At 34.9% G+C, this 144179-nt stretch overlaps 2 protein-coding genes across 6 annotated transcripts in view; one reads left to right on the top strand and one right to left on the bottom strand.

Moving 5' to 3' along the window:
- Nucleotides 1–28408: 28408 nt before the first annotated feature.
- LOC145693627 (hypoxia-inducible factor 1-alpha inhibitor-like) lies at nt 28409–86255 on the top strand. The gene is made up of 6 exons (XM_081769805.1): nt 28409–28571; nt 41322–41569; nt 46210–46358; nt 60880–61025; nt 62824–62994; nt 77355–86255. The coding sequence occupies exons 1-6, from the start codon at nt 28452–28454 to the stop codon at nt 77508–77510; spliced, it is 990 nt and encodes a 329-aa protein (XP_081625931.1). The 5' UTR covers nt 28409–28451; the 3' UTR covers nt 77511–86255.
- Nucleotides 86256–103642: 17387 nt separating this feature from the next.
- LOC145693608 (phosphatidylcholine:ceramide cholinephosphotransferase 2-like) overlaps nt 103643–144179 on the bottom strand; it is a 391824-nt gene continuing 351287 nt past the window's right edge. For all 5 annotated transcript variants that reach the window (XM_081769752.1, XM_081769788.1, XM_081769762.1 and 2 more), the window contains 5 exons: nt 128718–129061; nt 121533–121743; nt 118647–118921; nt 113898–114073; nt 103643–109163 (listed from right to left, as the gene is read on the bottom strand). In XM_081769752.1, the coding sequence (XP_081625878.1) occupies nt 109008–109163; nt 113898–114073; nt 118647–118921; nt 121533–121743; nt 128718–129061 (1162 nt within the window). In that variant the 3' untranslated portion in view covers nt 103643–109007. The remainder of the gene's footprint in view (nt 109164–113897; nt 114074–118646; nt 118922–121532; nt 121744–128717; nt 129062–144179) is intronic.

Genomic DNA, 144179 nt, shown 5'->3' with positions numbered 1-144179 from the left:
AATCCAAACTTTAGGAACCCCACTTCTGAAGCTTTGACACTAGGACCCGATTTCTGATGTTACACTGTACTCAGACGTGTAGGACCTTTCCAATGTCACCACCCGTGTCCAACAGCTCCATGTTTAAATGAGGAATGGAAGGGACCTGGGCTCAAAACTTCTAGATCCCATTTCTGAGGCTTCGAGGCCAGGTCCGATTTCTGACGTCACAATTGTGTTCAAGGGACCAAAACTTTCCAACGCTACTACCCTCGTCCAACAACTCCATGTTTAATAGGTGAATAGAAGGAACCCAAGGCAAAAGCTTCAGGATCCCATTTCTGGGGCCCTGAGTGCCTGATTCCATTTCTGACATAACCGATTGCTAAGGGGACAAAGATCTTTCCAACGCCATCACCCGCGTCCAAGAACTCCATGTTTAATAGTCGAATAGAAGAAATTCGAGTCCAAAATCTGGCCATTTCTGGGGCCTCCGGACCTGGGCTCGATTTCTGACATTACTGCTATGCTCAGGGAAACCGGATATTTCCAACGGCACCACCCGCGTTCACCAAATAAATGTCTAACACGGTTTCCTTGGCGTAGGAAATTGGCTCCATGCTCTTTCCATAACTGTTCTGCAAACGGATTTGTATACAACCAAACGTAATTTTGTCAAATTAAATTGAAAGTACAAAATAAGCATCTTGAAAGCAGCTCTTATTTGTGAAAGAATACATAATGATCGCTTTTGACTGTTGCAATGGTCTTTCCAAGAAGCTTGACAAAAAATTTAATATAACAACAAAAGCTGCTTCTCTTACATGCTAAAAAAAAAAAAAAAAAAAAAAGCTTGGTAAGGTGAGTGTAGAGGGGCGCCGAATTCTACTTCGCCCCGGGCGCCGAAACCTCTAGCTACGGCTCTGCTTGTCCTTTACCTTTTTAAGGGGGGCGCGGTGGCTCAGTGGTAGAGCGTTCACCTCTGGTGCTTGGGGTCCCGGGTTCGATCCCAGCCCCCGCCAAGTGAACTTTGTGGTGGACAAACACCGTGCTCGTGGGTTTTCTCGGGGTACTCCCGTTTCCTCCCACTTTCTTCATTCCACCATTTCACTCATCTCTCATCATCACCGTCTCCTTTAGCCTAACCGACATAACCGTGGGACGTAAAACTCAAAGATTTCATTTCCTTTACCTTTTTGTCCACCTCCAGCTTTTCTTCTTCTATTTTCTCTCTCATCATTTTGTTCTCCAACATTAGGTTTTTCATTTTGTTTCACTTTTTTTGTACTTAACTATTTTGTTTTGATTCATTTCGTTCTTTATCATTTTCTTTTGTAGAACAATTCCCGCAAAACCAAGAAGTGTTGGACATATTTAAAATATCGTACGTGTCGATCTTAAGACACTTTCAATGATACTATAAATCACAATTGGAACATATAATGGAGCCTACTATTCTCCTAGACTTTTCCATGGGCATCATATAATCGCTACAACAACCATACCTATTCGTATTCATCACCTTACGAGTACTGTCCATAGTACTACTTTGTTTTTCTATCATCTGAACTTTGATTTCTTATGCTCACTTAGAGACTTCATTCCCTTCTCTATCTCCGGGACATTAATGCTGCTTTTCCTTGATTAAGATTTTCACCACTCACAACTCTAAAATTTTGACGTTGAAGCCACTTTATTTCAAATCGAATTCACTTGAATTCACTAACTTCAATTTCAAATTCTGTCGCTGGAAGTCGCCATTTTGTTATAGCTCTGTTTACAGGTTTCTTTATCTCATCCTATTGCGCAACATTTTTTTTGATACAGTCCCACGACAGGCGACATGGACATGTGACTACATCGCAGTGGTGGTGGCGAAGAGAGGCGTGTCACAACATTTCAAGATATATATATATATATATATATATATATATATATATATATATATATAGATAGATAGATAGATAGATAGATAGATAGATAGATAGATAGATAGATATAGATATAGATATATTTTCAAGATCCCTTATTCCCCCTTAGGAGCTGCAAGTAGAAAAATCTTGTCTCATCTACAGTCTAAAATACGAGTACAAAGTATACATTTATTAAGAACTTCAAACTTTTACGCCTGACAGTTTCGCAGATTTAATGAATAGCAAATTAATAATAATAATAATAATAATAATAATAATAATAATAATAATAATAATAATAATAATAATAATAATAATAATAATAATAATAATAATAAAAATAATTCAAACCTCGTCTCTTCTTAGTAGTCACATTTAAAAAATTACGTCTTATGTAAAGCCTAGAGTGAAAGGAGAGAAATCATGCAAAATTTTAAGATTCTACTCTTATTCAAAACTTTAGGACAGAGCAGTTAGTAATTAGATTTAGTGACAGATATTGCCTTTACGTCACTCGGAGACTAAATCGATAAAAATACATATCCTATTACACAAACTCTTCGGCCTTACTATTAGAAAAAAGTTCAATCATGTATCTTTGATTTTAAAAAGATTCAGCGTCGCAAATACAACTCCATTAGGTAGCTATTTATATAAAGTCCAAAATGTAAGAAGTGCAATTTCAAAATAAGATAATCTTTATAGACTAAAATCTCATCAACATTTTACTCAGTTACCAAAATTTAAGCTGACATTATATCTCAATGATTAGGTTGAGAATTTTAAGCGTGTGTCACTATGAGATCTCTCTATTATTATGCTTCCTACAGCACTAAGCACAGACACACAATCTAAATTTATTTAAAACTAACATCAATTATCCGCTTATCCGATTTTTTTTTTAAATAGTAATATATTCCCTTAGTCAGTCACTTTTTACTATTACTAAAACTCTCTTTAATATCGGTCATTTTTCGATGATTTTTATATATCCTCCTTCCCTCCCAATGTTGCGGGGCACGGCATCGGAAGTTTCATTGTTCATCTCAGCGACCCCGAAAACTATGAATTCGACACTGATATTGGCTATTTCGATCAATTTTATGTATCTCCTCCTCCCCCTCTCCCAAGTTACGGAGCTGAATTTGGATTTAAACGGCATCAGAAGTGTCACTGTTCACCTTAACGACCTGGAAATCTATAGTTTCAGCACTAATACAGGTCATTTTCGATCATTTTTAAATGTATTTTCCCCTCTCCTCCCTCAAGTTACACCATCAAAGTGATATGAAAAAAACATCTCAGGTTCAAACCTCATCTGGGTTGAAAATTTGATCGAAATCGGTCGGGTGGTTCGAGAATTATTAAGTTTTATTGATTTATATATATATACCCTCCCTCTTCCCTAAGCTCAACCGTTAAAGTGAAATGATAGAAAACATCTCAGGCTCGAACTTCATCTATGTTAAAAATTTGATCGAGGTTGATCGTTTGGTTCGAGTTAAGCTTTACTTATTTTTGAATTCCCCCGTCCCCTCCCCTAAGTTCTATCGTCAAAGTGAACAGATAAAAACCATCCCGGGCCCGAACCTTATCTATGTTGAAAATTTTATCGAGATTTGTCGAGTGTTTCAAGAGTTATTAAGTTTTATTTATTTTTATATGTATATCTCTCCCCTCTCCTCCTCCTCCTCCTCCTCTAAGTTCTACCGTCAAAGTAATATGATAAAAACTACCCCAGGTTCAAACGTAATCTATGTTGAGACTTTGATTGAGGTCGGTAGGGTGATTTAAGAGTGATGAAGTCATAAAGACAGTCAACCTCCCCTACATTGCACCATCAAAGTAAAATGATTAAAAAAAAGGCACGAACACCATCTATGTTGAAAGTTTGATCGAGATTGGTCGTATGGCTCATGAGTTATTAATTTTTATTATTTTTTATAACTCCTCCTCCCCTAAGTTACACTATCAAAGTGAATAGATAAAAACACTCCCAGACCCGAACCTCATCAATGTTGAAAATTTGATCGAGATCGGTCTGGTGGTTCAAGAGATTAAGAGTCACAAACATAGTCATTTTCAATTTTATAATATAGATACCACACAAATTAAACCCAGGGGTATACAGACACATCTCTTATCGTCATTTCCATCAGATCTCCTTCTTCACTGGAGATCGTTCCACGCCAATCTCTATATCGTCCTCTGATGAGTTAGTTATACTCGATTTTTGTCCCAAGAGCACTTTCACATGTTCGCTATGCGGTAAGACTCATACGATCCCAATTGAAGGGGACACATTATTACAATTACAATCCGGAACTTTCGCTATATTCTACCAAAATTAAAATATGAGTTAATAATAATTTTAGGTTATTGTATGTTTAACCCAGGGATGCAAATAAGCAACGAAATTTTACTCACCCAAGGTAAAAGCTACTAGCCTACATCCACAATAGAAATCATTTACTTATCTTCGGTATGATATTAAATACTCGCTTGCACCGATGAACCACTCGCCCCGGGCGAGTGGATATTTGCATCCCTGGTTTAACAATAGCGTGTTGCTAGTGTCATAATGAAAGGCTTTATGGCATTTTTTAAACACCAGTTTCGATTTAATTGGTGTAATGTTATAGAGCCTGTTATTGTTGGTTATTAATAACATTTTTTTAGCACTTTAAATATTCATTTTTGCAGATTTTCTCGGAAACTATACGTAAGGTTTTTATCATCATGCATGTCATTTTCTTCAGTTGAAAGAGATTCATCGATTGATATATATATATATATATATATATATATATATATATATATATATATATATATATATATATATATATATATATATATATAATCTTTGACAATAATTATTGTACGCTAATTCTATTGTAGAATTTAAAGAGATAATATAGTTATTTTAGAAGTAAATTAATGCGAATATTTTATAAATCTTAAGTGGAGAACTAGATCATTACACGAAAAAGAAATTACTGTAAAATTTCCTGTAGTTACATCCTTCCATCAGTTTCAGTGTATATTCTATAGGAAAGCCAGCTCATAGAACAAAATATTCCTGATGGGAGTAATATCAATGGTAAATTCTTCCCTGTGAAAACACATTGAAACATACTTCATGTTGAAAAAATTGAGTATTTTCACAATATTTTACTTGTCTTTTAATACATTACATTAGTTATAAATGTAAATATAAGAAACTATCGAAACACTACTCAGTGTTCGAATTACTGGAGAGGTGAGGGGGGGATATCCATCTCTGTAAAGAAACAAAGGTACCTCAGGGAAGGGGATTTTACGTGAGCTGCAAAATACCTATACGCAAGTGTGTTATTTTCTTCTCCAGTAAATCTCAACTCTCATGTAAAGCTCCCGTACTTCGCATACTGACTGTGCAAAAAGTAAAAATAATGTAATGAAAAAGATTTATGGCACATTTTATGGATAAGGAATGTTCTGTTTGTTGTATTCCATCGTGGATTTACTGCTTTCAAACTATGGAAAGTTTTCCTGTGTTTAGTATGAACGAAAAAAGAATAATTCCTATTCGTTATAACAAGATTAATAAAACTATAGAAAAAAGACTGTACGTGTCTATAAAAGAGAGAGTTCTCTTCCGTAGTAATTAATGGGCTATATTTTTGCCGAAAAAAAAAAGAAAAGAAAAAATGCTTCAGTTATCGAAGCAAGTGCAGCGAGCTTTTACCATTCCATTCGACCAGAATTTCTATGTCTGTCTGTTCACGAGAACTCTCGTAAACCATACCTGATTCAAATTAAATTTGGCATTATATATTTCCCTAAAACCTTCCTAAACAAGTTTAATTTTTAGAGTTGCAATCTATGTACGATAAAGGGTGAAAGGCAGATCAAAGCCACTCTATGTTGTAAACATAGAGAAAAATCAGGATCAGATACGTAAAAAATATTCGATTTTGCCAAGACATGATGTAAAGTTTCTTTGGGGATTTTGATGATGTTCCAGTTTGCCGATAAAATTTGCCAAGAACAAAAGAATGAATTTATACCTCATATAAAAAATGTCTTCCACGATAATTTTCGTTAAAAAAAATGACGCAATATGGCGTATATTTTCTTTGAGTTCTTCTGGGAGGAGCTGAAATCAGTGAAGAATAAAGAGATTGGTTTGATCCCCTCCGACGATTTTCTTTTTTTAAATCCACGATATCTTTGGTAAATGTTAATCGATTTGATAAAATTGTACAGTATATATATATTTTCTTTTAAAGATTTCTTACAGTCCTCAGTGCTTCGGATTAAAATCAGTCAGAAATAATCGATTAATTTAGCCCTAGTGTAGGGCGAATACCCCCCTAAAGAGTGAAAGGTAGCAACCCCATGTTGTAAGCATATTAAACAATTTTGCAAGATGAGCTACATAGGTTCAAGATAACTTTCTTAAAACATAAATAAAAGACTCAATATGGCGCATATTTTTGGATTTAAAATCAATCGAGAACTAGAAGGTGAAATAATCTCCCCTTCCTCCGATGTAAAGAAATAGTGTTTCGCAATTACATACATAAAATGCTTCTATTTTGACACATGCCAATAATGAGGAAGTGAATCAATCCCTTCTGACTGTAAATACGTGTCCACGCCCATTTCATAAAGAACTCCTATATTTATGAAACAAGAGATGTGTGTTTTGTTTGAGATTAGAGACTTATTGGTACGGGTGTAGAATGATAATGTAGAAGGAAAGGAAGACCCGAGATAACCCACGAACACGATGTTTATTTATTAGTCTACGTCCCACGTTATGCACCTTGATTAAGGAAGAAGGTGATGATAATAATGAACGAAATTATGGAATGAAGATGAGGAAAAACGGGAAAACTCCAAACATTCCATGCACACAATGCTTGCCGCCGCAAAAATCACTTAGTGAAAGCCAGGCTCGAACAAGGGACCCTATGTATCAGAGATGAATGCTTTACCTTTAAGGCTCATTGAACATTAATAATTGGGTTCTTTACTTATTTAACGAAAATGGATTAAAGTACTGTATTAGAAGTCTAAATTTAGGTTTTCTATATAAATAGTAAATAATACATAAATTAAATATATTGACAAATATGTTACATTAAAAAATACTTGAGTTGATTTTAGTTTAGCGTTCCTTTCATCAACGAGGCTATATGAGACGTGGACCTACTGATTAACGTGGAATCCGAACCACATGAGCTCCCGCCAGGAATCGAACCCGGGCCTCCCACGCCAAAGGCGTGGACGCTAACAGCTTAGCCACGAAGGAGCTCTACTAGCGCTGTTCCGATAATCGAGTAATCGATAACAATTCGATAAAATTTCAAAACCGTTTCATCGATAAATAATTTTAATTTTATCGAATTATCGAACTTTCGAGACTCCCGAAATGTTCGAGACTCTCGAAATGATCGAGACTCCCGAAATGTTCGAGACTCCCGAAATGTTCGAGACTCCCGAAATGTTCGAGACTCTCGAAATGATCGAGACTCCCGAAATGTTCGAGACTCTCGAAATGATCGAGACTCCCGAAATGTTCGAGACACTTGAAATGTTCGAGACACTTGAAATGTTCGAGACTCTTGAAATGTTCGAGACTCCTGAAATATTCGGGACTCCCAAAATCTTCGAGACTCTCGAAGTGTTCGAGGCACTCGAAATGTAAGAAACATTAGACAACTTCGAGACACTCGAACTCTTCGAGAGTCTCGAATTGTTTGAAAGCAGCAAATACAGAAATATATCAATATGATCACATTTGTCGAGTCGCTTGAATATTTTGAAAAGTTCGGGATTATCGGAGTGTTCGGAAGAAACAATGAATTCGAGGTTATCATAGTTGTATATAATATGTATTACATATATGCAGAGTGTTTATTTTAAAACTTCTCTCCTTAGCAATGAAGTGAAGGAAAAGTTTTTTCCCCACAGATCTGTATAAGGTTTAAGCAGTCTGTCAAAAGAGAGAAAGAGGAAGAGAAAACATGCATCACCTGAATGGAATTGGAATCCAAGACACCATTAGTCTACTAATAGTCACTTTGCCGATTGCGCCAATAACGGGGCAGGCAGAAAAATAATTTTAATATGATTTCGAGGGTTTAATTTAAAGTTCTGTATAGCAAGAGCTACTGATATAGGTAGAGGTAAGGAAAGTCGATAAGGCTGAAGACTTATCAAACTTCCGTTTCGAAAATTTACTGTCCGGTGCTCGATTGCCTTCGAGTATTTGACATTTCGTGAAACAAACCTTGAGAATTTTGGGTGCGAAGCTCCCTATTACAGGCCGTCCTGTCTGTCTGTTTGCATGTGGCATCCGACGATAACTTTCGAACGGATTGTCCGATTTTGATGGAACTCATTTTAAAATGCTCTCTTTTGCTTTCACCAGACACCTATTGTTTTGGTTGCCATACCACAAGGGGATTTTTCCCGAATTGAAGTATTTGTTCTTACTTTGGGTGTAGGCGTGTGAAAGCTACGATAACTTTCGAATGAATTATCCAATTTTTAAAGAGGATTGGTCTAAATGCATATGTCAGGTATCTGTTGCTCTTGGTTACTTTACGATATTTGATTTTGTGCATAAGATGCCGTGCGGCTCTGGGCATTACCAACCTCAGATTCAATGCGTACCTGGGAGGAGGGATGCGGCCGAAGCGTGGTGCCAACAACACCACATTCATCTACGACTGAGGGCACACTCCCTACATGCCCTCATGGCATGATGCTATGCACAAGGGAGAACTTTACATATGACAGAACGAAGACTAAAGAAAAATGAAATGAAGTGAAATCTTCCAGTTTAATGACCTACTATTATGTCTGTTAGGCTAAGGGAGAAGTATGATTAAGGCAAGTGAATGATGATGGAATAATTGGTGGAATGGGAATGTGGAAGGAAACGGGAGTACGCCGAGAAAACTCACGGACACGATGTTGTCCACCACAAACTTACTTGGTCGGGGATCGAAACAGGGAGGGACAAAAGGAATGAAGGGGAAAGGGGAAAAACACACATCTTCTGACTTACATTTCAATGGCTCGGATTCAATTTCCATATCAAATTAAAATAACTTCCGATCACTTCTTAAGGAAAAATAGAAAACATTATTTCCTCAAAAGTTCTCTCAGCTGCTTCGTATATTGTTGCAAACAGACTTTCAAAGAAAGATGGTGTACAGTTACTTGCTTTGCAGTTGTTGAAAGCAATATTAGACCCTATCTCTCCTGTCGTGTCCTGCATACAATAGACTACTTATCACTGTTTCTTTCTTTTCTGAAAAAAGAAGCCAATGTCTTTGAAACCGATTACAATTACATTGTACTTCGGTTGTAATCAGATTTTTCTATGGGAAACAAGGTTATACTGCTAATTCAAGCTGAAACGGTACTGGAAAGAGTGTTCAAGTTACTGAAGTGAAAATATAAGCGAAAAGATCATATTGGATATTTTTAATCATTCTGAAACTTGGATATTTGGATAGGGCACATACTAGTTCCTAAATAAAATCTTGACCGGACTACGGTAGATCCTATAGTATTGGAGCTATGGACCTATAAAGTTCATTTATTCATGTTTTCGGCATCCTATAACTCCAAAAGGAAGCATTTGTGCACCCAGGTTGGTCTATACTTTTTGTTTTATCTTGGTCTCAGGATAGGGCTGCCATATTTTGAAATTAGAAAAGCGGGGGATTCTAAACCGTAAGTATTGATGTGAATTTGTGTATTATAAATACTGACGATCCTTCTGACCATTTTTTTAGTGATTTCTTTGTTAAGTGACACTTCCAATGTACTTTTCTAACAAAACTAAAGTAAAAAAAATTAGTTTTTGCCTTTAATATTTTATTAAGTTCAACAAATGTGAGTCTCGTATTGTAAAGTAAGTATTAAATAAGTATTACAGTAAAATATCTCTAATAAGGATTTCTCTAAGACAAGTTAAAAAAAAAAGCAAGCGATATATGGCAGATGTTGTTCATACGGTTTTCTCTCTAAGGAATACAAAATAATTTCTAAACTTTTATCGTAAGAAAGCTAAAACATATTTAGGAGTCTTGGTCCATCTTTTATAAAAATTTCTGATCATTTTCAAAGATTTCTACTTGAAATCATACTAACATACGAAAATACCACAGTTTCACAATATATGAAATACAGTATAAACATTTTAAAAGAAAAAATACTAATAATGAATCTAAACAATATGCTAAGGATCCGTAGGTTCAATTTGCAATCATTTCTCAATATATAAAGACTAGAACATATAGCTTACGTAACAACATAGACGTGTTCAGTTGAACTGGACAGAATGTTATCAAAGAAATACACACCCATGAGATCATACATTAGTATTCATGGGTTGAACCAAAATGTGTATGATTATGCCAAATTTTTTACATTTTTCATTCCCTTTAACTTCCTTTAAAAAATCTCGATGGCATAAAATCTTATCATAAAATTCTACGCATAATACGTCTTTCATATTGTACAGCGGGGGACACTTCTAAATGGTACAGCCATATGGAGATATACGGCTAAGGTGTACCATGTAGAAGTGTCCCCCGCTGTACAAGACCAGTAGTAATAATTTGACAGTTTTTGCGTTCATCTTGTTTCTGTCATCTGCCCATTCGCGATTGAGATTGACACAGAAATGTAGCGGTTTACGTTGAATATAACAACACTTTATCAATAAAGTCGTCTTAGATTTTTCTCCAATCCGAAAAAGCGGGTGGTTTTTCATGATTAAGAGATGATTAAGCGGGGGACGAATATAAGACCTGAAAATCTTGTGGTATCCGCTAAAATTAGATAATGTGGCAACCCAAACGTTGGCGGTGTTGTTTTGAAACACTCTATATAAAATAATGCACCACGTTATTCTAAATTGATGCAAAACTCTTACGTTTTTAAAACCTACATTATTTGTCCAGGAAGCAATCTGCCTCCACGAAAAGTCGCTTCTGAATCCGCTAGTGTGTGGATTCATCATAATGTACAAACCAACTGTATAGAACATATGGTACACTGTATATTCACTGTCGAGGACATAGATTTATTTCCGTTTTTCACCTTCATTAAACTTAGTGATGATTTCAAGGTTTCCCCCGCGTAGTCTTATCATACGTCCTAGTTTCAAGCCCGATCTGGAAAATTGTCTGGGATTAACTAATGCCCGAAATTTTAGGGAAAATGGAAGACTGGGAAATTTCGCTGTGTTTGGTCAAGTGCTTGGCTTGCAATTCTGTGTGCTGATATTTATGAAAAAATCAATAACGATAAGGTGTTCTTCGCAAGAATACTTTACTCAGGAAAATAATTAAGACAATAATATAAAAAATATATTTTAAGTATAGAAAATGAGCATAAGCATTTTAGGAAGTTAAGATTAGACTTTTCTTAACTTCTCAATAAACACACACACCATTCTTAAAAATATCCAGAAATTATGGTAATCCTACCCCGGGAGATTTTGAATACACGGGGGGTGAAAGTAGCAAAAATACTGGTAAACCACGGTGAACATGATCAGAGATATGTTTGTGGGGAAATATTCCTCCTAAACAACCCCTGAAATCACCACTGATTTGACTAACATTTATTTTACTGAAAGGCTAAAGGGGGAGTTTGCGCCCAAAGCATCATCATATCTGATTGCGGCAATGTGTGAACTAGTGGCCGTTAAGAGAAAGCAAACACGACAGAAGATAATACATTTGGCTTAAAAATAAAATTTTGTTATAACATTTTAGCAACACCGTGTGTGATTAATATGGTTGAGGTGTTGGGCGTATACTATATCGTATGAAGAGCAAATTACCCTATTTGTACGTTTAAGACCGTATCTCTGGAAACACTAATACACTAGCTGTTAGCAAATAACAAACAAGAGAGAAAATTCAGGGAAAAATGAACGCTTTCTGTGTGGGGGGGGGGAGGGGACGAAAAAGCAATCCCTTTGTGCACGCTTTCTTTTCTCCTCACAAGTACAACTTTGCAATAACTTATCAGATAAAAAAGTTGTTTGACTAGTTTGGCTGCAAGAAGGAATCATTGAAAAGGTGAAGGAACCGAACTGTCCATCACTACTTTTGATAATACCCGAAACTTCGATAATACTCGGAATTTCGATAATACCCGAAACTTCGATAATACTCGAAATGTCGATAATACCCGAACCTTCGATAATACTCGAAATTTCGATAATTCCCGAAACTTCGATAATACTCGAAATTTCGATAATACCCGAAACTTCGATAATACTCAAAATTTCGATAATACCCGAAACTTCGATAATACTCGAAATTTTGATAATACCCGAAACTTCGATAATTTCAAATACTCGAAAGGTTTCGAGTAACCGATGACAACTCGATAAATTTTCAGTCCCGAAATTCGATAGGTCCTCAGCCTTATCGAACACCCCTAAGCTCTACATTTAAAAAAAAGAAAATACATCAAAACTTCTGAATACAGTACTTTTTATAGTTACACCATTAAAATAAACATTTGGTGGGAAATTCACTTGAAATATGCATTGTTTTAAGAGCAATTTTAGCATATTGCAATGAACTTGTATTTTCAAATTTTTCTAACATGTAAGTATCACTGTTAATTTTATATTTCAATTAAAAAGTTAAATGTATCTTCAGCTGATATTGTTAGTAAGCAAACAAGTATTGACGTTTCGTCATTTAGAAGTCCTAATCCAGAATATTAATGTGTTGTAACTTGCGACTATTAAAGATGACTATATTAACAAAACCGTATTGATGGTCTTCCAAGACAGCTTATTACAATGTGTACTCTTGGAATAAGATTATGTAAGATTTACCGCATACGGGATTCTGACAAGAACTATCTCAAAAGAGTGGGAGAAGACGTAGCCTCTTGTGTGGGAAAAATCAAATATAATGAACTAGTCAGGTGGAACAATTTCCAGAGATGGAAATCTTCTGATGGAAATGATGATAAGACATGTGTACCTCTGAAATTGGATTTACCTGGATTTACTATCATAAATATATTACATTAACAGTTATTATGGTTGTAAATAAGCCTCTCAGAAACAACTCAAAAATTGTGCTTATAAATTCAAACTAGAACAATGTAACCATAATAATTTCGGATATCCAGCAAAGAATAAATCATACTTAATATATATAAGGGGGATAATGGGATTTATATATATCAAAGAAATCCGTCTTGTGTACAGCTTAGAGTGCAAGCAAACCGCAGGGAGAAAATTTATACAAAACTTAAAGATTCTACGCCTGATAATTTGTGAGAGATCTGTAGAACGGCAAAGTATCATACAAGTCCTTTATACCCATTTAGGGGACCCATGTCAAAAAAAAAAAAAAAATCCCATCTTATCTACACTACAGCCTATATTGCAAGCTGATCAATATTTTCAGAAATTCTGTACTCAATAGTTTCGGAGATATAGCGAAAAGCAAGAAATAATTCAAACCCTGCTTATCCTTCCTTAGAGTTCGCATTAAAAAAATCCGCCTTGCTTACAAATTAGAGAAGTGGCTTCCAAACTTTTATTTTTATGACTGACTGGTGACACACTTTATAGAACGTCCATGCTATCATAACAAACTTGTTTATATATATAATGAAAAATATAAATTATAATAGTGTAAGCCTGTAAAGTTCTATACAGTAGTTAACTCAATGTAGTACTGAACATTGTTGTTACCGCTGGAAGCGTTGACTGGTGCAGTCTACCCAAGGTGACCAGAACTTTTACTTTTAAAAACGGGACGCATACGAATCGGCGACGGGGAGGGGGTGACTTCCACATTGCATTTTGGGACTCAGCAGTGTTTTCAATTTACAAAATACACAAGTAAGAATGATAACACAGCGTTTCTAACTACTCAAAAATACTTTTAACTACTTTAACACTCAGAATTACCACTCGATTCCCACTTGAACCACAGAATACTCAATTCTCATTTGAATATTTAGAAGTTCTAGGCACGGCTGAACCTTCCCGTTGAGTGTTAGTACGGAAGAGTGTAGAATTAACATTGACCATTTATATTTTGAATAATAATTACGGGACACCTGGGTCATGTTTGCTTAAAAACGGGACATTTAAGTGTCCCGTTTGAGAATCAGAAAAAAAACGGGACAACGGTTGAAAATAAGGGACTGTCCCGGCCAAAAATGGGACGTGTGGTCACCTTGAGTCTACCTCAAAATTGATTTTAACTAATTATTAGAATTTTCATAATTTTTAAATTCTAAAATTTTATGATACATCCTATAAAAGTGCGCGACACACTGGTTGGGAACCACTAGTCTAGAATGCAAAGAAAGTGATTTCAGATTATATTTCAAACATTACCCTTTTATAAACTAAGTATGGAATAATTGCAAATTTGGAGCGAAGCGATCAACCTTTATCGATTATTCATAGATTTTATTTTTTAGTGCACCAATTGTTTTTGTGAATTCAGTTGAGCTGATTTAGAATTTAACGTTCCTTTCAGCAGCGAGGCTATATGAGACGATACGTACTGATTAACGTAGAATCCGAACCACTTGAGTTCCCGCCGTGTTTTCGTGAACGAACACGACATGCAAATAGTTGAATGTTGCATTATCTGCGAAAAGCATAATGGCTTTGAAAAATTGTGTTTACAGAACAAAGGGAAAAGGGTTTCGCCCCATTTCTAATACGTTAAATTCTATTGTCCATTAAATGCTTTTTCAATGTTAAGTCTATGGATATCCCGTTTTTCGGTTATTCCTCAATAGTAAGTACGATCGGAATATGCGACCCCTTACAAGACAGTACATACGCGCTCAGGCATCTCGGAGGAGTAGGGATGCACGCGAGACGAGACGAGACGAGAAATGGAAAAGTCTCGTCTCGTCTCGCAGCCTCAAATGTTGGTCTCGTCTCGCGTCTCGCGCGAGACTTTCTCGCATGGTCTCTCAGTCTCGCATATATTCTGGTCAAAATTTTTGCAATGTGTTATTCTATGGTTGTTAATGAATGATGATGTGATATTCTGTCTGAAGGAAGGTATTTGACCTAAAAGTCCCTTGGCAAGCTGAATCCTAGGAGACGGACCCTACGAAATTGAAAGAAAAGTTGTGCTGGAATTTGATTCCTGGACCATTAATTTTCGTCAAATTAACCCTTTCCGATACCCGGCTTTTTGGGCTATTTTTTAGACTTTCAGTCAAGCAGCTACTGCATCGTCACTATTTATCCTAGGATCATGGTTCATACCTCATTCTTTTCAGAATGAAGCTGGCTTTCACTTTCATGCTCATACCATATACCAGGAGCGGAAAAATTATGTCAAAGGGAAAATTACGGAGGGAATTTTTTCTCGCACTTTGGGCTCCTCTGGAGCGGCCCTGTGTGAACGTAGCCATCTAAAAAAAAATCTGATAAATAATACCTGGTATAGTAAATGTGTGTACCAAATTTCAAGTTTCTATCTTGAATAGTAAGGGCGGGAGAAATTTTATCAGGAATTCCCACCATGCCCCAAATTACCGTAAAACACCATGATCTCAGGAAAAAAATTTTCTGAGACATCCCTAATTACCCTAGGGTCATGTTTCGCCCATCATTCTCTTCAGCTTAGAACTGCCTTTCAAGCGGTATGACTCACGTGTCTCTATCATGTATCTAAGGCGGGAAAATCCCGAAAAAAGGGATTTTTTGGGTCTAATTATAATTTTTTCAACTTTTAGCCCCTCTGGACCCCCTGTTTTAACGCAGAGATCTGAAAAAATCTGATAAATACTACTAGGTGGGCTGAATGTTTATGCAGAATTCCAATTTTCCAGGTGCAAAAGTAAGCCCGCCAAAAAAAAATATATACCGACAATGTTCCATATTCCCGTATACAGAGGAAAATTTTTAAACATTCCCTGAGACATCCCTAATTACCCTAGGATCATTCAGAATAGAACTGCCTTTCAGGCGGTACCATTCACTTGTCTCCATCATGTATCTAAGGCGAGAAAATCCCGTAAAAGGGATTTTTTGCTAAAAATTTCCCTTTTTCAACGTTTAGCCCCTTTGTACCCCCATGTTTTAACAAAGAAGTACGAAAAAAATCTCGTAAATACTCCTCAGTGGACTGAATGTTTGTGCACAATTTCAATCTTCTAGGTGCAAAAATAAGCCCGCAAAAAATAATACCGAAAGTGTCCAAAATTCCCTTATACAGAAGTATATTTTCATAAAAATTCCCTGACACTTCCCTAATTACCCTAGGGTCATGTGTCGCACATTATTCTCTTCAGAATAGAACTGCCTTTCAGGCGGCACTATTCACTTGTCTCCATCGTGTATTTAAGGCGGGAAAATCTCGAAGAAAGGGATTTTTTGGTAAAATATCCCTTTTTTCAACTTTTTGCCCCTCTGGATCCCCCCTGTTTTAAAGCAGAAATCTGAAAAAATCTGGTAAATACTACTCGGTGGACTGCATGTTTCTGCAAAATTTCAATCTTCTACGTGTAAAAATAAGCCCGCCAAACAATAATGAACATAGACCGGCCTTACAATATTAAAAGAAAATATATATTTTAGAATTATTACGTCATCACCTCCTATGTCTCAACGCAGGAAGGTGTGAAACCATACGTAAGGTCTTCTACAATGCCTCTGGACTTGAAAAAAAAAAAAACGGACGAAAAAGCTCAAATAGGAGAGTTATAACGCAATGTAGGCTACCATGAAACACCCCGTATGGTACAGATTGTACCATGGGATCCTTAAAGGGTTAATAGCATAATTTACAGCAAAACCAGCATAAATTGTTGCTGGATCCAACATTGTTTTCCAGCTTAGAGGTCTCCAGCAATATTTGGCTCTTCTAAAATATCGTCGCCACTATCAACATTTACACGTTTTGGTCGTTTCCTTGAAGGGTGATTTTCCATTATAAAGATGTTTTTATACCACCAAAAGCGCTTGTAGACAACAAAAGAACTCCTCACAACACAATACGACCCAATTATTTTGGTTCGTTCGCGCTTGTAGCAATGTTGCATTATCGCATTTTATCAACTTTCGCGTTCAACTTATATAGTGTTGCCAGATCTAGAAAATAAAATTACTGACAGATATAGGGCCATTCCTACCATCTCGCATTAAACCTATACGGCCAAACTAGTGTTTGAATTAAACTTCCGAACTAGAGGGGATGTTTTTGATAAATAAATAGAAAGAAAATACTTATTCCATGTAAAAATATCATGTTATTTCTGCGAGCCGGACCCGGGATAAACTTTGACGAGAGGGGATTTGCCCACCATCCCCCAACATAAATCGCTAGTAGTAATGTGAAAAAGACAGAAACTACAAAAATATCACATTTTGCAGCAATAGGGAGTCTTATTCGCTTTCAGACCAAAAAACAGAAGTTCATGTATTCGTGCGCGCCCGCGTGTATGTGTTCGTGTCGTAAAATAAAGTCCTAAATCGATGTTGTAATAAATTTCCAATTTACAAAGCTTTTCTTTTTTAATGATGTTTAGAAACTAAAGAAGGCTTTAATTCTGAAAATCAACCTTGAATAATAATAAATCTCATAAAATGTCTATTGCCCCAATCACTTTTTTGTTCCTGGAAGCATTAACGCTCAACTTAGAAAATTCAATAAATGTAAAATCACTAAATATATGATTACATGCAATTCATAAATGTTGCGAGACTGCGAGAAGTCTCGCGAGACTTCTCGTGCGAGACTTAACTGAGTCTCGTCTCGCGTCTCGCCTCGCATGGTTTAGTCTCGTCTCGCGTCTCGCATAAAATTTTCAGTCTCGTCTCGTGTCTCGTCTCGCAAATGCGAGACGAGACGAGACTTCTCGCGTCTCGCGTGCATCCCTACGGAGGAGTATCTGGACAAACGAACGCCTTAGAGGAGATTCGCTCCAGTGTAGAATATCACATCATCAACTTCGAATTATTGATCTAGGAAATTTTAAAGTATAAAGTATCCGCTGAGGATTGCTTTCGATGTATTTATGTGATGTGTATGTATTATATAAACTAACATAATACAGCAATTCTTTCTTGCTTAAGTGTAATTACTGTTCTTGGAAACGACTCCAAAAGACTTCCATGAAATTTGGTGGAAACTAGTTTTTGAGTACGGAAAAGCGATTTACTTAGGTTTCATCTTTGTGGAACTTCGTATACAAGCATCTCCGTATTATTATTATTATTATTATTATTATTATTATTATTATTATTATTATTATTATTATTATTATTATTATTATTATTATTATTATTATTATTAAAGGAGGGGATTAGTTATTTATTTAAAAGTGGCTCAGGAATTGTCATGATATATGCATTTCATGATTGCGTTATAAAGCAAGCATTAAATAAAATTTTAAGATAATTTTAAAGAAGGTAAATAACAATATGAAGAGAGCATTAATCAGGAACGCACGCAGGGGGTGGGTCCTGGGGGTCTGGACTCCCCCCCTTGACATTTCGACTTTTGTGTAAATTCAGCCTAATTTTAGGGGCAATTTTAGAAATTTTAATATAAAATACCCTCATATTGAGTTTGAATCCTCCCGAAATAAATTTCTGTGTACGCTACTGCCATTAATTATAAGCTTGTATCGAATAATCATGAAATGAAGGAAACGGTAGAGTTATCTTATTACACTACACACAGAATACATAAAATAAAACATGAAATCTTAAAGGAAACGTTCTTTGAATTGTGCGATCTGACTCTTAAAGTGCCATTTTGTAGCTACTCTGTCATAGTGTAAACATTGTTATTAAGGCAATTACAGAATGATAATACAATGCGTTCATGATAATATGTTCGATTTACGACAGAATTATCAGTATTATGTCCTGCAAAGTGTTCAGCGTAAACAAGTAAATCTATTGCACAATGTTCTTGAGACATACACTACAAACTGAATAATAACTTATGGGAATTCTGTCGAAAAATTTAAATAGTTTCAGTTTCCATAGAATTATCAAATTTAGAATATAAAACTCCCTTTAAGAATGTAATTATATCATCAAATTTATAATTTGTATAAACGTTCCTCAGTCTCTTTGTAACGGTGGCGTACTTTTGTTTGTTCAGGTTTCTGTTTTGCCAGTGATTTGTTCCTAATTAAAATCTTCTAATAAAATTTCGATCTTCTTATTGGCACTGATATATAAAAGAAAATATTAATTATGCACTTCTAATTAATATTTGTCAAATGAAAAAAAAAAAACCAAGAGAATTAGTTCATTTGGAATGCATATGGCAGTATTTAAATTTTACTAGATTTCCATACGGTACTACGCTGGGCCGCGGTGGCTCAGTGGTAGAGCGTTCTCCTCTGGTGCATAGGATCCCAGGTTTGATCCCAGCTCGCGCTAAGTGATCTTTGTGGTGGACAAACACCGGGTGTATGGGATTTCTCGGGGTTCTCCCGTTTCCACTCACTCTATTCATTCCACCATTTCATTCATTTTTTTATCATCACCGTCTCTAGCCTAGCCGGCATAAGCGTGAGACGTAAAACAAAGATTTAATTTTCGTTTTTTTTCAAACTATGCTTGCATTACGGAATTGGGTGACATCCAGAAGTCCTAAACGGCAGAAGTCCTAAAAATATAGGCACTAGACCTAAATTTTAGGACTTCTGTAGTTTAGGACTTGTGCCGCGAAATGATTTTTAGGACTTGTGCCTTTTAGGACTTCTGCCGGTTAGGACTTGTGCCGCGAAATAATTTTTAGGACTTGTGCATTTTAGGTCTAATGCCGTTTAGGTCTTGTGCCTTTTAGGACTTCTGCCGCGTCCCCTTTGGAAGTCATAGAACGGCTTTGACCGTCTATCGACATGTATCAGAGCAAAAATGGTAAGAGATATCGAGGGATGGAGTTTTCTTTTGTAATCGATTCACCGTCCCAAGAATAGCTTCCATCTTCTCCGTTAACTATCTATTCAAACAGCAAGTGGTTCAAATTAGAAATTGCCGGTTTCAACGTTTATCGCCGTTGAACGAAAACGGTAACAGCGAAAAACACTGTTTTTGCAAACTATTCAGCGTCTCAAGTCAACATATTATGACTATATGGAACACTCTGTCAAAACCGAAATTGATCAAAATTTACTACTACTTCCGGTTTCAATACTGATTTACATAGACCATAAAGGTAAGAGATATCGAGATTTTTTTTTTTTTTTTTTGCAATCGATTTAGCTTTCCATAAGTAAGTTCTGTAACACTAACCTAAAATCTGAAGTAGTTGAAATTTTCTACCGCTCCCAATTTCAATACCGTTGCCATAATGCAAAAACGATGAAATATCGAGATGCGTTTTTTTTTTTTTTCAATTGACAGCTTGCCAAGAGTGCTTAAACCTTCTTCATTAATCTTATACTCAAACCGAAAGTAGGTCAAAATAAACTATTTTCGGTTTCAACATTTATCGTCGTCAGTAGCGTAGCCAGGATGTGTGTTTGGGGGGGGGGGCAAGTGCTGTTATAGGTACCTATAGAAAAATTACAAACAAAAAAATATATAAACATAAAAATATATAAAAAATTACAAACATCAAAGTACCAAAGTACATTGTCGGACCTCTTTGGGGGGCCCGGCCCCTCCGGGCCCCCCCTTCCCTACGCCACTGATCGTCGTAGAACAAAAGTTGTAATACATAGCGACAAGCAATTTTCTGCAATCGATTCAGGGTATCAAGAGAACATACCATGATAACCTGCAACCACTTCTACTAAAACTAGAAGTTGTTGAAATTTACAACTACTTCCGGTGAACTTAGTTCGTAAACTTAAAGCCATCATGGCTATTTTTGTAATATAAGATGTTAGTTTAAGACCATAGTAAAACTTCATTATTCATAGCTTTACAATACATCCGAGATTCAAGTCTCTGTCCGAGAAATTATGCGGGATTTTTAGGTTAGTAAATGGAAGAGCTTAGCTTGCAAAGTTGTCTTGTGTGGAGTTTTATGAAAGAAAAAAAAAGTCAAAAGTGATAAAATGTTCCTCACTTTCATCAGAGAAACAAATTTTTAATCAGAAAATAATTGAGTAAATTGTAAAAAAGGAAAAAAGGTATTTTAAACAAAGAAAATTAGTAAAAACATTTTTGGAATTTAAAGATAGCCATTTTAAGTCTTTAAACTCCTACCCCACACCCCATTGTAAAAAAAGAAAAAAATGTCTGGAATTAGTGTCCAGAAATTATGGTAAGCCTTATTTATTCATAGAATCTCTACTTCCTTTACTGCTATATCGTGTTAAAATGTTAGAAATAAGAAACTTTAGGATTGTCTTTAAACTTTCTTACCTTCAGTATTTCTTTCAGAGAAAAATGTTCTTGGGAGCCCACTTAGTATTCAAAGGGGCACATATTATTTTCAAATGGCACTGTTTTATTTATTATTATATTGTAGACATATTATTTTGGTTTCCGGGGGCACTCTCAGAACTCCGGGGAGTAGTATCTCCAAAAATATGTCCGGAAGAAACACTGTTTACCTTCGAATTTAAACGGCCTTAATAAATTTTTAATGAGATTTTAGTTTATTTGCAAATAATAATAATAATAATACTTTATTCATAAATATTAAATGATAATTTTGATTCCTGATATTTATAACATTTTCAGAACAGTTGTTGCTAAAATATATCTTTTATTATTATTATTATTATTATTATTATTATTATTATTATTATTATTATTATTATTATTATTATTATTATTATTATTATTATTATTATTATTATTAGAATTGAATTATTTTAAAATGCTCGAAATTTCTCAGTCAAAAAAAGCCATGGATAAACTGCATTTTTTCCTTCGAAAAAAGACTTTTTCGAGTCCTTGCATCTCTACTTATAAATAAAAAATGACTATCCTTTTACACACTGTATCGTCAGGGTTAGACTATCATTAAACTTAGTGATGACTTCAGGAGAGAGAGAAATCATTGCCCGAGCCCTCTGGCAAAACCTGAAACGATGCTAGTCTTCGAAAACCTCTCTCGGGTGAGTGGGGGTGGGGGGAATCGAAAATTACCATTGATTACACTTGTCAATGCATAGTTTCCTTTTCTAGTGGAAACTAAGTTTTTCTTTTTAATTATCAAGATAACTGGAAAACAATTAAGGTAACCTTTATTTAAGCTGTATCTTTTCCAGGAAGAATGCAGAAAAGTATACAATAAGTAGTTTAGTTACAGAGTAAGATAGTGTATATGTATACCCGCCAAACATGAAACAACGATAGGAGTCAACATTGCAGGTAGAGAAATAACGCTGATGTGTGCTGCCAAAGTGCATAATGGTTAATTTTGTTTATTTTATAGTTACTGTGTATATACACGCACCGCACCGTTCCTCTTCCGTGTGATATGCTGTGTTGTGTGGACGTGACTGGAAGCTCGTCAAAAAGTAACGGAGGAGTCCTTGACTTTGGAAATGAGGTAACACTCTTTGTTCATTTCCTCTGTCAAAGAGCTCATTTCAAAACAATGTGGAAAAGAGAAAGCCATAATATAAGGGAGGAACAAGAAAAAAAAAAAAAAAAAAAAAAAAGTTGAGTCACGCTCAGATGTTTGACTTCGAGCACTTCACTGGGCAGCAAACAAAACACTTTTTTTAAAAAAATTCGTTTCTTATTTTCGACGTTCAACTGTTATTCTTTTCTTCTTTATCTTTCCAGAACAGGGATCTCATAAATTAAGAACGTACTTTTCCTCGAATCTATATGGACTGGGTTTTATACAGGATTTTTTACTTGTCGCTATCCAAAACAAAGGTTTATCTTACTTCTTACAGGGATAAGGTTATTTCGTTGTCTCCAGTTTCAAGTAGAAGTACCGTCCGTACACTACAACGAGGAAATGCTATTTCCTACTTCCTGAAGATTACAGTCTGCACCTTGCACAATTATGGAGTTTGACACATCAATATAGTAATGGGAAATACAAACCTTTGTCGTGAGAAGTGGAAATGTTCTCTTTTGAAAGTAAGCTCCCCTATGCCGGGTTTGATTTCCAGCAGGATCTCATGTGGTTCGGGTCCCACGTTAAGCTGTAGAATCACGTCTGATATAGCTTTGCTACTGAAAGGGACGCTAAACCCAAAATCAAATCAAAATCAAATTGTTTCATCTTGAAAGTCAGCATGAATGGTATTCACTTGTGTAAATTCTTTATTGCTGTTCTTACCGGTAAATATGTTGCAGCTCGTTTGCTACCGTTTGACAGAATTTTCAAGTTGCAGTTATCTGATTTTGTAAGCAAAACACAGCAATCTAATCTTTTTAGCTGCAGTGGTAGAGCTATAGGGTAGCCTGAGGGCATCCCCCTCCTCGAAGTCTTGGCCCCCGATTGGTCCCATGGCCATGTTGCTACTAAAATATTTTTAAAAGAAGTACAGTTCGATTAGTATTTTTTGTTATCAAATATTCTCATTTTTTAAAATGCAACAGTAACTACAAATAATGCCTAAAGCAAGGCGCCGATTTCTCTGTAAATTTGGGAGGGGGGGGAATTCAGGTGCAGAAGGTATATATATGAGGATTTTAAGACTAATTGCATTCAAATTGTGCCAAATATTGTACATTTATAAATACAATAAGGGGGGCCATATCAGCTTTGCCCCCCCCCCCGGCTGCCCCAGGATCGGCGCCCTTGGCCTAAAGTACTAATCTCTGAGTTGACCACTTAATAAAAAGTAAAACATGTCTGGAATATAGTATTCGTTCTAAAACTCTAAATTTAATTCTTTTTTTTTTTCTATAAGGGGAGCTTACTTTCAAAAGAGAACATTTCCATTTCCATTTCCAGTTTTTTTTCTGAACTTTTACTTTAACGCTTCTCAATCTTTGAGATGAAATTTTCCACAATTGCAAATTTTACAACAGAAATTAATGACCGAGGTGGATATATTTTTACGGCGGATTTAAGGGGTGCAAAGGTGCACGTGCACCCCCCTCTTCGTTGTAAGTATACACTAGCTAAAATGAGAAGTTAGCAGTGAAAATAACAACACTTTCAGAAAATTTCTGCTGTCATGTTTCCGTTTGGGCTTAAAACAAAGGAAAGTTTTGCAAATTCTATAGTTTAAGTCAAATTTCCTAAAAGCTGAAAGAAAAAGATTCACCGAGTACAGACACTTAGCATTTTCAGGGCATTTCCTCATACACACCACAGATGCCTAAAGGCATTTAAAAAATTCCAATTCAATTCAAATATACTGGTAGTTATTGGTGCATCCCCCTCAGAAAATCTTGGATCCGACCCAGGGCATATAAACTTCCCCGTTTCCATATTCCTTATCGCGTAATCCACCAGAGTTTATCCCATAGATCCAGAAACCATTATAGACCAATTTATATATATATATATATATATATATATATATATATATATAAGTTTCCTTTTGAAAATAAGCTCCTCGAGAGAAATAGCTATATAATTTTTGTTGAAAAATATTTTCATTTTATTCAGATGTACTAAAAAGACAAATATTGTTTTCAGCTTTTACATTTAAAGAGAGAGAGAGAGAGAGAGAGAAAAGAACTGACTTATGTAACTCGTCACTTTTTCTGAATATCTTGGAAAACCCTGGAAAAAATTCAATCAGAATAGTGGCCGAATTTCGAACCCAAGTCCTCTCTAATGCTAAATCAACGATGTATCATCAAGGCTACTCTCACTCACTCACTTTTACTCTTTCCTTCTTTTCATATATACCATACCGCCTATGATGTATTATCGTTTTTTTTTTTTTTTTTTTTTGCATATGGTATTAAACATGAATGACCCTTCCTGAAAATGTTAGTGGACCCCTTACTGTCCCCTGCTGAAAAATTTCTAGCTATGCCATTGCTTGCTATGTATCAATTTCTTATATGTATTTATGTGAGTAATATTCTCACTCAACGGTCTTCGGCTAGTTTTTAGCTTCGATGTCAAATATTAATGCTAAATTTGATACAAACCTTTAAGATAATAACAACGTGACTGCTCATATATATTTTTAAATGGCCGTCAAAAGAAGGTGATCGCAATTGTCTCTAGTTTTCACGCATAATTGCAATTATCGCAGATCGCAATTGTCATATATTCCTTACAAGAAGGCCCCTGTGATCTAAATAATTTGCTTCCCTCTCTGCCACAATAAGGAAAGAAACCTTGATTTTACAGACACGAATGGCATCAAACTACACGAATGGTACTGAATATTTCATTCCATAAATCGTTACGGTTACATTGGAAATTATTTTGATAATTGATTCCTCCAATAGTTGACCAAATGTTATAATTATTGGTGATAAGAAAAATAATTGCCAAAATTATTTGTCGCCAGTAATGCTTTAATTGTATTTAAAATATCACTTTATTGTTTACCTAAATAAAATCCAAAACTTTGTGGTCCCTCAAATTTTGCCTCTCTCTGCTCGAGCGCAGAATGGCACATTCATAAATACTGGCCTGCTTACAGTCTTACACAGGAGAATACCACCTTCACTGTACGGAAATGTTAGAAAGACAAAAGGGGTCTGTGACAAATATAAAAGTAGGAGGGGAGAAAATAGAACAAGTGGATAGTTTTCGATACCTGGGTTAGTATTCTTAGTAATGACATGAAATGCGAACGTGAAATAAAAGCAAGGATAGGAATGGCGAAAGAAGCCTTTAAAAGAAAGAAAAGTCTGTTTTGTGGGACCTTGAACAAAGAGTTGAGAAAAAGACTCATAAAATGCTTCGTGTGAAGTGTTGTACTGTATGGGGCGGAAACGTGGACATTACGTAAAGGTGATGAAAATCGACTGGAAGCCTTCGAAATGTGGGTGTGGAGAAGAATGAAAAGAATTAGTTGGGTCGAGCGGAAAACGAATGGGAGAGTGTTAGAAATGGTGGGTGAGAAAAGAACACTTTTAGATATTATTAGGAAGAGGAAAAGAAACTGGTTGGGACATTGCCTAAGAAGAGATTGTATCATGAGGGACGTCATAGAGGGTATGGTGGCGGGAAAGAGAGGAAGGGGGCGAAGGAAACTACAATTAATGGATGATATTAAAACAGAAAGATCATACGCGAAGACGAAAAGGTTGGCGGAGGACCGTGGAGCATGGAAGCTTCTCAGCTGCGGCAAATGACCTGCCAATAAAGGCAGAATACGTATGATGTTGATGTCTATATGGCAAAGGTTAAAAAGCAAGACACTTTTAGATTTCACAAATGTCTACTTACTACTCTAAAAACCGCTAATGAGATGCCAAGGAAACATAACTTATAGAATTTAACTTTTAGAATACCGATTACGGAAATATTAACGTAGTATTTCAGGTCGACATCTATTGTATAGTTTTCAATTGTAATTTACGTCTGTAATATTTAACCACCTTTAATATAATTTTTCTGTTGTGTATTATTATCAATCATATAATTTTAATTCTTACGCTGTAGCATAGGTAGAGGACTCCAAAGCAGTTCGGTAGCCAGCCCAAAAAATGTAGGGGGGGGGGAGGCTGAAGTTAGGGAGGCCCGATCTAACCATAATATAGTTCCTCACCATATTATAGTTCATTTTCAAGCCTACCGTGAAAATTTTAATGGGGGCAGCAAAAATTTAGGAGTACCCGGCCCCCTATACCACCTGGATACGGGCCTGCTCCATAGAGAGTCGCATTAATATAATTTCTGTTGTTCTTATGTGCAAATTTGCAAATAAAATTGTCTAAATTCAGTATTATGGAAGCAAGTCCCGCGAACCAAACAAAAATACAAACAAGTCTTTTTCTGCATTGCTAATTTCAGATAACACCGAAGTTGAAGCAGTTGTCTATGATCCCAGAAAAAGAGAGCATTTTACCATTAACCCAAGAACCCGCCCGGATCATTTTTAGGGCCTGGAAAAGAGGACACGTCCTAGTAAAAGAGGCTGTCTGGTAATGGTAACCCTGGGTCTTATGGAGAATCGTTTTGACGTATTATTTTGCGTCATACTCAGTGGTCGAAGTTAGACGGTATGCCATACCGCCTCTGGTTTTTCAGTAATGAAGACATACCGTCTCTGGTTTTTCAGTGACCAAGATAATATTTAAATAGCCGGTATGTTGAGTCAAAATCATAGTAAAACATACCGCTTCTGCTTTTCCCCCCACTTCGAACACTGGTCACACTAAAGGCATGACTACTGCAGGAAACATATGTTAATCGAACTCTTCAGTATGTCACTATTCACGCGTCAGAATGACTGTTAATTTCATGTTGCTTTTTGCATATCTATAAGTCACAAAGGAAGTGTGCAATAGTCGATTTAAGGTCGAATACCGCTCGACTGCCAACATTGCGTCTCCCAAGAGCAATAACATTAGTAGATGTGTACAATGGAAATTAACGTTTGTGTTTAAAATATGGTTAAAGTTGTTGTGTAAACTCTGCTAAAGGCTGTAAAAAAAAAAAAAAAAAAAAAAAAATCATGCAGTAAAAGTGTACATTTCGTCCGGCAGATGTCAACCACTCTAGAAAAAAAATGAAATCTTTCAGTTTTACGTCTCACGATTATGCCAGCCAGGCTAAAGGAGACGGTGATATGAGAAATGAATGAAATAGTGGAATGAATAAAGTGGGAGAAAATGGGAGAACGCCGAGAAAATCCACGCACACGGTGGCGCGAGCTGGGATCGAAGCAAGGACCCCAAGCACCAGAGATGAACGCTCTACCACTAAGCCACCGCGGCCCCTCTCCACTCTAAAGTGTTTGTCATCTAGCGCGCAATGTGTGACATCTAACCGGAATAGCCACTATTGAAGTCGTTACCCGTTGACAAGGGCGCCGATTTCTCTGTAAATTTGGGGGGAATTCAATTGCAGAAGGTATATATATATGAGGATATTAAGACAAATTGCACTCAAATTATGCCAAATATTGTATATTCATAAATACAATAGGGGGCCCACATGAGCTTTGGGGGCCCCGGACCCCCAGGATCGGTGCTCTTGACTATTGTGATGTTAACGAATTGACTATATTAACGAACTCAACTTAGATATCTATTCCAAAAAAGAAAGGACCGCTAGCGTAACTCTAGTAAGTGTTTTTGTTAGATGTTACTTTATTAGATGTTAATCAGTTACTTTAACTTAATGTCTTTTCAGAAGTGAAGACATTACAAACATGGTAATACAGAGTTCACGTAAAAGTTATTTTCTAAATTACTAATTTTTTATACCCTGAGAAACAATATTGGAAAAATCTTACAATCCAAAGTAAACTTTACTTCATGTTGTAATCATCGTAGCATGACATTTTAACTACACGTATTGTATATATATATATATAAAAATAAATTCGACATGACAAGGGAATGACATGATTGTGAAAGTTCCTCATATAAATACCATTACTGACTCTTTTGTTTTGCGTGGTTGCCTACGTGACTTTTTCTTGCTCTCCTTAGTAGCTCGACAAGTTACAAATTTGTCCACAACGAGGCGGTAATGTTTCAAAACAACAAAGATGGCGGAGAAGAAGAAAGGATGGGATACAAGCCAGCTACGCAAATATGATATTCAGCTGGACCAGATACCAAGACTGAGTTATGGAGACCCGAAAGTGGACGAATTGATTGCGGCTAATGTAAGTAATCAATTTCCAATTTTTTGGAATGGCTTAACTGTCGGTTTTAAAATATATGCTGGTAGATCTGTGTCAAGAGGACTTTTGGAGCGAAAGTGCCCATGCTCGTTTAAGATTCTTGTATAGTTTTGTATGTTTAAATTACAAATTAAGGTTATAGTTAAGGAGCCGTACTTCCCATTTAGGGAAGGACGAGAAACGCCATACTTTCAGGAATTATTCATTGACTATCTAGGATGTTAAAAAGTAGGTAATAGACTGAGTTCTTGCCCTTGTACTTAGGGTGTTTAGGTAGTGCAACAGTAAGATGTATCCTCGTGCACGGGAGATGAGAAGTAGCTGTTCTTAACTATTACCCAAATTAATATTAAGACAGAAAAGAGAAGTGTAACATTACAAAATAGAGACAGAACTTCTGCAATTGTAATGAGCGGTAATAACATATAAAAAGGTTTTTAACAGTGGCGGAATCCTAGTTAAATAAACCCATGATAAAATAATTATTCTCAGGAGTTTAATATCAATACACATAATTTGTTGCTCTGTCGTAAAGCGATCTTTATATGAAGAAAAAATTATGATGAAAGAGTATCCATTTGATGTGACGGTGAGATGTGCATGTGTGAGACATTAATGAAGTTAGGAAATTTAATGTCCATTTATTTCAACAGTAATAGTACCAATTTTTGTATTTCATAATTATTTATGTGAAGTCAAGTGATAATGGAGGAGTAAATATTCCTTTTTGTAGTATGAGATTTATCATGTATTGTGCACTCCAAATTAAAGTGTAAAGTGCAAGACCTGATTGTGGCCAATATTTAATCCATAAGTACTATTTCTTCGTTGCTGAGTTGTGTAACCTTTTGTTTTGGGGTGAAGTTTGATATATGGTCATATATTAATGAAAGAGAGTTAAGTGCTCGAAACACTTGAACGACATCGTGTTCTTATTATTTAAATTAGCATTACTCTGTTCTACCAGAGCTTTATATTTTTTAGATTACGTTAGAGCTCCATATTTCTTTTAGCAGAGCATGGACTAAATGAAGAGCTCCATTACTACTTGCAGATTGACTTTAGGAGGGCTGATTATAAATACAGTATGGACGTATGGCATAAAAGCAACAGTACATAAAACAGGAACCAACTTGTGCTACTGTGCCACTAAAAAGCACGAATCTATCTGAGTCAGAGCAGGAGCACAGTGGGGGAAGAGGGTGGCGATCAGTAGCGAGAGGCAGCGTCCGTGAGGAGCAGGCATGTCAGCGACGGGGGGTATACGTATAAACGAGGATAGGGAAATATAACATTTACACATACAATATTTTCACTATCATTCAAAATTTGTTTCAGTATGCTGTGCACTGACAGTAATTACTTATATTCACACCCTCATTCCTTCACAAAAAATCTTTCGCATCGTGTTTTGCTTACAAATTTTCTATTTGGTAGAACCATCTGGTCGAGTGAACCCTTAAACCAAAATGAAAGTATTTGAAAGTCCTCTAATAACACAAGAAAAGAGGAACTGGTTTCAACTGACAAATTACTGAGTAAACACAAAATCCTATCTCACAACGCTTCGCATTACGTACTTATGCTTCGTTCTAGTACGAATAGTAAGTGCATCCTATAAAATTGAAAACAATTACAGTTTATGGTATAACTGTTGGTTGTTCAGATTGCAAGTATTTTAAAACTGAATTGTCTCCAAAACAAATCATGTAAATCGAAACATAACAAACTATTAGAGGTCTATTGTGTTAAGTATCCATAAGTGGAAACCCAAATCTAATCTAACCTAACCTAGTTTAATCTGCTTTTCAGTTTCAGTTGCATAGGCTTGTGGATACTACATATATAGTAGATCTTAATAAAAATAAACTAACAAGTATAGAACAAATATAAACTAACTAAATACTGTAAAATCAATGATTTCACTTACTTTGGAAACTTTATTTAAAAAAAAAATATTTATTTACTGCGTGTAATATTTAGTGTACTGTCGAAATAGATCATGAAAACCAGAATTAAAGAACACATTAGGGACTCAGGAATTGAAAATACTGTCAGATCTCTTAGAAACGCTTTTATTTATCTAGGTACAGCATTGGGAAGGTTAAAATGCTATAAAGACCATCATCTTGAAAGAAGTGGTTGTGAGTCATTTTTCATCAGAAGCAATATCTTGCGATTGAATTTGGAAGAGTAGTTTGGTCAAACAATGCGATTTTATAATCAATAACATTTTCAAATGTTTAAATAAGAATATTTATTAAGACAGTATGTCAGGAAAGCCAGAATTATTTATGTTAATAATTTTGTAAGCCGATTACACTCTTTAGATCCTAGATCCTGAAAGAACTTCAGGAATAAAAATCAGGATTTAGTTACTATCCAAAAATTCAACGAACCAGGAAGAGACTTGGCGACACAAACAATTAAAAATTATTTCTCTTAGTCAAAAAAACCGAAAATACTTCTCTTACAGTTTTAGTACTAGGTCTATATCACAAAAGTTGGGGTTAATCCATATGAAGCAGCCCCTTCTTTCTTTCTTTTTTGTGATTGCTTGACCGTTTTTATTTATTTTTTTAAATACTATTACCATATACGTAGGCAGCATAAAACAAGTTTTTCAACATTTTAAGTACATATGATATGTTTACTATAGCTGGAATAAGAACATCGACAATTGCTTCCTACAATTTTTTTTATGAATTTTTAAAATTTGACATTTTTGCAAAGTTTGAAGCACCGTACGATATCTCTGGTGGGAAATCGAATATATATATATATATATATATATATATATATATATATATATATATATATATATATATATATATAGTGGAAACTATAGTAAAAATTTCAACTTCGATATTTGACTGCATGAAGGAAGTTAAGAATTTTCAAAGATTGGACAATTATCATGAATTAGTTTGCATCATAACGGTTGTTTAAAAACACTTTAACTTGCACAATAGACGCATTTTAATTCCTGTTTCTACCTATAATAATAATAATTAGGGCCCTAATTTTTATGTGCTAAAAACTGTAAAATATTTTTTATGTGATAATGATTGAAAAATATTTGCTAAAAAGTAAAAAAAAAAAAAAGAATATATTTAACAAAAGATAACAAGAAAAATTATGGGAAAATACCCAACGTAAGAAAAATAAATACTGGTACTCACCAATAGCTCCTGTTCATCGGATGTTGAAATTCCATGGGCATTGCAATGAATAACTAACATCTTTTCCATATTTTCCATCATAAAGCATGCCTATTGTCGCGGAATAACGCCTTATATTAAGGAAAGGAACGTTTTATATCATACGATACGAGTCTCGCGTATATGAAAAGGGACATATCACGGATATTCACACCATCCACTTGTGTTTTGACCTTCCAGTACTTCAGATATTTTACAAAGGATTTTATAGCAAAATTCTTGAATTTTTCTCAGACAAATTTTTGCATTTTTTCTTACGACTTCAGCTTTCAAAGCAGAAAGAGCATTCAGCTTTCAATGCACTGTACTTCTTTAACCGAAGTACTCAATAAATCTCCCGTAGTTTCTAGTTTCTTTATAGAGTGAGTCAAACCGAAATTGGCAAATATGACCGCCAAGTCACTGTCATTTACTAAATTTTGAACAATTTCAATGGATGAAGCATCGTCTGGGTTTAGTTTAGTTACTGCAGATACAATGCTTCAAAATTCTCCACATAACGTAGTACTGCCTTAATCCTGGTACCGCGTGATTACGAGTGTTGGAGGAAGTGAAAGATCGGGATTTGTTTCTTTGAAAAGTTCAATTCTAGTTGGTGATTTTACGATTTTTTTCCATTTAACACTAACCTTTTCACTTTAGTACAAATATCTCTTTTAGAAGCTCTTTGTTTGGCACAAGTTACCCCAGCGTTGATAAGCACAATTTATGACGACGCTGTTTCTGCAGGTGGGAAATTGCTTATAAATACGATGGATAAATTTTATGTAGTTTATTCTTTTCCTGAAGTTAATTATTTTCCAGAGAAAGTAGAAAAAATCGTTGTGAAATTTAGAATAAAATAACGGCAATATTAAAAATATCAATTTATTACCAAAAGGTCCAAAATATTTACGTAATTTTTTCCAGAAAATATGTATTTTTATGTGAAATAAAATTTGTCATTTACACTTGCAGACTCTTAATTGGGATGAAAAAAAAACTTTGCTTTGGACGTGTACGTGTTTGAAAAAAAAAAATGTTTTTACATTCAAATCCTTGCCCGAATAATAATAAAAATATTAGTTATAAAATTAAGAAAAAGCTACGTTTGATATATTTTTCTAATCTGAATGACTTAAAACAAAGATATTTATTTCTCCAGTGAGGTTTTGTGGAATACTTTGTGATGTGCCTGTTGGCGTTGTGAGATGTGATAATTTTCTTAAAATATTTTAGTAGGTGCCCAGACGATCACTAGGAGACTTCTTAAATCACGGCCTAGGTCCTGCAGGATGATAAAATCATTACATACACATTATTGTTCTTTAAATTGAATTGTTCAAAAATCATTACATACACATTATTATTCTTTAAATTGAATTGTTCAACCTCTGGCAACCACCACTGTCCATCATGGATACGTATGTAACTGCGTCATTTGTCTGTAAAGTCACGGGCACAGTGTCTTGGTTCGATGTTACATAACGCCTAATTAAACGTTCTGAAGCTCCATGAAATTTATAATGTTTTCTTGTTTCTTTCACTTGTATACAGTTCGAGACATTCCGTGTGAAATCAACCAATTAAAAATAAATAAATTCGTCGTCTCAGAATTTGATGAAACTTGGTGTACATGTAGGTCCTTATGAGAGATGATCATGCACCTAATTTTAGTCCTGTACCCTCTATCCCCTATAGTTTCAGAGTACAGGGTGGTAAAAAATGAACAAAAATGATATCTTTGTAGAACCTTGTTAGCTTCAATTGGTCATATCTCCCGTAAATTTTGAGCTAGAGAGAAAAATTATATACAATTTTGAAGAGGAAAGAATAGGCTACAAGATAATCAGGAACATTTATTTGAAAATCAAATATCATTTTTCGGGAAAATTTTGGATCAATCATATCTCAGAAAGTGCCTCTTTGATTTCCTTGAAATTGGGAACCGAGGTAGCCCCATATGTCTCGCATAAGTGTGCCAAATTTCAACTTGGGCCAAGAATGGTCCTGGAGTCTACAATGATTTTCATGTAAACATGTCGGGAGAGACACCTGAAATGCCAGTATAGGAACTTGTAATTTTGTCAGTAATGGTGAAGTAAGGTGCAACTGACCTAACAGTAATGTTTTTCTGATGCAATTTGTAATGCAGTAATCCTGTGGGGATCAGTGGAAAATTCCATTATCAATCGCAGTACATTGCATTAACCTAAATATGTGAACATTCTAGAAGGTTTTTGAATCATCTGAAACATTCTAGAAGGTTCTAGAATAGTCTGAAACATTCTGGAAGGTTCTCGAATCATCTGGAACATTCTGTAAGGTGTTCGTTACCTGTATAAAAGCATAGGTCATTGACACTGCATACCAATAAGTCTCAAAAATATATTATTTCTCTCATGGAGCTGCATCTCAGTACAGGAACCAGAAAACTTCATTAACATCTGTATGCATTTCCACGGCAATGGTGTGGCAAGTGAATGGCCTTTCTTTACAACCTCACATGGTAAGGGAGAGTGTGATGGTATTGGAGGTGTACTGAGAAGGAATGCTGCAAAAGCAAGCCATCAAAGACCCTACGCCAGTCCAGTTGTACAATTGGGCCACGAATGCTAGCAAAGATTCTAAAATGGTGTATGTGTACTGCATAGAATGGGAGCATGAAGAGGAAGCTTCCTTTCTAAAGGACAGATTTGATGCAGCTCGATCCTGGAACCCGTAAATTTCACTCTGTGGTAGAGGTCGCAGTGAGGCAATATTTTTCTAAACCAGATTTGAAGGAAGAGTTAGTAATTGCAGCAGATGCCTCACAAACTGGCATTACCGTTGATAGAATCAGGAGCTTTGTTACTTGCACCTATGCAAGTTGACGAGACACATGAAGCAGAAAGTTGTGTTTTCTGAGACCTCATGAACCAGCACTTTCATATGTATATCCAGATATACCAGATGTGCTCTCGCTTCCTGCTTGTGACATAATCTCTCTTTTTGATCCCGTAATTGCAACTGGCCGTACATACACGCTCAGCAACAAAGTGATGCTTCAATCTGTCGACTGCTTGAACATAGAGACACCACTGACAATTGATCACTTCCAGCAAGTCAGTAATAGCTAAGTATTTCTTACACCTTACTTCACCAGTATTGAGAAATTGGCAAGTTGCCACATTGGTATCCCGACATGGTCACACGAAAATCTTTGTAGACTCCAGGACCATTCTTGGCCCAAGTTGAAATTCGGCACACTTATACCAGATATATGGGGCTACCTTGGTATCCAATTTCAAGGAAATGAAATGGGCACTTTTCAGAGATATCACTGATCGAAAATTTTCCTGGAAAATGATGTTTGAATTTCAAATAAATGTTCCTGGCATATCTTGTTCTTTCCTCTTCAAAATGGTATATAATTTTTCTCTCTAACTCAATATTTACGGGAGATATGATCAATTGAAGCTAACAAGATTCTACAAAAAACATCAAATTTGTCTTTTTTTTTTAAACTACCCTGTACTCTGAAACTACAGGGGGTACAAGGCTACAGTTTGGTGCATGATCATCTCTCATAGGGGCCTACATGTACACCAAGTTTCATCGAAATCTGGCTCTATGAGGTTTTGGGCTTGGTTGATTCCACATGGAATGACCCGTTCTCATTTCTGGTTTTAAGTACTTCAATATTAATAATATTTTTTTCTTGTGTGACGAGAAGTTGGGTAAAAGCTTTAGTGATTTCTTTGCAGAAATTGTACATTTTCTGTGCGTTAATGATTTCATATCCTGTTGTATTGCAAGCTGTCATTCTTGCCATAGAAGATGAAAAAAAAAATTGTATATAAAGAATAAAAGTAAGATAAAAGAAGAAACCAGTCAGCTTTTAGTCCACAATCTGTTTGGTGGTTGCAAATGTTTGGTATTTTGTTTCTATTTTTATATTAGCTGCCGAAAGGTAAATAATTCTTTCACCTTAGTCAAATTTTCTTTATGTAATATTTGACATGAGTTTGAAATTTATGAACAACTTATTTTTTTTTATGTTGTAAGATTATTCTTATGGTATAAGTCATCCAACTTTAAAATAGAAATAACAATTAAAACAAAGTGTTCTATGACACAAGTTGCTAACGCATAATTAGCAAGTTCAGAAACAAATGGTTGAGAGTGGCGTAAACACGAGTTTTCCGTGCAATGTTTGAAAATTCATAACTGTGTTCGCAGTCAGATACCAAAGTTGAATTTTTTACTATAGTTTTCTCATGTAGATATATGTTCTGTAAATATTTAGTATATTTATATATGTGCATTCCATATCCTACTAGAGATATAATATTTGAAACTTTCTAAAAATTTCAAACTTTAAAAATTCATAAAAATTATAGGAAGTACTAGCATCAATTACCCGTTTCGCTGGGTTAAATTAAGAAAAAAATAATAATATGTTTCCTTAGTCAGTTACTTTTTACTATTAATAAAATGCTCCTTGATATTGGTCATGTACGATGATTTTTATATATCTCCTCTCCTCCCCCATGTTGCGGGCCACGACATCGAAAGTGTCATTGTTCACCTCAGCGACCCCGAAAAGTATGAATTCGACACTGATATTTTGATTTTATATATACAGTATATATCCTCCCACAATTTTTGTGGGGCTGAATTTGGATTTAAATGGCATCAGAAGTGTCGCTGTTCATCTCAGCGACTTCAAAAACTATAGATTCAACACTGATATCGGTCATTTTCGATCATTTGTAAAGTCTTTCCTCTCCTTTAAGTTACATCGTCAAAGTAATACGGTATGACAAAAATCATCTCATATTCGAACTTCATTTAGTTTGAAAATTTGATCGAGATCGGTTCGGTGGTTCAAGAGTTATTAAGTTTTATTTATTTTTATATATCTCCCCTAAGTTCTATCGTCAAAGTGAATAGGTAAATACCATCCCAGGCCCGAACCTCATCTATATTGAAAATTTGATCGAGATCGGTCAAGTGGTTCCAGAGTTATTAAGTTTTATTTATTTTTGTAGATTTCTCCCTTTCCCCTTCCCTAAGATCTACCGTTAAAGTGATATGATAAAAATCAGCTCAGATCCGAACCTCATCTATGTTGAAAATTTGGTTAAGATCTGTCGGGTGATTTAAACGTGATGAAGTCACAAAAACAGTTACTGTATTTTTCCTTTTTTGACATATATCTCCCTCCTCCCCCTCCCCTTCGTTCCACTGGAAAAGTGAAGAGAAGAAAACACCCCTAGGACCAAACCTTATCTATGTGAAAAGTTTGATCGAGATTGGTCGGGTTGTTCAAGAGTTATTAAGTTTTATTCATTTTCATATATTTCCCCTCCTCCCCTCCCCAAGATCTACTGTCAAAATGAAATGATAAAAACTTCTCAGGTTTGAACTTCATATATGTTGGAAATTTGATTGAGATCGATCGGGTGGTTCGAAAGTTATTAATTCACGAACTTTGTCACTTTTATTTTTATATGTATTGATTTTTGTATATCTCCCCCTCCCCTACGTTGCTCCGTCAAAGTGAAATGATAAAAATCATGCCAGTCTCGAATCTCATCTATATTGAAAATTTGATCAAGATCCGTCGGGTGGTTCAAGAGTTACTAAGTTTTATTTATTTTTTCGTCCCCCTCCTCCCCCTGCCCGAAGTTGTACCGCCAAAGTAAATAGCTAAAAACACTCCCAGGCCAGAACCGCATCTACGTTGAAAATTTGTTCGAGATCGGTTGGGCGATTCAAGAGATTAAGAGTCACAGGCGATTCAAGAGATTAAGAGTCACAAACATAGTCACTTTCAATTTTATAATATAGATTTATCAATGATGTTACTGTAACTGTTGGAGTATAGTACCATATGTACTTATAATAAAAAATAAACTTCGGTATTTCACTCTTTCAATACAAACGTCAGATCTAAAATATGGAATTTGTTCACTTTCGATGCTAAACTTATGGAGCAGTTCTCACCTATTAGGGTTCATTTGAAGTTTTTCATGCTAAGAGAGAAAAAACTGAAGGAAATGGTGTTCGTTGCAATGTTTTTGAATAATCCAGTTTTAAGATACACAAGTTTACGTTAACGTCTATAAAGTCCCTAATTGGCACGCGCTGCTCAACAAAATATTTTTAAAACCAATGTATAGGTAATAGTATATTAAAAAAGTAAAAATGGTCAAGCTCTTTGGATCACTTAATATGAATTGATTTCTTGGTCCGTCTCCTTTAGCCTAACCGGCATAAACGTGGGGACGTAAAACTCAAAGATTTTTTTTTTTTTTTTTTGACTTCTTGGTTAAGTATTTACTATATAATATAAATTTTATGTATTGAGTAAAACTACGGCATGTTATAGCAGGGTTGGAAAGTCAGGGATAATCAAAAACGATATTTAGTCAGGGAAAGTCAAGGACGCATAAATATAACAAGATGAAATTCCGAGGAATGAGATGAATTGCCCAGATCTAGTAAGGAATATGGCTATAAATGTACCACATTGACTTGACACCTAATCTTCCGTTCCGAGCGCTGCTATCGGCTGAAGGAATTCCAATCCGTTTCACTGAGGCCCTCGCGCTTAGCAACAGCTGAACCCTTATTGGCTCAACGCGTGGGTGTGTCGAGGGTGAGCTTTAGTTCGCATTTTTGCCACGGCTCAAGACATTTTGGCAGCACTTTAGTAACACTATTGGACGCAGTAAATAAAAAGAGTATTTTTATAAATTATTGTAAATATTCGTAAATTCATATCTTGAAATGATTTCTCTTGTAAAGAGAAACTGTTGTAGTTTATTGCTGTGATATGGAAGATAAATACACACAACTAACCATTGTGTTCCTACAGAAAATATTGAGTATGCACTCTTCCCTGCCATTTACTATTAACAAGAGTAACTGCAAAGCAGAAATCCGATTTCGAGTATCAAACGTAACATGATTGATAAAGAAACGTAACGAATAAACTTATTCTTACCTATATTGCATATTGCCATTATATCGTAAACAATTGTATGGCACGATCAATTTCTTTAATTTTACATTACGTTTCCAATAACTGCTTTTCTCATGCAAGGTAAAACAAAACTTAAATACATCTTTTTACCCAATAGTGATTTAGGTTGTGTCAACAACTGAAGGTGATGGTATTTTTGTAATATGCTCTTTCATAAATGAAATAAGACGTGCCAAACTGTAAGTAGGCATTGTGGTGGGTAGATACCGTATGCGTTGCTTTTATGGGGTTCTACAGGCCCCCCTTCCCATTTTCTTCTGATACATTATCAGCTAGCTCATCATCGTCTCAGTTCATAATCGTGAAATATTTAAGAAAGAAAAAAAAAAGTCCAGAGGCTTCAACAACAACTTTGTCTTTCTCAAAAGGTAAAGGTTTTCTTGCTAACTGTCTCTCATATCCAAAATTTGTTTATCGACATCATCATACTTATCACTGGTTGAGGATAGTTATCTAGAAAGCTTGTATGAATTTTTTGATAGTTCGACTTTTTTCCCTTATGCTAACTGCCAATACCCTTACAAGAGAAAAAAATATTACTTAATTGCCTAGTGAAACAAACTGCAAGCTTAAGTCGCAGTAATTCATAAACTATTTTTCGTTTGTAGTAACACATCTTGAAAAGAAGTTCACAGATAAGATGCATGTTATTCGCTAAATCAAAGAATTGTAAATATTCCTTCCGTTTGAAAGTATTAACTTTGAATCCGTAAAAAGAAAAAGAACTGTTTTGTTCTGATTTCAGTGGTTTCTGCTACTTTCTTCAGTAACTTCTTGAACTGCTGCGTTAGACTCATTGTGTATCTTCTCATCTTGTGACAGTCTTAGAAGAGGACAAAGACATTATTTTGAGAATGTGGAAGAAAGATAATTTACGAATGACACTGAATTATGAAACACCTGTACACATAAATATTGAAATAAATCAATAAATTTAATAAACTGATATTTAATAAATTTATTAAATTAGTAGTAAATCATGGGAACGAAGACAAACATAAAACACCAGAAAAACCGTTACTCTATTCGTAAATTATTTTCCTTTTGCGGCCACAAAATAATATTGTCCTCTTCCGGGACAGTCACAAAATGAGAAGGGAGATATTGTAAGTCTAACGTAGTAGTTCAATAAATTACTGAAGAAAGTAGCAGAGACTGCTGAGATCAAGATCAAGATATTTTTCCCCCACAGATACAAATTAGTAATTTCAGTTTGTAAGTAAGTGTGTCCCATAGTGTCTACTGGTAAATATTTCTTCGTGTTTTGGTTGTAACCCATTCGCTGATGGGATATATCCTATCACTGCTTTTTTGCAGTTACTATCTGCTTCAGGCACGCTATAACAGCGTCTCTGCTATTATTCACTTTTTCACTCTTATTACGCAATATAAATCTCATTTCACAGATCTTGGCACACAACTTCCACATTTTGAAGCTCATTTGTTTGTTATTGTTCTACTAAGGGCACTATAGAAAGAAAGAAAGAAAAAAAAAACCTGATGTCCACTTTAGCTTCGTAAATATCACTTTTACCTTTCCATCGCATCCTTTATTCACATTTCTTCCTTTTTACACTACGAAACAAATTGCGAATACGAGTTATTATATGCCATTATTAACTGTCGCATACGTAATATTTGGCACTTATTTTTCTTCATTTGAGCTGTATTATTAAAATTTTGCACATTTGACAATTTAGATTTTCTTCACCCATTTTAAACTTTTTTTATGTTTTCAATTTCTGCTTTCACTATTTTTTCACATCGTTTCCTTGAATGTAATATGTATCGGAACATTTTGTCAGGCACTGCTTCTGTATACTGACATCGCCGCAACATCGACTCTTAAGTCTATTATTGAAATTATCCATTTTGCACGAAAACAAATACTAATGCTGCATACAATATAATAATTTGTTAATAATATAGCACAAAGCAAAAACAGAGGTTACTTGGTTTTTCCTCTCTCCTGGCACGTTGCGAGAAATTAATTCTCAGTGTGCAGAACTTTCAAAAAGGACGAAAATAATCACCAGTGTTAATGATTGCGCAGTGTAAACCAAATCACATATTGCTCTCAGGAGAGCAGAATAGAATATTTGATCATTGTCGAAAAGAAATTTACTTTTTTACACAACAAGTGCCAGTTTTATTTTATTAAAATAATGCAGCTGACGTAATTACAGTTTTATAAAGCTTAGAGTGAGAGAACCGGGTTTAATTTCCCATTAAGATGTGGGTCTATGTCTCATATATCCTTGGTGCTGAAAGGAACGCTAACATCCAATCCAACCAATCAACTAAGCGTTTTATAAAGCATTAGGTTGGTTTATAAGCGACGAAACTATTCTCAGTTCCTAATTCCTTTACAGGCACAACTTAAGTTTTCAACAATTCAACTACAATGTAATTTGTATTCGTTTTCTGAGGGTAAGGTGACTAAGTTCGAAGTAAAATTATGTTCCTTTAAAGTAAAATAAATATTGTTTGTTGTTGCAGAAACCAGTGGTAATCACGGACACAGACCTAGTAAAGGCAGCAGCAAAATGGGATTTGGAATATTTAGAGCAGAATATTGGTCAGGGGGACTTCACTGTGTTTCTCTCCAGAAATCACAAGTTCAAATATTACGATGACAAGAAATTACAGGAGCACAACGTCAATTTTACACCACCCACTAGAAGAGTAGACATGAAATTTCCAGAGTTTAGTCGGAAGTTAAAGCAATGGAAACGAGGTGAAGAGAGGTAGGTGAACTTTTTATTTATTGTGACACACATTATCATTACTTAGAAGGAAGAAAGACACAAAACTCCGTTTTACAAGGTTCTGCCAAAAGCTTTGTAGTTGTAATATTCTGAGCACAAAATACTTGTATTTATTGCAGTACAGTGAAAGCAGGTTAATATTCAAACTATATCACCTTATGTTGGAGTGTCTGCAGCTAGTTTCGTGTTAGTTCTACAATTTCATGTCGATATTACGTCTTGTCTGTAAGGCAAAGAAGTCAGTCACCGCTGTTTCCACCTTCTGTTAGCCGTGAAGCATCATGATTCCAGGAAGCCATGGACACAAACGGGTAGTAATCCGAAGGGACAAAGTCAGGACTATATGCCGGGTGCGGCATCAGTTCGATGTCAAGTTCCTGCTTTTTTGTTGCTATTTTCGAGCCGGCTGTGGTTTTGCATACATTTGGCACACATGTTGCAGCAGAACGCATTTTCAGTTTACCATTGCAGGATATTTTTGGCGTACTGAGCATACATATGTTCCAACTGCTCGAAATAAAGGTCGGCATTGATAGTACGCCTGTTAGAAACGAACTCAAAGTGCATTACCCCCTCGTAGTTTCCACACAAACAGAATTTCAAACGTTCCCTGTTTGATGACCAATTCTGTAAGTTGGCCCCTGCTCAACTAGTTTTGCTTTTTCAGATTTCGGGAAAAAAAAATCTACTTTTCGCCGCATATGACATATGTTTCAGGAAACACACATCACGCAGATTTTGCATCAGTTGTCGGCACACATTCATTCTCCTTTAGCCTGAGCTGGGATTAACTCACTTGATACAATGCAGCAGATCCTTGTGGTTTTCCCCAGCTCGTGAAGGTGACGCACTACAGTGGACTCGAACATGTCGACTTAGTTTAACAATTGTCGTGTGCTGAAATGGCGCGTCGTATGATCTCAGAATATGTTACTCTGGGGCAGCCGGACTCTGGCTGATCTTCGATATATTTATAATCTGCACGAAATTTGTGAAATCAAGGATTTCCTATGTTGTGTTTCACTGCACCTTCTCTTTTCGCATGACAAATGTTTGGCTTGCTTCCTTAGCGTTATACCCAAATTTGAACTCAAGCAGTAAGAGTTCACGTATCAGGCGTTGTTAAGCATTCATCGCCTGCCACCAAAAATTGACTGAAGACACTGACAGAGTGGCTGCTTCCGTTTAAATAATCTACTTGCCTCTAGGAACAGTTTGATCATGTACTTCCGGTCGGTCATGGGGTATACATGCACCTGCTGTTTGGATTGTGGAAATATTGTAAGACTTCCAACACATTCTTGTAGAAAAGTGGTAAGAGCAAACGCTTGATTTTACTGTTTATTTTTGCCTATTAACCTCAATAGTAAAATGTTCTATTAACTTTTTATTTATCAAGCTGTTATAAACTTTGTAGTTGTAATTGCTATTCTTCCAAAGTTCTTGTTATTCAGATATACCACCTAAACATAATAGTACAAGAAAAACTGAAGACCTTCGAAATTTCGTCTTCGAGTGAAAGGAATAAGTTTTCTTTAAAAGATTTAGTTGCAATTGTCATTAAGTGTTTTTTAAATATGCTTTGTTGATTTTTCCTACTGTTCTTTACCTACTATTAGTTTTTATTGTGGTTAGAAATATTACATTTACAAATAGATTGTAAGGAAATAGGTAAAATGTTTCATATGAAACTGAAGAAAAACGTGACCATAGGTATACTACGTTGAAGTTTCCGTATTATTTACGTGAATAATGTATAATAAAGAAAATAAATAATTTTATGTATCTTTGCATGTTTTATTTAATTTTTATCCGTATATTTCGCTCACTTTTGCTTCTGCGAGCTTGGAAGGATTTCACCTTTTTGAAAATTAAATAATCAACATGCGAATTCCCACTCGATTTGTTTTCAAGAAGGTGAAATCCTCCGAAGAAGCTCACAGAAGCAAAAGAAAGCGAAATTTAAGGACTAAAACAATAAAATTAAATAAAGCACGCAAAGGGCGAAGGTACAGTAAAATTATTTATTTTCTTTATAACCGTAGGTGTAGTTATGATAGAGATACCAAAATATAAGTCATGATAATAGTTTAGTCTAAATATTCTCACCCTGTGATTTTATTTCCTCCTATAGGTTTTAACTTTAGTGAGTCCCGGAGCAACTTTGCCTTCGTGTCTAAAGATTATTAATGCATAGTGTACATGATACAAGCATAAGAAACCAGCTTGTTAACTTACCGTGCTAATCAAAAGAATATATGTATTTTGCTTGGTATAGTTTTGAATTAAGCTTCTTGCAGCTCTTTTTCCACATTCTGTTTTGCGTACTATTTGCTTTTAATCCATCATGAATATAATAACATTTCGAAGTACAAATAAAGCCATTTAGAAAGGAATCATAGTGCTCAGAGCTTTTTCACTTTTTTACTTAGTAAAGTTTTATATAGGAATACTTCATTTCCAAACTTTTCCCGGAGTTTAAAAGCTCTTTTCTCAGGTTCAGTCTGAGATATCAACAGATTCTTTCAGTGTTGTTTTTTAGATAGTTGCACTGGAATATTATATCAATATACATATGATATTCTGTCAGTAGTATTGTAGGAAAGGAGATACTTCAACTCTGAAGTGATCTCTGATTTAAATATGCTGGGTTCCAACATATTTTTTCCAGTAATAAGAGGGAAAATCGAAAAGTCTTTGCACCTATTTATTTATTGTCAAATTACAAACAATGAGTAATAACAATACACACACAATATTCTATGCACTTTTGTCTATTTTTCCACATAATCACCACATCTGTTCAAACACTTGTCCCATCGTAAGACAAGTTTCTCGATAGCCGCTGCGTAGAAGGCGGCCGGCTGGTCACGGAACTAACGACGAACAATCTTCTGCGCATCTCTGTCGTTCGTGAATCTCTGTCCTGGCAGGAACTTTTCCAGTAGACCAAAAGTATAGTAATCAGTGGGGCCAAGGTCTGGACTGTAAGGGGCCATAATCTCACATCCAGGAGTGAAGTTTGGTGATTTTGTTCTTCACGTGGGGTTTTGCTTTTTCATGGAGGAAAACCATTGTCAACATCCTGAATAACCTTAGGCTTTTTCTAATGGTTGTTCGTGGATAGAAGAGTGTAAGAAAGAAGACAGTAGCGTAATAAATTTAGTAGGAATGGTCCTTGTCGACTGTACCAAAACACTGTGAACATCAGTTTAACAGTCGATGGTTTTGTTCGGAATTTCTTTGTTACTGGCGAGCCTGAATTGCCCTACACCATGCTCTGCTGTTTTGGCTCGGGAGTGCAATACAGTTCCCACGTTTGGTCGCCTGTGACAATGACAATGAGATCCAGGAAACTCCGCCTCCTCGACGTTACACTGCAAATGGTTCAGTGACATAAACCTTTCCCTTTCCCTTACTCTTGTTGACATCATTAAGGAGCTTAGGGACCCATTGACATGACACCTTGCGGTATCTCAGCAAATCGTGGACAGTGTTATATACACTGTCATAATAAATGTTAATTTCCCTAATAGTGTCCTTCAAATGAACATGTGGATCCTCTACACACTTTACATTGCTAAAAACTTGTCTCCATAAACCGACTCGACTTCTGTGTGTGGATGCCTTGGCTGTGTGCCCCTTGTACCGTAGAAAATAAATAATACTTCGCTATTCATACGCCGTGGACATCCTGAACAATCTGGTCATTGGCAGTAAGTAATAACAGAGGCGTGCAGTGCAAGAAATCGGAGATTACACTGGGGCTGTACCAAGAAAAGTCTATCGCATCACTCGTCCCAGTTTATATTAAATATCGCCGTGGTAAAATTATTGTACTGCGTATGCCCTAATTCTTTTATTGAAAAGTGAAGTATATTCCAATGAATGATGTTGCCATTCGTTGCTGAGTAATGAATTGCTAATATTATCAACAATATAATGGCATGCATAGTTGTATTTCTGTGTTGTTATTAAGAGTGAGAAAAAAGTTCTATATTGGAGGAGAAAAAAGAAATTATCGAAGTTTAATATAGCCTAAAACTATCATTTGAATACTATAAAAGTCGTAGATTCAAAATCAGTGGAACGACTTGTGAAATTACTGGGATATTCGTCTTTATCAACAAATAATATCATAACAGAGATATATAGCAAGCATTCACCTCGTACCAAAACGTATCCGAAACAGATTCAACCTCAAGCAGGGTTGGTTTGTCTTGCAACCAATCTAAATATTTATTAATGGACTCTATAGAAAGATGAATGCCTCCTATTTACTTATAAGATATGTATTCTATAGTATCCATTAGTGAATACATCATTAACATATTTACAAATTTAAACCTTTTTTTTAAAATAATTTTAAGGCGACTGCTTTCGCTTTTCTTGTTTGTAGTAGATTATTCGTATTCAAAATCAAAGAAATAGCTGGGAACCTCGATGCATGGAAACTTCTAAATTTGCCAGAAGTGATGGCAAAATAGAATGTTCTCAATATCTTCATAATAATTATTCTCAATAGATTTGATATTCTCCATCATACTGATAGACATATAATTAGCATGTTAAATTTCCATTGATTATTTGAATACTGATAATTTTTTTCTTTTTGGTAGAATGTACCTGCAACAAGCACTTAATAACACAGTGGGCCCAGCGATTGTGCAAGATTTTCTGAATTTTCATTGGGACTGGATCAACTCCAAACAGAAGATACATTCCTGGGGCCCTCTTACTTCCAACTTGCTGCTCATATCAATGGAAGGTATTCTTATAATTTACTGTTATTATTATTTGAATGACTTAGTGTGTGAAAACGCAGAATTCGGCTCCTGGCGACATTCCTTTAATTTTTTGCACACAGCACAATTTTCATGTGTAATTTTGATATGTAAATCGCGTCTAACTGTAATCATATGTAAGATAATCTTAAAATTTAAGATATTATATATATATATATATATTAATGTAGGAAAGGAATAAACAAGAGTGAGGAGTACTATATCTTACTGTAATCTATTTGTTTGAGGCTGTCAGTCGTGAGTTTGAGACGGGAGACGCAGGGCACAGAAATGAGACGAAATTCCAGTGTTAACATTTATACTGTTGAAACAAAGTAAAGGACTACTGGCGGCTTCTTTCTCCTGCTCAAACTCGATTGAATATCTTTGCAGTAATCGTACCACTTTGTATGCACCTCACTTGCAGTATGCTTCTTAAAGTTCGATCAGTGACTGGCCATACCATCCATATCTATGTAGTACAAATTGAATATACTATGTGCTTTTTGCTTACAATATACATATCGATTTAACATTATATTTACCAGTGAAGAGGATCAACACTAGTTGCCAATTCGACTCTTCTTCGATAATTTCACCTGCCTTGCCAGTAGTTGTGTGTTGTTGCTAAAACACAATGCTGCAGCACCCATTAATCATTGATAAAGTGGGGTGTAAGCGCAAGAAAGCATCAAGTCCATATGTTGGCACTACACATGAAAGAGATTTCTGAGAATGATTTGTGCGTTATTTGTATTGACTTGTGTTTGTTCATGAGACAATGATAGAATGAGAAGAGACATAATCAGCATTTATGGGTTCATAGTCTGCTCCTATAAATAGTTTCCTGGGAAAGATCTCAGAAATTGTTCTCAAAAAATTTTTAAAAGTCGAAGATTACTAGTACATACTTTTACACTTGCATGTGTAGCACCTTGTTTTACGCTTATTGGTATGGGATCTGATAACCTGATCTTTAGTCACATTTTGCATATATATGTTTTCAAGTAAGTGGTTGCTGAAGAAAAGGTTAACAACACTGAGCATTATTTGAACAACCTGTGTATCCTGCATAATTACCAAAGGAATTTCTCTCGTGTCAGTTTACATTCGTAGTTCTTTATTTCATTTGTATCCGTCGTTACGGGATCTCAACTGTGTTTCTGCATAAGAGGTCAGTGGGACTCGGAAGTGCGATCATCTCTTCATTTTGGATTATTACTGTTTGGGGTCTGAACTTAAAATAATTAAAATAATAATATAAATCTAAAGTAATAATTTTAATTGAGATTACTCTAAAACAGGTTGGGGCCATAATACTCATATGACTTGCGACGTATTCGTGACCTTGAGTAACGACAAGAAAGCCGGAAGATCCGCACCACAGAGTTTGCGGAAGACATTTCCCACGCCTATAGCAATGCATACATGTTGCTTTATAACCTTTTAAATTTCTGTAGAAAGAATAGGCTAGCTTAGAGATTTCAGATGAAAGAAACATAGTAGGAAAAAAATATATAAATAATTTATTTTGAATTTCGTATCTTATTATATTCACTTATTTTACTATATTTAGTTTCATTTTTATTCAAATGCTGGATACGAAATTTTGGGGGACAAGGTTGTTTCGCTCCATGAACTTTTTTTTCTAAGGAATTCTATTCTGTCATATGAATAAATTAAAAGTAATTAACAAATCTCTTAAGAAAGTAATTTGCGTAAGAAATTTAAATCACATTATTATATCTACAAAAATGCATAATATTAAAGAACTATTCTACTAAGAACGGTGAATAAAATGTAAACTTACGTTTTGTATTGATATTATCTAAAGTTGCTATATAATATAATAATGTTCAAATGTATAAAGGAAAAAGTACTTCAGTTTTAAGGATTAATAAGACGATAAAACCTCACAAAACAACTTGTATTAATATACAGTGAAACCTGTCTATGTTGGCCACCATCGGTTCCATCGAAAAGTGGCCAACTTAGACAGGTGGCCAACTTAAAGAAAATAAGAGTGATTTGTGTATTTTTAGAATAGTATTTCTAGTATTACTTGATTGTAAAATTTTAATAAGCAGTGGCATGACAGCTACTTATAAATAATGTATATAGAATAATCATAAAAATATTCAGTACTAGAAAATATTATTATAGTATGCAAAAGCGCCGATTTCTCTGTAAATTTGGGGGGGGGGGGGCATTCAGATGCAGAAGGTATATATATGAAGACTTTAAGACAAATTGCACTCAAATTATACCAAATATTGTATACTCATAAATAAAATAGGGGCCACATGAGCTTTGGAGGGCTCGGGCCCCCTCAGTCCCCCCAGGATCGGCGCTCTTGATAGTATGTTTAATATATATGCATACCTTTCTCTTCCTGAAAACTAGTCTGGTACATTGGATTATTCGGATTGAAAACACAATAACACAAATAACCATGAAATAGAAGTGTATGTACGCAGTTTATTGAAATTGATATTATAGCACACTGAGTTATTCAGATTGAAAACAAGAAAAGCGAAGTTATTGAGAAATTCATATGCAATTTATATGACTTCTTTTCAGTTGTTACTGAATGGTGGTTCATTCTAGACTTATTTGCTTTATTCTTTTTGGCAGATATGCACATTCTAATATTGTATAGTTAACTACTCTTGTTATTCTAATGAGCTAGAAGTGTTTCCATCGGAGCAAAAGATGTTTCGAGAAAATCTTGAGGGAATTCATATCTCAAAACCTCCGCTACCTTTTGACATGCAGTCAGGTGCCAATAAATGACAATTGAGATTTAACCTTGAGAATTTTTCGGAATTACTAAAGCTTCCCACTGATGAAAGGAGCCGATATAGCTAATGGTTTTACCAAAACAGACAGGGTAAACAAATACGTACAACCATTTCTTGAATTCCTGTACGTGCTTTTTCTTATTCACATCTTCCTTCACCACCCTTTTATGAGGGTAGTGTTCTGGCCATTGACCTCCAAGAACAAATCGTGCGAATCTATGCTTCTTTGGGTCCAGTCACAAATACAGAACATCTGCCTCTCACATGGGAATTCAAAAGAGTTAAGAAAACTAACAAAACTGTATTTTTCGTGGCCAAGATACGCAGGTAAATTTATCATTATCATCTTAGGGTAAACATTGCTTCAGTGTGGCCAACTTCCAAGATAGACAGATGGCCAACTTATAGAGTAGTAAGTAACGAATGTCTTATGTGAAAATGCAGGTTCAAGACGAACTAGGCCAAGATAAGCAGGTGGCCAACTTAAAGAGGTGGCCAAGTTGACAGGTTTCACTGTATAAGTTTTCCCTATTAATAAATACAAGTACTTTGGACTTAGTATTTTCCCTTATTATTAATATCATTTCTGGACGATATTGAAAGAAGACATACGTAGCATGGGACAAAAGGATCGAAAAAATTCACGAAGTTTTTGTTTAGTATAAATACAGTGCTAAACCGTCTTTCCTTCAATATTTGTATGTTAATGATAAACCTTCGTAGTCTGGGATTTATGTAGGTAATATTTGTCAGTATGGACACCTTTATAAAAAGAAGCAGAAGTATGTTATAGATTCCATAAACAATGAATAAATAAATAGTTTTATGATGTTCCTTGATGTCGTCGTCGTAGGACAGTTCGTGGCATAGAAAATGTTACAAAAAGTTGAAGTCTAACTTAGAAACAAACTCTTGGGCACTGTGCTTATGCATTCAGAAACACACACTCATCGATTACTTACTTCTGGTAATCAATCCACCTAACCCCCTCCTCCACTTCTTGTCTAAAGCAGTGTGTGATGTAATATACTCTAACCATTGAGGCGAAAAAAACAGGAATAGTTTACAAGGTTTATAACTCTAAAATCGTCTCTTCCATTCGTTTGTTCTGAAAGTGCCTTTTTAGAGCCTGAATAAAAAAATGTTACAAAATGTTCCCATAGCTTCATAAACGCTCTTATTTGCATTCTTTCCCTTCTTCAAGGACTGCAAGCTAAGAACCTGTTCCTTGTAAAATCTATGAAAATTATTATTCACAGCAATAGGGTTTGTGCTTCCGAAAGTCTGTAATGTGGGCGCAGAGTTCTAAAAACTACTAACAGAAATGAGTGTTATTCATTTCTTTTCAGTAATTGCAAGCAAATGTTCCAGGGGTGTAGTTTGGGCAGGATAGGAGGTTGTAATTCCCACCCTCCCCTCCCTTGAGCTTGAGCTTAAATACATTTTTTTGATCACATGTATAGTAATATACTAATAAAAAAAAGTTCGATCCCAGCTCGCGCCAAGTAAATTTTGTGATGGAGAAACACTGTGTGCGTGGTTTCTCCGGTATCCTCCCACTTCCTTCATTCTACTATTTCCTTCATTGCTCATCATCACTGTCTCCTTTAGCATACCCAGCATAACCATGGGACATAAACTGAAAGATTTCATTTCATCTTTTTTACTATTAAAAAAGTGACACTATTAGGTCGGCGGAGAATCTCCACCTCCTTTCGCCCCCGGGCAAAATCTAAAATGACTCTGCTTTTACCAAGAAACGTATATAGTTATGATAGCACATTGCTAGAGCGCTTACATTTGGTTTCAAGAGTTGAAAGTTTGATCCCAAGCCATATGAGTTCATGGACGACATAGAGAGAGAGAGAGAGAGAGAGAGAGAGAGAGAGATTCAAATATGGAGACAGAAAGGGATGATTTACATATACAATTTAGAATTGGAGAAAAAACGATCGAACGGCATCCGTATTATGACGAAAATTGTAATTTTGTGAAACAGAAGAAGGAAAGGTTCCGAACTGCGATGATCACATTAGGCAGTTGTCGAATTAAAATAGAGAACTCTTTTTAGAGCATCAGATGATTGCGAAAGGAGAGAAAGATCTTAAGATCTGGGAATTAAGAATATTAAAAAATCTTTAGTTTCCGAGACGGGTTTCGAAACACGAACCTTTTAGTTATCGAACCATGATTTTATTCATTCAGCCGCAGAGAACTCTATGCAGTTAGTCACATATTTTTCTGGAATTGAATATCCCAACCGTTGACTCGATGGATGCGCCGTTCAAATGGGTCGCAGACCCCTTGTAGCTTAGTTACAGAGTGTATAATTAACTTCCCCTTGTTCAGGAACACTTTTTAAGGCAGTGAAAGTTTGTTACTATTGTGTGAATTAAGTTATATTTTATAGAACCATATGATAAAGTAATGCCAAATACTTTGCTTCATTGTCTGTTTGATGAATGTTTAGTGGTCTCCTACTTGAATGGTCTTGGTTCGAATCCCGACCATTTTATTTATTGATTATTTTGTTTTAGCTACGCACATACTGTGCACACCGGAAGTTCAATTTTGAATAAATGTAGTCGCAGGTAGTTTAAGCCGAAATTAGTTTATGATATAATATTTTTATTGTATGCTTTTCTTTAACTTGCGATGTTTCAGCTTCTTACAAGTTTAATATAATTGAAACTTGAATATTGTAAGCTAATGACAAGCATATAATAACGTGTCATGTTTGAAAGTAATGTCAGGTTTCTATTATATTTGATTCAAGCTTGAAGATCTGGAATGCACAAATTGTGTGTAGAAAAAAAATATTTACGACGATTTGTTTCATTTTCCATTAGAACTTCGAAAAAGATGATTTGTGTTTGAGCATATTGTCTTCTTTATCATACAGTTCTACTCAATACAACTCAATTCACACAACGGTTTAAAAAAAAAAAAAAAAATACTGCCTTAAAAATGTTCCTAAACAGGAAAACTACATCATCTACCCTGAACGGTGGCGTAACTAAATGGAGCGCGGTGCGGGAGGCTCAAGGCAGAAGGGGGCCCATTGAAGTTCCATAATTCCACTTTGCAGGTTTTTATATAATTTCACACTTTTTCCTCAATACCTAAAATGCACATTACTTTATCCTTAGGTGAAAAAGTTGTGAACAAGCTATAGACTGTGAAGTCTACTCAAAAGATATATCATTTCTTTGCTTCAATAATTTTAACGGACAAAGAAAAAGATTAAGTAAAATTTCAACGTAGAATGGATTAGTTTTAATCTTAGATAACTGTCATTGCTAGTAGTGTTCTGGATTTGTTTAGACCCCTACTCTTTAGAACTGTATCTTACTTTTCCTGTGACGAGAGCAACACTTAAGGGAGCATGCAGTAAACTAAACGCCATTAAAACCTATATTCATAGCACAATGGTGCAGATTAGTTGAGCTCTGTCGCAGTCTTTAGCATGCAAAGCGAAAAAAGCCACCACACTGATATTGAGTAAGTAGTCAACGAATTCCTCTCCGGAAAAGATCACACTCACAGTTGTTTTTCAGATGCTTATTTATAGTTATACTTAAGTTGGTTGAAATTCCTCCATAGTTGTAGGTGGGAGACACTGAAACCATCCCTAACAAGGGGGAAAAGGTGACATGAAAAAGTAGTCAAATTAGAACGGTATTAGTGTCGAGTTCATAGTTTTCGGGATCGCAAAGATGAATAGTGATACTTTCGATGCTGCTTAAGTCCAACTTAAGCTTTGGTTGGGATGGAGATCAGAGTGGAAAAGTGACAGGCAAAAGGAATTGAAAAGATCCTATATTTGTGTCGAATGCATAGTTTTCGGGATCACTGACATAAATAGTGCCATTCTAAATGTAGTATATGTCCAAGATCGACCCCATTGCAATGGGAGTCAGAGGAGAGAACCAATGAAGATTTCCGAACAGTTCTTTTGGTATGAGTTTCAAGATACTGAGAGTGAGAAGTGGTAATGTGATGCACAAATAGTGGTGTCACATCCAGACCTATCAGAGGTATTTCTGGGGAATTTTCGTTGCTCCAAGGAGGCATTACCCCTTGATCACTCTTTAAAATCGTCACTACTTTGCAAGGGCATAGGCGGAAATTTATTTCAGGGATCGAAAGCTTTTTGAGGAGTTCAAATTCAATATGAGGACATACTGTACTAAAATGTCTAACATCGTCTCTAAAAATAGGTAAAATTCACAGAGAAATAGTGACATTAGGGGGCAGGAGGCTCTGGACCGCCAGGGCCTACATCCTGTCTATATCCCTGCTGCTCTGAATCGTCATAAGCTTTTCTTCAAATGATAAGACATACCATGTATATAACAGGGTGTCTACTGACCTGGAAAACCTTGAAAACCTGGAATTAGCCTGGAATTTACTTTTGGACCTGGAAAACCTGGAAATAGCCTGGGATTGGACGAGGAACCTGGAAGTTTTAAAATTGTTTTTAAAATATTGTTTTTGGGATTGGTATGGAATAAGTATATTTTTGTAAAATAGAAGAAAGTTATATACTACAGCGTAAGTTAAAAGCCAATAATAACTTATTCAGTGGAGATGTAGTTTAGAAAGACAGACAGACGTGAGCAGAGTGCAGGCAGTGAACGTGAATTGTGAATTTTTTGCAGTATCGTTCGACGAAACGAAAGCGTAAACACTATCTCACAGAAAAGTCAAATGGACTTAGTAGTTCGTTTCTAGCACAGTGACGGAAATAAAGTTTTAACGCGTTATTTAACATCAGTATTCCTCGGACATGCTACTGCCCAGGATTTGTTAAGTACATTTATAAATACTTTCAGGGACAAGGGTCTCGATTTTTGTAAGTTACTTTAGGTTTCTCTTGATGACCCCAACGTTAACTTGAAATTTCTAAGTGATTTGAAGGCCTATCTGAGTGAAGAAAATGGTGAAGGTCCACAGCTTTTGGAGACAAGAACGTGCTCTTTACATATTGTTAATGGGGCTTTTAAGACTGCGCATACCAAAGCTGGTTGGAATGTGGCAGAGTTTTTGAGAGCGTTGTACTATTTATTCAAGAACTTCCCTTCAAGAAGAGCAGGTTTCATGGCAGCATCTGGAACAGCAGTTTTCCCTCTTAAATTTTGTTCTATTAGTTGGGTGGAGAATTCTAAAGTTATCAACCGTGCCATAACTATGATTCGTGCCTTGAAAGTTTGTTGATGCAGTAAAAACAAAACCTCCTGAAACATCAAACTTGTCTGAAAGTAAAAGCTCACATCTCTGATGTACTGTTGCCTGCTAGATTAGGGTTTCTTCAGTCCGTATCTGTAGAACTAGAAGAATTCCTAAGTACCAGACAGACAGTCCATTACTACCGTTTCTATGGAATGACCTAAACACGTTGATTCGTAGTTTAAGCCGCTTCGTGAAAGATGATGTCTTAAAAGTAGCTAAAACTTATTTAAAAAAAACTGACCTCAATAGATGTTTTTGATAAGGACATCTTAAAATCACTTAATCTAGTTGATGTTGGATTTTCTGCTGTTACATCGCTTAAAAGAGTGAAGAATGTTGATATATTGAACTTTAAGAAAGAATGCAGAAGATTCTTACAAGAACTGTGTAAAAAACTTATGCTAAAATGTCCTTTAAAAATACAGTGTAACAAGAGCCGCAAATTGCTTGTCTCCAGAAACTATGACCAACGAAACCCTTCGTGAATCACGTATGACACTCGCCCTGGAGACATTTGTCGAGAAGGAGCAAATAACACCTGTAAATGCTGGTATGGTGAAACGGGAATATTTAAAATTTTGTTCAGACCAAGACACAGCACGAAAACTGTCAAATTTCAGTTATAAAAATGACAGATTAGACGTTTTTCTCCATGATCTGTTAAGTAAAGAAGGTGTCTCCAATGCGTTTAAAACATTCATGCATAAGATGTATACTTTTCCATAGCAATGCAGCAGTGGAAAGGAGTTTCTCCATTAACAAAGAGTGCATTGTTGAAAATCTCCAAGAGGAGTGCTTGATTGCCCAGAGAAGTGTGTTGGATGCTGTGCGTGTTGCTGGTGACATACGTAATATGAATATCAAAAAGGGTATGATCCAGTATGTGAGGAATGCATCAAGCAGAAGAAATGAATATCTGGAAGACCGCGGTGAAAAAGAAGACAGAGTCGCTCGAGAAAAGAAAGATATTAAGAAGAAAATAGAAGAGTTGGAATTAAAGAAGAAAAGAATACTAACTGACGCCGAAGCAGAAGTAGATGCGTTGGAAGAACAGGCGAAAAAGTTAAAAGGGATGTTGAACTGTAGAAGTTAAATGTAAAAAAAACTGCTCACTGTGAAAGTTGTTTTCTATATTTGTTCTTATAATGTGTGGGGTTCCATATTTTTTTCAGTTTTTTAAACTTTCGTGTTACAATAATTTTTTAAATAAAATATAACAGATGACCAGTCCCCATCCAAGAAGAATGTGCAGTAACGTTTAACAATATGGACTACTTTGCGTTAAGAATTTGTATTATATATGATCATTTTCTTTTTACTTCTAAACTAATACTAGTTTGACAAAAATGGCGGGAAAATAGCTTACTCACCGCTAAGTCCTACCAGTACTTAGCATAAAATACCACAAGAGTACTTTAAAGGGTGTGTTTGTAGTAAAATACTCTTGTGGTATTTTATCCCATAACTTAGCGGTGAGTAAGCTATTTTCCCGCCATTTTTGTCATTGTTCATCAACACTCACGTGCTACTACTATAATATTAGTTTATTTGAAGTAATGTTTTTGACGGAAATTTAATATTATACAGGGTGAACCTTAACTAAACCGATAAACTTCGGGAGGTGATTCCCGAATCCGAAACAAGAAAAAAATTCCTTTAACTTTTCTCCACAGTACATAGTTTTGGAGCTACAAGGTGCCGAAAGTGTGGAAAAATGAACTTCCGATGCCTATATTTCCAAACCTATCCAACGTAGGGAGTGCAGCTTAATCTCTCTTTAAGGAAGTCTTATCTGTTCTGAACATATGATTTCCTTTGTGAGATTTTAAGCAGCACTCTCTACTTTGGATAATTTTGGAAATGCAGGCGTCGGAAGTTCATTTTTCCACATTTTCGGCACTTTTTAGCTCGGAAACTATGCGCCCTGGAGAAGAGTTAAAAGGACTTTTTTTTTTTCTTGTTGGGTGCCGAGAATCATTTCCCGAAGTTTGTCGGTTTAATTAAGGTTCACCCCTGTATAGTATTCCTACATAAGGATATTTAAAGCTACTGCACATTTTTCTCAACCGGCCTTCTGGTAGGGGATATTTTAATTAAACATTTTCTTGTGTAAAATGTTTTGAGAACCTACATTTCAGTCAGTTTTTTTCTTTTCATCTTGTCACTTAAAGAAACTATCACTTGCCATATGCATTCTCTAATTATAGCCAGTTTTTGTTAAGAACTATATAAAATTGCATTAACTTATACGTGTTACAATAAATGTCACTCTACTGAATAGACCTGGAAAAAAAGGAAAAATAAACCTTGAAAACCTTGAAAAAACCTGGAATTTGAAAATGAACATTTAGTAGACACCCTGATATAAGAAATGTAGAACATAGAATAAAATAAAAATAGAAATTATATGTAATTAAACTAAGAAGTAGAAAATAATTACAAACTTAAGTTGAAGGACAATTTTTTTAAACAATCATACTTGAAAGGAAAAATATACTTTTAAAACCATTTTCCATTTGTGTAGGGCTAAAAGCAAGTGAGGAGCGCTCATTTGAAGTGCCGCTAGTCATCTCTTCGAACCAGAAAACTATGAATTCGACACCAATATCTTTCCTTTTTTTTTCTTCTTCTTTCTTTTTTTCTTTCTTCTCTATGTCACCCATTTCCCTCTTAGGAATGGTTTCAGTGTCTTATTCCCCACAGTAAATTGATAAGATGGTAATTTATACTTATACTAAATTCGTTTGAAATTCCTCCAGGAGTTCATGTTGCATCGTACGGTCCACTGTACATTTTTTTCTGAGTCAAACTTTCTAAATATATATATATATATACATATATTACAGTAACAATTACATTTTTTGTTACCGCCGTCGTCGTGGATTGCGGTAATGTCGTCCTTGAGGAAAAATTCATCATGATGTGACGTGGGGAAATGAATTGCATTAAGGTTGTAAGAAGTTGAAACATCGCAAGTTAAAGAAAAACATGTAATAACAAATATGATATTTGAAAATAATTTCGGCTTAGACTAGCTGCGACTACATTTACTTTAAAATTGAACTTCTGGAGTGCATATTATGTGCGTAGCTAGAAGGAAATAATCAATTAAAACGGTCGGTCATTCATCTAACAGACAATATCGCAAAATATTTGGCATTACTTTATCATATGGTTCTATCAAATATAACTTAATTCACACAATAGTAACAAATTTTTACTTCCTTAAAAAGCGTCCCTGAACAAGGGGAATTTCATTTTACACTCTGTAACTAAGCTACAAGAGGTCTGTGTCTCATATGACCGGCGCATCCACCGAGTCAGAGGTTGAAATATCCAGTTCTAGTGGCTAAAGGAAAATATGTGACTGACTGCATGGCTGAATGGTGGCTGAATGGATAAAATCATGGTTCGATAACTAAAAGGTTCGTGTTTCGAAACCCGTCTCGGAAACTGAAGATTTTTTAAATTCTTAATTCTCCAGATCTTAAGATCTTTCTCTTCCTTCGCAATCATCTGATGTTCTAAAAAGAGTTCTCCATTTCAATTCTACTACTTTTGTTTCACAAAATTACAATTTTCGTCATAATACGGATACTGTCCTATCATTTTTCTTCAATTCTAAAATCGTATATGTGGATCATCAATTTCTATCTCCATATTTGAATCTCTCTCTCTCTCTCTCAATGTCATCCATTTACTCATATGGCTTGGAATCAAACTTTCAACTCTTGAAACCAAATATAAGCGCTGTAGCATGTGGTATCGTAACTATATATTTATTGTTAAAAGCAACACTATTTTAGATTTTGCCCGGGGGAGAGGGGAGGTGGAGATTCTCCTCCGACATAATAGTTTCACTTTTTTGTTAGTAAAACAATGAAATGAAATCTTTCAGTTTACGTCCCATGGTTATGCCGGGTAGGCTAAAGGAGACGATGATGAGCAATGAAGGAAGTGGGAGGCAACGGGAGAACCCACACACACGATGTTTGTCCACCACAAAATTTACTTGGCGCGAGCTGGGATCGTACTTTTTTTTAGTATATTATTATACATGTGATCAAACATGTAGTTATCAAGCTCAAGGGAGGGGGAAATTTGCCTGGAACCCTAGAACATTTGTTTGTAGTCACTGAAATGGAATGAATAACACTCATTGCTGTCAGTAGTTTTTAGAACTCTGCGCCCACATTACAGACTTTGGGAAGCACGAAACCTACTGCTGTGATTAACAATTTCCATAGGTTTTACAAGGAGCAGTTCCTAGCTTGCAGTCCTTGAAGAAGGGAAAGAATGCAAATAAGGGCGTTTATGAATCTATGGGAACATTTTGTAACTTTTTTTTTCATTCAGGCTCTAAAAAGGCACTTTCAGAACAAACGAATGGAAGAGACGGTTTTAGAGCTATAAACCTTGTAAACTGATTCCTGTTTTTTTTCGTCTCAATGGTTAGAGTATATTACATCACACACTGCTTTAGACAAGAAGCGAAGGAGGGGATGAGTTGGATTGAATACCAAAAGTAAGTAGTCGAAGGGAAGTGTGTTTCTGAGTGCATAAGCACACGGTTCAAGAGTTCATTCCTAAGTTGAACTTAAACTTTTTGTAACATTTTCTATGCCGCGAACTGTACCCTTTAACAAATCAGGTTGGCTATGGGCCTGACATAGTGTAAAATTCATTTGATGAGTGCACAAGAGCACCTCTAAATACAAAAGACAACCATGAAATCTCGTCATCTGTTATTTTCTTTTCTCTTGAACATAAGTGTGGAGTTTTCTTTTTTCCTCCTTTCTTTGGAAGCTATATATATCTAGCTCATAATCACCATTATAAATCCCAGTATTTTGAGGTTTAAAATTGTTCTCACTTTTGCACCTCACTGTTCATATCGCAGAGATAGCATAAGCCTTTGGGAAACAATGAAAAATAATGCCTTTATTGCAATTTCTGCTGTTGTTTTTACAAGTTGCAACATCACACTTACAGAACATTTTGTTTAACACTCAATTATTCAATATTATTAAATAAATAAATAAATAAATACACAATAAAACTTGTAACTCAGATTGTTCTTATCAACCAACACATGTTTCTCATTTTCTTGTGTGCGTATGTATACCTTTAGTTGTTGTTATATAACGCCATAGTTTGAACACTGCTTCCGAGAAGAAGAAAATGGTGTGTCGGATCCTAACCTTGTATAAATAGTCTTGAGTTTCAAATGGATTGAACAGGTTGCCTGTCCTCCTTGATCATAAGATTTTAGAGCCGATGTGGTAACTTAAGGAATAAACCTAGAAATTCCAAATGTTATGTGTGAAGTCTTACTCCGAAGGTGATACGATTAGTAGGTTGGCTTGATAATAATGTATTTTTCGACGTAGTCCACACGAAGTTCATTGCACTTACCCCAACGTTTCTGCAGCTTTGCGATTCGTTCGCGGAAATGAATTTCGTCGAAGCTTTCAAAATTCTCGTTTACTTCCTGTATGACCCCTTCATTTGACTCAAATTTTCATCCTGGAAGAAAAGTTTCGAATTTCGGGAATAAATGGTAGCAGTGGGGAGTTAGATCTGGTAAATAAAATGCGGAAGCAGTTCAAATCGCAGGTCAGCCAATTTTTGCTCGGCAATACGACTTTTTCTCTGCTCCAGAGTGAGTAAACACCCATCTTGTACAGTTTTTTTTTCTTTCTTTCTTTCATGTGTAATTCAGTATGCAAAATGAGATACTTGCTCAGTATGTCCGCACAATTGAGATACTTGTGGCTTCTGCTGACTCTCGCACTTTCACTCTTCTTTCGGCTGAAACCAAATCAGTGATTTTATGGATGATTTCAGGTGTCACAGCTAAATTCGGAGCTTCAGGACGTGGTGCTTATTCAGTGCTTGTTTTGCTACTTCAGTTTATTTAGTAAAAGTAGAACAGCTTAAGAAGAACATGAGTCATCCATTGTAGTTAAAATCCTCTCATGAATTTCCATCGCTGGTTTTCCTTCTAGAAAAGGTTATACCACGATTTTTTTTAAATACTGTTACGCGAAACACTTCTATTTAACGAACTGTTAAATAACGGATTACTGTCAGAGGTTATTTATTCATAGAAAGGGAACTTTATGACTACATAAGCAGATGATATTACGACCATTTATTAGTATGCAGACCAAATTACTTATCAAACCACCTTCGTACATATTAATCCCCCCCCAGGCGTCACTGAGCTTAAAAATAATTTATTAAGAGAAGCTGATGATTATTAAAATTTAATAGTATTTTGTCTACTTCTCATTGCGATATCTTATATGAGTTAGATCAAATTATTGTATAGTCCCAAATATTTGTTTAACTAATAAAATGTACAAGAGGAAACTCATAGCATCTAACTTTTCTCTGTAGTATTTAGCTACATAAGTAATTTGTATTTATTGCATTGAGTCTCAAATCAAATATATGCTTATTTTAATAGGGAATGTGACTCCTGTGCACTATGATGAACAGCAGAACTTCTTTGCCCAAGTACGAGGATACAAGAGGTGTATCCTGTTTCCTCCTGAGCAGTTTGAATGTTTATATCCATACCCAGTGTTTCATCCTCACGATAGACAAAGTCAGGTAAGGTGATACTGTTCTAATTATGAATTGTTCTTTAGAAATGTAACTTTCAGAATATACGTCATTAATTGAAACTGTTACCATTTCTTAAATATAATAAATACGTATTTAATTGAAAATATATTCTATTGTTAGCTGTAGTTAGACCATTCTTAACATGTAACTCATAATTTATATATATTTTGTGTTTACTATCGCAGCTGAAAGTAAACAATCAAATGTTGATTTATATTAGATAATTATTAAGCTATAATGTTAGTGTATTCTCGATGCTGATGAAACAAAGAAAAGTACTGGTGACTATTTGTGCTTAAATTTTAAAGGAAAAATTGAGAGGGAAAGGGAATGATTGAAGATACTGCTTAAATTGTGTATACAAATTTGTGGAAAATTTAAAAAATATAATTGAATATTTTACAGTATAGTTATGATGGGGTGTCTCATCAAGAACACCAGATTTGAACTGCGTGCCATTGACGTGTTGGGATTGGCACTACTGTGTTTATATTATCTATTTTTGTTGCGATTAGTTATAGAACTTGGGTAGCTAATTTTTGATTGTCAAACCACATTCCAAGATGATGTTACACAGAGATTGTGTAGAAATTTCGTGTGACTCGGTCGTAATGATGCATCTAATGAGAACAGTTTGTAGGTTAATCAAGAAGTTCGAGGCAACAAACTCGACTGCAAATATAAATTTCGAGCGCTCTTGTTCCAGCTGATCTCCTCAGAACACCGCAGTTGTTCGGGACAGTGTTGCAATGAGTCCGGTAAAAGCAATTCGTCATCTTCACAATAGTTGGGCATTACAAAAAGTTCCTTGCAGCGAATGAAAATGCCGCAACAGAACGTGACAGAACGTGACCGCAATTTGGTTACGAATTTTTTTATGGCCTTACTGAATAGTGTGAAATTAAATCCTTGTGATTCCATCGGAATGGCGCCACTTATCACACTTTGCATTAAACGATTTCCTTGCTACACAAGAAATTTCCGGCCCGAGTGCTTTCGTAACGAAGATAACGGAATTCAGATTTCTTGCAGACAGATCTGAAACAGATATCAGGCTAAAGCATAACATTCTGCCAAAGGATTCTCCGAAAATTTAGTATAATCCCATTATTTCCAATGCAGTTTCTGTCTGTTAAGACTGTCTTTAGAGATAAGATTTAAAAAAATTAAAGATATTAGGCAGCAGGTGACTTGTTGATGATAGATCATTGTTCACTATTGTCAAGTTTACTCTGATGTGTGTTTCACATACTTAAGAGTTTGAGTGACCATAAAGAAGACAGAAATGAGGAATAACTGAGTAGTTTGACATCTTATCATAGAAAATTAAAAGATTCTGAAGCATAGATTTCAACAAGACAAGTGATCACTTTGCTTTTCATAAATATAGAAAAAAGAATACAAATATTTAATTTATAAACTCATCTCCTTAGAATATTGAAATGCTTTGTGAATAAAAGATACCTGATTCACTAAATGCAATGAATATAAATTATAGTATGCATGAATAATTTGTAAAGTTTGTGTAGAATGTATTTGTTAAATCTTTATTACTGTTCTGTGTTAAATGCTGCAGATCGTAGTTCGTGTATAAGCTATATGTGGGAAGGACTCCGTAATATTGGTCTTCGACGATGCCCTAACAATCCACATGATAGGACCTATAGCGGAGAAACTGACGAATTTGTTGAATGTGGGAGTTGAATTTACATAAATATGATTATTAAATCTCAGTTATTATTAAACAAGTATATGTAGCATTTCTCTTACGAATAAATTTTAGGTGGATTTTGAAAGGCCGGATTATACGAGGTTTCCTAAACTTCGTGAAGCTCGGGGTAGCGAAGCAGTGGTGGGACCTGGTGATGTTTTGTATATTCCAATCTACTGGTGGCATCATATAGAATCCTTGATGAGAGGTGGTTACACTGTTTCCATAAACTTTTGGTACAAGGTAACGTATATACTATAAATAATCTATTTTTAAAGTCAGTGCTTCTCTTTTATGATGTAAACCGAATTTGTTTATTCTAATTCTTCATCAGTAATTAAGGGGAAGGGGGTTAACAAAATCCAAAATGAAGTTTGAAGGAAAAAACATAGTTTAATTATATATAATGACTAGCATATATTACCCGCTTCGCTGGGTTGAAATGAAAATTTAAGTGTACAACTCCGTATCTCATGTGTGTAGTTCCCGTGAAATATGCTGTTTTCGTTTTTAATGGCATCAATTTAAACAGCTCTAGAAGATCATTGATCATCTCGGCGACCCCGAAAACCATGGATTCGACACTGATATTGGTCATTTTGATATATCCTCCCCCATGTTGCGGGCCATGGCATCGGAAGTGTCACCGTTCATCTCAGCGACCCCCCCCCAAAATGTGGATTCAACACTAATATCGGTCATTTTCGATCATTTTTAAATATCTCTGCTTCCCCCTCCCCCAAGTTGCGCGGTTGAATTTGAATTTAAACGGGATCGAAAGTATCACTGTTCACCTAAGCGATCCAGAAAACTATAAATTCGATACTGATAGTGGCCATTTTCGATCATTTATATATATATATATATATATCTTTCTCTCCTTTTCCCAAGTAGCAGGGTTGATTTTGGATTTAAACCGGATCGAAAACGTCACTGTTCATCTGAATGATCCCGAAAACTATGGATTAGACACTAATATTGGTCATTTTTGATTATTATTATATATAGCTCCCCCTCTCTCTCCTCCGTGCTGCAGCACACGGCATCAGAATTGTCACTGTTAATCTCAGCTACTCCTAACACTATAGATTCGACACTAATATTAGTCATTTTCGATCATTTTTAAATGTTTATCCCCCTCCCCTTCGTTGTACCCTCCACCTCCCCAACTATCATGGCTGAACTTAGATTCAAACAGCTTCAGAAGTGTCACTGTTTGTCTCATCGACCTCGAAAACTATGGATTCAACACTAATGTCGGTCATTTTTATCATTTTTAAATTTCTGTCCCCCTCCCTCTCCCGTATGGTATATATAGCTCCCCCTTCTCCGTGCTGCGGCATACGGCATCAGAATTGTCACTGTTAATCAAAGTTACTCCTAAAACTATGGATTCGACACTAATATTAGCATTTTCGATCATTTTTAAATGTTATCCCCCTCCCCTACGTTGTACCTTTCCCCTCCCCAATTATCAGGGCTGGATTTGGATTCAAACAGCATCAGAAGTGTCGCTGTTTTTCTCATTGAATCCGAAAACTATGAATTCAACACTAGTATCGGTCATTTTCGATCATTTTTAAATTTCTCTCCCCCTCCCCCACGTGGTATCGTCAAAGTGAATAGCCTGAAGTAATCCCTGTCTCTAAACTCATCTATGTTGAAAATTTGATTGAGATCAGTCGGGTGGTTCAAGAGTGATGAAGTCACAAAGCAGTCATTTATATATATCCCTCCCGTAGGTTGGCTCGTCAAAGTGAAACGATAAAAACACCCAAGGCCCGATCCTCATATATGTTGAAAATTTGATCGAGATTGGTTCAAAAGTTATTAGGTTTTGTTAGTTTTTATTTATACGTCCCCCTCCCCTAGGATCTACCGTTAAAATGAAATTACAAAAATGTTTCCAGATCCGAACCTGATGTATCTTGAAAATTTGATTGAGATCGGTCTGATAGTTCAAGAGTTATTAAGTTACAAAAATAGTCACTAACAGTCATATAAATTGATTTTTATATATCTTCCCCTGCTTCTCCCCTACGTTGCTCCGTCAAATTTAAATCATAAAAATGATCCCAGGCCTGAACCTCATCTATGTTAAAAATTTGATCAAGATCGGTCGAGTGGTTCAGGAGTTATTAAGTTTTATTTATTTTTAATACCTCCTCCCCCGACCCTCAGTTCTACCATCAAAGTGAATAGCCTAAAACCAGCCCAGCCTCGAACCTCATCCATGTTACAAATTTGATCGAGATCGGTCGGGCGCTTCAGGAGATTTAGAGTCACAAATATAGTGATTTTCAATTTTATATATATATAGATTGCTCTAAGATCTTCAAGGTGGTAAACGTAGGACTTACACATTATTATGTCCGAATTTTTTAATGGAGTTACAATTAGCAATGTATTAAATATTCTTTTATAAAAGAGCAAATTATATCATATTGAAATATGTTTTCGTGATCTAAAAATTTGTTGAATACTATTTGCATTGACAAATATGGAATAAAGCAAATTTTGTAATTGCTGTATTTTTTCTATCTGTATATGTATACGAGAAGGGAGAGAAAACTACAAAGGGTTTATTACTGCATGTTGAACTTTACAAAACTCATCTCTCACATACTAATAATCGAAATGAATATATACCACCTAGATATAGACAGCGGCGCAAATCTGTCTTCAACATTGGGGGGAAAGGGGACAAGTAACTTTTTTTGTTTTATTTTTGTTTTTGTTAAGCGATGCTCAAAATATTTGTGAAGTTGAAAAACAATCCTGTGAAGGATCAAGGAGCAATGTTGTCTTCAACACTGGGAGGCGGACAGATTTGAGACTTATTTTGGGGGACATCAATTTCATCTCACTTTCCTTTGTGGCAATCGGACACAAATCAATGACATTTTTTCCCAAAACACACATTTCAAATCAGATTATTCGGGGGGACAGTCCCCCAGTTCCAAGATTGGAGGGGACATGTCCCCCTCGTTCCCCCCGGAATTTGCGCCAGTGGATATAGATATGATAAAAGAAGAATCTACTGAATCAGTCTGGTGGTGACTAATTCACCGAAACTAACTAAAACTTCGACATTTTGAACAAATTATCCCCTTGCATCCCAGGTTATAGATAGGACAGTGTTTTGCGAGATGGGACGCCGAAAATTTTTTTCGTTCTCCAGATTTCTGAAATTATTAGCAGGTTTCTTACAAATTTGGAAATCAGGGAAAACAAAATGATATGGAAACATCAGGAAAATTTCAGGGAAAATGGCACTGAACCTAGAAATCAAGGAGAATTTGGAACTTTGTTTAGGAAATTATTATTATTTTCGTTTTCTTATTTGGTGAGATAAACTAATGATTCGAAGATGAGAGCCAGTGAAGCAAATTTAAAGGTGTCAGTCTCACTAATTGTGTTAGTTAGCAATAGCATTTAACGTTTCTTTTACATTTTAATGTTTTGTAATTTTTTAAATATATTTAACAAATTTGTAATAATTTTTGAAAAATTAAACAAGTGGCAGTTTAAGAATTGGCATGGACATCTGTAATATCCCCTGCCCCAAATCTTCATTATGTCATACCTTTTAAGTATTTGCATATGCAAAAATAAAACATTCTTTCGATATCCTATTTTTGTAGTATTTTGTGAAAAATTCAAGTATCGTAAAACTTTTCTGAAAATCTTAATGTGGTAAGTTTCTTAAAGTATTAATTGATGTGTGTTAACTTAAAGGTGTCTTCTAAAATTTATTCAGTAGCTCAAGTAGCAATCCTTTGGTTAGTTTACGTAAAAAGAGAATCATTGACTAACATACGTGCTCAGATTCGTCATTTGGGAACTATAGCCGCCGAAAACCGGTCGGAACGATAAAATAATGAGTCACAACTCGAGAACGAAATGTATCAAGATCGGATGAAAGAACAGTGAATACTTGGAGTTTAGGTTTCATTAATATCCCAGTGCATGTGGTTAGCGTCGAAATATAGAATGAAATTAATGTAATTTTCTAAAAACAAAAATGATAGATCAGGAACTGAAAACTGGCACATATTTCGTATCCACTGATACATTAATGAAATCTAAGTTGAAAGTAATCTCAATGTTCGATTATTCCACCTTCATCCGACATTTCGTTCTAGAGTTATGACTTTTTATATCTACCTGACTTATCTTCAGGTAGGTGTAACTCCGAAATGACATGTTTGTGCACCCATGTTTGTGTATAACTATTTCGTGTTTTCCTTTGAGGATTCATTTCTCAAAGCTGTATATAAATTTCTTCACTTAATACTATTTCAAACTTGATTTCCTCTACAAGTTCATGAATCACTTTTATTCTGTACTTATTACCTCACATGAAAACAATCCGGATGGAGATTCCGAACTTCTGCACTTTTATTATGAAGACTGCCTCCTCTCCCCGTCTTCCACCTCAGTTTCAGATATAAAACTTGTCCTGCATTCCATACAGGTGAGACTTTCTTGCATCCCACCACAAAGTTGCAGTTACCAACATCTTACCAACAATATGAAGTCTGTAGGTGAACTAACCACATCACTGTAGGCCTAAGTGATTCATTGGACATCATCTAATCTGAAAATCGTTGAGGAAGCCAAACCCTTCGAATTTTAACACAAAATCATATAAACATCTTGCAAAATGATGCTGTTTTTATGTCTCAAATATTTCAGACATTCTTCTTCTAATTATCTGAATTCAAGCCGAACTCATTCCATTTGGAGCCTCACATCACACTCAGCATTCAGATTTCCTTAACATATACGTCTCTGTTGAAACAAATGATATATTCGTTCGCTAAAGTTAAACTAGAATTAGCTTTCTGCAGGGGATTTGTTATGTAATAAATTACTTACCTGAAAGTAGTGAAAGTGGAATCAGAACGCACACACGCACACAAATACTTTGAGCGTTTTCGGTAAAACGCTTTATCAGGTAGCGAGGGAAGGACAACTAAAGAACAGAGAAAAAGTGCGTTGAATTCCTTGTTCATCTGTCACAGAGCACGAAGCTCATTACAAGAGTACGTTTGACTAAATCTTCCTGATAAGTATCTTCAAAGTTGTTACCTCAAGCTCTTGCATATCTCTCAGAAAGAAATGGGAGAGAGACATTATCATTCTGTTCATAAACCGTCCCTCTGGTCTTAATTGTCTGTAATGACTTGTCTCGCTACACTTAGTCCGTTTCCCATATATTTTTTGTTTCCTAATCTGTACAGTTTCTGTTATAAGTAGTATGTGTCTCACCGTTAAAAAAAAAAAAAAAAAAAAAAAAAAAAAAAAAAAAAAAAAACTAGATACAATATGCTTGGTAACAGTGTATTTTGCAACTTATACAATACGTATGTAAATAACAATTTCTTCCAGCAAAGTGAAAACTCTTGGTTATTATTGGCAACGAATGGCATACTTTTTTTTTTTTGCCACAATACTTCGTTTTTTGTTTTCAATTTTCTCGAAAATACACATGAGAATCTACTCTCAAGTGTGTTATATTGTTCAGATTGATGTGAGCTATCGATTATTTCTCTTATATTTGGATAATACATTTTTAAGTTGAACAGAAATTAAAATTTAAGACTACATCTCATTAACCATACTATGCTAGTGTCATAATAAAGATTATTTCAGTATCAGTATCACCGTAATAAGATGTATCATTCTTGTATAGCGTTAGCTCTTAAGTTTACAGATTTTTTTTTTCTTTTCATTTTCTCAAAAACTACGCATAAAGTTTTACACTCACGCATATCATTTTGTTCAGTTTAAGATTATCGGTTGGTATATGCATCATTGTTAGACACATTTTTTCTTCTTAAACGCTAATATGTTATGGAATTTTACATATAATCATCATTACTTACATTATTTTTTCTACTCAGTTTTTAGTCTGTCCAGTGTTCTATATTTATTTGTCATAATATTTTCATATTTTTTTTTTTATTGTTTACTTGTTATCAATTTTCGCATTAGTTTCATTTTTCTATCTTTTTTCCCCTTCCTTTGAATGCTCTCGTTGTAGTATAGAACTTCGTATACTAAGTAAAATATGACCAAAGCACTTAACATGATTAATCTGTATTACAGTTTCAGCTATATATCATTGCCTTCCTCAGACGGTTTACATTTTCATTTATATCACACAACATATATTGTCTTCATTTATTGATTCTTCACTGTTCTGCGCTCCTATCGACCTATTAGTGTTATCTTGTTTTACGACTTACAGGTTAATAATGTTATCCAATATAGCACCCACTTGAGTACTTGTCAGAGGTTTTTGTGTTCTTAATTTTTCTTCTCCTTTCTTTCTCTCCTTATTTGATGAAGTGCGCTTAGTGTTTTGATTTTTTTTACTATTTTCAGGTAAGTAGTTCACTTTTTTTTTTATTCCAGCATATATACAAATGCACAGGAAATAATGTAATACAAATTATGTACACCTCAATAATAATGATAAAAAGTATGGTATCGTGGCGAGGTAATTTGAATACTAATAGGAAAAAAAATTAAGTTATTAATATTTTATGCGTAAAAAAATATAAATCAGCAAGTGAGAATCTGCTATTGCATATTCGAAGCCAACGGGCAAGTACTAAACGGGTAAATATAAACAAAAATCATACATCAGCCCCAAAATATTTCGACAACAACAACACACACACAAAAGTGATTGACGTTGATAAGATGTAGATTTTCCAAAATTCGATCATTGCAAGTGTAGAGAAATCATGTTTGTTCCAAGATTGCTTCCATTTACCAAACATGAAATAATTTTTCATAGTTAAGATAATCGAACTCAAACTTTTGAACGCTTGTAAAATTCGGTATATTTAGGAAAATAAAACTTTGTAATAAAGAAAAGTGAATGTCGATTAGAAATATTGGAGATACTTTCCTCAAGACATAGCTGCTCCTCCATTTAACTGTAATATTCCTTCGAATTTTCATGAAAATAACCAAAACAATTGAAGTTAAGAACGAGGGTCGAAGTCCAATATCCATATCTGGTGCAAGCAGTCCTGGTTTTTAGAAGCTAATTTACCCTCCCCGAGCACGTAAGCATTTTTCTACACTACTTGGAGTGCTTCGTACGAGGTGGTCGAATGTGTCCTCTGAGATCTTGGAGGGCCCGTAATTGGTTTGGGTGATTCACGAGAGAGTACTTACACATTTTCAATACAGTGAAGGTTGGGCAATCATGATCATGGTATGCGATAAATTCTGTGTTCCAGCAAGAATTGGGTGATGAAACAGCCATCTGGAGAAGAGGAACATAATCCATCAGCGTTGAATTTCATCATATGCCTCAGCGAAACCAGTCATAGTGGGTTCAAGGATGTAGTCTCTGTACCTGTGACTATCATGTGGCCATTGATACAAGGGATGCTTGATGGCTGTATACTTTTGTATCTCACATGTTATCTATTTTTTGTACTGCTTCTCATGTCCGGTGATAAGATTTTAAAGCAACCGTTCTCCTGGACGCCTCCTCACACGAAGTCTATTGTTGTCAAGGTGGAGAACAGTCTATGCTTCATCTCCAGACAGTGCATGCCCACTCCTATCGTCTAGTTTCTGTAGACGAAGTGTCAGATGATGCCTACGAACAAGTAGGGTTTCCAAAGGCTTCCTGGATTTTTCATAACCTACTTTTATTTAAAATGTCCGTTGCAAACGGTTGGTAGAGATGAATTCTTCGTCACCGAAAAAAAAAAAAGTTTCGTGTCTTTTTTTTTAAATTATTTTCTTAGCCCTCCTAATGAGGCCTAGTGATCAGCGGGCTCCCGTGAATCCGAAAACAAAGTGTAGTACCCTTGAAAACTATATTGAAAAGGATTGAAAACATCGTGGGTAAATCGAAGGTTTCAGCCTCCTGTTCGAATAATTCGAAGTAATTACAGTACAAGAATGTTTAGTGTTGGACAGATTGCAAAGAGAAGGATGCAGTATCAACTGGTTTTTAGTTATCCAGAGGCAGTCGTAGGGAGGGATATTAATAATAATAAAATCAATCTGATGATGATCAAGGTGAAAGTTGAGATAGGCAATGAAGTAAAGAAATAGCATGTGTCAAACTCATCTGAAATTTCCGAATAAAGGTGATTTGTTGAATGTAAACCTAATGTTGTTAATGACATATTTCACACAATAGGTGAAATTAAAGATTTTGATGAGTGTAAGAACAATCAAATCTAAACATACTAAGTTCAGGAATTTCTTTACATGAGAACATATAATTAAGGTTGCTACTCGTATGTGGTTGTGCATGTTGATTTAGTGTATGTTGTACTGTACTGTCTGTATTTTCCATGATACGTATGACTTAATTTATATGCGAGTAAATGTCGTATGTTTATTTGTGGTATTGTATCACAGAAATATGTTGCTTTAAAGGTAGAGTCTATTAAAATGCATATTTTTTGATCTTTCGAATGTGGGGTAATTTGAACTTTTTTTCCTGCATCATTGGACTTCGACTTAAAAGGAGTCCGTTGTATATAAAGTTTGATGGTATTCCTTGTGGAAAATTATCTGATTTTCATTAAAACTGAGTTTTGCTGTGTTGCTTAGGTAGGACTTGCGGAAAGAGGGGTGGAATCACTTTCAGGTTAAAAGATCTTTTCTAGGCAACTTTAAGAAAAACTATGATAGTGAACCTGACCAGCCAAATTAAGGAAATAGATCATTAAGTAATAACATCAGCTTAATATTAATGATATCATTATTATTTTTGTTAATAGGTAATTAATATCATTTTGCAGAGGGAAGATCTATACACATGGTGTCTTGACAATACTTCATTTGAATATTAGTAAAGAAGAGAATAGTAGCATTTAAAAGACAAAGATTGAAAGTAAATTACAGTACTTACATTGTTAGTGTTTCTTTGAACTGTTCTTAGTTTACATCACTACATAAAAAGCATAGGTACGGAAAATCCCTTATTGTACTATTAAACATGGTTACAGAATAATCTACAAAATCTCTATATATCTAATAGCCTGGGATTGTAGATTTCTGTACTGAAACAACACTTAATTCTCGAAGACGAAAGAATAGCAAACTAAGACAGGTCCTGCAAGAGAGGAAAGCATTAAAAAAAAATCTAAGTAGGTCGTTTACTTTCAAATATATGTAAATCCTTCAAATGCATTTATTCCGTTTTCGTTAATTCATACAAATGTCGGTGCACCATGCAATTAAAGGTTTAGCCTAATTCTACCCTAGTTATAAAAAACATTATCATTCTTCCACAGTTGAAGCACTTAATTTAGATCACTCAAATTTGAAAACTTTCTTAAGATAACTAAATACATAAATAAATAAAATTAACAGGTGAAGTTTAATTTCACTTCAATAAATGTGACTTGCATAGAAAGAAAACTATGTTATATGTTGGGAGTTAACCAAAGAAGATATGTATAATCACAAAAGTAAATAAAGTAGTAGTGCCTAATTCTCCAGAAACTTGTTTTCATCTATCAAAGGTAAGACAGCTGGAAAATTGTCTACCTAATACTGGGACATGTAACAGTTCTCAGTGAAACATATATTATCTATATTATAAAATTGAAAGTGACTATGTTTCTGACTTCTAATCTCTTGAACCGACCGACCGATCTCGATCAAATTTTCAACGTAGATGCGGTTCTGGCGTGGGAGTGTTTTTAGCTATTTACTTTGACGTTACAGCTTAGGGGATGGGGAGGAGGGGGACAAAAATAAAACGTAATAATTCTTGAACCATCCGACGGATCTCGATCAAACTTTCAACATAGATAAAGTTTGGTCCTGGGATGTTTTCTTCATTTCACTTTTACAGTGCATCGAAGAAAAGGGAGAGGGGGGAGATATATATCAAAAAAGTAAAAATAAAAGTGACTGTCTTTGTGACTTCATCACGTTTAAACCATCCGACAGATCTTAACCAAATTTTCAACATAGATGAGGTTCAGCTATGAGGTGGTTTTTATCATATCACTTTAACTGTAGAACTTAGGGGAGGGGGAGGGGAGAAATCTCTAAAAATAAATGAAACTTTATAACTCTTGAGCCACCAGACTTATCTTGATCAAACTTTCAACGTAGATAAATTTCGGGCGTGGGATGTTTTCGTTATTTCACTTTAACGGTGGAACCTGGGTGGGGGGAGGGGGGATATATATGTAAAAAGAATAAAAATAAAAGTGACCGTAAGGTAATCTAACATTACCTCTCGTATTATGATTACAATCTTCTCTAACATTGATATTTCGAACAAGAATATGGTTAGCTTGATTTCTGTTATTATTACCTTGTAACCTAGACTGACTCATAATTTTGAACTATCATTATTAAGTGATTAAAATAATACATTGCGAAGAGATCAGTACTTGCTGTAGCCTAGACGGTAATAATATTCTTATTGATGCAATAATGCGTGATTCCTGCTGATATGGATTGATCTGTTTCAAGTCATTATGTGCTGAAATTACAAAATCTGTAAGACTTTTGTCCACTTTAGGGTCAAAACGTCGGTTTCTAATTTGAGCATTCCGGTCTTCTAACAGAAAATCGTTTTCAAAATTTGCTAACAGCGCATTTTTGAAATCTGAATAATTACGCAGACTAGCTCTGATCGCTTTATACCATACCGAACAAGGTAGTAACAAAATATGTGGCAATGTTTTGAGGAAATTAGCCTTATCTATACCAATTAGTTCACATTCTTCTTTAAATTTTTCTACAAAGGTACTCGCTGGGATGTCCTCAGATCTACCACTGAATTTAGTTAAGGATTTTATTTCATTATATTTCACGCGATTATTAGTACTAAAATACCTTAGATGTCTAGGTTTTACGTGTGTATGATTCCTTCGACGTGGTCTTCTCTGTCCTCCCTTTCAGAATATCCTTCTGATGAATTGCTGTCTTCTTCACAGGGTCTTGATTCAGTTGTTCTATGTTCCTCATACACTACGTTGAGGGCAGGATCAGGATTACACTTTGCTGTACTGATTTTCTCTTTGATGGTATGTATCTCTTCTTGCAGTCTCCGAATTTGGTTTGTGTGTTCATGGACTTGCATTTCTACTACATCAACGGTACTTCTCACAACTGCAAAACTGTGGATAATTTGCTCTATCCTATTGTCGGTTATTTCCAGTTTGGTATTTATCTGCTGCGTTACTTGCTCCAATTTGGAATCCATCTGCTGTCCTATTTGTAGTTTTACTTGTTCCAATCTGGAATCCAAATTTTGTGTTACTTTTTCTAATCTGGAATCCAATTTGGAATCCATCTGTTCAAACTTTGTGTCATGGAATTTATTTGCTGTGTCATGGAATTCATCTGCTGTCATAAAAGATCCATCACATCCGTTGAAGTCTCAGTTGCTGGAATATTGACATCTTCAATTCTTGTACTGGTACTCATTTTAGTTCTTCGCTATATTTTTCTTTTATTACGTAGCATAATGTAATCCGTGATGTTGAGATAGTTTACTAAAGCTTCTGACTAATCTCAAGATCTCCACGGTTTCGGCACCATATAAATATGTAACGTTAATTCTTCCGTTACATTCCCTGGTTCCAAATATATTGAATATTTATAAAGTACACGAGATTACAATGAATCATACAACACAGTTATGCACTTTTGGATGTATATATTTTTCAACATATACCGTACTTGTCACATTAAAATAATATACATCCAATTCTAACAATATGGTTCTTCGTTCTATCTTTTTCTAGTTACCTTAACAATAAGATAAACAAGTTGTCATAGCAACGAAAACAAGAAATATATCGATATAATACAAAATATTTTAAATTATTTCTTTATATATATTTTCTTCTTCTTCTTGACCGCTTGTGCTCTTTTAAATAGCAGTTTTGCCCGTAAATAGAAACAGTACTTAGAAGTACATACAAAATATACATTATCGTTGTACTAAGAAATCCAATGTTGACTGAAAGCAGGAAATTCGTGTTATTATTTAGTTCAAAATCTTTTGTCGTTGCGAATTCTGCCGAGAAATTTGAAGCTTAAAAAATATATAACGATAATCATGCTTGTTATGCTATATGGTTGCGAAACATAGTCGTTTACCCTGAGGGAAGAACTGAGACTGAAAGTATTTGAGAATAAAACTCCGAGACACATATTCGGACCCAAGAAGAATGGAAATAAGGAATGGCGGAAACTTCATAACAAGGAACTGAAATTTATTCCGTGTACTAAACATTGTTAGGGTCACCAAGTCTAGGAAGCTCAGATGGGTAGGTCGTATAGCCAGAATGGGGGAAAGTAGGAACGTTTTCAAAGTTTTAAGTGAAAATTTAATCGGAAAACGACCATTAAGAAAACCTAGACGCAGATGGCTGGATAATATTCAGATGAATCTCGCAGAAATAGGAATGCAAATGTAGTTCGCTAAGGAGAGCTTTTGTGAAGGTGGGATTGAACCTCAGGGTTCCATAGGCCATAGAATTAGTTAGTTAAGAAATATGAACATATGTAAAAGTAACGATCTTTACTGTTGGAAGAAGAAAAAACGAGTAACTTTTGAAATAATACAGATAATGTGAGTGTGACATCGCACACTCAGGTCAGCTCACAAATAACCTACAATAAATAGTGACGATTATTTTAAATAATTGACTTTCAATCTTGTTAGTAATTATTTCCAGTTTATTTACTGCTGTGATTTTAAAGTCATTGTTCTGTTGTTGTTCAGTTCGATTTTCCAAAGCGGGCAGAAGGTGAAAGCCGTAAGCCATACTTGAAAATGAAAAGAAATGAAAGTTAAGAGATTTGCTTTTAGAATATAGAATGTGACACATCAGATTTAACAAACAAGTTGATAATTATTCGTACAAAGCCAATGTAAAATAAGTCTACATCTAACAGAAGGGTTAGAAGTGGACATTGATACTTCACAAGTTTGAAAATAGTCTGATAAGGATAATAATATTAAACTTACTTAAAAGTCACAGATGAAATTGGAGTAAGCAGAAGGTATAATCAGCTATATTTCTGTTGAGTATAAGTAATTATTCTGATTATTAAATATAAGATTTTCTGGTTTAATTTGAAGCTGACATGTACTTTATAATTATGCACTAAACTAGCTACGGGCTAAGAAGGAAGCTACCTTCGTAGGTCCTAAGTTACCATTTGCAACTCAACATAGTTAACTGCTAAGCAAATCGTAATAGACACAATCAAAATTCTACTTATCTAACTTTTTCACAAATCATAAGTACCATCTATCTAGAAATACTGGGATGTATTTTGTACTTACCTTGATAGGATTATGGTTATTGTCCATACACGTGCAATAGATACACCGAAAGTTATTTTACTCACGGATGCCTACAATGTAGAGTAAAACGACGTTAGTTATAAAGGAAAACATGTGGAAGTTACTATCGAAATTATAAAATATTAAAGTAGACCTGCATTAAGCGTACACAAAATAAACATACGTAGCTGCGATTGAGTAATATGTTAAGAAGTAGTTAATTCATGTCTTTTATGATAATAAGCGATATTGCGAAGAAGCTACACACATGCATCATATGTTACAATTAATTTATTGAATTAATACCTTCTATACTATATGTTCGTTACACTAGGTAATAGCCAAAGTGAGTATCAGGTCCTACAAAAGTACACACATTTATCTTCGCAAAGCAGCTATATTTTCAAAGCTAAATATAATCTACGTCTGCATCTATACTGCGAACAACTACGGCTACAATTAAATCCTACAATCTTCAACTACAGCTAATTCTACTACTAAATCTAAATCTACGTTAAAAGTAATAAGAGTACTCATCTGTGATGACGTCTTAATACTTCCTGGGAGAAAGTGAATCTCTCTTAAGAGCATCTGAAGCGGAAGAAGAATTGTAAAATATCAAAATTGATTGTAATAATAATAATAATAATAATAATAATAATAATAATAATAATAATAATAATAATAATTTGTTTTCTATTTTAATGATACTTACCATTGTTAATTTTGTGTATATTTTGTTGTTTATGTCAAGATATACAATGTATGTCATCTAACCATGATCTCTTTTACAGCTCGTTTCAGAAATATTACTATGATATTAAAATTGTAATTCGTTGAAATTCTTATGTTCAAAATATGTTACCGCTAATCATTGAGTCGCTTTCGGGAAATCTCTCTTTCTGTCGTCGAATCACTTTCAGCCTTCGAAATTGCTTAGACTTGAATTGCGACTCGAAGGGCTCTTGAATAACATTCAAACTGTTGCACACTGGTTGATTTATTTAACATCATATCATAACTTAGAAATATTGATTTGACCTACGGAGAGATGTTTCTTACGTTCTTTAAATATCTAATTGTCCTCTCGTTGAATTTCTTGATACCATCGATAGCTTAGTAATGAGACACCTAAAATCAAGAATTCGATTTTCTGGTGACATAACAATGTTGTTTCCTGGTAATTTACTTAAAAAAGTATTTACCGAGTATTGATACTATCTACAGTCTTAAAGGATGAGTTTTGTTCTATGTAATTTAGTGTGTATTTGTATTTCATTTGCAGGCTGGTCCCACAGGTCAGATTATATATCCCCTCAAAGGACATCAGAAAATAGCCATAATGCGAAATGTAGAAAAAATGCTTGTGGAAGCTTTGCAAGACCCTAAGGAAGTAGGACCGTTGTTGAGAGCTTTAGTACTTGGAAGATATACTGAGTGAATATGATCAGTGATAACTGTTACCTGGTAGACAACAGGCTGCAGCTATTCCTGCATGGAAAGTAACTATTGTATATTTTCTTTTTTTGTGTAGTTCGGCAGAGGAGGAGTAGCACAAGATATATATATATCTTTAAGTTTCCTCGCAAAAGCTAATGGTGATCCAGTTCTTTATGTGATAGCGTAATGAAATGTCCAGGAATGATAGGCAAGAATGAGTCTTCTCGATTAACTCGATGCGAAGTTTGTATGCATGTGTGTGTATGGACATGACGTGTGCATGTGCGATTAGCTGCTGGTCAAGTTGATAAATAATGACATTTAAATATCGTTGATAAGTAAATAGTGTTTGTGTATATGTGTGTGTGTGTGTTTAATATAAGCTGTTCACATGTTCAATTGACGATGTAAATTCTAGAAGACAAACTTTGTAAATTTAGTGATTTCATTATATTTATGACATGTACAGAAGAACTTTGATTCTCTTTCATGATGATAAAAAATGTATTTCTGAAGTCTGTGTTCTTTTGTCAAATTATAAATATCATTGCTTCTTTACTAGGATATTGTTAACGGTGCTAAATGTTACCTGTGACATGAAGTGCAATTGTGTATGAGCATTAAATAATTATATGATGATTGTACTTCTCAGTGTGAATTTCCGCCAAAGTTATGTGTAAACAATGTTTTTAACGTATAATTTAAAGATGAAACAAGCGTTTTACATCAAATTTATATCAATGTTTTGCTGATTGGTGGCGTGGAGTAAAAGAAAGTTATTGTAAAATGGGTGTGGGAAGTAGAATAATGCATAATATTTGCCCCCAGTTTTTTGATTCATGTATCTATTTAACTGTATTCTGTCTTTCCTTATACGTAATTCGCTATTAGGCTAATGCAATGATGCTGATGCTGAAGGAAGAAAATGTGTGTTTATTGTACTTAATATTCGTGGAAATGGACAGTAAACAGTCAGGTATTACTTCTGGCAGATCACATCAGCTTTTAAAGTGTTCTTGAAACAAAATTGTGTATATATGATGTACGTCATATTCAAAAGATTCAGCCAGTTCGTTGCATTTTACATGGTAACTTTTTAATACTTACGAAATGCTATAAATTAAAACATCAAGTATTTTCAAAGGATTCTCATGTTCGTACGTTGTGCAGTACGTAATCAAACTATATAATCCATATAATCGTACAATCAGTTAATTTACAAGCAGATTGTTCAACGATGGATACTACTGTGTATTTAAGTTCGCCTTACTCTGAGACATGATATAGTTTGACACACTGTTGTACCGAACAGATCAATAGTAGTGACTCTTAGATACGACGTGGTAATGACTTGAAACATAAATTTATCTTCCTTCTTTTGAAAACTGTTATTTTTAAAAGCATATATCTAGGTTACAGATTTGTATTTTAATACTTACACATATAATATTATTTTATGCAAATCTCTCTGTTGATGGGAGTACAAATAATGTATCGTAACGAATTTCTTTCAAAATATGTGTAAATACTTTGATTATTGAGTAAAGAAAACTAAAGAATATATTCTGCTGTGCGTGCTTGTGGCTGTTAAGAGATTTGCGCTAAAATTTTTCGTGTCAAAATTTAAAATTTTTGGGCACGTGTGTTTTTCTTATTAATTGGAGCATGCATGATATATCCCTTTTAGAAGCTACTGGCTGCAACCTTGTGCTTATTTTGAAGTTTCCTAGGCCGTGAACACATATATTGAGATAGCATGTTGTAAAAATAAGTAAGATTAACATTCTTTGAACTCTAAAGCAAAGATCGAGATGTTATCATCTTAAGTTACGATGTGGAACAGAAAGAGTATGTAATGGATGATTCCGTCCTGTTCTTCCTAATGAACCTTCAGCACTATTGTAGCACATTTTTGGTCTTACATTATTTGTAGACAGAAAGGAATTCCTGTTTTCTAATCTTCACAAAAATGAAAATTTAATAGTAATTATTTCGCGACAATTGTAGTTGCTTTCAAAGACACTTGATTTTCTTACATCATATCACTAACTTTAATTGCATTTTAAACTGGGAGTCGTAGAAATTTCACTTTTCCATTGGCTAGATTTTCACTTTTCGAGAAAAGTAAACAAAAGGTGGTTTTGTGATTGGCTGGGAACGTGGCCTTTTCTCCAATCAATGTATTTGATTTGAAGTACGTTAGAAGGATATACGAATATATGGATATATATCATTGAACCGTGAATTAGTGAACAAAATTTGGAACTCGAGTAGTTAATACGAAAAAAAGCTTATCGATTTGTTTGATATTATTTTAAAAGTTAGACTTACTTATTCTTGTTGAATAAACATAATGTTTATTCGAGGTAATGTCCGGAACTACTCAACCAATTTTGCGAATTCTTTTACCATTGGAGTGTGTGTTTTTCCCGATGGTAAAAGACTACACATTACAACAATTCACACAACTGAACGGAGTTTTTATATATAGCTTCTTAGTGTACTTGTGCTAATAATTGTTGTATATGCGGCGGGCAGAGATCGGTAGATTAACCATATAGTAAAAGAATACTTGTCCATGATTGATTTTGAAACGTACAGTGTAATCTATTAGGTCCTGTTATTCTAATTGATATAATTATGTTACTATTATTCTTAATATTTCAACTTAAGTACGTGGAACTGTAAACTGAATTGCCTAAAAATTACTATTAAATTTCCCTAAACCTTTTAAACAGAAATTACTGCTGTGCCAAAAAGTGCTGAAAGGTCATTAGGCAGAACAAAAAGACACTGTAATGGATTTCTAACAAATGAATCCCAAAGCAAGAAAATATATATTTTGGAGTTAAACTCTTACGAATATGCTTCGAGCCTAAGGGTGACGACGGTGATAGTGAACAAAATGGTGGAATGAAGAAAGTGGGAGGAAACGAGAAAACCCACGTACATAGTGTTTGTCCACCATAAAGTCCACTTGACACGAGCACGAACGCTTTACCACTAAGTCATCGCGGTTCCAAGAGACAAATAATTACCAGGAAGTATTTAAAGTTATAACACAAATATAAAAATAAAGTGTGTTGCAAGCGCTTTCACTATAAATTATGCCGTGGAAGTGTTTGATTGAATGGTATACAATTACCATGGATATTTTTTCAGACCAGTGAATTGTTAGGAATTGTGAATTGTTACGCTTAATTTAAAGACCCAGTCGAGAATGAGCTGAGTGAGGTTTTGGACTGTATTATTGAGTTATTGCTTGATAACAAAAGTATTCCTTACGTTGCGGGTATAAAATAGATAATTATGTGCACAAGATGACTTTCTGTAGTTTTGTAAACTTGATTATTGATCACTTTGGTTGTGGTCATGTAATTTAGTAGTTATTTACACAAACACTAATTGAAGTTTTGGTGTCGGTTTAATATGTCAGCGTTTATGGGATCTATTTGCTTAAGTTGAGAATATTGCTGGTTGGAATATCTGGCTGTTTATCTCCCTGATACACTCCAAATCCATACTCTTTAATATTTAGCGTAAGTTTCATATTTAAGACTTCTACAAATAAATGGAGCTCTGTGTGAAATTATTAGAGCTTATGCGTAATCGGATAAGGATTATTAACAAAGTGTATGTATGGAATATTTGTAATCATAGGATGTATAAAATTAATATACTGTATTATTATTATTATTATAATACTTATAAAATAATTTTTATAAAAATAGTGACATTAAAAAATACCATAGAAGAGATCAGTAAATTAGCAACTTAAAAACACTCAATTTCAGTAACTTCTTTTTGAAATAAATCAAAGGATTAGTGAAATTTTCAAGATGGCATTTATAGTTTATACTTTACATTCATAAATGTTTGTTTGCGCGAGAGTAAGGAATGATACCTGAGTAAAGAGTGCTAGATACAATTTTGTATTTTTATTGGCTTTTAATAGGTATAAGAGAATCGTTTAATATACCTATTAAAATGTTTCTTATATATGTTTTCGACTTTCTTTTAAATTATTATGCATTAAGAACTCAGTGTATTAATATTATACGAAACAGTAAGGTGTAAGATATACAAAATCTTATGCATGCTAAACTTTATATTAAACACTTCCAGCTTTATATTAAATCTAACCAGTGTATGCAAGAATTATAACATAAAATTGGATATATTATATAATTTAAAGTAACGTAATTGGAACACTAATAAATAGATTAACACTAAGAAAAAGAGAGAACTTTTATTATTAAATGCATTAAGAATTGTGTATTGGAAGATATTTATATGCGATATATGTATGTTAGTATGCCACTGAATGAATAGTGCACAAAAGTCTGGTACACTTGCTCCCAAGTACGGTTCGCAGCGCGGTTGAAAAAGTGTTAGTGTGGGGAGGCAATTGAGAAGCTGCTTGAAGCAAGACACAGCATACACTGGTCCAAGAAACCAGACAAGAGGCTGGAAACGGACTCGTCATTATCATCCAGTAAGCCACCTTCGGCCGGAGCCAAATTTTTTGAAGGCAAGATAGTGTGATGGAGAACAGCGTATACTGTGAAGATTGATTTTGTATGATAGTTTGTGCACGCGTTACCTGCACTGAATTCAAGACCCTGTCGTGGGTAGGAGCCCACATTCATAGTAGATTCTCATAACCTCGGAGTTGCATGAGAATGCAGATTATAAAAACCCAACTCAAGCCATCTTGGAGTCGGAGACAGTTCGAACTGGCGATGTACAGCTCTGTATTACTTCATTTATGACGCTTAGCAGTTTGAGTACGTATATTATTGTAATACTTTGTCTAACATTACTTTTTATTCCTTCGTGTATATTCTCTGATTCATTCATGTCCATTTCTCAGAGTCGTTAATTTCTAATTTCATTGAACATGAATATCATGATCATGTATTTGATTTTGTTTAACGAAGTGGAGAATCCTGGTATATTATGCATTTATTAAACACATATTCATGAAAATAGTGCATCTACTTTGTGTAATTTAAAAGCGTTATACTGTATATAAATTAAAACCCAAGTTAATGTCACAAACTAGTGGAAATATCAAATTTGCACACGTTTGGTAGCGTTTGCCAAATTGAATGTATTTTATAATCTTACTTCCTGGTTTCCTGTGTCTACACTATGTAATAGGATGAAATAATTACTCCTCTGAGTAGTCACTTAAATGCTTCTACTAGGGAACTTCTATTTCTGACAAAGATATCTACTGTTTAGCTGTTGGGTCCTGGTAGAAACTATTAAGCTGTGCATTTCTGAATAAAAATATGAACACAGAGATTTTAAAATTAAATAAACATTTTAGCTTTTATGAACGTAAATAAACATTTCCTCCTCTTATTTCTTGTGTATAGGAAATTAGAACAGTATAGCTTTGCTCTTATATTGTATTCTTTCCTAACCTGTAAATTTTCTTTGCATGAAGAAAAATATTTAAACGTTTTTGAGATGCGAAAATTCACTGGAAATAGAGTTTAAATTGCACTAGCTTTTTGCCTTTTTTTTCTTAAAGCAGAGAAAATGAAAAACACTTTCTATTTTATTCCGATCCTCTTGTATTAATCGGTGGAAAATTCTCATAAAGGATTGCCTTATTTCTTGATTCATTTTACTGAAATTGTTACTGAATTTTCGAAAACTGAGAATATTTTCTTCATTGTTATCAACGAAGTGAAGAAATTTTATAATAAGACAATTAGTTAAATTAATTTGGAAAAAAGCTTGGAGCTTAATCTTCGCTCGGTGAGAGAATTACTGTAATAAATTTAAGTTTGTATTAGTACACTCAAGATATTCTCGCCTTTTAACATAAAAAAAATCATCAATGCGATAGTAAAAATCGTCCGATTGTTGCGTGTCCTGAAGTTTCTGGCTCCTATCATCATATTAGTTACTTCTTTTCCGTGTTGGTGACATTTTACTGTATTTCAAAATAGAGCTGAGTCATGAGTAATAAATTGGGTTTTGCATCTCAGTCGTACAGTATGCTTTTCCAACAGAATTAACATCTATCGTGTGACCCACTGACACTGATGTAACAACGAAGTGGCGTCGTCCATCTTCTATGCTTAATGTTTATTACTTTACATATTGAGCAGCTGGCTACGTAAGTTTCAGTTTTATACGTATAATATTAAAAGAGCTTCTAACAAGTGTATATGCAATTTGTAATAATTTTATATTATGTTTCTTTCAGAATATCAGCATCAATATATTCGTAATTTTGATAATGCGTTCATTTGGCTATAATCGTCATTTTAACTTTTGAGAATCTTGTTTTAAGAACAGATTATGTTTTATTTCTGACATTAGAAGCATATCACATTAACAACTTTTATTATTATCGTTTCCCCAAGCCGCCTGCTCGTCTATTAAGAATATGAATATTTTGCCTAGATGCGTATGCAACCGTAATATTGTTTGAAGTTTTCATAACGTAAGAATTAGCGTGACGGAAATGTTTCTGCATTATATATTTGAATACCATATCTTTTGGGTAACTATATATAAGAAGAGTAACATTCAGTTCATGTTAGTAACAGAAATGCAAACACATTAAGGAAGTGTCTTTGTCGAGCTTATATATATTGTACAGGGTAGGCACAAAGTCGCTTTCCCCAAAACATTATTTCTTCACACATTTATATATGAAACTTTCAGGTTTTAAAATTGCAGCTCTAAAATAACATTACTTTTTTAACGACTTCCCTGTATATTGTCATCAACAAAAGAAAATACTACTATATATATATTTTGAAAAATAAATAAACTTCTTTTGTCGATAACTGTATAATCCCAACAGTATGATTCAGAAGTAGTGCAAAACTTTTCTGACTTTTACTGTAACCTGTTGGTAAAATAACCCAATTTACAACAATACAGTAATATTTTGGTACCATAGTATCAGGTAGGTACCAGTAGAGAACTTTAAGACGTTAGGTAGAGTTCCAATTATTCTGAATGTGACTGTACAGTGATCAGTAAAGTACTCGTAATAATTTCCTTTCAAAATTCTTAAGTTGTAGGCTCAAAGATCTCTCAAAAAATAGGAATATTTATGTTTTCGCAACTGGTTGGTTGAAATTTATTTTATTAGTAATATTTTTTTTCTTTCTAAAAGTTCTTAGATTGATTGTTTTCAGTTGTATGTCGCCAAATCTTTTGTAGATATAACCGTAGGTAAAGTCGACTTTGACAGACAATATAATTTGAGGGTGAAGCTATACTGAATGTTATGATATGTATTATGGAATAATAATTGTATATATGACTGTATCTGTTGAAGTGATGTCAAAAATTGTTCGCATTGAGTGCCCTATATAAAAATGAATGCTCATAAAACCAATGCATACTTTTTTTTAAAAAATTTTCTTTATTTTGAATCACTGTGAGGATTTTTACATAGTGAGGAAATAAGTTTATTCTTGTGCTATTTGTCAGTGGTACAACTTTTAAAATCTACCGATCTTCTACTTCAGATTAATACTGTAGTAACCTGTTTTACCTGTTCGAGTTCTGTAAATCCTAATTCGCAATCGGCGAAGAAACATATAGGGATATGTAAATTAAGTTGTTCCAGGTAATGAGTTACTTGAAAGTAAGTAGAACGTTCATGATGGAAGTATGAAAATCTGTTTACAAGGTGAACAACTGAAAAATTGAAGAAACTTTATACCACTCTTGGTTGTGTAGATCAGTGAAGTTCAAATGTTGAACGACATTCAACGTTAAGTGTCGATCAAGTGGTGGATGAATTAGGTTTACCTTGAATGGCCGGTTTTCGAAGTTTAACTATGTTGATGTTGGTTAGTCTACAGTGTTAAACCAAATGTATTGAACTTGTATTTTCAGTGGTGCAGCAAAATTTCCCAAAGTATTTTCAAGTTAGAAACTACAATTTTGAACTCGTAAATATGAAAATATGAATGCTCATTTGAACTTCGTTGGTCCACACGATCATTAGTACCATTTCTGTTACTTTTTTTTTTTTTTTTTTTTTTTAAGCATGCTTTTCTTGAGTAGAAGATTGTATTTTTTTAAACACTTACCTACATTCATTGTGGCCACAGAAGTAGGATAAGATCAAAACAGAAGATACAGGTCAGCTTATTTGCCACTCTGTTTTGATCTTAAAAAATTAAAAAAGAAATAGTAATAATTGTCCAAAGTATTTTGAACTTAAGAACTTGTTTTCAACTAACTTTCTAACTTTTAGCCAATGAATAGTAACTGGTGTGTACATATATTTCACAATTATGTGGCTGAGGATTTCTTTTTCGCTATGTATTATGCTTATTTTGTTACCAGTAAAGAAAGGAAACTTTTTCATTTCAATTAGTACATGTACGAGCATAGTCAGAAGTTTGTTTTTGTTGTATGTAGAAAAAAAAGTAATAAAAGACTGAAAGTGTGCAAGGATTATCAGTGCAACATGGAAAAAGAATAAATAGTATATATATTCTTAAAGTATTGATTTGGATAATTGTAAAATAATGTAACAACAGGGAATTGCACCTTTCTAGTCACAGATCTTAGTACTGGTTCCATCATATGGAAGCAGAGCTTCTCTTTTTAACGAATTTGCGCGCGTGCGTGTGTGTGTGTGTGTTAATAAGCAAAGGAGATAAATCATTACAGTTGTAAATGATGCATGATGTATGTTACTGGTATGTGCTACATATCAATGAATGAGAAATAAATGATGATTGTAAACGTATGTTGTTCTGTTTGTTAATTGGGAAGCGCAGAGAATCTGCAGTTGCTTGCAAATGCCAATAATAATGAGTTCCTTGAATCTCAATTGTTAACTTCCATGCATGTTTAACATATACGCTTAAGGCGGTTCTTTGCACTTACTCATAGATATACTTTCTTCCAAGATATATTTAAATTGCGGAGTATAAATATACCAGAAATCTTCTAGGTATACAGCGACTTGCAATGTAGTGAGCGTAAGCATAGGGAATGGCCTTTATAGGCGTATTTCAGGCTATCATAAACACAATTATCTTTTCTTTTCTTGTATATAGTTAGTCTAGCCATAAATACTATTACAAAAGTACCAGAGGCTGCAACACTGTTTGTTGTGAGTAGAAAGAACGAAGCTGGCGATGGAAAGTGCGATCATACATTGAGAGAGCTGCTGTAGATAGGGGCACACGTAATCCGTATAAGCAGGATGCAATGAGGTGAGTACGAAAATAGGGTAGCGATGATAGTGCTACACAAAGTTGGAAAACCAGCGAGTGAAATTTTTAATACACTAAAAAAGTTTAACATCAGACGCATGTTTGGGCACCACACCATCCAGCGGTTCCGTAATACTGGGTCTGTTCAGGATCGCCCGAGCTGGCCGACCGCGAAGTGCAAGAACTCCAGAAGCTGTGAAGCCAGTGAGAGCGCGTGTGAGGAGAAATCCTGTACGGAAGCATGAACATGTCCAAGCGAACAAGTCCAGGCTACTCAGGAACCATCGTGGTATTCGAGCCTATCGGCGGTCAACAGGACAATTTTTGACGCCGCCTCTGATGGAGCAAAGGAAGCGTAAAAATAAACGCCTGCTTTAGCGATACGCGTGAAATCGACACAGACAGATTCTGTTCACTGACGAGAAGTTGTTCACTATCGAAGTGTGTTTCAATCGCCAAAATGATGAGGTGTGTGTGTCATCAGCTCAGGAAGGCAGGGACAAAGTTTTGAAAATTCAGAGAGACTATCATCCCGCGTCCGTCATAGTGTGGTGGGGAGTGAGCTATGCTGGCACCACACGTCTTCATTTTTGTGAGAAAGGAGTGAAAACTAGTGCCCGGGTGTACCAAAATACTGCTGGAGCCTATAGTGAAGGACTTGACCACCATCCTATTCAGAACACCCACGTGGACTTTCCAGCAAGACTCGGCTCCTGCTCACAATGCAAAATCAACCCAGGAGTGGCTGGCGCATAATGTACCTGACTTCATATCCACTGAAGACTGGCCCTCTAGCAGCCCTGGCCTTAATCCCCTGGATTACAAACTGTGGACAGTGCTTGAGGATATTGCCTGCAAAAAGTCATCACACAGTTGCCAGTTTGAAGCGCTCTTTACTGACTACAGTGGCATCAATTCCCCTGGAGACAGTGCGTGCTACCATAGTCTCCGAGCCTGTGTGCGTGCTGACGGCGGACATTTTGAAATGTGATTGGAGCAAACTATTGTCAGATCATGTATGCTTCACATATATACATATTAAATTTCCCTTTCTCTTATTGCTGGTGTTGAGTGTTTTCTTTGTAACAGTATTTATGGCTCGACAAGGTATACATATATATTTTTCTAGAAATTTAAATTAAATAGAACTAGCAAAATTATTTAACAGCAGTTAGAGCAGATTTATCTCTGTAGTTTTGATGTGTTTGTACTTAATTGAATTAGATTTCTCATCTAAAGTTGTCCACTTTTCTTATACTATAGGCTGGAGGAGAAGGGGGGGGGGGATAAGCTTAGCGTTTGAAAATGTTTGACAACAAAATGATTTCAATGGAAACATAAAAATTGTCAATTTGTGGAGGACAAACACCATGTGCGTGGGTTTTCTCGGGGTTCTGCCATTTCCTACCATTTTCTTCATTCCACCATTTCATTCATTTCTCATTATCACATCCTCCTTTAGCATAGCCGGCATAACTGTGGGACATAAAATTTAAAGATTTCATTTCATTTTCATAAAAATTATTAAACGTTTCAATTACTGACACATTCATATAAGTTGCAATAAATCGGATGTTATGTGAAATAAGTGTAAAGAATACGGTCCATTAAGACTTAATTAATAAAATTCTGCAAATAAGTGCTACCTTACTCGTTTTCAGTATTTTTATTTTATTTGGCTATATATCCGTAAAAATATTACGTCTAGGTACCTAGCTTTCAAGCAAATACTCTTATCGACAACGTAAACCCTTTGTTGGTGAAGTAATTGAAGTTTATGAATGTGATTTCAGACACAATGCGTCAAGATCGAACCTGATCATCTGCTTCAGACAATTAGAAAGAAAATGGAAATTCGGGTATACAGTTCACTAACTATTCATAAACTTGAAGAAGGTATAGGGCATGAATGAAATGAAAGTTTTGAGTTTTACGTCCCACGTTTATGCCGGCTAGACTAAAGAAGACGGTGATGATGAGCAATGAGTGAAATAAAGAAAGTGGGAGGAAACGGGAGATCTCTGAGGAAACTCACGCACACGGTGTTTGTTCATCACAAAGTTCACTTGGCGGGAGCAGACATGATTAAAAGGTATTTGGAATTTCCAAGAAACGTAAAAATAGTGAAGGCCTGTTCCAGTGAAATCAGCAGTAAGGTACAAAAGGAATAAATTTGCAGACTTGCTTGACTCCCATAAGCCATAACTGTTTGAAGCAGGGTGACACAATATTCTGGCACTAAAATCTTAAAAAAATAGGGAAACAGGCATTATAATTAAAAACACCTCGAAATATTGAACTTAAGCAGTCAAATCTGAAATTAAGCCATACGTAGTGTCCAAGCTATCTAGAAACATATATGATTGTTGTTTGTAGAAAATTTCTTCTGATGAAAGAACCATGAAATTCTTTCCTCCTTGTGTATCTCATGAATAATCTGTTTACAGCATTTTATCATTTCGCAAAGCAGTCGAAAGTTTTACCGAACTTCAATTGCAACAGGCTAAAAAATAACTTTTGATTATTTTCGAGGCTGTGAAGTTGGGATTTATCGTCTCGTTCAGCATCGAGGCTGTATGAGACGTGGACCTACAACTTCACGTGGGATTCAAACTACATGAGCTTCCGTAAGAAATCGAACTCGGGTCGCCGAAGACGTGTAGACTAACCATACAGTCACGATGGAGCAAATGAATGAGTAGATAAGAGTTAAATGAATGAGTTATTAGATCACACATTTAAGCAATTCTCTCTACCAACACGGGTAACGGTGAATATTCATACTTACCGCGTGATCCTCTTTACTGTCTACGAGAGTTGATTAAATATATTGTAACTTAATACGTCACAAGTAATCATTAATTGCAGTTACACATGAGAGAGAGGATTTTCTTTTTCAAATCAATTGATGTCTAAAAAACAGAAGAAATATTTTTATTTTCACGGATGTAACTGGAGCATATTTAAGAAGCATGCAAGAACATATGGATTGGAACATTTTTTTCTGTCATCGATCATTCGTTCAATTCTCTTTATTGTCTCGAAATTCCTATTTACCGCAATAAATCGCTCACATTTCCTTGCAGCGAGGTTCCTTCCTTGTACTGAAGTTGAGTTGATTTTGAGTTTGTCCCTTTCAGCAGCAAGGCCATATCAGACGGGACCTACTGATTAATGTAAAATCCGAACCACATGAGCTCCCGCCAGGAATCGAACCCAGTGTATCACGAAAGGCGTGTACCACGGAAGAGCTCTCCTTGTATTGGAATCGAACCTTGATTTTTTTAATGTCTAGGAACTGACAGGAATCTTTATTGAAAGATAAGATTTTTGCAGTTATCCGAGTAAAGTCCTAATTTTGAAGAAAACGCAGAGTAGGCAATACTAGGTACTTGAACATTAATATTAGACAACTGAAATAGGTAAAACAAATTTTGCTGAAATTAAAATTTAATCTCCCCAAATGATCTTCAATGTTTTTATTTTTCATTTACTTCATTTATTTTTATTTTCGTGGTCTATGCAATTTGCAATCATATTTGGATCCAGCGGAGGCGCCCCTTATGCCACAGTCTAGGATCAGAACAGAAAGTGCACATTTTTTTGCTTCCTGGTGCATATTTCTTGAAGTGAAAAGCCAGTGCGAAAGCACGTACATATTCGAGTCCTAGAGAACATTTACCAAATTGTTTTTTTAACGATACCCAAATTTAAGGAGTGTTCATATGTGCACTTATGTCCAAAATTATTGTATGTCTATAAATATGTTGTAGGAATATAATTTGATAACGAATTCGACCGGTATTTCTTATAACGTTAGTATGTGTATAATCGGCAAAGACATGTATGTGGCAAATTTCATGTCAAAAGAGCAGTAAATAAGAATAATAAAACGAAAATAAAACTTTCTTGTCCATTTAGCAACATTTTGTTTTACTCATTCTAATTTTCGTATTTATAATTTTTTCTTATGAAATTTACCACAAATATACATTTCGCTATTTTACACACAGTATCAGTATTGAAAGTACCGTGCAAAATCATTATCAAATTATATTCTTACAAGAAGACAGTTATAGATTGCGACAATCATTTTGGACATGAGTGTACCTCTCCCACAATTTAAGATGAAAGCATCAACGTACCCATATTCTATGGAAAAAGAGGAACCTCTATATTGTGCCATATAACCATATAAGGCAGCGTTTCCCAACCTTTTTCAACTTGCGGCACACTATAGGTGTAACTTGATTTCTCGCGGCACACCCATATATATATATATATATATATATATATATATATATATATATATAATTTGTAAATATAAAATAACGTCGTATTTTTATGTGATTACTGATCTCCTTACAGAGAAGGCTCGATCACTGATTTTCCCCCGTGGTAAATTATTATGCTTATTTTTTATTCTAATTTTAAAATAGAAAACAACTGCAATGAAATATAGGACTCGGTTTTTTTTAAAAAAATCCACTTTCTCTTTCGAAAACTGTATCTAATCTTTAACTAAAAGGGAAGATCACTAAATAATGAATAAATAAACAAATTTCCTATACTTTAAAAACACAAATGTAGGTAATTTGTATGCATATGTGCTTTGTTGAATTTATTGAATGATATGTTAAAATTTCATGTTACGAAATAGTCTGCAACAATAAAGAAGCAATAATGATCATGACAATGATAAATACGTTTTCCAACTTTAAAATGTACAGAAAAGTAACACAGTATGAAACTTAAAATTGTAGATTTATAGTAAAGGTTGATAGTAATGTGAAATACAAATATACATTTTCCCCTATGTCTTGCAATTTGATTCCTATAGAATTAATAATTTGTTTCGATTTCCTCGCGGCACACGAGCGGCCCATTCGCGTCACACGAGTGTGCCGCGGCACACCGGTTGGGAAACGCTGATATAAGGTAATAAAGCTTTATGAAAGAGGATAAATTTGATGAAAAACCTATTAAATTTATATTTTTGGATTTTTTTTTAAATTCATGAAAGAAAGTGAGAATCAACTGAACTTATAAAGGTATACATTCCGCTCCTATACTACCATACCCAATTTTTAAATTTGCCAACTTCCAAAATTTAAACGGGGTGGCCCTTTACATTCCTCTCAAACTGCAGGGGTAAGTCAAGGTACCCATGCGAAACTTTAGACGGGTGGTTCTACGTACTCCTGAACCAGGTTTACAAAAGTGAGACCAACTATCGTCCTTACTACTATAGTTGAGTTGTAGAATGAACCATCAATTTAGTCAGGGGCGGATCCAGGGGGGCTATCGCCCCTCCAGAAGAGGAAACTTTCTTATTTTATATAAAATTTAAAACCCATCCCAGAGTTTGGAGCTCTTAAAAGTAGCTGTAAGTAGCAGTATTGCAACCCACCGCCCCCACCAGAAATCCGTCCTGGATCCGCATTTTGCTTGATAATAAACCAAATTTTGGCACATACAAAGCAACTGCAACTTAAAAACGAGTTAAATCTCAGTGATAAAACCTTAACAATGTATTACTAAGTAAATAACGATTGTTTTGTATAAATTTGAGATTTTTCAAGTGTGTCCCTTTTGAGATATGTCATGTTGAACATGGCCGATTTTCTAAAAATCGCATTGTATGAAGATGCAGATCAAAAAAGCATGAAACTTTTAGGGTCAAATTTTTATAGGAAGTAGTTTTGTTTCTAGAAAAGAATTAACGGTGAGTCGCATTTTTCTTCAAAATTTTTAATTTCAAAAACGACATTTTTTTTTTCAGACTTTAACTTTCAACAATTGTGTTAAGGTGTTTGTATTGTAGTAGGCTTACATGTTCACAAGACGTGAATGGTTTAAGTCACTTACTTCGTAACCTTTCTCAACACGTTAAGTCACTTAAGATGGATATCACTTTATAAATTTCTTGCTGTTTAATTTCCAAAAATTGAAAGGAAATTAAACAACTGACTTTTTGATAAACTTGTTTTTGTGTGTCTCAGTTGGGCACTATTTAATTTCTTAAAGATAATTTTACACCTAAGGACATCTAAAATGAAGGCATACAAATAGAATGGTTTCCAGAGGAATATACCCTTCTTCAGGGGCGTAAATAAGGGCCCCGCAGATTGCAAGCGGGGGGGGGGCAAGCCATCAGGGGGCTCGAAGGCTCCCAAATCGTGAAGCAGGACGTGGAGAAGGGGCCATACTCCACGCCATTTGTGGGAGGGCCCCAAGCCTTTAGTTACGCCTGCCATTCCTCACGCAGTTAAATCATCAGTTCCATCAGCAGGAATGGAGGAAAAGTCTGAGCTCCAACATTGACTACATGTGTTCAATAATGTTCAGGTCTGGGGATTGAAAGTGACGCAAAGTGTAGTTCATTCCATGTTCATAAAAACATGCATCAACAGCTCGAGCAATGTGAATTTTCATAGTGGAAAATTGGTCAGAAACAACATCCGCATCAGGATGCATGTGGTCAACCTAAAATGTCTACAATCACTGGTAGTAATGAGTCCTGTGAGCGCTATCACGGGACCCACGCATGGAACTGCGCTTACAGCACCGCGGAGCTGCCGACATGTTTCAAGGCAGGGAGGAGATAGTTTGGGGCATATGCTTCTTTGAGCGTGTGCCATACGAATAGTCTACTGTTGTAAATTAGGTGAAAGAAGACTCATTAATCCATACTATGTGTCTTCAGTTACTGGCGGTTGGACATTGCAATCCGACCGCGGATGTTCCGGTTATGCAACTAGCCCGTTGCAACAGTTGTTTCAAGTGAGCAGTCCCTTTTACCACGTGACAATTCTCAGCCATGTGTGACGGAAGCTTCTCTTCCATCCACTATTATAACACTATTCGCTGATGTGTTGTCATGTGTTCTCTAGACCGCAATCTTGGATACTGTTTCTCATGAAACATCCTAACACACTGTCATCTTAAGTACACTTATGCCAACTAACTGTCCACTCACAAATTGGCTTCTTTGAAACTCAAGGTATTTTGCTGGGGCCGTCGTGACTCAGTGGTAGAGCGCTCACCTCTGGTGCATGGGGTCCTTGGTTCGATCCCAGCTCGCGTCTTGAGCTTTGTGGTGGACAAACACAGTGTGCGTGGGTTTTATCGGGATTCTCCAGTTTCCTCCCACTTTCTTCATTCCACCATTTCATTCATTTCTCATCATCACCGTCTCCTTTAGCCTAGCCGGCATAATCGTGGGACGTAAAACTTGAACATTTCATTTCACTTTTTTCAAGATATTTTGCATCACCACATCGTCTCTCCGCTTCGACAAACGACTCACAAGGTACATTCGCGAAGTGTCCCCTCGGGATTCGTGTAAAATTGATTCAAATGCAAAGTTCTCCGCGGCCCAATATGTATTGTACTAATTTTAGCGGCCCATACGGGTAATTTGCATATTTGTGCGCCTTCATATATCCGGAATTTAGACAACCACTACTATAAACCTCGGTCACAAAATTGCTTTTATTTTTTATTTATTTTATTATTATTATTATTATTTTTTTTTATGGACGCTGGACATGAATGTGGGTACATGCAAAACAAATAGGATCAAGTACTGCTTCTCTGACACGTGTTACCCATCCCGGCCGTCATCTTGGATTAAACTTTCGTTTTTCAAATGGGGATAGGTGCATGTGATACATCAAATTCATATAAAATTTTCTCGGAAATTCATTGGTGTAGTTAATTTTAACGTAGCTTGTACCGTTTGCAAGGTATTGCATGTTAAATATCAGGCACTTCACGAATGTTGAAAAAAAATAGATAATTGGGCAGTTCTCCGTGTGTATATGTAATCTTTAAAACGATTTATTGTTGACGAAATATTCCCTAAACGTAAATACATACATACACACAGACATAAATACGGAAGTGGTAGGTCTTCACCCAAATCTAGTATCTTCATTTACATTAGGCATTTTGACCGTAATAGAATACTTCCTTGTTATGGTATAACATGAAAGTAATAACAATCACTCACAGAAATGTAATAAGATTATAACACCAATGTTGTAAAGAGTTTGTTTATACCTACAGTCAGTGGCGTATTTAGGATTTTGTTTCGGCGGCTTTGCAACTTTATTTCTGGAAATGTGAAAATTCTGCAAGATATTTCATTTATTTTAAGATAGTAAATAAAATTCTGAGGGGCGGCTTAAGCCCTGTAGCCCTCTCTTAAATACGCCACTGCCTACGGTTTTCTTGCAGTTAGAAATTGTTTTGATTTGTCAACATCGTTACTTTAACTGATATTACTCTAAAATGTCTATTCGCGAAGTGCCTGGAGAGATTTAATATGCAATATCTTCCAAACGGTACCAGCTACGGTAAAATTAACTACACCAGTGGATTTTCGAGAAAATTCTACACGAATTTGATATATCAGTTGCAACTATTCCCATTTGAAAAACCGAAAGTTAAATCCAATATGGCGGATCCAAGATGACGGCCGGGGTGAGTAACATGTCAGAGAAGCCGTACTTGATACAATTTGCTTTGCATATATCCACATTTATGTTCATTTACATCTAACGAAACTAAAAGCAATTTGTGTCCGAGCGTTACAGTAGTGTTTGAATTCCGGATATATGAAGGCCCATAAATATGCAAATTACCCGTATGGGCCGCTAAAATTAGTACAATACACATTGGGTCGCTGAGAACTTTTGATTTAAAATGAATTTTACACGAATCCCGAGGGGACACTTCGCGAATGTACCTTGTCAGTTCTATTATCTAATTATAGACACCTAAGAACGGCCTGGTGCTACACACACATCTTCAACGTTACCATTTCATACATCAAGCTACAAGTTCCCATTATTGTGATAACCATACGCTACGCATGATTGGAGTATATTTCATGCAGTTAATATTACAACAGTCTCTAACTCCCTTTTCTTTCGCAGTTTGTATGGATGATAGAACTTCGTTCTAGTAACAGGCAGTTTACGTATTGGTCTTAATGACGGAACACGTTTTAATCATACTGAAAAGCTAAATATCCAGCTGTATGTTACCATATCAAGTATGATATATCCTGATTTAACAACGATAGTCTTTCAATTTTATTGTCTTCGTTCACTATAATTAGTTCTTGGTAAATTGAGTTCGCCTACGGTTATGCGTGTTGGTTCTATTCTATGCCTAAAACAAAACCAATCCCCACTTCCTTTCTTTTTGTTTGAATTCTAAGTTAGATTGCTGAGAGAGAGAGAGAGAAAAATAAAACAGAGGGCGTAAAAAGGATTAAAAAAAAAAAAAGAACACGACTCCCAAACTAGCAATTATTACTAAAGCTTCAAACTTTTCTGACTTTTCGCCAGTGTATCTGTGGATGATGTCCAGTGTCCCGAAAAGTAGTGCCAGTAATACTGTAAATCCTGAATAGCAAGCACATTTTTTAAAAATATAGTCATTAATCATTATTAATCAATATATTTTACGCAGTTAAGCGAGTTCATCCTGTGGTTCTGTATGGTTGCGAAACATGGTCGCTTACTCCGAGGGAAGAACGGCGACAAAGTATTTAAGAACAAGATCCTGAGACGAATATTCGGAGACAAGAGGAACGGGAATGGCGGAAACTTCATAACGAGAAAGTACATAATTTATACGGTTTACAAAACATTGTTAGGGTCATCATATCTAGGAGGCTCAGGTGGGCACGTCATGTAGCCAGGATGGAAGAAAGTAGGAACGATTTCAAAGCCTTAACTGGAAGACTGATCGGAAAACGACCATTAGGAAGACTACGCGCAAATGAGAGGACAATAATAGGAATTCAAATTGAAAACTGGATCCAGTTGGTTAAGGATAAAAGTCAGTGGAGAGCTTTCGTGAACGCGGCATCAACTGTACATATGAGAGAGAGGCGAGTTCATCACCAGGACAAAGCCAAGGAGAAAAAGTACGAAAATACGGTGCGTTTAGTCTCTCTCCGCAGTGATTACAGCACGGCAACTAACTACAATGTGACACACAACGTATTTATCGCGCAGTATACGTCTCTTTTGAGTTGAAGGCTAAAGTGGTTGTTTCAATATTTTTCTCATAACACACATCCACTGCGTTTTTTTTTTTTTTTTTTTTTTTTTTTTTTTTTTTTTTTTTTTTTTTACGGATTGTACATTAGAGATTGTAGCATATACACACAAATGAAAATTTATAATTGAGGAGTTTATAGTGAAACTTCAATAAAATTTCTACCATTCTCCTTACTGCCTTTATTATGACTTACAGTACATGATAGACTAGTTGAGTGACGCTCCATTACGAAGTAATTAGTTTTTCATTTCTTATGTATCTTTGTCATACTTCGTAACTTATTTTGTCTTAATGTGATCAGCCAAGTGCTTGAAGTACACTAATAAATATTGCTCTTCATTGAAAATCAATAGAAGTAAGGGAGATCTTATTTTTATTATTCTAAACATATTTTCTTAAAATCCTTACTCTCAACTCTGCCTTTTGTACAGAATTTTCCTGACTATGAAGCCGTGCTTAGACATATTCTGGTGATATGCTAAGTAATCATACTGATTCTCATAGTTCCAGGCTACAGTCTTTTATTTTTTATGCTGTGCAGTCATTGAAAACTGCATTCTAGATTTTAATCAGCCTACTTTATACAAGCGTATTGAAAGTTCTATGTAATATTATATATATATACACACAAGGGCGGATCCAAGGGGGTGGCTATAGGGGCTATAGTCCCTCCCTTGACGCTCAGATATACACTGGATAAAATGGGTTTCAATCCTGCTTTACACTGGATAAAACGGCAAATTATGGTTTAGCCCCTCCCTTGATCATATCCTGGATCCGCCACTCTCTCACTCTCTCTCTCTCTCTCTCTCTATATATATATATATATATATATATATAAGGAAGTATAGAAAGCATTGAGCCTGTTGCGCACCAGATAGCGTTAGCATCCCAAATCTCAGGGAATATGACTGGCAGTGGGTCAGGTCCAAATTATTCAACAGCTGAAGCTAGTAGATGTGCAAAAAAAAAAAAAAAAAAAAAAAAAAAGTGTTAGAATCCTTATAATCAGACGTAAGGTATTGCGCCGTGAACTTTCCGTACAACTGCGCTACATTTTGCAATTTTATTTTGAAAAGAGACCCAAATACCGCGCAAGCCCATGAAAACTTTCTGTTTATGGGCAAGATACTTTATCAAAAGAAAGAACTCAAATATGGTTTAGTGGCTTTCGTTCTGGAAATTTCGATGTCGAAGATGCTCCTTCCAGCTAAAGTGGATGATATTCTCACAAAAGTGGAGCAAGACCGGCATGTAAGCAGTCATGATATCACTAATAACCTAAAATATCCGCCACTAAACAGTTTTAAACTATTTGAAAAAAAGCTGGGTACAAAACGAAGCACCATGTTTGGGTGCACTTAAGGTGGATCACCAGATGTTCTCGGTGCTATGCTTGGATAGTGCGTCGTTGCCAGGTAGTGCCGAGTTTTTACTGGAGCCAGATAATAAAGGAAGTAATCATGGAATTCTGCTTGGATACTTACTGGAGAAATTAATTTTCGACCCTTACCGCAATTCACAGCTAAGTTCCGCTTCTCGAACTGCAACTCTAGAATCCAGGAATTAAACGTACAAATTTGGCAACAATGCATTATGGCGTTCTGCGCAAGTTTCTTCTAAAAATATATTTCCTTAAATGTAAATTAATATTTAAATAAAATGTGAAACATAACGAAAAACGGTCAAACAATATATCTATTTCGTAATAAGACAGTTACTTTAAAGTAATTTACACATTCAAATAAACATTTCATAAAATTGAGCACTTCTAGTAAGATCTAACAGCAAATGCCATCTTGTGTGCTCATTGTAAAGGGAATCAAATATTTTCTCTTATTTGTCGATATCAGAAGACACAACCAAATGAATCAGTGTCTTGTGTTGTAGCCGAAACACAACTTTATCTTATAGTACAATATTTACAATATATAACGTTTCATTATGCAGTAGTTAAGGGAATGAGCTAAAATATGTACTGACTTCCGGGTAGTGGTCCACCTTAATCACTCAGAAACATTTATCCGATCGAATTTCTATCTATGAATCTACTGAAACATAACGAACGAATAATTTCTAAAATGGTTGATCACGAATGATAACAAATGGATAACCTACAATGTGAGAAAAAAAAAAAAAAAAAAAAACATCGTGGTCGAAGTGAGAAGCTCTAGTCTGTGGCAAAGCCCACATTGACGCCCTGGAGGATTATGCTGTAGGTTTGGTATTACTGGAAGAACATTAAGCATCACGAGCTGCGGCCGCCAGGCAGAACGACAAACTTGGATCTGTACTAACGACAATTACCGGAAGTACATCTAGTAATTCAAAAACTCGGAACAGGTTAACAAAAAGAGTGTCGTATGCCACGTAGGCAAAGCTAAACGATGAGATCTTTAACGATCCGTCAGAATTTCAGAGAACTTTGCTAGGAGGTTTTAATACATCCATCGCAGAACCCGAACCTGGCACCATTAGACTATTTGCTTCGGTCCCTGAAGAACTTCCTGAATGGTGGTGTTAGTTTCGAAAGGCTTCTGAAAACCACATGTAACATTCTTCTAAAACCACAAACTACAGAAGTTCTACAGCGACGGGTTTACAGTGTTGTCGGAAGAATGGGAGATCATTATCGAACAAAATGGTGCATATGTGGTTTTTAAATCACAACACATGCATTCTCAATTTTGATGTCCAATACCTTATACACAGCCTGATTTTACTCGCATATGTAGCCATGTTTTAGAGGATAACTATACGAGGGAAAAAGAAAAATCATAAATTTTCTGAAAAAAAAAAAAAAAAAAGTTGTATTACAAATACTTCTGTTTCGTTGCATGTTTGAATTGACCATGACGGAACACGATATGACTTTAATCAAATATCTTTTGGCAAAGGAATTTTTCCATGAATTGGCCAATGACTATCACACAGTGAAATTATGAATAGTAAAATTCAGGAGTTGAATAAGCACCACTGAATATGAGAAGTGTGGAAGATCCAAAACAGCTAGAAGCTGTATTTCATATGCACGATATGATCCTTTCTGACAAGCGAATTGGTCTGCTACGTATTTGTTGAGACCCTAGGGACCAATGTGGTGCGTGTGGATTACGCTGTGCACGAACAATTAGGTATGAAATATTGTCGGCTAAGTAGGTGCCCAAATTCTTCACAGCTGATTAAAAGTGGACAAGACGGAATTGTGCACATAGCGCGTTGCGATGTTTTTCAGCGAGTGCTTCGAACTTCATTAAACAAACTGTCACTGTTGATGAAACGCTATTACATATGTATGATCCTGAGAGCAAAAATCAAGTCTATGCAATGGCGGAAAATTAGGTTTCCAATGTGAAAGAGATGTAGAGAAAAATCCACAGGGAACTGATAGGTAACATTGTTTGAGAGAGTTAGGGAATAGTATTGAGAAAGTATCTGGGAAAAGGCACTACATTGAAATATGTGAACCTGCTGGACAAACTGCATACTGCGTTGAAGGAAAACTTGCAAGACAATACTCCTTTCCACAAGGACACCATCACAACGCACAAACTGTAAGTACTGAAGTTTGATATTAACCATGCGCTCCTGTTCTCCAGATTTGGTCTCGTTAGACTATTATTTTCCCAAAACTTCAGATCCACCGAAAGGTACTGAATTTAGAGAAAGAAAAAAATGCATTATAGCAGCTGAAGGAGCATGGTTTGCATTACAAGACAAAGTGTTTAAGAGAGAATTGCTGCAGGATCGCTTTAGCATCAACCTAGAAGGGAATTACGTTGAATAAAATGCTATCATTGTGTACCTGGCGGCTTTTTTTGATTCCAAATTCGGAAATTTATCTAGCTTTCTCGTGTATAAGGACCACAATTCGAGAGGAAAAGATGTAATGACAGACAGCAAACGTGGCATGACAAAATTAGATTAGTTCGTAAAGACGTTTATTGTGAAGTCATACTAAGAAACAGAAATTTTTCACACACGAACACTGTAAATTAGAGGTAATTTTTAAGAGGAATTGGATTTCGCTAAAACGAGATTTCGTATGAGAGAGAAATTTGAAGATTAATGCTGTAGCACTAATAGCAGTGAATGTGCAAAAAGGATAGATGACAGGCGGGTCGTGGGAGAAAAAAGAAGGGATCATAGGAAGGATTATGGGGGAATCATTCCAAACCTAAACATGCAATAAAAAAGCAATATTAATACATATAATACACAAAAAGCGAATTAATACATATATTAACTAAAGTGAAACATCCAAGTGCAAAAATGAGGAAGTGAAAGGTGATCTACGTATTAAATAAATGAATGAAAATAATTCAATAATAAATAAAAACTGCAAACGTAGTCAATTTCAACTTCGGGAATCCTTTGTTCAAATTAGACATATAAGTGAAATAATCATCCACCTGAGTCTGTCGTCCCTTTCAAGTGACTAGTTTTTGATCTGATCTTTGTTTACAGCGGCAATTAACAAAGCACAAGTGTCGCTGGACGAACACAAAATGAATTAAAATGTCTAATTACACTTAGTTTCTACGAGAATAACTAATTTTAAATATTCGATTCAGCTACAATGAGCCATTTTTTCCCTTTCTTTATATAAGGATTCTTTCGTATTGAAAGAGAGAGCACTTCCTTCGCTAAATGGCGCCGATACATTAAGACCACTCGCGATATACGTTAATCATACTGTAATATTAAGGTTTTGCTTTCTATTAGCGGTCAAATTGAATTATTTTTAGTGTTATACACGGTGTTTTCATAAATGGGGAGTTATAATAATAATAAATAATAAAAAAACAAAATCAAGACTACCGTTATATGCTGTTCAAAGTTTATTACGGAATGGTAATAATACTTCGGATTCACATGGATCCTCTAAAAGAAAGTCGTGTTTTACTTAATGATGACAGCAGCCATTGAAAGAGCTCAATCTTTCTTAACAGTAAGATAAAACCTGATCGGAGATTACAAATAAAAAATACTTTGCATCCTACGAACAGAATATCCAAACATTTTCGTTATTTTCTGGCGGTTTTATCAATGTCATCAACTGTGCTGGTAGGCTTGTAATATGTAGATGGGATCCTTCCCTTCCATGGTGTATTTTTTCTTAAGTAAATGAAATCGATCAGAACTTCTACATTGTTTTTAAATTAAACAAAAGAATACTCACCCAAATAATGGTTCTTTCAATTGTCTCAGATATTTCAAATGCTTCACTCGGGCTTATTGGTCAGCATCACAAGGCTCAAGTAGCTTTTATTTATTTATTTTGTTTTAAGTAAGGTCTTCACATTTTTTTTTCCAACAGTGGTAAAACAATGAATACTGTGCAACATATTTTTTTTTTAACGATACTAGTAATTGTCTAGTACGATACTAGATATTTTACGATACCAGTAGATATAAGGTATGTAACATTTAGAGTATATAGATTTAATATTAGTGCACTAACTTATAACTAAAACCTGTTAATTTTTATTTTTAGGAATCTGTTTTCGTGCAATCTTCTTCCACTGTAACTTCACCATATCCAATTAACCAACAACTACTTCGAATTTCGTGTGCACAATGTAGCCAAACCGAACACCAGTTTCCAATTAAATGATCATATGTAACCCTATTTTTGTAATTCTGACATTTTTGCATATAACTAAAATTGTAATAAAGTTGTTGCTAATCTTTATTTTTATTAATAAAACTGATAATAATATTATCCCAGTCCTTGTGCACATTTTCCTTTCTAGTGTTAGGCGATGGATTTATTATCCTAATGTAATATGTTTGAATGTTTCTTTCGATATTAGAGGTATCCCGTTGTAAAACTTTTACATCCTGAACTGAATGTTTAGTGGCTTGTAAATGTTTTGACAGGCCTGATCATGATGGGAAGCCTAAGTGTTCTTTGTCATTTCAATGTAGGAAATATCACATGAACAAGAAACCTCGTAAATGCCACTTAACGCGTTTTTTTCTACGAATTTGTAGAGTCTTGTGCCTGTTAATCAGTCCTCACGAAAACTACCTGAGTGAATCATCTGAAATACCGGAAAGAAACAACTGGAAATAACATATTTGGGTGGGTATTCTATCAATTATTACAGTGTTCCAAACGTTCTGTATGTAATTAAACATACTTATTTCTCTCAAAAGAGACCAATGAAAAGGAAGGAATTCATCTACAGACATGTTACTAGCTTAATGGTACAGTTGATTACCTTGACAAAGTTGTCAGAAAGCAACGAAATTGTTTGGATTTTCTTTTCTTTCCCGGATAAAAGTCGAAGTCTTTCTAAGTATCCAATAGGTATCCTATAGCTACCTGAAAGATTACGTGGACACAAATTTTTGACATAAGTATGAAAATGTTATATGAGTGTCCGGAGATTATTTTGCCGCAAGATAGATATCAAAAAGCTAACAGTAAAAATCAAACTATGAAAAGCGGTTTACGTTTGGTCACGTATAAAGTACTGTGATTTCTAGCGCTTCCGAATAATACTGTAACGTAAACGCACTCAGTTGTAAAGCATAGATTTTGCCTTTCATCTTCAAAACCTGCCCAGTTGCACTTAAGTTATTGCGCTGCAAAAGAGTACGTTTGTTCCCTGCAGTAATTAACTTTTTGGTGCACTGTATTATATATATGCCACGCACATAATTCGATTCTTGATTGCAACTGATGTCCCTAACATTCGTACAGATCTAATGACTGACTCATACTATTGCCATCCACTGATTTTCAGGTAGACCCATACGGCGAAACCAAGTCGCTGAAAAGTGGAAAAATATTCACTTACTGATGACAGAGAAAGAAAAAAATCAGTTGAGTTTTAACGAGAACAACTTATCCCATCAACTATATATTTTTTTTATTTTCAAACATTTTTACAAAAGCTACTCAAAAAAAGAACATTGTTTTCTTGTTTTGCTACAATTCTTTTAACATCTGAGTAGTACATCCTGGAAGCAGGTTATGAAGTCAATAATAAAATTTTTACAAATCAACTTTAATTTTATTGATTTGTCTTTAAAAGAAAATTTGTTCGTACCAAATTATGACTAATAATTACATTCCAAATGTACGAATTTACCATACAAACACTTATTTAACCCTCATTTTTATCCTCAACACACGAAAGAAGTTCATTTGAAAGTTCGAAAACATTATTATTACTACTATTAAAATATCATTATAGTCTATTTGACAACGAAACCTCATCTTCCAACCAATGTACACTCAAGTTGTCACGTCATTCGGTCACTCATGCATACAATCCCTCTTTTTCCTGAATACAAATAAAACTCCACTCTGCTACAAAAACTCATTATGCACTCCAATCAACGTATGATATGTACATCATGACTACTGCAATATGTTGAGGAACTGAGGGAATAAATTTCTTAAGTGTTCTATTATGCTTTTCTCAATAACACAGTTAACACATTGCCCTACAACTTTCTTTAGAAGTAACAGAACGTCAATATATTTTATTTATAATTATACATATATATATTTATATACTACTTCAACTCTTTGGCATATTCAAAACAGTCTTAAAACAGACTCTGTTAATGTGTAAAAATAACATTTTAGCATACCATTTAGCTTAGTTACTTTTAAGTTCCAACTTAGAAAGTTCAGTAATTTTAAAATAACAAAATTTGACTTCTTATACCTTTTCAAATGTCTTCTTACTCTGAGATTCAGTAGAATTTGCATTTTACAGAAAAAAAAATGTCCATTAAAGAATTATGTTCGAATTCATAAGATTACGGTTGATTCCAATTCCAAAATTGAGATCGATTATGGACATATATATTTATAGTAGTTTCGTCAATTAGCCAAAAAAGGTTTTCTTTATTTAAATTTGTTGTACTGCGATCATATACCATACAATGTAAAAAAATATGTTAACTATTCTACAGGTTTACTCACTGGTATCAATGCTTGTCATTCTTTTCTTTTTACTCTTCCAATTACACTTGAATTGTAGACACATTTGCGAGTATTCTGATTCTTTTCTACACTATAAAGAAGAAAATATATCACATGTGAAAAAATAGACAGCTCGTAATGAAAAATAATGAGTACTAGGATCGCTAACTTTGTTCCCTGCTGTATTTAGCATGATATTCCGATATTTTCTAGCAACTTTTTAACGCATTTTTTAAAAAGAAATTACACTACGGCATATTAATTATTCTGCCATTAATGATTTAATATATTTTTTAAACATTTATTTTTATTTAACACATGGAGAGGTTCAAGACACAGTTACATAGAGATAATTAATTACATTGATATATTTTCCTTTTTGATACTACACAATTCTTGATAGTAGCCTCATTGAGAAAATTTTATTAAAATTTGACTCATTGTTAAAAATAATAAGTAAAGGAAGCCCTTACACACAAATATCACGTAAGCCAAAGAAAAACACATTACATAGCTCTGAATGCATTAATTTGGCGATTTTCTTTCTTAAAAAAAAACTCAGAGCAACGGTAAAAAAAAGTTTTGTCAGCGTTTTATATTAATATAACAATTATCATCACAAAGTTCTCTATTTTAGGTTTTATTTTAAACTTCAAAAGCACAAAAATATCCTTAATCATGACCACTCAATTCGTAACCATATATTAATACTTATGGATATGATCAAGTTCCAGAGTTAAAAATAGAGCGTTATACAAAAAAACTGTACATAGAGGAATAGACAAAATTCGAGTATAGAAATTACAAAATTACTTCTCTTAGCTCGATCTTTTATGCGTGTGTATTTTATTAAGTAATTGATGGCCAGGAACATTCGTCGTTCCTTATTTATACTTAATCGTTAGTTAATATTTTAAATGTAAAGAGTGACTATCATATGTGAATGTTTTGCTTGATTAGACTTGTGAAGCGGCTATTACTATCGTAAAGGGAATCTTTTTTCTTCTTCTTTTAATTTGAATTCGAAGTTAAGTGACAAAATCTGAAAAACACATGCATGCCTCTCTTTATTTTCATGTTTTAATATCTAGGCTATATATCATCACCACATCTACAAAGACTCTGTATAAATAGGAGACAAGTCTTGACTTCTCGTTTCCCAAACACTATTACTTATAAAATACAATTAAATAAATCAATATCGACAGAATTACTCGAATATAACAAGAGACGAAACCGAAATTTTAATACAAATTAAATAGGAGCAAAAATAGTCTTAGAAAGAACGTACATGTAAAATATGTATTATTCTATGAATGGTTAGTTCACACAGTATAATATAGCTATCGAACGCGGGAAAGAAAATTAATCGTTTTGGCCCCAACAATGCACGGTTTCACACAATTAGACAAAAATTATTTCATTAAAACGTTACTATTAATTTAAAAAAATAAATGTTGTCACTGCACGCGTAGAAACCACTTGACACCAGATATTGTGTTAATTTCTTTCATTTAGATATACGCAGGATGTATTTTTAATTAACTTACGTCACTACTAATTGTCTTGATTCAAAGGTTTTCGGCCTTCGAAGCTGCACAAGTTGTGTACATAACGGAATACATAATCAAATCATACGTACCTAACGATTTTTTTTTCATCTTCAAACACATGAGAGAAATATTATTGTCACAAAGTGGTTAATGAAGAACGAATAGTAAGAACACAAATTAACAGAAATGGATTCACTATGTTAACTGCAAGTTTTGTTACTCTAAAAATTTTAATGATTTGTGTTTAAAAGAAAGAAGGCGACGAAGAAAGTTTTACTATATCTGGATGGATGTATTTCAATTGAAAAAAAAAATCTATATGCAGTTATCACAGGTGTTTTCTCTCCTTGAGTTGTCAAATGAGGTGGTAATTAATTTTTCAATGGTTCGGAAATAAAAGTTCCTGGATAACAATTTATTACTACAATATATATATTTATTCTACAGTGTCTTTCTTGTCTTCTTTTACAGATCCTGAGTATATCAAAGAATTCTTTATGTACAAAAATATCTGAATTCTACGTGAATTTGTTTTTGATTTAGTTCATTGGAAGCAAACGTCTCACATATTTACACAAAATATTAAGAATAAAAACCCTATATTTGCACAGGTTATGCGCAGGGAAGGGGATTTTTAGAGGGACAGAAAACTTCAATCACTATGTCCTAAGACTATTTTCTTTTCTTAAAATTTCTAAAATTATTTATCCAGGAACTTTTTTTTTTCCTTTATGATAACTAACTGGCTTAAGTGGTTGGTTGTGTAATTTTTTTTCTTTCCTTTTCTTTTGGACAGTGTTTACAATTGACAAGGCACACACAAATTACAATATCATGATTTATTCTAACTCGGGGGAAGGATAAACACAAGAACTTATAGAAAACTGGATAGTACCTACTACCATGAACATAGAAAGAAAGAGAAGGGCACTTTTATGGAGAGAGAGAGAGAGAAAAAAAAAAGAGACACAAAGCTCGTAAAAGAAGTAAACATTTACTTCTTCATGATGGGCAAATGATTAATTGTAATTAGATAGATAACTAGTAACATGTATAAAGTTACACAAGCCCCAATCATCATTTTTTCGTTTACTTGCTATCCAATTTCCATATTTCTTCACGTTTCGGGTGTTTTATTTATTTATTTATTTATTCTTTTCTTCATCAGTGCAAAGGAAGTCCCTCAACAATAGCGTGCAATTGTTAAACTCACTACAGAAAGAAAAACTTGAAGATTTGTTTGTAACAATATCCCAGTTGCTGGATTGAACTGGAAAACAGCGTTTCTTTTCGTTAACACTTATTATTAGTAGCAGTATTTTTAAACAACAGAAACCTGGACCAAATATCTAGTTTGGGAAGAAGTAAGTTTTATACTATATAAAACCAAATCAGATTATCTTTTACTATAATCCCTGCAAAATCAAAACAAAGCACCATTTTGGTAAAGGAAGCAACAGTTTGGCATCTATGTATATGTTGATAATAAACGACAACTTCACTATTTAGCAAATAAACACAGTATATTTGTAACAACATGGTGTAAAAAGTGTTTTCTCCCAATTTTTTTTATGTAAAATCTTACAGATAATTAAAAATTGAATCAAAATACGTATATTCACCATTAACAGAAAAAAAATTGCATGTATCATCAACATGCATTTACAAATATCACAAGAAATATATATATGGCAATAGTTCCAATAATAAAAAAGGCAACGAATATAATTTAGTGCTGAATGTATACACACACACACAAAAAAAATACTAATGTATATAAGCATATGAAGTTACAATGTCAATCAATTGAATATAATATACAAAAATTACATAATATTCTGGGAGAATTTTGTTCGCGGAAAGATTAAAGGAAAATTTCATTTCTGAGAGAAAGAATCAGAATATCTGGAATGTTCTTTCTATAACAAAAAATCTTACCAATTGTTTTATTTAACAGTCTTGACATTTACTTCTAACAGTATGTTTTTACTATGTACACTCATTAACAGATGCCTTTTAAAAAAATGCACTCATAATTCCTCTATAAAGATATAACAGTCTTACATATAACTGTTTTCTCTACTTTATGGAAAAAAAAAATCAACCTAAGATGGCTCTTGGAGGTTCCTCGTAACTCAAAACTATGTTTACACAGATCTTATCTTTAATATTATACACTTTTGTTTCGTTTCATGGTACAAAATCTGTCACACCTGTTTTCGAGGGAAGCTTTTTAAAAACAAATTATGAAAAATGTAAATGCTTTATTCAAGAAAAATAAATAATACTAGTCTTTCGCTGACGTAAACCAGACAAATATCTTGTTTCGAAGTATATATACATATATATCTAATATACACATGTATACATCGATAATAGCAGGTACTTCCACCAACAGTCAGTCATCAGCTCACTCACACGCGCTCGCATACATGCAGGCGGCCACACATGCATGCGTACACAAACACATCAATATAATGACATCGTGTACTCATAGCTTCTTCACAAAGTACAAAAATAATCACATCGGGATTAACAGAACTTATATAACATGTGTGGGCATGTGTTTAGGAAAGTTCATAACAGAAAAAAACTAAGTGGCACATTATCAAAATAACAGTACGTTTATTGTCAGCTCCAAACGTTATGTTCCCAGGTGGGCATGGAAGACTGGGCAACGCTGGAGCATGGATATTCCACTAACTGTTCCGATTTGGATGTTTAAAATGAAACCGTCTTGGCCAAGGTAAAGGCCATTCATATTGACGAGGCACTGGTCCTCCTACGTTCTTTTCAAAGTACCGGAAAATGGGATACCACCACATACGAGCAAGGAAGTTATTTGGTCCTTTTTGCTGGAAAAAGAAAAAAGAAAAACATTATCTAGGAAAACGAACACAAGTAGAGGTATACATCACAAAAACTTGTCTAATACACACTTTATAGAAACGACACATTTCATTAAATAGACCAATATATCAAGCAAGCAACCAAGTAATCAATTTTCTGCTAAGAAAGGTATTACACAAATTAGAGGCACTGTTAAAGAAAGCTCAGTACTAATACTTTCAAAATCTTTGCAACACCGTATGTTGTAAAAAATGTAATCTGACTGGTAATTATGTACTTAATTTTCTCAGTTATGCTACCCTTCTTATATATGTATAAGATTATGGGCTAACATATACATATGAAAATAGGCTTTATCTACTCCCTTCTCTCCTCCTCTCTCAAAAAGTCGCCATTTTCAACAGAAATTGACGTTTTGTGTTCGAAAACCTTTATCTTCATACCTACCAGAGTCCTACCAGAGTACATCAATGAAACTCGTCAAATATATACAACAGGGAAGACCATTTTAAAAAATCCCGAATTTATGTATCGCAACAAATGCGTTTGGTATCACTCGAAGGCCTGTTTAATTTTGAACACAATGATGTATAAAACATGTGTCTAAGATAATTAGGATACAAATACGAGACTCTTAAAAGGGAGCACGCAGAGCGGTCAGTTTTTAATTTTCTTGAAAATTCCTGAAAATGCCCAAATTTCTTCCAAATTCTGCACATGGGAGGCATGTGTATAGTATCATTCGAAAACCTGATTCATTCCAAAGACAATCACGTAATTACGATAGGACAGTAACTTCCTAAGTAAAAATCTATTTAAAAATCCATGATTTTAGAATGGTTAAACAAAAGCCACAGAAAGGAAGAAAGAAATTTTGATGTGTAGATAAACGCTGGAAAAGAACAAATAAAACATCCTTTGTCTATGTAACTATTTCCTACAGATAAAATACAAACACAAGACTGCTGAACGGTTGATGTTTAGTAAGTTTAAAAATAGGAATGCTGATCTACCCTTTATCCATTGGACTTGATAGATGTTTTAGTACAATAGGTATAATAGGGGACTATTCCACCTGCTAACATGGATAATTAGTACTTGCATTAGAAAAATTAACTTTTTACACAATGATGTATTTATTTTTCTTTCAAATGGCACCGAATAACATCAAAAACTTCTTTAATGAAGTGAAATTTCACCAATAATTTACAATTCATGATAAGTCTAAACTTTACGTTAACAGTCTTAATGTAACGGGAAACTACAATTCTTCAGAGCTATGTTATGTGTAGTTCAAGTTTCAAACAAATGTAAGGTTTATAGTAATGCCATTAAAATTATAATGAACAACTTCGAATATTTTAAACTGTTATCAGTGCTATTATCCTGAACATATTTTTCGCATAAAATGTTACTTGTTATGAATTTACAATTTGAATTTGCGATGACATAGTTAAGTCGCAAATAAGTGCAAATTCCTGAATTATTTTGAAATAAGAATAGACTGATTAAAAAAAAACCTACGCGAAAGTTACGAAAATTTTGAACAAGAACTGTAAATTACAATCTTATTTATGTTTAATATATTAATATTAATAGTAATTCTGACGATACGTTATAATTATTTTATCAGTAAGCTGTAAATCACCAGAAGACTTTCATTTTGTTAAGACTGTGTCCAACACTCAGAATGCGATAGGATTTCCCTATAATAATATGGCATATTTCTTTCCAAAATATTATGAAAACTATTTTATACAGTTCAAAATTCGGCCAAATGTATGTTAGTATTAATATTACATGTTCAGTTTTACTTTTTCTTGCTAAAGTAATATTAGAGCGCGCTAATTAAAAAATAATTTTCTTCCATTTCAAAGCTGTTTGAATTTTCGCCTACATTTTGCAACAGCGCAGAACAGCAGAAAGGAGGCTAATCAGGTAGGTTTCTTTCATTCTCTGTCCCCGTTAGGTCACGTGCGTGAACTTCGGGTTGTCACCGGAGATAAAGAAACCGATGGAATGCAGATTGACAGCAGAAATGGTAAAATGGTACAATATCCAGTTTTTCTTACGCCACAGTGAAATATTTTCCTGTATAAACTGCCAAGGCGCTTGTAGAGATGTTAGTTTCAAATGCAAATTAACAAGTATCTGATACTTTCATTCAAGAGGTCAACCCTTTGGGAGTTCATTCGACAATACAACTATAGTTACTAACATTTTACGTGTTCTTAATACTGTGAAAATTCAGGTTTAAACTTCCTATAAAGTATTTCTACTTATAATATCGATTCGAAAGTAATAGAAACCAATGACGTATTTAGGATCTTGTTTCGGGGGGGGGGGGGGGGCTTGAGAACTAGTAAGAAGCATTTGTGTTGTAGATGTAATGCAAAAACGTAATGGAATTATTTCTGGGGGCCAAAAAAAGTGGCCACCTCGTTCTGTCTATTTAATTAAATTATATGGTGAACGAGAAATGTGAAGATCTGTTTTCGACAAAAGTGTTATATTAATAAGCTGCGAAGTAACTGCTTACCTATCTTTTCCTCTTTTAAAAAATTAATAAAATCACTTATGCTCTGTCTTGTAATTTATTTATAATAATAATAATTATTTTCCAAGTGTACAGTGAATATTTTAAATATATATTTTAAACATTCTATACCTAGGTACAGAAAAAATCGCTTTGCAAGGTTTGACTCACGAGATTTTAGGTAGTTAATTTTTATCCCGCGAGGATCTGGTCAGGCTAGATTTCGTCTGGCAAGATTTTGGTTATGCAAGATTTTCACCAGGCTAGATTGTGGGCCGCGAGATTTTGGTTGCGATGTTTCACTCGCAAATCATAACAAATCAAGTATTAACTCTGTTGTATTGGATGGTCAACTACAAAATAGAAGTATGCACGAATGTGGATATGGACCACTATAGCTTTCTGTGGACATATTTTTATTGATTGCGTGCAATTTGTGATCATTCCAATTTGCGACAAGGCCATTACTTTTCATATGTCGGTCAAATTTGATTGAGAGTTTGATAAGATTCCTCAGCGGAAAATAATAATTCCAATTTGTGACCAACCGGTAATTAGTTCTTTATTTAAATCAGGAGAGTGTAAGTGATACACGTTACCAGGTATTTTTCTCTAAAATTATGAAGTGTTATGAACTATGTAGGGAAAACAAGAATAAACGTCTCTTTGTTCAAAAGAGACGCAATTGTAGATTCCTAAGAAGTAACGTAACGTTAGACAGGGAGTCAAAATACCAAATAACACACATACTACACACACACACACATACATTATTATATTATATAATTCTGTAAATCACATTTTCAGTTTAAAAAAAAAAAAAGTTTGCAAAAGTGTGAAAATCATATCTAGTATGGTGTGGGGCCTCCTTTTGCGTCCAAAACAGCTTGGATCCGACGTGGAATGGACGTATACAGCTCCTGAATCGTGGTGCGTGGAATTTTGTACGATTGTTCCTCCAAAACATGCTCCAGTTCCTTAAGGGATGCTGGTGCAGGGTAATGAGACCGAACACGTCTTTCTAACTCAGACCATCAATGGCTCAATAATGTTCAGATCTGGTGATTGTGGAATCCAGGGGAGGTGTGATAGCTTCTGATCATGCTCCTCAAACCATGATTTCACCATTTTTGCAGCGTGACAGGGTGCCAAATCATCTTGGTAGATGCCATCACCATTAGGGAACAATATTTAGGCTATGGGTAGAACCTGGTCCCCCAAAATGGCCTCATACGACTTAGCATTCATCATTCTATAAAGGGCTAAAATGGGACCTGCAGGAAACCACGATATCACTGCCCATACTGTAACAGAACCACCCCCATGCTTTACAGTTGGGAGCAGACAGTCTGTATCATAGGCCTGCGACGGTATTCTCCATACGTAAACACGACCGGTTGTTGGGAACAAGGTGAAGGTCGATTCATCGGACCACATTACGTGTTTCCACTGCTCATGAGTCCGCGCTTTGTGGTCCTTGCACCATTGGATACGCCTCTTCGCATTTACTACTGTGACCAGGGGTTTAGCGATAGCGGCCCTGCCATGAATTTTCAAAGTTCCCGTCGTGCTGTTTTCGATGAAACCGGGTTCTGTAGGCCGGAATTGAGTTCTGACGTAATTTTCATTGCAATGGTCTTCTTTATAGCTGCTACAATCCGTTTTATTGCCCTCTGGTCCCTATCTGACAGGATTGTCTTTCGACCACTGTTGTGCTTTTCAGACGTCGTTTGCCCATGAATTGTGTCGTGACATTGGACACAGTGCCTTTCGATACCCCCACAATGTTCGCCATTGTTGCCACTGAAGCTCCAACTAGACGGGCACCAACGATCATGTCTCTTTGGAAATCTGTCAGGTCGTCCATTTTACCGTACCACTTTCACACCACGACACTCACAGGTGAACTGGTTACTGCTGACGGAAGAGGAAGGTCCACATGACACATTGAAAACAAAAAAACGATCGGTAACCGCAACACGTGTTGTACAGTGGAGGGCCAAACTTACGTGTCCTGTATGAAGTGTTTTTAGATTTTTTGTTACCCCTATATATATATTGTGCAGTTGGTTCTAAATAAGAAAGAAAGTAATAGACTGTATATTCCGTATTCCATGTGGCGTTAAGAAAGATTATCAGTACAAAGGACCTCTATTTTCTACATAAAGGATTTTCTAAATAGACTTAAGGACTGAAGTCTTACCTTTAAATTTGCATTGTTCGCCATGGTGTGATACATCCAGAACAGTCGCGTTGTAACGTAATACGCAATTAAAACGTCCACTGTATAGTGTCCCCGAGCTACTAGAATCATAATAACACCAAAGGCTGCAGTGCACCACACCAAGAAATGTAATATCCACCATTTCTTTGGGGTATCTGTAAATGGATAAAAATAGTCCTCATTTAAGTACAATATACAACAAGCAACAACAGACTATAACTATTTTTTTTAAAAAAAAAAGTTATTTTTGAAAATTCTCACAGTTTTAATTCTTTTCGTAAGATTATGGGGCCAAACTACATCTAAAAAGACGGAACATATTACAATCTAGGTTTGACGTTTTCCTTTCTTTAAGATTTCGATAGTTTATTTACAATTTCATTTTATCAATTCATGCAAACCACATGATGGTAATGTAAAGTATTTAACTGGTTTTCTGTCAAATCATAAGATATTCTGGATGAGCAGCGAGTTCTGTCCCTCGTGGAACTAACGTCCAGAAGACGGACAACAGGCACAGCTTCCCACTTGCTTTACACTTTTATAGGAAGCTTTTGTGATGTTCTTTTAATGAAATTTGTATTGCATTTTGAAGTCATATTGCATACTGAATTTTTGGAAACAGTCAGCGTAAGAAAATGAAAAACAAACTTATAAGGAACATTTCTGGAAACAACATCCCAACGCAATAGTGAATGAAAACATCCAACACAAGTGAATAAAAGCACACACTTTGAAAACTTTGTTTTTGAAAATACTGAATGTATAAAAAAAATAGACATTTCTCTTCTTTGGGATCGGGAAGAAGTGCCAGCTCCGAATCTGATCTGGACTGTTTTATTAATCTTATGCTGCCATTCAAAGTGTATCTCATTCACTTTTAAAAAGCTGTGAGAATGGCCAGTCACATGTGAGCAGGAGAAACTTCAGGCACTTCATGCCTCTTAATTGTGCCGTATGGCGTAAGTTTGAATTAATTCTCTACTTGTTATTTTTGATATGACAATTATATTTACGTATCTGGCTACTAATATATTGTATCAGTCTGATTGTGTGATAGGCGTATTGTTTTGGGATTACTCACTTTAATGTAATAAAGGATTTCACTAGGTTTACGTTTTTGTTTTTCTTTTACAAATGATTACACGTTCACTCGCAAATTGAATTATTATAGGATTAAAAAAAAAAAAAAAAAAAAATCAAGTTGCATACTGAAAACTGAATTTCAATGAAAAAATATTACACTTTGTAGTTTCCGGAAATGTTAAAAAAAAAGTGTCTTTTACGAATTTTGAGGGAAAAAAAAACCCGCGTGCTGAGAGGAACAGTTCGTACATTTTGACTTTGATTTTGTATATGTAAGTTTTCAAAAAGCTGGTTTAATTTCACCTTGAGTAATAACTTTTAAGTTTTTCAAGTGATAATTGGTAGCTACTTTTTATTTATTTATTTAAATTACTATAATCATGTGGTTGCACCTTTTCAGTGTTCATAGGCTTTCCTGATAATACTCGATTTTTGCTCTCACTATACTATTTTACAAATTAATGACAGGATGACAATGAGAACGAACGTGACAGAGTCAAAACTTCCTCCGAAACTAAGTTTACCTCCCCAGATATAATGGTATCCCAGACATCCGAGAACTAAAGATAAAACCTTCACACTTGATTTTTCTTTTTCTGGTATGGCTATGAAAACAGATGACTTATAAACAAAGAGAGATTAACAGATGCCATCTTTATCACTCAAAAATGATAAGTTTTCGAGATGTAAATATATAGTGTGTAATAACGATGCAATCATTTGCAAAACTCAGTTTTTAATTTCTAATTCGCTTTTTCAGATTGCATATAATGAAGAGATTGTTTTAATTTCTCTCACCGTCTAGAGCATGTTATACAGTATGCGTGTAAGAAAACAGCATCTTGTATAAAAAGTTACTGTACAAAACATATATTTTCTTTTGTCGCATATTACATACATAGATGTTTTTTTTTTCAGAACTTCAGTTTTTTTTTTTAAAGAACGAAAAAGTTATCAAGTCAATTTAGCTATTTCTTTATTTATTATTTTTACTTATAAGTTAACGAAATAACAGGTATCGACAGAAACGCACGCGCTTGAGCTACTCCACTATATTTGCAGTTAATACTATATACAAACTAATGCCTATTTTAGTTTGAGCTGATCTACGTAAAGGATAAAATTCTACAATACCATTGGCATTAATGAAAAAATCCAAGGATAAGACATACACAAATCGATATATCTTATTATATGAGTGTAAAAGGTCATGCGTAGTTTTCGAGAAAAATAGAGAACTAATATCTTTGTAAACCTCCAAAATTGGAGCTCGTACGAGGACCATGCTATTTATTGAGGTGAAACTGATATCGAAACATACCCCTCATTCAATTCTTCATTATGACACTACATAGTGCAGTTAATGAGTAAATACCCAATTCTTAAAGTTTAATTTCACTTTAAATAAAATATTGTTCAAACATATCACATCGAGCTAAACAAGATTAACATACCTGAGGCTAAATTCTCATGCGTAATTTAAGAAAATCGAGAAAATAAACTTTTATAGCGCTAGAAAGTGTTATTCGTTGCCAAAAATAATTGATTTTTTTTTTAGTTTGCTAGAAGAAAATTACCAGGTGAAAAAAAAAGTACGTGCTGTTTTGCAAAACGTCGCTGCTCCCCCCCCCCTCGAGCAATCGGAGATTATGTAGTTGGTAGGTGTGTTTGCTATTGTCTGAAAGCTTATTCACTGGCACGTCTGCTATCGTAGAGAACACGATGCATTTCGTCGTGAGAGTTGAGATATTCAGTCTGAACTATGGGTGGTCAAATGCGGTGATTAGGGCTTGTTTACTCTACGAGTTCAAATTGGGTACAAAAGGATTGAAGCAGCAAGAAAAACTTGCTCGGTATTCCGAGAGGTTAGCGAACGAACCATACGTAAGTGGTTTAAGACCTTTTCGATTGTTGAAGAGAGCCTTGAAGATAAACCTCGATCTGAGAGACCAAAATCACTCAATGTGAACCAGATGAACGCAGCTACTGAAGAGAATTCGAACCAAACATGTCAGGAACTCGCTCAACGGTTTGGGGTAAGTGATGAAATCATTCGTTTACCTTTACATGAGCTTTGACGATCGTGGAAGATGAACAAGTAGGTCCCGCACGAGCTGACTTTCGCGAACAGACTCCAGCGGCTGAACATTTGCACATCCTTGCTGAGTACGAACAAAAAATGTTTAATTTTGAACCGTATTTTGACGTGTGATGAAAAGTGGGTGAGGTATGATACGAAGCGCTCGTACCATTGGTTGCTACCCAATGACCCAATGCTTCTGTCTGCTAAACCCAATATTCATCAGCGCAAGGTAATGCTGTGTGTATGGTAGACTACTGCTGGGATAGTGCATTTTGAGTTTTTGGAGGTGGTAAGACCATCACAAAAGATGTTTACGTAGCACAACTGCAAACGGTAGTACCGAACTCGCCCAGAAACAGCCAGTACTCGTGAACAGAAAAGGGGTTCTGTACCACCAAGACAATGCGAAACCTCACACATAGCAAAGATGACCCCGGAAGTATTTCGTCACTTGGATGGGAATTTTTGCCTCATCCTCCTTACTCCCCAGGCGTCATCCATCAGATTACCATCTCTTTTTGGCCACGGACAATTACATGTGCAATCGGCAGTTCGAAACTCGGGAAGAAGTTGATAACGCAGTGGCGCTGGTTTGAGTCGCAGGATACAAGTTTCTATAAAAAGGCATCTATGGACTTGTTCGTAGATGGGAGAAGGTTGCAAAAGCGGATGGGGGCTATTTTCCTAAATAAATATTGTGTAAACCCCTTGTATGCGCTTGTTTTGTTTTCTACGCTCAAACGGCACGAACATTTTTGGTCACTCGTATTAAGTTATGTACTGTTTACGTAAGCAAATGTAACTAACTAGTAGAGACTGTAACGGTGACTGAGTGGCACTCACTCTCTTCCTCCTCCTTTACGCACATACTACTTCTAAATCTCCAATATCACTCGCAATATCATATTTAGCTTGTAATTATCGAAAAAAAAAAAAAATACTATAGATATTCGAGAGTTTGGTTGTAAAAAACCTAAATTACTTTTAAAGTACACAAATGCTATTTTCTACTCGTCTGATGTCACGCACATTATTCTAAAAATACTTCAAGCAATGAAGTGATTATAATCATGTCAATGAACGAAGAAAGTTTACAACTATTTTGATAAGAGAATAAAATATAAAAAGATGATAAATGGAAAAACACTTCTGAAACATTGCCAAAGATTAATACGATTCAATTCAAAAGTATATGCTGTTTCTAAGAGAAGACAATTATATTCCGCTCTTTCTTGCTGGAATATCTGCTTTACCCTAAAACCGTTCAATTATCATGAAATCAATAATTATCATCATTAATCTATTTATTTTTTGAACAGCGCAGAAGTAAGAGATTCCCTGCGATTTTTTTTTTTTTTTTTAAACAGAATTGACCCCAGAAGTAAGGGATTTATTACTTCTAATTTTATAATTACAACAACGTTTGTCTATTTGGCAAAATTTTTTATTTTAGAACTTATGACGACAAACTATTCTACAGACGATTGTAAACATAACAGTTCAGTTTTAAGCGCTTAAGGTGACTGAAATAAAATAAAAAGAAACTATAGATTACTTACATTCACGGACGATGAGATAGCCCATAGCTAAAATGACCGTATGCCCACTGTATATGTAATCTCCACAGTAGATGTGTTGGCCGTTCATTGATAATCCAAACCCTGAGATAAGCGTTAACACTCTTTTCGCTACAAGAATAAACGACGTCTGGTTTTCCTTTGGTGAACAATAATAAGTTGCACTAGCTACCGGCAAAACAGTAACGTACATTGTTATGGAACGCATCAAGTATAACAAGCCCAAGAGAAACAACACTCGACGTAACACAATAAACCTGCAAAGACAGAAAAAAAGACAATATTAGCTTTAGCACTATGTTTATATCACTTATCTAATGCACATGATTTGAGTACTAAGTATCTTTACACAAAGTTTAGTGTTTAATAATCAGGGAGCAGTGTAGCAGCAAGGGCTGTGACATTAGCTTGAGTTTAATCAAGAATGCGATCGGCAAGTATAGAGATCCCGTGGCCCTAGCGCTCGGATCTCCAACGAAGGAGACGAGAATACTCCCGTGCACACAAGCCACTACCACCGCACAGGCGAAATTTCTCACAATCGCCATCCAAGAGAATCTTTCAACCCAAAAGCAGCCGGCGAAACATCTAAATGTGTCTTTGGAAACTGCCAACCACTCCTTGCGCCAATCTTGAAAATGTCCTCAAGGCTAGTAATGGTCATCACCTTACTGATGCTCACAGACTGGAACACAAGTGTAACGGTCAAAGTTGTACGAGAGGCATCTGGCAAATCAGAGGTGGTCGTACGTCACTACATCGGAGGAGTGGGTGTACCTTTGCAACTACAACAAAGCGGGAACCATTAGTCGCATATAAGGAGCTTTTTCCTTAAGTGTTTTATGATGGTGCTAGCTACTGTCACCGAAGCAAAATGAAGATTTACAGGATAAAGATAACTGCAAAATAAACTCGCAATACTACCAGGAGGAGATCCTCACAAGCTACCAAATATACACGGAAAGAGAGATTAACGTGGTTTGCATCCGTGAAGACAAAGCTTCATCACAGACCTCGAGATTGTCCCTCGTATTCTACTAGAATATGAAGGCTACTGGACTAAGAACCATAAGTTTCAACGAGATTCTTGTGAAGTCTCCAGTCGCAAGTCCAATGGACTTTTGTGAATTTGGACTGCTTAGATAGGGCTTTGGGAAAAGGCATATGTACAATAAATGGACTTAGGAAAGCTTAGAAAAACGAATGGAACAGGGTGGAGTTTCGTAAATATTATATATGGAGAGAGAAAGAGAGAGAGAGAGAGAGAGAGAGAGAGAGAGAGAGAGAGAGAGAGAGAGAGAGAGAGAGACACGACCTGGGACAATCTCCAAAGATGAGTCCAGACACGTGATCGATCCGTTAAGTACAAGGTTAGACTAGCCAAGAGGTAGTATGGCAAAAGGGCTCTTTAACACACCAGTCGGGCAGTATTTTAGTTTTTAGTGGAAGATCAGGTGAGGTCTGCCACCCTAGGGTAACAGATTCTGATGTGAGATCACACGACACAACATTGAGAAAAAAATCATTCACCAGCACACGACGATTGCAACCAACTCAGCATGTTCATTGTAGCGCATCACCTTCACAAACTCGGGAAAACCACTACAATGTGCCGGATTGTGTCACATGAGTTTACACTTGCTCAGGGCAGGAGGAGAGTTGATATGTGCCAACAAGTGCTAAGAAAATCTGGTTGATATTAGTTTCCTGAAATGGATTGAAACATGCGACGATAAGTGTTTTTTTTCCGTAATCTAAATTTGCAAAAACAGTTGAGTAAGGGTCAATTTGCAGAAACAGTCAAGGCAGTCAGGCCCTGTATGTGGTGAAGATAGTAATTCACTTCAACTGTTTGGAATAAAAGCTTGACATTGATGATTCGACAGTTAGGAAAGAACTCGGAGTGGGCAATACTACACTTGGCGCGGAAACCAACAAAAATACGGGAACTGATGACATCGAACTAATGCCACACCCAGCATATAGTCTTCATCTTTCCTCTTCGGATTACTATCTGTTTCGGTCCATGGTGCACTTCCTAAAATCACGATGCATAAGTGGAAACAGCGCTATATATATATATATATATATATATATATCCCCTTTAAAATAAATAAATAAATAAATAAAAAGAAAACACTATGGCATTTCTAGAGCAATTACTCCGAAGAGTTTTGAAGAAATTCTACGATATGCGAAAGAGTAGCGTGGCTTGTATGATCAACGAACAGATCCAAACAGCTCAATAACATTAGTACAGTACAATGATAATAGTGTAGAACTTTAACATCAACAAGTTGCGATATCAAAATCCTTTATGTAAAAGTAAGATACAGAGTTAAGCAGAAAATAAGATTTTAATTGATCAGCAAGTATGTTTTGATCTGTTTTAATGTCTCTTTCTGCAGCAAGGCTTTATAAGATGGGAGCAAGTATGTATAGTAAGATACAATATTTACGTGGGAGATCATCAGATGAATCAAAAACAAATTCACTTACCGAATTAACATTCGAAATCGAAAATGATATTGGCCACTCGTTGTGCTTATCTTTTGAATGTAACAATACATAATGCCTGCCAACTTTACCGATTGACGGCAATAGGAAAAGAATATGTGAAAGACTGAACTGGAACTTAATAGCACTATTTTAAAATCAAATTTAAAAGCTAAAATTACATATAGTACGAACTTACATTTACAAAACAAGTACATTTAAGTGGATTAAGAAAACAGTAAAATATTAAATTCCCGTTCCTTTCAAGGAAGAAATAATAAATTTCCAATATTAATCAATGGGTTCAAAGATCAAGAAGGTCTAGGTACATAACAAGCCTTCAGAGGGTAAAGAGCATTAACAAATACGTACCTGTGCTTATGTAGAATAAGAATAACTAAAGAAAACGGCGTAAATATCATAATGATTATCTCGGAAACGTCTAGCGCCCAGTCTGCAGCTGGTACGTTGTCCAAAAATGTGTCTGACAAAGGACCATATTTCTCTCGGTCTGGAACACGCTCGTGAACTAGTGCTAAGGATATCGTTGTCAGAACAAAATTGAAAAAGCAGAACAATGCAGCTGAAAAGTAACAAACAACTTTATTAGTATTTTACACTGTATGAGTTTCAAAACTGCTTATAATTAATTACACGATTCATTTTAGTTTCCAAATTTCAATAATTGGTTTAATTGCATTACTTTTCGAGTGATACATACATATAAAAATAATTAAGACACTAGCTTTTCAATTGAAAATTAGAATTTTATTTTGAAATATATAATTATTAGAAGAAAATATATAATTCGCAACATTACTACCATACCGAATATCTAATTAGTCATTTTTCTTCTGTACAACACAGCATATAGTCAAGCCTATAACAGTTACAATCCATGCTTAACTCCAGAATTTACGTCTATTTGTATATAAATTCTATAAAATTTAATGAAGAAGGCAGAAGATTACAAGTCTATGCTACGCTGAAAGTGCTCCTATATAAATGTGTAAATTGTGCTAATAATATACTAAGAAAAGGAATTTCTTATTTTTGGCAACCACATATAGCTAAAAAAAAATTAACTAATTATTAGTTCAAACAAATAAAGTGACGATTAGATTTGAATTAGCTTCCTACTTGTGACCCATTTTACCACTCTTTTACAAAAGACTTATTACTGTTGAAATACTGAAATATTTACATACAAGTCGCCTGTTTATTTCAAGAACGACATAACTCAAAAATCGCCCTTATTGACTTACGGGCAAAAAGTGAAAGCTAATCTTACTGTCTATCTCTGATAAGAATTTCACAGATGTGATTCCAAAACTGGGCGCTAGGGAGCTCTTTGTGTCTTTCTTGCGCCTATTTGTTTTCATTGTGTTTCGAAACTTTAAACGATTCTCCTGAAAAGTTAGGAATCTTGAGTTATGTCGTTCTTGAAATAAGCAGGTGAAATGTGCCTTTACTTTTAATGAACATTTAGTTGTAAGTTGTACACAGGACTACAAAGATTAACATCCATGAAACTAATCACTCGAATACTTTTCAAACCATGAAAATTCTCTTTTTAGCTGTATATATCTCTTCATTTAGATAATTAAACCTGAATAAAAAGCTACAATTGAAGAAATAAAGTAAACTGTCACAGCGTTAGCATTATGAACGGCATTTGCTAATTTATGTATTTCTTCAAATGAAGACCACTGTTCATGGGTTTACCTATCTGAATTCTAAAACTATGTTCTGGTGTCATGTACACAGTAAGCAGGAGTGGGTAACTTAACTTACTAAAGATAAGTTTATATTTTCTCTTGATGCTTTTAGAATATGATTCATTAATGGTTTACAAGACCAACGTTTTGATTAAACTATAAAAGCTTATGAAAATATTATTTGTTTTGTTTTCCTGCTTTTTTAATTATTTTAGGTATGAATTGCTTTGTTATCCAACGTAAACAGGTGTGTATACATGGTACGCGCGGATAATTGCAATGGACCAACAACTCAAGATAATGTTAGGAATGTAAACAAGTTGCTCTTTAATGTAACATACCTTTTATAATTTAAGAAACATTACAAAGAAAATAACAAAACATAATTAAGACTATAATAAACAAAAATATTGATCATCGTCACGTTAAATTTAAGTCCAAACTGACGTAAATATTTTCCTTAAAGATTCACATTTTTCAGATAACTGTACATTATGAATCTAAAACTAAAATCCCTTAATCTTTATTATCTATATTTATTTATCTATCTATCTATTAAAATGCTACAATAGCAATTGAAAGCGACTAAGCTCCAACCTATAACTTTGGCTTTCAAATCTTTCATTTACGGTTGTGTGAGATTTCACGTTTAACAGAGACAAACATAACATTTTGAGTATGTGTACTTTAAATAAATTAGTTAAATACATCATTTTCATAAAGTTTATGTTTTAAAATTATTGTTCCAAGCCTTTGTATTTTAATAAGCCTTCTCTAAAATCAATGCACGTCAATTGTGCTGCCATCTTCCGAATTCTTTTAAACTATATGTTGTGGACGTTTATATGTTTGTGGTCAATCCTTTCGACAATGAGATCTCGGAAACTACAGGCTCTACAAAGATGATGTTTTCACTGATCGATTGCAAAATTTCATGTAGATTGTCCAGTTCTAATTGAATATTTAAAAAACATGGGCACTATTTCTTTATTACATTTTTACGGGTACACTCATATCCAAAATTATTGTCGCATGTCTATAAATATGTTGTTGTCGGAATATAATTTGATAACGAATTCGCCCGGTATTTCTTATAATGTTAGTATGTGTATAATCGGCAAAGACATGTATGTGGCAAATTTCATGTCAAAAGAGCAGTAAATAAGAACAATAAAACGAAAATAAAGCTTTCTTGTATATTTAGCAACATCTTGTTTTACTCATTCTAATTTTCGTATTTATAATTCTTTTTCTATGAAATTTACCACAAATATACATTTCACGATTATACACATAGTCTCAGTATTAAAAGTACCCTGGAAAATCATTATCAAATTATATTCTTACAAGAAGACAATTATAGATATGCGACAATAATTTTGGACATGAGTGTACATTGGAAGTGTTGAAATTAAAAAAAAAAAAGAACTAAAGCATCACATCCTACACATTATACATTCCAACACCACATTGTTGTATATAGGGGTTGTATATGTCTCAGGCGTTTGTTTCATGGCCAAATAATAATGGAAAAGGAAGGATAACCAATTCTCCAGTCTAAGATGAACCTTTATTTTTGGAGTGTTTTGCCCAATGAACACCATATATAACTGACATTATAATTAATTGTGTATGTAATGTATTGTCTTATTACATACTGCATGCAAAAAGAAAGAAAACGCTGGTCATACATGAATTAGAAACTCCAACCGGAAGCAGGCTTAAATCTTGCAAACGGTGCAAAATATTGAGAAAAAAATAATCGAAAAAAAGTCTCCCCTTTATGATGCCCCTTGGCTTTTTTCTTTTTTAATCAATACGTCTTTAACTTGTGGCTGTAAAGGGACATGTACAGATGTTGTGAGGAATGAGAGGAGATTTATGCTCATATGCGAATGATGCACTGTGTAGAGGGCGCAGGTTCAGCTAGTATTTATATATAAAATAATGTGTCTGTGGACAGAATTTCACATAGAAAGGCGTTCAGGGTCGGACGATGGGGTATCAAGCCGTGCCACCGCCCAGGGAGACAAGTCTAATCGGCGGCAAAATGTGGAAAAGAAAATAATACTATCAACATATAATGCTTCGTAATAGGTCCACATGGAAAAATAAAATTGTGTTCACCTGATAAAGTAATTGAACTTACTTCACTCACATTCAGGAAAATACTCACTCAGGAAATTCAGAGCATTCCCCCTCACTTTCAATTATCAAACTACTAGCCACAGGTATCTCATTCAATATTTCCCTTGCAGTGGCGTAGATAAGATTTTCAGCTAGGGTGGATAAGATTACCAAGGTGTTTTTATATATATATTTTTTTTCCTATTCAGCAATGTTCTAACGCTCCACTCCTACTTGAGACAGGCCATTCTAGCCTACATTTAGGTTCTAGAAACTAGTTTTTAACCAATTTACAAATGGAGAAAATTAGATTTAAATGAAGAACTCATTCACATTCTGAGCGAGTGCTCTCTGTTAGACAGTGATACATCTTTGTCTTTACATCTTTCTGAAGACCCAGATTGTGACGCAAAAAATCTTAACGTTCCTCAAAATGAGGATGAGTCAAAAGAATTAGATTTAAATGAAGAACTCACGTAGTCAGGAAATATAATTCAGAGCGAGTGCTCTCTGTTAGACAGTGATACACCTTCACCTTTACATTTTTCTATAGATACAATGAATGACGATCTCACCACAAAAGCGAGCACAAATATCACACATAGTGATGTCGTTATAGACCAAGATCGAATGAACTGGCCTCGTAGCATTAGAATCACCCTAGTCAAAAGAGACTCTCCAGAGCAATTAACCAAGTTTCCTAACTGTCCTAGAGATAATTTCAACCATCGGTTACAAGTACACATTATGTAATAACGAAACTGTGTTCAGAAAGTGGTTAGTTTATTCAGAAAGAGAGAATGCTGTTTTCTGTTTTTGTTGCAAATTATTTTCTTTGTTATTTTAAAGTTTTTGATTTCTAATTACAGTATTTAAAAGTTTATGACTATTTTCCTGCGTCAGTTCAACGTTGGGCCATAACCTGCTAAAGGAACACATTAACAGTCTCATTTTAAAATTATTAAATACCACAAGGTGAGAGCCGAATTGATGCTCTGACTCCACTTAGATATCAAATAGGGGAGGTTTATAATGCCTTACTTCAAATAAGTAACGATAATAGAACAGATAGAATGGTCGCCCACGATGCACTGTGTATAGCAAACCAGCTGTATGACTTTCCTTTCCTTTGCTCACTTGTTATCTGGTATGACTTTGTACTCCACATAAACATAGTAAGCGAAAGTCTCCAAAGCACTGACTCATATTTGTTGAATACAGTCGAGTTTCTTGAAAATATATCTGAGTACTTTGAGAGGAGCAAAAATGATACAAAGTTTCAATCTTACTTAGTTGATGCAATGAAGTTGGCATCAGCATTAGATATGGATGATTCACAGATAGGTAACACTGTGCAACCTCGAAGTCGAAAGAAGACACTTTCAGTACGAGACAGAGGATGAAGCTATTGAAGATCCACAAACAAAATACAAGATCGATTTTTATTACAAAATTCTAGACGTGATTGTGTTAGCTTTAAGACAAAAGTCTGAGCAACTTAAACATCACAGCGAGCATTTCGATTTTCTTTACGATATAAGTAATCTTAAAGAAATGATATCTGAACTTTTATCTGAGAAGTGTACTAAGCTTGCCAGCATTTTAACACACGAAGAATCGCCAAAGATACAAACCCTACTGATTTGAAAGAAGAACTAAAAGTGTTATCCACTGTAATTAAGCCTAAAAATTCACCAGAAGAGACTTTAAAATTAAGGAACATGACATTGCTCCTAATGTCAGTGTTGCACTTAGTTTTGTTGACCTATCAGTAACAGTAGCAAGTGGATTTTTTTTTTTTTTTTTAAAGTTAAGCTTATGAAAAACTATTTACGTTCTTCCATGTCTGAAACATGCTTGATTGGTCTAGCGATGATATCAACAGAACAGCGATGGTATCCGAATAGGCTGAAACATTGGACTATGCGAATGTGATAAAGGAATTTGCTCATATCAAAGCTAGAAAAGCTTCTTTCAATTAAGCTATGATAAATTTATGTTTCGCTATTGTTTTTAGTACATTGTAAAGCTTAGGCTAATCACTTCGTTTTGCCGCAATATTTGATCCATATATTATTTTCATGCTCCATACTCTATTAGAAACATACCCGGCGGGAGCGCATGTGGTTCGGATTCCACGTTAATCAGTAGGTCCACGTCTCATATAGCCTCGCTGCTGAAAGGGACGCTAAAACTCAACATCAACTCAACTCAATTAGAAACATAGCTCTTTCGTGGCTAAGTGTTTAGCGTACGCGCCTTTGGTGTGGGAGTCCCGGTTCGATTCCAGGCGGGAGCTCAGGTGGTTCGGATTCCACGTTAATCAGTAGGTCCCGTCTCATATAGCCTCGCGGCTGAAAGGGACGTTAAACTGAAAATCAACTCTACTCTATTGGTAACATCTTTTGATATAAAATAAGCTTAAAAATTAATATTCTTAGTCGCGACTACTTTATTTTATTTTTCATGACACTTGAACGTCTTTTGTCAAAATAAGGTTTGCGGATTAAAGGGGCGGCAAAACTGCTAGCGCCGGCTCTGAAGGCGTTCCCAAAATTGGCACACAAATAGATTTCTACCAGATCTAATTGTGTACGAAGGGTGTTTTTTTTTTCAATTTTCGGCTCGGGCAGAGGTAAAAATTATGCACATTTCTTCTAGCGTTCTTTGTAAGAACGCCTTGTCCCTATGCAACACACATCACTGCTTTGTTCTGCGGGTTTACATTACCCGGGCAATGGAATCAAGACATTGTTTTTCCTCTTTTTATCCAGGTTCTGAATTTATACCCAACAACGATGTGTGCTTAAAGCTAGTCCCGTAATAAAAATTGTTGATTACTGACAAATGTTACAAATTACAAATCACTTTTATCACTTTTTTTTAAAATCTCAGTCCTTAATTGTTAATTACTTTACTGAAGTCAATTCAGAATATTTTATTAATTAAAGTCATTACATTTATTCCTCGCGAAGATAGTCACAGTTTGAAGAGTAACTGCAATGACATTAGCTCTGTTACTTCAATGTCGTGTATACGGAAGAGGAGCGAAAGAAGTTTATGGAACCATTTTCTGATACAAATCCACTACATCATAACGCTGTACGGCGTGAACATTACATTCTTTAAGAACATTTCACCATCGGAACCGTCAAATCTTTTTCTAACAAGTTACAACACATGGCTCAATGTGTGCACAATGAAGGATATTTTTGGTATTTACAGCAACAATACTTCTGCTCAAGTCAAGCCCGTAGCCAGCCCAAAAATGTAGCGGGAGCCGGTAGAAGTTAGGTCCCACCGAAACATATTATAGTTCATCACCATATTCTAGTTCATTTGCAAGCCTGCCGTAAAAAAATTACGGGGCAGTAAAATGTAGGAGGAGCCGGTCCCCCATGGATACAAGCCTGGCAAGTCCCATGGCTTTATATAGTCATTAGAATGTGAATTTCAACAGTTACACTTTTATTTTATCGATTTGGCCAGTAAAATACTAAGTAATTACGTAAATGATTTTTTACTTCAGAAAAAGCGCTTATAAATTACCTAACAGGAAAGCAAGGAAATTACCTAAGGTCTAGATAACCAGCTTTAACCTGAAACTGCTCAGTTGAAAGTCGAACATTATGGTCTTCCCCGCTGCAACTAACATGAATATGATATGATATTTATTGCCTCTGCCACTGAATGACCAATAAAGAAAACTCACCTACTAGAGTTTTACACTTTTCCTTTGGAAAGCGAGGTTCTTCTCGTACAGCAGGTGGAACATCAATCCTGACTACACCGTTGCGATTTTCCGATCGCCCTTTTGTGAAATATTCTGGATTAGTGACACCATTATTCAAATCCCATTCGTTATCCCCCTTGGCCGGGAGCAAGGGTTGGCGCTGATACAAATCTTGGGTCATCTGATTGCCTTCAGCCTCGGTTGCTTGCTGACTGGATGACACATCACTTGTCTGGGCTACTGTGACACCATGCTGATTAGCATGGTCTGTACTCTGGAAACTCCCGTAGTCACCATGGTTGCTTTTGGGATCCAACACCATCCTGCATGAAAAAACAATGAAATTAAATTAAAATTATATATTCAGACTTCTATTTCATAAATACTAATTTGAATATAACTTGAATACAACTTGAATATAATAATTATCACAATGAAAGTATGTGTTACCTTTTAATAACCTGTACCTTTTATTGACTAATAAGCTATGAGTCTGGATAGTCCAGATCAACGTGTGTGTGCTATAATAATTTGAACTTCACAGCAGTCTATTACTTAACAAGAATCCTAACCACTTCACTTCATAGTACTTTTTCAGGTACTAAATCGTTTTAAAGCCCAAATTATTGTACCATATTATTTTTAAATGAAGCATCCAAAAGAATATTTAGATAAGTACTATTTCAAAAATTTTACAGGAGCAATTATCGATGGCGCTTTACCGTTGATTTCTGATGAGTAATCTTTTTATTATTTTTTCAAATATCTAAGGAGCTATTACATTATTCGTTTGTATCTTTTACACTTCTTAGACAAACTAAAAATCGAAATAAAAATAATAAAAGTAAAATTATTACGTTCTCTCCCTCCCCCTTCCTCGATTCTTCAATTGAAAATAATAATAACCTTTCACGAGAATGTCTACTGCTGTTACACGTACGTTTAGAAGAGAGCAGCGGCAGACAGTTTGTGTCGAAGATTTCTTGTTGCTCGTTTCCGGATTTAGACTAACCCTCATTTCTCCATAAACGATTATCACTTAAAGTGCTGTTGTGCTACATTATTTGTTGTTGTTGTTGTTGTTTTTGTTTTGTTCTTTTGTATTCCATTTACTTCTAAAGATAAGATAACAGAAAACGTAATATTTTTCTGTTCGGATTACTTGCAACGAACAAAATCTGAGTACTTACAATGTGAGCGGCAAAGAATGTTAATGAGCGGAAGTGATCCTTTGCTGTAGTTAGGTTTGACGGCAAGAACAAACATTATCGCTATACGACTGTCATTTATTAGTATCATGAAGTAGGCCTTATAAGATTGTACTGTTCGTCGTTACTCCAGCTCCACACGATAAGTGTTCAACGCTTTTTTTTCCCCCACAATACACAGCTAGAGAGATTACCTCGGATGAGTTCGTTAATGGAGTTAATCCATATTCCATGTTTAAAATCTATAACATTCCCTAGCTTCTATGCGACCTACATAGTAGCGAAGAAATGCTGGTTGCATATAATGAAAGGATATGACAACATGATCATCTTTACTGTCCTTACCAGAGCTTATTTCACTCTTTGGGCCTAAGTGAGTGTTCCAGATTTTCTCGTACTTTTGGAGTGCGTCTTTTAGCTTACTAATACATAATACTCCATATAAGGTAGTTATATCTGTATTTATTTAACTAGAAAACACATCAATTTAAATTAAAATTTTCCCAATGTCTTCATCGGAATCTTCTACAAGCTACTTATATCATACTTAAAGACTCCACGAAATTAACGGGATAACAGGTAGAGGAAAGTGTAAAACATCAAATTGGCTAATTCCTTTTATTTAATTCCTTTGATTGTCTAAGGAATTGAGGTGAATTATTATTTGGGGCGAGAAAAATAACTTTCCGAAAATAAATTCCGAGGAGACTTTGCAGAAGTTGTGTGTATCAAATACAGTAAATTCGATTATGTCAGCCGCTTTCTCACATCAGAAACCAAAATATTGTTTTAAGTATCTTTCATTAATCTTACCCCTAACTGAGAGAAGAACGGGTAAATTAACTAGTGCAATTTCACACAGTAGCGTACACAGAATTTAATCAATGGAAGGATTAAGCTTCTAAGCTCACATTATTTCGGGTATTCGGGTACACACATCCTAATACAGCGAATATTTATTTTTACAAGGGGGGGGGGGGTAAGAATCCGGACACTACCTCTTGTGTACACCACTGATTTTACACAAGGTAAAGTTTAGAGGACGGGGCCTTAAAACTACAAAGGACATTCTTTAAATTTTCTGCATTTTTAAGAAGTGAATATTATAGGAACAAGTTTCCTTATAGGATTATTAATTATTATTAAAAGCCGTGATTAAAACAGTAATATTATTTTGGCACATCTACTGTGCAGTTAATTAAAGTTCGCGTTTGACAGTTGGGCCAGAACACATGGTGCGTTCGAAGCTGTTGTCAAAGGATCTGTAACAACAGAGACAACTGTTTTGCTGACAAACTTACAACGTTAAACAGCGCATAATTCTATTATCGAAATAATACGACAAGCGAATTATAACGTATGGTTTCCAAACAAAGTAACTACTTGGAATATTCAACATTCAATTACCGGCAACAGCGTGGTCAGTGACTTTAGTTTCTTTGAAACAGTATGAAGACTACTCCAGTGATTGGCGAACAATCATCCCCTTAGTTTTCTTTGAATTTTATGTAGATATATCAGACGCCAGATTCCTTTAACGGCACAATATATGATATGCAGATACTTCATGTGCATGGGAAAGAGGAATGGAGTGTACAGAATATTTGTTGGGAAGCATATGAAGGACAAAAAAGTACAAGAGGCAAAGAGGGTACTATAAAGTAAAATCTTAGAAAGGTTGTCCTTCTTCGAATCAGACCAGCAAAGATGGATTCACCAGAATGAGCATTTATGTGGCAATTTTATTCATTTATTTTTGGGATGGAGTATTCAGTTGCATTTAGTAAGTATGATTAAAATTATTTTGTATGTGACTGATTTTCTTAGTTAATAAACCCTACAGTGACGACTTGTAACAGTTCACAAGAGAGCTGCCCAAAATCACGCCCTACTTTAGAAGAAGAATGGAGGATAGCATCATATATATAGGACACTAACTTTTAAGCAAAATTACTCTCAAATTTTAGCCTATAAAAATTAGTTTTTTTTTTTTAAAAAAAAATTATTGTTTTAGGCAATACCATACCAAAGGCATGATTTCTGTTACTCTTCAGTATTACTTCACTTCCAAGATTTATTAGTAACTGAATTAACACCAACATTACCTTCAGTGCATGTGATTCTGAATTCGATTTGTCATATGACTCACTCCCAATTATCCTTTGTAATATCTGTACCAGGAAACGAAAAATTATTTTGGGTCTGACTTTTTTTTTCTTTCTTTCTTTCTTCATAGTTCCAAATTTAATTAACAGTGAACTCTCAGCAACAGGCATACCGTTAATATGCAATAAACGAATTCCATATATACGAGATGTATATATCTGAAAACAATATATTCATCGAACTCCCGAACGTTATTAACTTCTGGTTGAAACTTAATATACAATTTAAGAGTATAAAGCTAGAAAACGTTTATCTGCTCTCACATGAGCAAACGCACACAGAATCTCTTGAGGATTATAATATATTCAAGACGCACAGAAAACGGCAGTTAAATGAGTATTTTCTTGCTGTATTGAAGGACTCTAGCAAGTTTGTATTTCCTACAAGGTCATAAAGCAAGGCCTCGTCAAAAAAACCTGCTAAAAGGTCACATCTCGTTTCTTAACTTCTTAAGGATAAAATAACACCTTAATGAATGAAATAACTGCGCCGAATAAGTTACATAACAGTAAACATAGTATGGAATAACTTATATAGTCTGAACTTAGTTTATGTAATGTTTATGATGGAATTGATAAGTAGTCGGATAAGAAAGTGCTATTTCCTTTATAGTACCTCTTATGAATAATTAATTTCGTCGCTTACAAAATGCACTTCTAGGATAATAATATTATACTGCTTATATGTGACGAAGGTGTGAAAATTGGTTTCGGTTATGCTTTAGAAGAGATTTGTTCATAATAGTATTCAACATGTATCACAAGGTTTTGCTTTCAAGTAGATTCTAATAACTGGATAATACACATAATATATATAACGAAACTTCTACATTGATACAAACTCATTCTACATTGTTTTATTTGAATTTTAATGCATACTAAATATGAAATATATTTACTAATGAATGCTATATGGGTACATGTTATTAACATTAAGAACTCACCTTGTACCAGTGTCTCACCCTCTATCTTCAGAGCTTTAATTTTTCTCGATATTTCGAGTATCGCTGTAGCCATTAACAGGAGCTGTTTTCAATGCAAGCTTAGAATTCCAATTGTTTCATCTCCTATTGAAGTTCGTCGTCAGGTAGAAGAAAAATTGTCCAGCTATTGTGATAAGTATTAGCTTCTGACAATAGCAACCACAGGATATATCGTACATACTATCCTGTCACTGTCACTTCACATTAATCCAATCTCAAAGAACTGTCATCACTTAAAACAAAAATTTTTTGGAGTGAATTGATGTGAACTGACCTAGGGAATAGTTCTTAATTCAATGACAGTGATTGGATAGTACAGTATATATGCTCCGTGATTACTATTGTGGTAAGCTATTGCTCGTCAAAAAACTTTGGGACAATTTTTCTTCAATAGGATGAAACTATAGAAATACCCAGCTTGCATTCAAAACGGGTCTTGTTAATGGCTACAGCGATATCCGAAACATCGACAAAAATTAAATTCTGAAGACAGTGGTGCAAGGTGAATTCTTAAAATAGGAAATACTTATAGGAATAAGAAATAATAGGAAATACTTATTCAAATATAAGTAGTAATAAAAATACATTTAAAGTGTGTCGATGTGTATGGGTTTGTGATTTACCAGACAAAATGGATTGCCAAAATCCTTTCGTAAATTGTTAACTATATTTCATAAGCAACAAATACACAGCCCGCAAGTCTAATTGTTATCAAACAGAACATATACAGAAGCAGAAGTAGCTACAATTCACTAATTAACAAAACTGGAGATGCCACGTTCTTAAATTTTTGGTTACGTCTGAAACCACAAGCACAAATGTTGATAGCCATGGGAACAGGTGACTAGAAAATAACAGCAACTTAATACAGAGGTCATGAGAAATCTTACATAACGTGAAGAAGAAAGTATCGATATATCTACACAAATTTCAGATCTTTACTTCACGATTAACCTTTTCCCATGATTTTAGAAAATCAATGAAACTATAGGTAACAAAAATCAAGTTCATATGATGGAATATAAAAAATCGAGTCTGAAATAAAATGGTACTCGAAGTCATGAAGTTCTCAATTTCGACTTTTAAGTAGAAGAAACATACAAGTTCTCAGTTACATCTGTTAAAGCCTTTGAATGATCTGCTAACGCCACTATTGAAGAAAGAACTCAACACGTAAAATTCCTCGTACTCATGCTCCAGCGCTGCAGTATCGGTCATTACTGACGGAACTTTCTATTTAGATCATGTGATTCGAGACTTATCAATCTCATGACAGTAAAACAGAAAAAATACAACTGAGTCAAGTGATTATCGAATGGCTGCCAAACGACCGATGACGTCAAGAATTGGAGATATTTTCCACGAGTGGATTCATCTTAAATCACCTTGACTGGAGTTGACCTTGTGATAGAGGAAGCGAAAGGACCACTCCTTAATCCACGGAACTCAAATTAACTAATTTTACAAAGTATTTTCTCTCAACTTGAAGAAAGAAAGAAAAAAAGAAAGAAAGAAGAAAAAGAAACCTGGGAAAATTTGGAAAACTTCTGGTATTTGAATAACTTGAACAGTATTAGTTTCAAGTTTTTGTTTTAAATAACCACATGCAACACTGAAAATCAACTAGTATCGAGATAAACTAATACACCAATTTCTAGTGTGACTAAATCATTTCAGAAAGAGAAAGGATGTTCGTCTTGACTCATTCATTCTTTTTCACCAACATGATTATATATACACAATGCAGATGATTCACCAGTTAACACTTGTTTGTTAACTTACATGCTTATCCATCCAGCCGCCCACCGGAAGCTGATGTACAAGCGTAAATAATTACGTATTGTCTGCTTATGTTAAAGGTCTGTAAACGGGTCGATTTTTTTTTTGACTTATCTTCAGCACGAATTACATAAATTTACAAGTTATAATATAATTAGTTTAAACTAGGGTATTACTTGAAAATTAAAATTATATTATATTTTACATTAGCCTACGGCCTGCATCTCGTGCAAGAATACATTTATAGCATTATTTTTTGCGAAAAATTTAAACCTCTCTCCCACTTAGAGTATGCACAGGGCCGGCGCTAGCAGTTTTGCCGCCCTGGGCGGTACTTTCAAATGCCGCCTCTATAATCCGCAAACCTTATTTTGACAGGGGACGTTCAGGCATTAAGAAAAAGTAAGATACCCTATTTTAAAAATATGAATGAAAAGGAAAAGTAAACAAAAAATTAAACTACCTCTCTTGAATGCTTACGAAATATTTAAATGACTCCATACATGACACAATATTCAGTATGATCGATTTCGCTGTACGTGATATACAGCAGGGCATACAGAAAATTATATATATATATATATATGCATGCTTTAGTCCGACTAGGAATTTTAATTTTTAAGCTTAGTTTATATCAAAAGGTGTTTCCAACAATGTGGAGCATGAATATAATATAGGGCTAGTGAATCAGATATTACGGCAAAAGTAAGTGATTAGCCTAAGCCTTATAGCGTACTAAAATACAATAGAAATACACAAATTTTACATATCTTAATTGAAACAACTTTTCTCGCTTTGATATGATCAAATTCCTTTATCACATTCGCGTAGTCCAATGTTTCGGCCAATTCGTGTTCCATTGATATCATCACTAGACCACCTAAGCGTGTTTCAGATATGGAAGAACGTAGACAGTTTTTAATAAGCTTAGAGTAAGTTTCGAGAAACTTCTTTCTCTACTTGCCACTATTACTGGTAAGGTAAACAAAATCATAAGTGCAACACTGACATTGGGAGCAAAGTCATATTCCTTAATTAATTTTGGTCTCTTTTGTTGAACTTTTAGGCTTAAATTATAGCCGATAATAGTTTCAGTTCGTCTTTCGATTCTTCGCGCATTAAAACGCAGGCACTTTTCAGACAAAAGTTCAGGTGGCATATCTTTCAGATTACTTATATCGTAAATAAAATCGAAATACTCGCTGTGATCTTTAAGTTGCCCAAACCTTTTTCTTAAAGCTAACACAATGACGTCCAAAACTTTGTAATAAAAATCGATCTTGTATTTTGTTTTGCGGATCTTCAATAGCTTCATCCTCAGCCTCGTACTGAAACTGTCTCCTCTTCTTTCGACTTCGAGCATGTACTGTATTACCTATCCGTGGATAATCCATATCTAATACTGATGGCAACTCTATCGCATCAACTAAGGTTGAAACTATGCATAATTTCTGCTCGTCTCAAAAGTATTTAGATATATTTTGAAGAAAAAAAAAAAACTACATCCGAAACATGAGAATCAATGCTTTGGAGACTTTTGCTTACTGTGTTTATGTGGAGTGAAAAGTCATACCAGATAACGAGTGAGCAAAGAAAGTAAAGCCACGCAGCTGGTTTGCTATACATAGAGAATCGCAGGCGACCATTCTGTTTGTTCTATTGTCATTACTTATTTGAAGTAAGGCATCATAAACCTCTCCTATTTGATATCTAAGTAGAGTTAGAGCATCAATTCGGCTCTCCCACCGTGTGGTGTTGAATAGTTTTAAAGTGAGGCTGCTAATATGTTCCTTTAATATGGCCCAACATTGAACTGAAGCAGAAAAGGAGTCATAAACTTTTTTTTTTTTATCTATATAAAAAATGAAACGGTGGACTGAGGTGTTCTGGTTGCATCGTTAACGACAAAGTTTAGTAAAGGAATATAAAAGGCTTGGGAATTTATTTTAATATTCTCTTCTGAATACCTGAATGTTTGCTTTTCATATTGGAACCATTGTCACATCTTTGACCCTTCTTGTCTTCGATAGGAAGTTCATTTCCTTTAGCTGTTTAATTATTACTTCTGCCAGTCTTAGACCAGTGGTGTCTGTTACTGGTACGAAACCAAGAAAGTGTTCGCAAATTTTTACAAAGCACTCTTCATTACTGTATGTAATTTGGGTATACGGACAAAATCTCGCGGCCGAAACATCGCCGCCCAAAATCTCGCCGGCCAAAACCTCGCGGGACAAAATCTCGCCGGGCCAAAACCTCGCTTGGCCAAAACCTCGCCGCCCAAAACCTCGCGGGACAAAATCTCGCCGGGCCAAAACCTCGCGTGGCCAAAACCTCGCGGGACAAAATCTCGCGGGACAAAATCTCGCCGGGCCAAAACCTCGCCGCCCAAAACCTCGCGTGGCCAAAACCTCGCCGCCCAAAACCTCGCGGGACAAAATCTCGCCGGGCCAAAACCTCGCCGCCCAAAATCTCGCCGTGCCAAAACCTCGCCGCGAATGAAACTTTTCTTTAAAATTTACCCAATGTGTTTCCTAATATGCAATTCCACGTTACAAATAATAATAATAATAATAATAATAATAATAATAATAATAATAATAATAATAATAATAATAATATACAAAACATCGTGTGCGTGGGCTTTCTCGGGTTATTCCCGTTTCCTCCCACTTTCTTTATTCGATCATTTCCTTCATCCTGGTCATCTACGTCTCCTTTAACCTATAGGACATAATCAAGGGACGTCGTAAAAACTCATATATTGTTTCATATTTTCATAAATATTATTAGATTTTTGTTAAAATTTTAAGTTTTTGGATGTTCCAAAGTTCACGAAACTAACCTCGTTAGTTGTCATTACTTTCCTTTTTCTTTCCCTATAACCAGTTTTAAAACATCCTGTGGCCCTACCTTCACATTGAAATCCTCTAATACAGAAATAGAATTTTCACATGGTATCGAGGGACTTGGTCAAATACCCGTGATACTTCTTCTGAAACAGCGTCTTTTATACCGTCATTCTTATCATCTGTTGGAACATTTACATTCTGGTCAGGCGAGATTTTGGGTATGGCGATATTTTGGGGCGCGAGGTTTTGGCCCGGCGAGATTTTGGCCCGCGAGGTTTTGGGTGGCGAGGTTTTGGCCAGGCGAGGTTTTCGCCCCGCGAGATTTTGGCCCGCGACGTTTTGGGCGGCGAGGTTTTGGCCAGGCGGGGTTTTGGCCCGGCGAGATTTTGTCCCGCGAGGTTTTGGGCGGCGAGGTTTTGGCCAGGCGAGGTTTCGGCCTGGCGAGATTTTGGGCCGCGAGGTTTTGGGAGGCGAGGTTTTGGCCAGGCGAGGTTTTGGTCCGCGAGGTTGTCGCCGCGAGGTTCTGGCCGCGAGGTTTTGTACCAAACCCTGTAATTTGTACGAAACGATTGTTGTCATTTGCTCTGTACCAGATATAATGGTGTAGAGTTTAGTATTATACTATAATATGTTGCAGCTCTCAACAAAGACAGTATTTTACTTTCAATTCACTCACTAAGAATTGGAATAATTTCATTTTGAACATCTTTTCCTTAGTAATGGTGGTATTTATTTTGTCGTTACATGGTTCTTTTAATGTGTTCGGCCATGACACTGTCAATCTTATATTGCTTAAATTTAAAACAATTATATATAACGTGTTCTCTAAAATATATATTGTTGATAAGATATGAAGAATTTGTAAATTGGTTAAAAACTCGCTGCTAGAACCTAAATGTCTCTAGGTGTTGTAGGCTAGAACCTCCTGTCTCAAGTGGGATTGCACCTTTTGCATACTTGTAGTGGAGCGTTAGAATATTGCTGAATAGAATATATATAGTAAGATTATTCATGGCTTTGGATTGATTGTTTTAACAAAAGAGACACTGACCAAAGCTTTATAATTTATTTTAAATTATAATTTGTAACTGTAACTGTATTTTCATCTGTATTTTCATTTATTTTCGAAGTCTGAAGAAGGATGTTACAAATTATAATTTATAATAAAGTGGGTTTTAAGCTTCGGTCAGTGTCTCTTTTGTGAAAATATCTATCTATCTATCTATCTATCTATCTATCTATCTATCTATCTATATATATATATATATATGTAAAGACACTTGATTGATTGATTGATTGAATAGGGGATTTAATGGGAACGTCAGCATCAAGGCTATATGTCCCCGTCACGATTTAAACGGTTGCTCGCGAATAAAACATGTAAAGAGAAACAGGTTAAAAGATTAGAGCGCAATAAACAAAAGTGCTGCTAAATAAAAGGAGAAATGAAAAAGAAAATAAAAGAATAAATAAAGTAAAACAGATAACAAGAACAATATATAGAAAAACAATAAAAGCTAACAGAAATTAAAAATTTAGCAGCAATATAAAGACACTTGATAATCTTATCCGCCCTATTTGAAAATCTTATCTACGCCGTTGCAAGGGAAATCTTAAACGAGATACATGTAGCTAGTAGTTTGATCATTAAAAATGAGGGGGAATGATTTGAATTTCCTGAGTGAATATTTTCCTGAATGTGAGTGAATTAAGTTTAATTACATTCTCAGGTGAACAAAATTTTATTTTTCCATGTGGGCCTATTACGAACCATTATATTTTTATACTATTCTTTTCTTTTCCAAATTTTGCCGCCCACTAGACGTGCCGCCCTGGGCGGTGGCACGCTTCGACCCCCCCTCGCGCCGGCCCTGAGTATGCATTTCAAAGTGAGATAAAATCCTATGTCGGCACAAGTGTTAAATGTGTTCAAAAATTCAATTTAAACGATTCACCCGTTTTCCCATGGTGAGATTGACAACATCAAAGTCATTTTCGTATATTGAAAAAACACTTGTCTCGTTAAAAGTGGAATTTCTGGAAACACTGTAGCATATGCCAATTTGATTTGAATAAGGAGTTTATACTCTTATACCAAGTTCCATATCACTAGCGTATGTATAATCTCAAGAGATTCAGAGATATGGCGATCTTTGTAACAACTGCAAAACCCACCTTCTTTTCTTTCCTTTTAAAGAAGTGAAATTAAACGACTAAATATCAATTTTCATATCTCTACCCTTAAGGAATTTCGAGGTATGGTAATTCTATAACAACAATATTATGTCTCATCTCCCCCCCCCCTTCTAGGAGAAAATACAAACAAAAATGGTGAAACACCTCTTTTGAGATATAGTTATGTCAGTAGTTTTTCCAAATCAAGAATTTTGAAAAAAAAATTCAATCGTTTGTAACTGTTCGTATTCATTCGAAATCCATCATATCATGATCATAGTATTAGACACTGAAGTACTTTGGATGTACACTCATGTTCAAAATGATTGACGCATATTTATAACTGTCCTCTTGTAAGAATATAATTTGATAATGATTTTGCAGGGCACTTTTAATACTGTGTGTATAATCGGGAAATGTATGTTTGTGGTAAATTTCATAGGAAAAGAATGATAAATACGAAAATTAGAATGAGTAAAACAAAATGTTGCTAGATGGACAAGAAAGTTTTATTTTCGTTTTATTTGTTCTTATTTACTGCTCTTTTGACATGAAATTTGCCTCATACATGTCTTTGCTGATTAGACACATACTAACGTTATAAGCAATCCTGAGCGAATTCGTTATCAAATTATATTCCCATAACAACACATTTATACGCATGCGACAATAATTTTGGACATGAGTGTACATTGCTCCGTCCGTTTCACTTGCATTATTATTGCTATATAGGAGACCATAATTTGGATGTTTGTGATATTGTAGCTTCCTCATTTTTCAACACTGAATAATAAAATTAATTTAAGTTCTAGTTTAACACCTAAATTTGAAATATGTAATAATCTAATGTATTATCATTAAAAAATACTTTATGTTGAGTTGGCAACATTGTTAACCTTGTGGTATCGCACAAGGTATGCCAATGTCCCCTTTGCCGATGTTTGCATGGTACAAAATTTCAACGTTTTTTGATTAATTTAGAAGTTACACGGGCATAAAATAGTCCACCCTGTATATATAATAAGGATAGTTGGAATAATTAATTTTGAATACAAAAGCATTTGACAAATATAAATCACGAATAGATATACTTTTCTGTTTCAATACGGAACTTATTATTCGTCTCGCAGGCCTCGGTAATATTTTCTTTAAATTTGTTTGGTTTTAACTTCCCTGGATAAATTGATGGCTTCAAGTTTGGGAATTTCATTCTATCCCTAGTAGAGAGACATGATCTAAAAAGACTTAAGTTCACTTTTCTGTAATCTGCCTAAAAAAGCTCGGGAAATATTACTTTTTTTTTTTTCGTCCTTGGCTGTCGTATGGATCGGACTAGGACAAGTAGACCTCTAGACTGAATGTTTGAACCTTTTCTACATTTGTGCGCACAGCAAATTTAAAAAGATTCATTCTGAAAATGAGCAAACTGCTTGCCTTATGCATTCAATATGGAGTCTTTGCTTGAGGTTCTGGATTATCACCTGTGCCCTTAATATGGCTCTTAACTCTACATCAATCCCTAAAACATACTTCGAATTGTCGGAAATTATACTTCAGTTATAATGCAAATACGTAATGATCCTATTTTCAAAAAAGTAGTTTTCTTATCGTTATCTCACCTAGAACTTATAGAGAAAAAAACTGACAGTACTTTAACCATCTACTTAGCTAATAGATTTATTTTTCAGTTATTAATTAAACCAAACCTCACCAAAGCAAATTACTTCCACTAAATAATACTGTTCCACTTTCGGCAGTGTTCAAAACTTGCGACGAGTGAATAAATGGGGGTGAAATAATCTAGCAGAATCACTTGCTTTATTAGTAAAAACTACGCATAGTTACAAATTTGATTCACATCGGATGATTTCGGTTGAACTTGTACGGTAAAGCGTCCTTATCATTGATTTTTCAAGGCAAAATTTAATGAAGAACGAGTACTGATTGATCCGAATGCAGTTTGTATTATGACTCTTCTTCATTTTAAGCACTGGACTGGTATTTAATTTGCAATGGTATGTAATTCAATCTAATCAAGGATTCAGTTTTTGTCAATCACTACACTCAACTATACAGATCAGATAAAAAAAAAAAAGTTCTTGAAGAGTATCACCCATTAAGAAACATACTTTATTACCTTCGTTATTTACAAAATTTATTACCCTAAATTCAGAATTTTGTTAGAAACTTGCCCAATGTTTTCATACCATCACAAACTGTCAACGACCTTCACAATATTTCCTGCCTTACCTTAACATTATTGCACTTCGTTCTTCCTCTTGCTCTATATTTCGAGTTCTTCCTCGAATGATACTATGTAACTCATTTAGGCCAAAGTACGACAACAGTTTGTTCTCATGTTGCCTTAGTGATGAAGACAACCGATTCAAGTACCTCAGATTCAATTGCTGCATAATTAAAGGCTGTAAAATAGCCTTCCATTTCTGTCTGCTCTTCACTTGAGAACTTGAATCTGTTAGCTTGGATGACATACTGTCCACTAACACGAATGATTTTAGCCAACCATCCTGCCAATCACGTCAGCACTGCACTAATTACATCCACGAGTGTTTATGTCTAACAAAAAAAAATCATCACATATCCTATCCCACCTCTTTTCATTTATTATACTGTCGATTCCCATACAACGAAAACAGTGAGTACAGGAAGGAAGTAGCCATTGTCAAGTATAATACGTGATAAGATATCTGGTCATATGTATGTAATAAGAAAAGTACAAAATTTCCGATAACACTGAAAAAGACTTGTATACCTTGAACAGAAGGCAATCCAGTGTTGACACTGAAACATACACGGTAAATAACTGAACTTATAAAACACAAGATGCTGTCGCAAATGCTTTATATATATAAATTTTCTGTAAAAAATAAAATTCTCCAGATTAAGAACATAATAGGTTAATTTTTATAGTACATTAAACCTTATCCTTAACAGAATCACAACTTATCGAGCTTTATTTTTGAGTATACATTTTTATCTTAATTCAAATTAAATGCATTATTTATTAGTTCGTGGAATGGTCACATGGCAATTAATGCCAGTTACAACGCTGTAACACTGTAACAAAAAGTGTATATTATATATATATATATATATATATATATATATATATATATATATATATATATATATATATATATATATATATATATATATACACATATACATACGATTGTTTTGTTAAATATTCAACCATGACAAATGGATTGAAAGAAAGAAGTTTTGCATATATGAGCTGAATCTAGGTATATTTATTATTATCTGATATATAAAAAAATCAAATAATAAAAGCAATGTTATCAATGTTGCCAAATCTCACGAGCATGTTAACGCTTAGCAATATTACTTTTTCAGACCTGTCTTACTAAAAATCATAGATAAGGGCGTTTTGTTGAAATACATGAGAATTTATCAGTCACTTTAAAAGAAGCTATTTTCCATTAACTAAATTTCATATCGGGTTATGATACAACTATAATGATTACTTGATCCTTACAAAATTCACCGCACTCAAACTATTAATAAAAAAAAAAATAGTATGAACATTTTTTCTATATCATTATTCTAAACTAACAAACTATACTCAACATATCTCTTTTCATTTTCAACGTCATGCAATTAATTTCAAATTTAATAGTTTTGACCAATATTCCAACTTGATAGGCAAGTCATAATTCTGACTACTTGGACTGCTCCGGAAGCTAAGTTTAATAACATTGCTGTAAATATCTTCGCAGCCACCGGACTTCCGTTCCTGGTACACGTTGAATTTTTATTGCAGCTGTTAAGTCTGTGAGGTATAAACAAGATGAAAGAAAAAAGTGATGCTTCATAGAAGAATAGATGGCTATGACATCCGCAAGATCAGAATGCAGCTCTACAAACGCATTTGGTTTGTTGCCTAGTACAAGTGAAATGAATCTAATTCAGTTCGGCTTTATTCGCAAAGATGCCTTATTAAAATTATTTGAATATGTTCGATATCCAGGAAGTAATACATTTCATATCAACTGTTATACGCAGATGAGTTTTACAAGAGTTTTAATAAACACTAACCTACTACACATTCTCTAAGATTCATAACCAACGACGCTTCGTAAATTTTGAAGAATGATAAAAGATACCATGGTACGTACAGAATTCGAAAAAACAATGAAAAAAAAAAAAAAAAACTAAGAATCAAGGTCAGATTTGTGGTAAGTATTCTAGTTGGTAATCTACTCCGAAGTTTGGTCATATGAAAATGGTTACGAACAGAGGC

The sequence above is a fragment of the Thermobia domestica genome, chromosome 1 (assembly GCF_964235325.1).
Source record: "Thermobia domestica chromosome 1, izTheDome1.hap1.1, whole genome shotgun sequence".
Classification (NCBI taxonomy): Eukaryota; Metazoa; Arthropoda; class Insecta; order Zygentoma; family Lepismatidae; genus Thermobia; species Thermobia domestica.
Note: the sequence above shows the minus strand (reverse complement) of the source record. Positions and strands in the feature narration are given on the sequence as shown.

Bases quoted from the DNA above. Each gene is read 5' to 3' on its own strand.
- LOC145693627 (XM_081769805.1), top strand. From the start codon at position 28,452: ATGGCGGAGAAGAAGAAAGGATGGGATACAAGCCAGCTACGCAAATAT. The intron at 46,359-60,879 runs GTATTCTTATAA...TTATTTTAATAG, and splicing joins GCTGCTCATATCAATGGAAG to GGAATGTGACTCCTGTGCAC. The intron at 62,995-77,354 runs GTAACGTATATA...TTTCATTTGCAG, and splicing joins CCATAAACTTTTGGTACAAG to GCTGGTCCCACAGGTCAGAT.